Raw genomic sequence first — 144179 nt, forward strand, 5'->3', positions numbered from 1 at the left:
TGGACATGATCTCGTTTAACACAGGAAACAGTGAGCTGTACTGTGCACGCTGTAATTTAAGTAGTTACATCTTTATTGTCACAAAACTTAACTTAACATAAGCAGAGAATCTTGTTTTTGTCTGACCTCAAGTTGTTGTAGGTCTCCTCACCTTGTGTGAATGTGCAACAAGTGTACAGTGTTAACTACACACTGACACCACTCTTACAGGTGCAAGGTTTGGTTACAAGTGCAACTGAATAGAGCATATTTTAGAGCACACAAAAGCAACAAAATAATTATTTTCAGCTTTGCTTTGAAGGCCTTTTTTGATCAAATACGCAAGGAACTAAGGAGCCTGTAGAAACTAGGATGTAAAAACTCAGGGACTAAAGTAGGAACAAAAAGGTCTTGATTCCCGTTTGCATTTCCATCAACCAGTGCATGCTTAATGTGTGGATGAATGAAGCAGTACACAATTCATTTATCAATCAATCTATCAATGAATCAATTTTTATTTATATAGCACATTTCATACGACTCAATGTGCTCCAAATCAAAAGAAAAACAGGCAAAGATCATATATGACAAAAATATATAAAATAAGAAAATGTAAGATAAGAAGGTATTATAATAAAGGGGAATAAGATAAGATGGTATTATTATTATCCTTATTAAAAATAGATGAATAACAATAATAATACTGATTCTAAAATAAAAGTGACACCCGTTAACCACACACTAAACACAACTAAAATCTTGCGAAAGAAGGCACTGTTGTAGAAGACCTTAGTTCAAGTGGCAGAGATATCCAGAGAGTAGGACCGTGATGACTGAAGGCACCGTGAGCTGATTTTAAATGTATTCAAGGAGAGAGGGGGACCTTTACTTGATGATCTAAGGGATCTGTCCGGTGTGTATTCAGTGAGCATGTCAACAACGTAGGACGGTTGGCCAGTTGGAAACGTTGGGGGCTAGACAAAAGGTCAAGAGGTCATTTTTTGAAATCCTTGTTGTTTTCATCACTAATTTAGCCAGGTTGGACTGGACCGAGGTAGACCGCCATGTTGCTGTGGTCATTATGGAGTGTATTGCTACTGACCCCTCTGGAGGCTGCAGAGGAGGACGATGTCCGAGCAGGTAGGGATGACTCCGTTATAGATAGAGCCCAACAGAGTAGCAACACTAACATACCAGTCTCAGTTGATTTGGGATGATAGATTTACACCATTTGAATTATATCAGTGTTAAATACTGACCTCATGAGTCTGAAATGTAGATTTGTGTTTCATTTGTAAGATATTTGTCTTTGATTACTGTGTGTGTGTGTGTGTGTATCTATGTGTGTAGGCTGCAGCACAGCTGTAAATGACCTGGTCTATATTGTTGATGGCTCATGGAGTGTTGGCTTCTCTGACTTTGAAACGGCCAAGCAGTGGCTTATCAACATCACCAGCCAATTTGACATCAGTTCCCACTACACACAGGTAATATAAACCACATTATAGGATTGTGCTGAGCATGAAATGACTTTCTGAGAGTGTGATTTCTATTCGCATTTAGAAGCAATTTTTCCATTAAACTAGTTAGAGTTTGTTCATGGCCAGTCTCATTACTATCATGCCTTCTGTATAAGTTACCTGCTTTGAAAAACATATTCTATCATTTTTGGCCCATTCCAAAGTGCCACGGAGTTTCAGTGAATGTGCATTTTTTTTATGTTTGTACCTGCTGTAGGTGGCTGTGATCCAGTACAGCGACACTCCTCGTCTGGAGATCTCTCTGGGGAAACACCAGGGTGGAACGGAGCTCATCCAGGCCATACAGAACATCGAATACCTGGGAGGAAACACACAGGCAGGTTTTCTCTTTACAACTCTGTCAGTCCTAATTTGCGTGCAGGTATTATGATAATACCGAACTGTTGGAGTGCCTGCTTTCATTGTTGCGCCACCATGAAAATAGGGCCCCTTGCTCTTTACTAAGTTAAGACAGATGTGAGACACAATGTATCAATCAAAATAATAAAAAAATCACATTAAAAAACACACTGTGGAAATTAAAAAATAAGGAGAAAACACAATTTGGCAGTGTTCATGGGTTGGAAGCCAATGAAGGTTCATGACCATGGAATCTAAAGGGTTCAATATTAAATACATAAATAATCATAAAATAAATAATCACATGAATAAATTGTGTCAAATATATAAATGAAACAATAATCTGTGAAACTATTTTAGAAATGATCTTCAAATGATTTTCAAAAATCTGTTTTTATTTCATGATGGCATTTTCCCCAAGAAAAATGCTAGTAAGAAATAAAAACAGCCTTAAAATAAAAATAATATAAACATGATATTCCAATAAAATTGTATTAACATTAAATAACATTTCATAATAATGACTTGAGTTTTAATAATTTCTTCAATTACGCATTTTATTTCTATTAATATTTTACACAATCTTTTTTATATGATTATTTATATACAATTTTTGTATTTATTCAACACTTTGGTGTTCCATATGTGACCTGGTTGCGGCACTAGTGACTCCTACTGGTTGATCAGGGTACCTGCATGCAGAAGAATGAAACGGACCTAAATATCAAATCTTCACAACCTCTAGTACTCAATCCAAAAAAAAGAAACTAATAAAGTGGAGCAGGCCGGTTATGGAGAGGCAGACTACACATATGCCGGCCCAAGGATGCCAACAGTTAGTCACCACAGGTGCATCTGCAGCAACATGACCACACAGCAACACCACAAGCACAGACTTACACCATTTACTTTGCCCATGGTGATTTTAAAAAGCTTTTTTATGTGTTTAAATAGAATTTAATTTGTGCTGCAGCTGTCAGTGGCTGCAATCTGGTGTATATGCCAGTTCACACACACCATCTCTCACAGCATTGTGACGTGTTTTTGGTCAACTCCACCAGGTCATCACTGTTTTCTGACTGTCTTGCAGACTGGCAGGGCCATCAAGTTTGCTGTGGACCACGTTTTCGCCGCCTCCCAAAGAGCCAGCCATGTCAAGAACCGCATCGCTGTGGTGGTTACTGATGGCAAATCTCAGGATGACGTGGTAAATATCTCTATGTCGGGTGATCCTTAATCAGAGTCAGGGGGGCTTCAGTTGTATCACAGAATGAGTCAAGAATGATAGGAGCTCCCCCATCCATCCTCAACAAGGAAACACTATCCTGAATGGGGTATCCACACTATGTTAAAGCTGTTGGCTGTAATACTCTTTATTGTATTTTTTTAACACTGTTCTTCCATCATAAACTCTGTCAAGGGTCTAAATGGAAAGCCTCATTTTCACCACAGCCTATGTTTGTTTAGGTGGATGCCAGTATGGAGGCACGAGCTCAGGGCATTACAGTATTTGCTGTTGGAGTCGGCAGTGAGATCACCACCTCGGAGCTGGTGTCCATCGCCAATAGACCATCGTCCGACTATGTCCTGTACGCCGAAGATTACACCACCATCGACCGGATCCGAGACTCCATGGAGCAAAAGCTCTGCGAAGGTGGGGATGACTAGTTTATCGATGTTCTTGGCATGTTTATCAGTTATTTTTCCTAAATTCTCCTGGCTGTGGAATAGTGTTGCAAAGTGGTTCCAGACAATGAAACACAAAGTTCCATTAGCGTTCCATTAGCTAATAACTAAAGTGGTTTCGTTGCCTGATCCTAAAGTGACGCCAAGGGGCGTGACAAAGCGGCTGATGAGTTGGGATATATTGTATTGTCGTATGCAGATCCAATGAATTCTGCTTACTTTTTTGCATATCTATTTAGAGGTTTAGCTTAGCTGTCTGAATAAATGACCCTTTTCTTTCTAGAGTCTGTGTGTCCGACGCGAATCCCGGTGGCATCTCGTGATGAGAAAGGCTTTGAGCTGATGGTGGGCATGAACATCCAGAAGAAGGCCAAGAAGATCCCCGGCTCTCTGACGTCTGAGGCTGCCTATACTCTGACTGCCTCCACAGACATTACTGAGAATACCAGGTAAGAGTGTTGTCTAAAGAATGTTTTAAAAATAGATCACTTTTCACTTTTTTTTTCCATTTCATTTGATCAACTTTTGTTTAAATTGAGTTATTTGACTTCGTCATTGCACTAGGGATATTTTCCCAGAGGGCCTCCCTCCATCGTATGTGTTCGTAGCCACCCTGCGCCTAAAGGGCCCCTCTAGCAAGCTGACCTTTGACCTTTGGAGGGTGCTGTCTAAGGATAAGGAGATCCAGGCTGCAGTGACACTTAGTGGGAAGGACAAAACTGTCGTCTTCACCACCACCAGTAGGACAGAAAAGGAGCAGAGACTCACCTTTAAAGCCGGCTTTCAGGTTGGTAGCCTATTAGGATTGAGTGTTCATGTCCATTCCAGATCAATATGGCTTTTGGCTGCATGGGCTTTGATTTCCAAGTAATGACTAATGCTCTTTTCCCTGTGAACACGCCCGATATCTCAGTTGGTCAGTCCAGTTTAGTTCAAGGAAAATGAGTCTACCTTTGCCTGTGGACACAGCTGCAAAGGCTTTATCTTATAAAAGCTATTACATCACTTTAGGTTCAGCTCTGTTGGTCAGCCTCGGTTCGCTGCCCAGATTCTCGAGTGACTCACAGTTCATTACAAATGATCGGTAAATCGGTTTATTTCAAACATGTGGCAGAGGTTAAGAAAAAGGGTTAAATCAAACCATTACCAGTATAAATAAAATAGAAGTAAACTGATTGATATGGAATAAAGGAGAGGTACGGCTAGTCTTACACAGCTGGATGTTTTCTACGGAGACCCAAAGTGATCAAAACTGAATAAATAAATAACACATAATGAAAATTAGTAACAAGAATAAATAGACAATAGGCCCGATACGGTGTCAGTTTTCTATTAAATGCTAAGATGATCAAAAATTTGAATGTGTTGAAGTTTTGTCTCAAACTCCTGCAAAAGAAGGCAAGTTGGACTAATTGAATTCATATTTATAATGTTTTCTCTGGTATTATACAGTCCATGTTTTGTTCAGTGATTTCTAAATTTTGTTGTAGAAAAGACGAAAATCAGATTTTCAAAATTACTCAAATTAGTTGTGTTTACTTTTGGGCATGTTCTAGTCTTGTTTGAAAAAGATTCATTCTGGATCTAGCATATATGAATTTGTAGCGTCTTGTAAAGCTAGGTATCCTAACCAGGGCTGTCAAAGTTAACGCGATAATAACGTGTTAATGGAAATTCGTTTTAACGCCATTCATTTTTTAACGCATACAGTGAAGATGCTGTTTTCATATGTAACTAGAAAAACCTAAGGAATCCATCGGTACCAACCATGTCATACTAGCTCGTCCTGAAGGAGGCTAAATAACGCTCCAAACTCGCGCTAAATTTTGGTGAGGAAAAACTGGCATGGCCATTTTCAAAGGGGTCCCTTGACCTCTGACCTCAAGATATGTGAATGAAAATGGGTTCTATGGGTACCCACAAGTCTCCCCTTTACAGACATGTCCACTTTATGATAATCACATGCAGTTTGGAGCAAGTCATAGTCAAGTCAGCACACTGACACACTGACAGCTGTTGTTGCCTGTTGGGCTGCAGTTTGCCATGTTATGATTTGAACATATTTTTTATGCTAAATGCAGTACCTGTGAGGGTTTCTGGACAATATTTGTCATTGTTCTGTGTTGGTAATGGATTTTCCAATTATAAATATATACATACATTTGCATAAAGCAGCATATTTGTTCACTCCCATGTTGTTGGATTAAATACTAGACAAATCTCCCTCTAAGGTACATTTTGAACAAATATAAATTGCTATTAATCACGATTAACTAAGCGATTTATCGCGATTAAATATTGTAATCGATTGACAGCCCTAATTCTAATATGTTAATAACATATTATGTATCAGCTTATTGCAGCAATAATTTAACTTAGTTAATGGAGCAGTTTAAACTTGCAACGTTAATAATTTCTTCCCAATGGTAAGAAAGTAGATTCATAAAGTACATGAATATAAAAGTTTATATTGGTTGATATAAAGAGTGCACTGTGCTGCGTTATTTTCCTGCCCCTGAAAGAACATCTTGTGTTATTAAGAGTGTACTCTGTCACTTCCAATCTCCATGTTGGGTTTCTGTGAATGAAACCTGACTGGGATGACTTGCAGAGAGCCAAACTAGCAGTTATTTAAACATCATCCCCTGTTCACTTCAATTCACAGCTGAACCAATGAGGATGTAATGTGATGGAAGCCAGGAGGCTCAAAGAAAACGTTTCCTACTCTAAACCACTGGATTTCCCCAGTGGAAACTAGCTGGTGGATGTGTAGTTCTTGGACACTCCGGGCTGTTTTTTTCCCAAAAGGCACACACCGCCCTACCTTATAACACACCTAGCGCAGAGCGTTGAACAGGGTTGTAATTATGTCTGCACATGTTTGATTTGATGTGGTTCGTTGTGGCACAAGGTAGCAGCCTGTGATTTGTCATTTGGAAATGACGGCTGTGGCTCGCTCCCAATGAAACAATAGCTGCTCTGTTTCTCTTGCTGCCTCTGGATGGTGAAGAAAAAAAGATTGTGATGGAAAAAGGAAGGAGTCTTAATACTTTGCTGGATATAACTATTTCTGGAGCCTTCAGGGAACACACATTTTTGGCCTTACTGACAAAATTAGATTAGATGAAACACATGCACACATAAGACTGCCAACAGAAATGGAAGGCTGAGTGAAAGAAGGTCTGACAAGTTAATAATTGTTTTCACATTCAACTTTGTTTGATATGTTTCAGTCTCATGAATGAACAGACTCTCAGTAAATGCATCTTTTATGTTTGACCTTGAACAACTAATCAAATTTGTGCCTTCTCTCAGACTCTGTATGATGGAAAGTGGCACCAGCTCAAAGTCCTGGTGAGACCACGCCAGGTCACCAGTTTCCTTGACGATGAACCGATCCAGGAAATAATGCTGGAACCGGGAGAGCCCATTTACATCAATGGGGAGACACAGGTGGCTAAGAGGCGAGGAACAGACATCACTGTGCCTGTGAGTAAAAACACTGCAACTGAGAGGAGAAGAGAAAATAAACTCTTTTAATGTATTTTGACGATGCATTCTCATTCCATACTTGTCAAATACCGCCGCTTGGCCAGTGGTCCTACGCTTCAAACTATGAAGCTCTAGTGTCCAATTTGGACATGTCAGGGACAGCATGTTTCTGCTCATTACATGCATAGTGTCTTTTCAAAATAATCTTCCGTTTACACGGGAAACGTACAGTTTCCGCTCATTACATGCATAGTGTCTTTTCAAAATAAACTTCAATGTTCACTGGAAACATACAGTTTCTGCTCGTTACATTCATAGTGTCTTTTCAAAATAAACTTTTGTGCTCACAGGAAACGTACTGTTTCTGCTTGTTACATGCAGTGTCTTTTCAAAATAAACTTCCGTGTACACAACGTTTAGTTTCCGCTTGTTACATGCATACAGTCTTTTCAAAATAAACTTCTGTTTTCACAAGAAACGTACAGTTTCCGCTAGTTACATGCATACAGTCTTTTCAAAATAAACTTCTGTGTTCATAGGAAATGTATAGTTCCCGCTCGTTACATGCAGAGTCTTTTCAAAACACATTTATGTGTTCACAGGAAACATACAGTCTCTGCTCTTTACATGCTGTGTCTTTTCAAAATAAACTTCCGTGTATACAGGAAATGTACAGTAGCTCTGACCGTCTAATAATGATGCGAATGGGTTTACATTGGAGTTAGTTGAAAGCCATACAAACGCTAAAGGGTGCCTCGGAATAAATAAAATAAAAGTATAAAGCTTTTCTTATATTAATAAACAGTTTCAAAAATAATAGTAATGATATATTCCAGCATCTGTCCAAAACCTCATAATCGATCCTTCAGTAGCTTATCATTTTATTTTTTCAACTTTTTAATTTTCCTATTTTTTGGGGTCTTGGCACAATCTATTAGCCTACCTTTTACCCAAACAACATTTCCCATTTTCCTCACCACATTTCCATTTTTCATTGTCTTTTTATTCAGACGGAGATTCAGAAGCTGCGTTTGTACTGTGATCCTCATCAGAGTGAGAGAGAAACAGCTTGTGAGATTTACTCTGTGGTAAGATTACTGTCTGTCGCCTGTATCTACTGTAATCTCTACTGCATAGGTCACATTTTTTTTTACTTCTGTATATGGCTGCATGTATGAGGCCACAGTAATGATAACCATTATTTTTTCTCTTGTCCTCTCTCTCTTATGCTACACAGGATGATGAAAGGGTAAGTGCCGTTTCTATTCTGTTATTTACACACTTAAAAAGTACTGCTTAAAAGTATTTACTGATGTAGTGCCAAAGGTACGATTGTATATTAAAGCCATTGTAGGTACAAAAAAAACAAAAAACATGCCAGGTAGGGGGGTAATATTCCAAGAAAAATCTCTTAAATTTACCAGAAAAACTCAGATATTCTCTGAGATTAAAATGATAAATTGACAAGAAATAACTCTTCTAATTTATAAAAAGAAATCTGAAATTTCCTGAGATTAAAGTCACAAATAAAAAAAAACTTGACTTTATAAGATATATACATCACTGTTTTCTTTCATGTTCTTGTGTTATTTTATGAACATAATGCTGACATTGGTATGCATTGTACTTTATCCTCATGTTAGACCGGTTGTACGTTTTATTTTGCCAGGGGGTTATCAGATAAATCCTAAATATTGTTGTTTCCGATGTTCTCTCTGACAGACGACCTCTGAGTGAGGCGAAGGTCCTGAAAGATACAGACACTGTACACATTTTCTTCCATGTTCTTTATGTGTTTTTTTATGAACACATAAATACTCATATAATATATTTTGCACAAGGCGGTTCATATTACAGAAGTGTTCGACAGTGGCGTCAAAGAAAAGTGAAGCAATGTGGTTCCTTGAGAAACTGTTTTTTGAGTTTTTTCTTTGTAAATTTGTGACTTTAATCTCCATCAAGCACAAATATCTGACTATTCAATATTCAAGTTTTTTTCTCGTAAATTTACCATTTTAATCTCAGAGAATATCCAAGTTTTTTCTCTAAATATTATTCCCCTCCCCTAGCTCCGTAATCATTTATTTTTAACCTGTGGCCCTAATATGCCGTGGTAGCAAAGGTAATGATACCACACCTAATTAGATTTTGCATAGTGGAAATCATTGGAAACGTTCAAAATAGTAGGGAATAAAATTTGACCTTTCGGAAAAAAACTTTTTATTATACAGCAACAAAACCTTAATGTAAAAATGAAGTTTTTAAATTCCTAAACCTGACACTTGTTGGTATCCCCTATGTTAATGTGTTTTATCTACCTAATTAGGAATCCGCTTTGAGTGTGTTTTGTATTTCACACATTTCGTGTGTTTGTGTTTCCTCAGTGTCCTCTGAATCGAACAGCCACATCGGAGGAAGAAGACTGCAACTGTGTAGTCGGACCACAGGGGCAGCGTGGCCTGCCGGGACCCATGGTAACACACGCACACGTGCACACATTGCTTCCTCCTATAAGACTCAAAGGACATTTGATATATGACTTGTCTCTTGCCTCTCTAGTGGCTTTAGCACCAGGGCCGTTAAGCACCAATCCACTGAACAGTTGGTGTACAGCACCCCGTTGCCCAACTATGATATAACGGACTGTACGGATGTGTCTGTGTGAGATCAATCGTAATACAACCCCAGCTATTATTACTTTGTAATTATACCCCCGCGACAATGTTGTCAGGGGTATATAACGTTCCGTGTGTCCGTCCTTCCGTCCGTCCGAAACTTCAAATTTGGTATGATGGTTGACAGTGTGGTGTAGTTGTGCCTGTTGGGGTGTTAAAAGTCCAGGGTACCCAAATTATTTGAAATTTCGGCCAAAAACTCTGATTTCTTTTACTTCAATTTCGTTTCCGGAGCAGAACTCGGGAACTATTTGACTTAGGAACTTCAAATTTGGTATAATGGTTGACAGTGTGGTCTAGTTGTGCCTTTTGGGGTTAGAAGTCTAGGGGGCCCAAAATTGAAAACATTTTGGCCACCCTGGACTTGAGGAAGGTTAGCTAATAACAAGCTAGATTGTGCTCAATAGACTAATTCCATTAGTTCCAAAAGGGCAAAACCTTTGGCCCTACTTTAATACGGGTCAAGCGGTGAGCGGGGGTATGTGAGCCATGCTCACTTTTGCCTTGTTATTTAAGAAGTTCAAAAACAAACTTGGTATATGCTAGTGTATATGGAAAGGGTGGAGAGACCACACAACAGGCAAATTGGAAACTAGAAAACTAATTTGTGTGTATTTGATGTGGAATTGGCACATTATACCAAAAATATACATTTCCAGACCTCAACTTCTGTCCTCTAATGACCTCTAATGACTTCTAGTTGCAGTGACTCACTTCTAATGAGTCACAGTAGTATTTGTTTACCCAGAGAGGTTTTGGGAATCTCCAAGTTTTCTTTTTGGACAGCTGATTAAATATGCCGTACTTAAAGGGGACATATCATGCTCATTTTCAGGTTCATACTTATATTTTGGGTTTACATGGTTTAATGTTGAAAAAGCATAATTTTTCTCACACAGTCTGTCTGAATATACCTGTGTACTGCTTGCAAGGCAAATACAGAAATAAAATAGTTCTCAAACCGTGGGAGGTATGTTGTAATGAGCCTGAATGTAACATAGGATATGGAGGACCACAAGAGTTACGTAAAAAGTAATAAAGCATTTAATTGATTAATAACCAATTGTACAATAAAAATAGGCATTAATAAATGTGTTTACAAATTAATTTATTAATCTATGAATAAAGGGGAGCCAAATCTGAATGGCTTGTTGAATCACGTTTTCTGATCCAGGCAGCCCACAAAAAACTGACTGGGTCGTCTTATTTTACAGTTTGTGGGTTGGTAGGAACTCCAGGAACCGAAATGTGTGTGAACAGGCACTGACAAATTTAGTCATGATATGTCCCCTTTAAGGGGGTAGACTTCTAATACTCAGTGGTATCTTCTACAAATTTGTTTGGCTTTGAATGAATAAGCCAACATCCATCTGAATGTTTTATCAAAGCTATGTTGAGTGATAATCTAAAGAGTCTAGGCACAGCACTGCTTTGAGCTAAATGATAACATTAGCATGGTAACATGCTCACAATGACAATACTGATTTTTAATAGGTTTACATGTTTACTGTGTTCACCATCTTAGTTTCGCATGCTAGCATGCTAGCATTTGCCAATTAGCAGTAAACAGAAAGTACAACAGAGGCCGATGGATATGGCGTTACCTTTTTAGATATTTGCTCATAAACCAAAGTATTGGACAAATTTTATGGCGTTAGAGGAAAAATCAGGCAATCGCCAAAATCCAGCAGCGCAGCACTATGTCAAAAGAATATGTCTTTATGAGTCATGATGGGGTGTTTTAATGCTACAGGGTTTCCGAGGGGAGAAAGGGAGGGAAGGACCACCGGGACCTGATGGTAAGCCTGTAAGTGCTAATCATTTTCTTTCATCACTTTCTTTCTGTTCACCACTACATATTGTTGTCACCAGTCTTTATGTTGTCTGCGCACGATATACTCATCTTATGCTGTCTCTGTCACCAGGGTAAAGAAGGGAAACCTGGGGAAACTGGCGGTCTTGGATTACCAGGGATGAAGGTAAAAAAAATCTGTTACATTATAACACCTTGGAATCGCCACAAGGCAAGGCACAATTTTTATTTTTTACTGCCCTCCATTACTGTGCTCCTCTGACCCTGTGGAGTTCCTTGGAACTGTCTTATTCTTATTTCTTTAAGGCATATTATCCCTCAGTTTGGCTGTGTCTCTCACTATGCTGACGATACCAGCTTTATGCTTTGGTGGAACCCGGGGGAACTTTTAAATCTGGCTTCTTTAACAAAATTGGAGAGAAGAGATGGATGTCTCATAGTTTCTTGCAGTGGATACACGACATAACTGAAGTTGTCGGTTTCCAGAAACCTTGGAGTTATTAGATTCCTGGTTAAGCTTTAAAAATGTATATCTATATCTATATCTATACATAGATATAGATATAGATATATATATATATCAGTTGCTTGCTAATCTCATATATATATTAACTAGACCTCTCAGCTCATCAGAACAAGATCTCCAAGTTGTATCCTTTTCAAAGTTCATGACTTGTACGTGGTCACCAAACTTTTGCCTACCTTTGGCTAGAGAGAGGTCTCCCTCTTGGAGTTTGGTCAACAAATAAAAATGCTCTATTTATGTTATAATCAACTTTTAAAATGCTTGATACTGTTCATTCATTTTATTGAATGAGTTTCAGACTTTTTATTGCATGCTCTTACCTACCGTCATCCCTTGGCTGGGCAGGGTGAAGATGGTCCAGCAGGACTTAGAGGGGAGCCCGGTCTACAAGGCAACAAGGTACGTCTTTAAAGAAGCAGTTGTATCAGTGTTGTGGCTTTTCTAATCTGCTGCCAGTACTGATAGTACATTCTGCTGATACTGCCCAGGGAGACAGAGGGGAGCCAGGCTTACCAGGAGAACTAGGAACCCCAGGACCCAAGGTGAGACTCTCTGAATACAGCCATGGTTAAAACAGAAATTGAGAGAATTTTGAACACTAAACTCTTCGTAAAACACAGCCAGTGCTATCCAGACTAACACACTGACACTGTTCTCTGTAGCGTATTATTTTTTGGCAAGACACAGCTTTGGTTTGAGGGAGCAGCCCCGGTTGGCCCTGCTACCAAGCAGAATCATTAAAACGTGTGCCAGCATAGTCATAGTCCTTGATCGGTCTTAATCCAACATGCCCGACCCAGTGGCTGCGAGTTGTCTCTTTGTTAGATCTGATGATGGTCTTGTCTTACTCATGAATTAGGAGGATGAGACTTTTTTGGACATTAGCGTGAGGACATGTCCTTCAAAAAGCATTTTCTATATGTTGCGCCAACAGAATACCATAATGAGGAATAGACCAGTATATGAGGCCAGAATTTCTTTTTTATTCAAAATTTAGTATAATGCAGTCATTATTTTCCATCTCATATGATCTAATTTGACTAAGTAGATTTTGATTTAAAGTTAAGCAATGCCACAGTGGATATATTTTATGTCACAACAACATATCAGCAGATTTCTTTGTATACAGGGCCTTCCTGGTGATAGAGGTGAGCTGGGAACGCCAGGTGAAGCTGGACTAATGGTAAGATCCAGTTCTAATTAACAGTAACATGCATTAAACCAGTGTGCATGTAACTGACATAAGCATGAAATCTAAGCTGTCAGTTCATGAAAATAAAATATTATGCCAGATGTAACAACATAACTACGTCAAGCCAGATGCAGTAAATAATCCTACTATAAATATAAGTAAAGAGAACTTATTCTGGAAGCTTCTCTGTGCATGTGCTTGGAATTTCCTCCTGTCACAGCAGTCTTACATGCCGTGTTTGAAGTGGGACAGATAATTACTATAATAGTGTTGAATTTGGCTGATCCAGTTTGCCTCTCAGAGTGTGCTTATTGTCCATCCAGGGGGAGCCAGGACTACCGGGGCCCAGTGGACTGGTTGGGATAACAGGACCAAAGGTCAGTGCAGACTGGAGCTACTGTAGCACCGCATGGCCCAAAAATATGTGGACATCCAGACATTACACTCCTTGGTTTTTGAACATTTCATTCCAAATCCGTAGAGATTAATACTGTATGCTGCTATAACAGCCGCCACTATTCTGGGAAAAACCTTCAACCAGATGTTGGAACCTGTCTGCAGGGATTCAGCCACAAGAGCATTAGTGAGGTCCCGCACTGATGTTGGGTGATAAGGCCTGGCTGACAAAGTTGTAAACATATTCATGTCTAAAGGTGTGTTCAGACAGACAGTGAAGTTAATTTCCGCCTCTCGGTACTTGCACAAATTTGACTATTGGACTGTTTATGAAGTTTATTCACCACTGACTGTGTGACCCGAGATAAGTGTGCATTTTTCACTCAACTTGAAACGTGTGGACACATGCCTTGTGCCTTGAGCAAATTTGCGTCTTATTACTTGCATCTTTCCATTGACTCTGTATGCAGTCACGCCACGTAAAGAATTTGCTTCATCTTCTGTCTGAGCACACCTTTAAACAGCATTGTATGTTTCGCCTTAATTTGAACCATGTACATGTCCACATACCTTTGGCCATATAATGTACTTTATTTTCCCCTCATCCCAGGATACCATTGATTTCTATTCATTTTGCCACAGTAAAAGACACAGTAGTAGAAAATATACTGTCTACCTCACTAAAATAACATCATTTAGATCAAATTTAAAGCAAATAAACATTCAAAGCAGACATGACTGTTACTTATTACTACTTTATAAAATAAAGTTTTGTTTTAGCAGCTAGAAATGAATTAATCTGTACAAAAATAGATACCAATGGCAGTTTGGAATGCACGTAAATCACAATTCTAAAATCTTACAAAGTAACTGGATTGTGGTCCACTATTTGATGATATCCGGCTTTTTCACGGCAGACGTTTTGACTTGTCACAGCAGGAAAAGAGAAAACAAATTGTGTTAAAAATGGCTCAGTTCTATCAAATGTCCCTGTAAGCCATGGCAATGAGCCAGCATGCACAATACCAGGACCCAGGACCTCGCTAATGGAATGCTGTCGTTTTAGATGTTTTCAATTACACCGGTGCGTCTCCTGCTATGACGAGCCAGCTGTGAAAACTATCTATTGGCCTTTATAAATTAAGCTTTTTGTCATGTGCAAGAGTCTAAATTTGTGCACTCGAGACAATGAAACACCACTAATAAATCAAAATGAGAGAACAAGTTGTGGCCTTGATGCACAACAACCTCTCACTGCCTGACTGTACCGTATGCTGTGGCTTTCAAACCTTTTCTGTAGCCACACTGAGGATTCGTAAAGCCATGATGATGCCAAGTACAAACTGTAGCACACTGAGATATCCAACTTGTTTTCTTTTTTTTTAACACTGGTACCACAAAGGGAAAGTGCTTCCTTTGTGAAAGTGAAACAAACAATCTCTCTGTCACATTTTTCCCCATGTTGGGCTTAACAACAGAGAGATGATCTCACAGACTTACATGCATCAATGAAAAGTCATAGTAAGTCTGAAATAACTCTCTGTCAGTAAAATATATTAACACCACTGCAGTAGCTCATTGGTATCATACATGGGATGTTCCCTCGTGGAAAAGAACAAGTGGCTAAATGACAGAGCACATGCACACATCTGCGAGCATGTGAGCACGCCCACCAGCTACGAGTGTGTGATGCTATTTCGAGTCTTCTCTGAACTCCTTTGAGTGTTCTACCAGTTTGACTCGCAGCCACCCTGCTCAGTAATTTAGGACTCTTCCTGTTATCATAATAAACTACTTTCCCCCAAAGAATCTGGAAGTGCTCTGCACCAACCGGAGGGTGGTGGTACACAGGGAGCTGGAACAGCACACATCTGGGGGTGGGGTTGGGGGTGTGTGGTAAATGTGTTTAGGGAAGACAGTCAGCGGCTAACTGCTGAGTTACTTTTGAAGTACACAAACTCCATCCAGCTGTTAGCCAGTCTGCTCTCTGTTTACCCATCCAACCAATCCTCCTTTGATAAATACATTTTAAGAAATGGCGCCCACATTATTTTACATTTATTTTTTAAATCAAGATATCTACAAAACATTATATTTTGAACATATCTGCGGAACGTTCACTCTGTATGTTAGACTTTTTTTTGTCATTACAACAGTACTCATTACCTTCTGGTGGGGAACTGAAGTTGTTACGTATATCGCTGTCTTCCAAGCCACCAGACTTCATTGACAAAAACAGTAATTTTACCTCTCACAACACGGGAGTCGGTGGTCTACCGCTGCCTCGATCGGTTAGTTTGTGTTATTGTGTGACTTTCTGATTGTGGTGTCCACAGCAGTACATTGCTTAGCTTCCGTAATCTAAGTTACTGTAAGTACTATACACTGAATATATGGCTGTATATACACTATACACGTAGCGGTGTCATCATGCAGAAACCTACATCAGGTCCCGTGGGAAAATGTGCAGCATTTTGACCTTAAAACATCAAAATGTGAATGTTCAGATTTGATTATTTAGGAACACCACAGAATGATATAAAAACCTAAAAAAAATAAAAATAATGGACCCGCCCTTTAAAGGGTGGAGCTGTCCCTCCCAGCATATTGGAAAAAAATGCTGTTTGCATTGCTGTGGGAGGTGTGTGTGCATGTTGTGTGACATGTGGAGGAGACTGACTGACCACATGGACTGTGACGTATAGAGCTGGTAGTCAGAGCTAACCAGCCATGAGCAGCTACTGCCAGACTCTCTGCTGGAAAGACAGGGAGGCTGGTGCAGCTTTCGCAGCCACCAGAAGCACATTTATGCCGCCTCGAGAGAGTCGCTGTGTGGGCACATGTGTTGTAGCTCAGCTAGCGGCTCTACTATGGGTCTGTTGTTCATCTCCTGAGAAAAATATGTCTCTTTAGCTGCTAAATGCTCCACTATGTTCACCAGCTAGTCTCTAACTTTATCTTTTAGCTGCTGGGCAGGTATATCACTGAAAACAGCTGCCTGCTGCTGGGAACAGTAGGCTAATGATGAGAGAGATAGTGAACCAAAACAGTGAAGTTGTGGGCGGTAAAAACCAAAACAACAAGCTGAAAGATGCTTCAACAATCTGTAGAGCTGTACTGTAGAGTTGGTGATAATTCTCTGTTGGTTTGTTTCTATGTGACACACGGAATTTGACCCATTGTTGGTATAGAAATGTTGATTAGGCCAGCTTTAAACATTTACGTCATTTGTGACAAAGAAGAAGCCACCATGACACTGTCAAAGGAAATGTTTTTCTATTGGACCTTAAGGTATAGCGATCGTATTTACACCGTATATACTGTAGTATGGGCCCTCAGACTAGAAAAAGTCAACTAGAACAAATGTGTACAAGTACAAAAGGTTTGGTTCAGTGTTGATATCTTGTTCAGTATCGAGGCCGTTTGTTTACAGATCATAATAAACAGCTGCTATTGCATCTTCTTTAATGAATGCATTATGTTAACATTCATTACATTAGACTACATAAGCCTGCATGGCTAAACTGCCAGATGGTTATCTTATCTCAAATTCCTGGAACAAATCTGGTGTTGACCTGACCTCGGTTGCATCCCAGATGCCGCAAGACCAACAAACAGACAACAAATTTCTTCCTGCAACGTCAGGGAACACTGAACGTCCTAATGATTAACAGGAAAAACAGCCCGCCTTTGACAGAACACGGCGGCGTGTGCTGTAAGGAAGACTAATTGCTCGTTGAGTGTAATGTTGCGGTGAAAAGGTCACAGTTTAAATGCAGATTTTTGCCTGCATTGTCTTCAGACTGAAGGCTTTAAAGGGAGAGTTTGAATGTTTTGAAGTGAGGTTGTATGAGGTACTGTTAACTCCCTCCACCACTGACCCAAATAAACCACAGAAGACGCCTTTAAAAACCCTCAAAATCTATGGGATTTATTAACAAAGACACGCGAAAAAGAAAACACAGAATCTTAGGCTGAGAGGCAGCTGGACCAGCAGTCTCCACACCAGAGGCCTCTCCCTTCTGCTGCTCGCACAGGAGCTTTTAAGCACTTCCTTCCCAGGCCAGGCTCACCCCGTTGAGCAGTGCAGCACACCTGGGGGGCTACTGGAGCCTTCAAAGGAATTTCGTTAGCTCGTGTTTACAACATGGGAAGTCGTGTACACGATATGCTTGGCGTTCAAGTGCTTAAGTCGTGAGAACACCGCTGCTAAGCAACGACAATATTAACGTTACCGTCGGCGTCTAGAAGCCACAGAGGCTGACAGTTTAGCAAGCTAGCAAGTGGGTAACATAATGTAGGAAATGCAAAGGCATAATGACAGAGGAAAAACATGAGGCCATTGGGAATATCGACATTTTCCTCAGACATATTATACAATTACGAAAAAAAAACAATATACGACTAAAATTACAATATATTAACTTATTATGCACCAAAAAATTAACTTCCAAGGCCTCCACCATTTCTGACAACGTCAACAAACACGTCACAACTCGTAAACTCTGAGCTTTCAGATATTTCCACTGTGAATACCACAAGAGGGGGCGTTCATATGGACTCAACTCGAGAACACAATAGACACAACCCCATTTGAATGGGCAGAATGGAGAAATCCAGGATAACAGAAAAAGCGAGGCTTGACCTAGTCTAGTGTGTGCATCCTGGTTTAATACGTTTCACGTACAAGGCAAAGCCAGGCTGAGGAGGTGCGACTAGGTTGAGCCAAGTTTAAGTAATTCGGATAGATGTGTGTTCACGGCTTTTGTTGTTGACATAAATTTAGTTTTAGATTCACAGGAGACACTTCATATTCTGCTGGATGAGACATTTTAATTAATAAGATATTTATTCTCATACGAATCTCCCTCATGCATTTCCTGTTATGACACAATGCAAATCATATTCCACTGTTTTGGCCAAACTGGCCAGTTGTGAATCACTGAAGCGAACATATAAAGTATTTTGGCTGATCTCATTTGAAGTATTTCCAGTGATGGATGTTAGCTCTTCTCTAATATTTGTTGAGGACTGGCAAAGACATTTATTTTGGAGCATATAAATACACCACAGGTGGGCTGAGAGCGTCACAGGTTTAACAAGGTTTCAATTCAGCTCCAGCACAAGAAATCAGTTCAGCTGAGCGGTTACATCTCTCTGATGTGACAGTGAGGTACATTTTGGTGTATTTTAGGCTGATTTCACAGAGGCAGAGATGCATCATCACACGTCCCGATTAAAAGAGGAACATGTCAAACAATTAGCTGCGGTAAAAGACTTCCATTTCAGGACATAACAGTAGTAGCAGTACAGTAATTAGGTCATTGGTTTCCTGTTTTTCGTAAGTTTAGAAGAAGCTTTTTCTTATGAATATGAATCCAAAACATCTAGATACTACCAGGCCCATTCTTTCATATTTATCAAACTGTTCAATTACATTTTCTGTAAACTGTAAACACTATTTCTAAAGTGTGACAAATGGTCACACGCGCGAGCGTGCATGGATCACCGACCCGGGTGATTTATACGTGTAAAAAGTTACAAACAGTCCCTTTAAGCCATTTGTAATTGTATACCGGGAACACTGCTAACATGACCTCAGTGTCTTCAGCCTACATTCTCTTCACCATGAAGCCTGTGATGACAACGTATGTAACCTGTGAGTATGACCACAGTTACATTACCATCGAGGCCTCTGAGGTCATGTCCTCAGTATTGTTTCTGGGAATTCAGGGATTTTAATGACCTGAGGAGGAGTTTACTTTCTACAGTTACCACATGGTGGACTTTTTTCTTTAAGGCTGAGACTTTGAAACAGCATGTAGACCACCATGCAGGGAGGAAGATATATGGAGAATATAACTGGAACATTTTATGAATTAATTAGTCAGAGAAAAGTCAAACATTTCGGGAGGCTTTGGACTCCCTACAGCCTAGCTATTAGTGTGTTATTTTTAAAATCACAGATGTTTTGTAACAGTGTTGTGAATATTCAGAATAAAAATCTGAATATGGCCGATGAATACTGCTGTGTAAGCCCAGCATTGTGCCAGTCACCATACAGCTGCCAGGGAGAGAACACCCAATCATAGTAAAAAAAAATTAAAAAAATCCAGATGTTATCCGTGGAGAACCAAATTAGCTAACAGTGTGGTCACCGCCTGGGGAAACATCTTCCATCGACTGTAAATAATTCCTGTCCACCCATCCATGACAGCTCCATTGAATGTTAATGAGGCCTAAACTTAGATATACAGTGTAAGGCTTAAGGCTGTCAGCATGGCCTGTAATCACACTCTCCCACACACATAAAACTGCTCTCTTCCAGCAACATACTGTACATCAACGTTCAATTTGAATTTAGGATTTGATGTTTCACACTGAAGTCAAACAAATTCAAAATGATCAGCCCTGTGGTGGGTGTAGGTCTCTTATTATCAGGCACTAGAGTTTTCTACACCCAACATTATGGATTTTCAGATCAGAGCTGTGTGAGGTTTCCACGTCACAGAGAGATAAGGATACTGTATATCACACATCCCTATAATTACTAGAAGTGTAACTGTTACCTGTAAGAGGACATTATGTTTTAGTGTGTAAAATGGGAATTTTATACAAATCAGAGGGAAGCCACTGGGTTTATTTTTAACCCCTGTGCTTGTAATTTAGTAGTAAGTTCAGAGACCTCCTAACTATATATGGAAGTTCCAGCCTCTCCAGCAAATCATCAGTTGTTCACCACAAGTATATGTACAGAGCCCCCCGGGGTCACACACAGGGGCGAAGAAAATATGCTGATGATTAATAAACTGAACGCTCACTTTGGCAACAGATAAGAAAATTGTGAGGGTAAAACATATTTATTTGGAAGCAAGGAGCTCTTAGTCAATATGTGTTTTTTTTTTTTTTAAACTATAAGACTGTCTGTTTGACCACCAGAATTATTTAAAGGTGCAGAATCAAAACATCCTTTTACATACTCTCTTTACTCTCCTTTAATAGGCTACTCTATCTAAAAGTAAGCACAACTACAAGCCAGGTATACCTTTCTGTAGGCAAGAACACTTAAATATACTTTTCTTAAGTATATCTCGATCAAAAGATTAAGTACAAGTAGCGTAGACCTAATTTTTCTGTATACTTCACAGTATAAGCCAAGTATACGTACACTTTCCCGTTAACTTGTCAGTATGAGCCCAGTATACTTAAGTATACTTTTGTTAAGTATATCTCTGATAAGTACATAAAAAGTAAACTGAAAGTATACTGTCTTATTTTAAGTTTAAAAGAAGTATACTAGTAGCACACTCGTATAAACTTCTTTTTGGTAAGTGTGTGTAGGACGACATCTAGCGGTTAGGCTGCAGATTGCAACCACCTGAAACTTCTGGTAGTGGCCTTTCTCGCTTTTTATTCTACGTCATTAACTCTGACCATCGCATATTTATGCAGTCAGTACAGGTACGGACTACATGGCGTACAAATGACACCTTCATACCCCTTTTCCAGCGAGCGGGCTGTAGAAAGACACTATTTTGATACAGCCAATCAGATCTTGCATAAAGCAGTAACGTCAGTGTTCTATCATAGGCAGACAAATGATCACACTAAGCCAGACAGCAGCCTGCTACACAGGAGCCACAGACTTTGAACAACAACCAACATTAACTTTCTTGCTAAGCCTTCTTGTTATCTAACTTGCAAACATGAACATACATTTTGTCCTGCACCATAGCTTGTTGAACGAGCGACCACAAACATTCAACATGGGAAAGTGCACCGCTAACGGCTAACATTAGCCAATTAGCTGCTCAGCTGCAGCACATTAAACAGCATGTAAACATACCTGCACATGCCACTTGGGCCCGGTTAGATGCTGGTGTGGTCCTTACTCTACAATACCACTAACAACACGTTGTCTGATCCATGACATGTAGGCTACATCGCAAGTTTGTTTAATTCATTCCCCTGCTGGAGCTCAGCCTGCCAGCTGCTGTCAATCAAACATAGACCGGAACATGCCTTGTATTTATGATATCTCCCCAAAAGACCTTTTTTCTTTCTTTAAATAATAAAAGACTAATAACAATACATTAAAAAAAAATGTAGACATTATTTTTGACTACAAAACTAAATGTGATTTCAGTTGGACTTGCTCCAACTGTCAAGTCTAAGGTTGTCTACGCAGAAAATAAACAGGCCTTTTACTTTAAGAACCCCGGATGGCCAACACTAAATTTATTTCCAGAACAATAGATTATACTGAAGACATGTAATAGCTGGACCATCACTCATTAAGCTATTTAATGAGGTGATTCATTATGGATATTACGGAAGTGCTGTTTTACTCATGTAAATGCTCAGAGTGAGGCAAATGAGGCACATCCCTCAACAGATACTGGCCCCCCCTAAACACATGCAGGATATGCTATTTATAATGGCAGAGTGCACAGACCTGCTTTCTGGGGTAGTGACATAATTTGAGGTTAGAATTAATCAGCCTTGCTGTCAGTGTGCTTTTTTTCTTCTATTTTCCCTCCTTATGTATAGACGGGTTTCTTGTATACAAACATGGCTGGGTGCGTGCGATTCAGGGGGGCAAAACCGCTGTGGCAGCCAGTCACAAGATTATAGTCAACCGTTGTAATCAACGTAGATTTCGCATTGTTTGTACATTCTTGTTGACTATACTAGACCCCTGCAGAGTCCGACCACCAGATACGATTATCACATGATGTGATAGTATGAGATTTGTTTATTATATCATTATGAAATGGGTAATGTTAGATCAGACATAAGTGTGATTTGACTTGGGGCATCTGTGTGTCTTTGTTTGACTGGTAGACTACCAGACGTCTTCCCTTCAAAATGTAACGTTACGGCATACCAGAGTGAGCGTTCCCCCGCCGTGGTCGCGTAACGTTACAACAAATTAGAGCCGTAACAAAGTGTTGCATCACTTTTTAAGTTTTAAGGCATAGTCGCTAAATATATATGAATATTTCCTTAGAGTGTGGGTCGATCACCCTGTGATTGATCAGTTCATTTTTATCGATCTGTGGAGCATGACAGCTCGTCATGACCACCCGCTGCTTTGCTATCGCTGTGTGACTAGAATACTTTTGCCCATCAGGCTTGGATCCATAATCTCCTTCTGTTTTTAGCAAAAGGCATGTGATGCCCTCAGAATATTACACATTTTCAATCCATCTTTTCTGCGGTTGGTGCAGTTTACTGCACAACAACTCCTCGTCGTCTCTGCTTCAGAGCTTGGCTCTGCTAGACATGCCGGGCTTTCTGCCCCCTAGTTTGGCGCGCAACTCTGTGATGACTTTGCACAGAAACCCGTCTATGAAGAAGGGCCCATTTCTCAGAAACATGAAATCTTCCACCTCCTCCAGAGGAGATGTTTCCAGGTCAGATGGGATAAGTATGCTGAGCATGTTCTGGGTCTGCCCTGGGGTCTCCTTCTAGTTGGATGTGCATGGAAAACCTCCAAAGGGAGGTGTCTTGGAGGAATTCTTGTCAGATGCCCAAACTACCTAAATTGGATCCTTTGTCTCTCTATCTCTTCTTGTTTCCTTTCTGTCTCTACTATTTCTGCTATCGCTGCACCAATTTGCCTATCGATCTCGAACAAGCCCCTGGCATCCTTCACTTGGGGCAGCAGCTGAGCAGTAGACACTGTTTAGTTTGATCCTCTGTTATAAAAGGATCTGGTCAGACTCCGACTCTATTTCGTTATTGCATTGTTCTGCTATAGCTGTCTTTATCTTTTATTGATGTTTCTTTTAGATCCCCTACCAGAATTCATTTAAGTGTAGATAGGCTCAGAGACGCCAGCAGTCACACGCTCTTCGGTCTTTAACAACGTGTGGCAGAATGAAGTCTGTTCACAGGTTGGACCGGCCTCTGTGCACTTGTCTATTTTCTCTTGTTCCAGGCATCCAGAAATTTATGTCATCTTGTCATTTATTGCGCCGTGGTGGGCGTCTCGGCCGTGTAATTATGAGCTCTGCTGCTCTTATGGGTTTATGTGCGTAGTGCGGCGAGACACTTCAAAAGAAAACAGACGCAGCGGAGAGCTAATTCAGCTGTTTCCTCACTGCCCAGCTCTGCAATTCAAATACGTGTCGGTGGGATCTGGTGTCTGCAGAGAGCTCTGACAGAAAGAAAGTGCCATAAACCTCGTGGTGTCATACTTGAAGCCCTGCAGAGCACTGAACCATGGACTATAGTTAGACCATAGATTAATCCAGGTTAAGAGGAAGACAGGGGTTCAAAAAGGGTGAACGCCAAATCAAGAGCTTGTCAACTTCAATTACCTCACTGGATTTTGCTTTAGATTAACCAATTAAAAGACATTTTAGGACCATACACACAGACACAGATGGGCCTTATAGTTAAGTTGCATACTAAAAATGCTGGGACATGATTATGTTTTATCCACAGTGAGAATTCACAGAGTCGCTTTTATTTAATCATGTAAAGTTATTTCAAGTGGGCCATGTGGAGAAAGCATGTCTGTCATAATGGTTAAGCAAATTAACATCTGGGGCTCAATTTTCTGAACCCAGCATAGAACCCAGCGGTCAAGTGCACCCTGCTTAATTTGTTTTGGTCATTTCGTGACCAGGCACACTTTGATACGGGGTGGGAACAGAGAGAATACATTATACATGGCCGTGCTAGAGGCTGTGACAATCATGTCCAATCACATTCACTACTTTCATCCCCTTTAAACAAAAAAGGGCTCTCTCTCCGTCATGACGCTCAGACAGTTTAGGAATCCTGTGAAGAGTTTTCCTCAGAGGAAACTTATTGTTGTCTAGGACCTGCAGAATTTCACATATGAACGCATGCTGTATGAATATACATGACTCTTTTTAAGTTGAATTCAAGTTGCTGGGCATGTTGAAGATCTGGAAGTCACCATGTTTTCTGTGTGTAATAATATTTCACTTCATCACAATCCACACAATGGGGTACAGGTACAGAGGTACAACCACATTACACTAATCCTGACTGACCTTCACAGTTTGCCTCTGAGTTTTAGATTTGATTTTAAGATTTAAAGGTCCAGTGTGTAGGATCTGGCGGTATGTAGCCGTGAGGTGAGGAGATTACAACCAACTGAAGCCTTTCCCGTGTGCCGGGTGTGTAGGAGAGCTACGGTGGCTGCTGCGAAAACGCGAATGGCCCTCTCTTGAGCCATTTTTTGTAAGAGTAGTGTAGGTCATTTGGAGCAGAGGCAGTGCTTAGAGAGTGTGTGAGTAAGTGGGAAGTGAGTGGTGAAGCAAGAGAGAGAGAGAGAGCGGCGGCGACAGGAGCGAGTAACGTTATCGACTCCGGCACAAGCAGGAAAAGTTAACAGAGTTTGGTTTGTCCGTTCTGGGCTACTGTACATGGCGGTGCAACATGGTGGACTCCATGAAGAGGACCCGCTCCCTGTGTAGATATAAACGGCTCATTTTAAGATAAGAAAAACTTGCACTGGGAGATACTGTACGTTCCTTCATTACCATAAACACACACACACTGTAGTTTATCTTGACTCAATCCCACATACACCGTCCTGCTGCAAGAAAAACTTACTTGAGCACAAAATGTGTATTAATCCGCCACTGAAAATAGTCTTCAACAAATGCACTACTTTTTGCCTGTTTGAGTAACGTTAGCGAAAAACTACAGTGTCTAACTGTTTTCTTTGGAAATTATTGAGATGTGTAAGTATATATTTGCGACCCATTTATGAAAAAATGTATGCCTTCAGTAGGAACCAGTGGGGTTTGGGGGGTTGAGAGCCACAGACAAAGTAGGGTAGTCGAAAATAATTGAGAGATTGGTAAACACATTGTCAGTTTTGTTTTTTTCATGGATTTACTGAAAAAATATAGTGTCCTTTAACCACTAGGCCACTGGACACCCCAAGATTTAACTTTTTAATGTTTGATTTATTTATGGATCTACAAAACATACTGAATCCAAAAGATGACATGTTAGAGTGAGAACACTTATTAAACATGAACCCAAGATGTTAAAAAGCACAAAACATGGGACATAATTGACGCAGTACAAAGATGAATATGTACAACAAAACAATTCAAAACTGCAACAAAAAAGCTAGGGTTTAAAGCTAGGGTAGGTAACGCATTTTAGAAACATATTTTGTTATATTTGTAGAAATTCTCATTGCATCCCGACAGTAATCGATAAATCAAATGCTCTGACAAAAAAAAAACAGCTGTCGCAGCACTGTAACACAAACACCGGTCTCTTAGGTGAAAGTCCTGTATTTTTTGACCCACCCGTCCATCCCGACATCCTCCCTATGTGGCGCTCGCCGCTCTTTGATTTTGTGCTGACAATCACAAAAAAAAGTGAAATTTTTGTCTATGTACGCAAATCAAAACATACAATTTTGTGACTATTTCAAGAGCCGCTGTGTGACTGGGCTGGACTGTCAATGTTGCCGACTTGGCGACTTTCTCGCTAGATGTAGCGACTTTTGGAGCTACTTTCATTGGAAAAGAGGTGGCAACACTGTGCTGGGTTTTTGGTTGTATAATTTGTAAATCCAGTTTACTCTTGCTGGTTTCTCCAATATTACCAACCCCAGCTTTAATTGATGACTCAGATATATCATTAAGTAAAGTTGGTGTTTATGGTCATTTCGATGTCACAACATCCAGAGAAAATGTGAAGTGGTGTGTATGTTGGGACACTACAACATCAACTTTGATATATGCATGTATCTTAACAAATGAAGGGCTTGCAGTACCAGAATATATTTTACAGCTTGTTTCACATGTTCATTGCCAGTGGCAGTGTGTTACCGCGGTACACACTGGAACACGTTCACATACCGCTTACGTCGTAATACATCCAACACACGCAGTTAAACGGTATAGAGAGGTCTGAGAGGGAAACCAAACAGTGGATTTTGATGTCTTGCGGGCGGTTAAAACTTTATTTGCATGTAGTGTTGTGGCTTGTGTAGTGTGTTTGTTTGCTGCTGTTCGTTTTTGTTTTAACAAGCTCCCGCCTCAATGTAAATTCTCTGACCACAGGACTCGTCTGGTGTTCGTGCGTCAGTATCACTACCTCAGATAAACTCACACGAGGCCATATCCAAACTATTCCCTTAGATGCAAGTAGCACAGATTAATGACTACGTCTTGTGTACGTACACATTACACAAGAATACACTTTTACAGGGAAACGAGCAGAAGCAGCACACTAATGTGCATGAATCTAAACCACCGCAATCCACTACAGAGGTATATTTTATTGCAAATTGTACTCTTTTGTTAAAACCACTGCCTTTAACAATAGTAAGGAAAATGTTGCATTTTGCTTTAAATTCAAATGAGTCTATTTCTGTTGAACAATGCACACAATTAAAGACTGCAGACTCCACTTACTAGCTTAAAAAAAAAAGCTATTAAGTGTACCTTGAGTTCAGATGTTTTGTCATGCAGCCTATCCCAGGTTAAAAATGCCCCCCACATGATCTTTACTGACCCGGTGCCTGTAGACAATTGTTGTACATATTTCAATGTTGTTAATGCTAAATAATCAGATTAACAATTATGTTCTCTCATTGCACCTGGCTGACTTTTCTTTAGATTAGATATACTAGATATAAAGATAGATCTAAATAACTTACATTAAATGTAGCAAAAATAATATAAAAAATAAATGTTGCCATTAATGAATTGATAAAATGTGACATTCTATTAATTCCCTTATTTATACACGCTTTTTCTTTATTTTCCTTTTTCTTTATTTATGTATTTATTTTCATTAATTTTTTTTTTTTTTTTCAAATTCTGCATTTATTTTTTATTAATTAATTTTTTTGCATTTATTATTTATTCATTTATTTTTAAATGTATGTATTTACTTATGTATTTATGAACAATTCTTTTTACAATTTTGTATGCATTTCTGCCTCATTATGCATTTTATATACTGTATATATAAAATGCATAATATATATATTTGAATTAATACATATGAGAGTGCAAGTATACACAATAATACACTGTATGAGTGCAAATAAGTAAATGTATGTGCAGTAAAAATTTATTCTTTCACACGCCAGAATGGCTCAGAACATGCTGAATTATATAAGTACATGTACTGAAGGTTCACCATATTTTACATGTGTATTCTTCGTATCTTATCCTGTATTCAGTTCGGTCGTCTTACACAGGAATATGTGAATAAATGATCAGTCACTGTAAGACTAATGCTATCTTGTGAAAGGTACTGACATGTCTGTTGTGTCCTCAGGGAGTGAGGGGAGTCAGTGGTGCTGCTGGAGATCAAGGCGCCCCGGTGAGTTAACACTGATTATATATATTTATATATATTGCAGAATGCTGCATGAAGTAATTTTACAATGTTAATATGTGATATCTGTCAATTGTTGAAGTGTTCAGTAATTTGATATTGAAGCTAAAACACGACTCTGTAATGAATTAGAGCATCATTCACAGAGTGCTCAGTGTAATAGCTGCTGATGAATGCAGAGACTGCTCACAACACATCATTCCCGTTAACTCAGCATTCTGTAGATGTAACAAGCAATACGCTTTTAAATGGTCCCATAAAGATTTGAAGGAAAGTGTAATCAGGACATAAATACAAGAGAGCCCGGATTCATTGCAGCTTTTACGCAGTGCTCTGCGCTAGTAAACTCACTGCCCACACACTACACTAGGACGCGTAGGATGGGCAAAGCTGCCCTTAGCCTTTGTGTCTGCACATGGGCAATGAGCAGTCAGGCTTGATTAAATCTGGAGTAGGTAGTTTATTTTTGGCGTGCCTTTTTGGTGAAAGCCTGATTCAACTGTGGAATATCCTGCAGGAAAAGTTGCTATTCCAGCATTGGCAATGAGCGCCTACACTGCAAAGACGTATCTGAATATCCTGTGATGTTTGTTTTAAAAAACACATTTATCATAACTGTTGAAGACCACTGGAAACGCCATCATATTAAAGGGGCTGTACGACCATTTTAAACGTCAAAGTCAATTTAAAATGTCAACAACATAACTGTTGGATGTTATGCCATGTTTATGTGCTCTTAATGTTCACACTTTTACGTCCTGCATCTGTGAGAGTCAGCCTGGTTAACTCATCACTGTCGCACCCCCTAACCACACACTCGCACTTTATAGGAGGCAGTGTGGAAAGCAAAGCACACACACAGATCTGCACAAACTTATATATACACACACAAACCAGGGGGCCTGTTTTTCTTGTCCTTTCTAATTACACAGCTGATATCCAGACACCCACTATGTCTGGACGTAGGTTGCACACGTTGTACAAAATACAGTGGACACCCATGTTTACATGTTGCGCAGACCCTCATGGGTCCACAGTAGTAGGCGGGCGGCATTGCGTGCAGAGCAGCTCCCCACTGCGTCCCAAAACCAAACCCACCCTTCCTAATCAGGCTGATGTTTACATGGACCGCTGGGAAACAAAAGTGTTAATGCAGCATTTATGACTGTAAATAATTTTACTTTACTGCGTTGTCCCATTTGTTATGGCCTTGTAACAGAGGCTGTATTAAACTGTCTCCATGTTCATTTCACTTCAGTTCATTTCAGTTCATTTGATTATCACACACACAGGCAAACAATGCTGCTTACATGTATGTAGTAGGGCTGTCAATCAATTAATGTCTTTAATCGTAATTAATCGCATGATTTGCCATAGTTAACCGTGATTAATTGCAAAATGAATCGCACATTTTTTCTCTGTTCAAAATGTACTTAAAGGGAGATGGGAGTGGGCAAATATGCTAAATGCAAATGTATGTATGTATATATTATTAGAAATCAATTAACACCACAAAACAATGACAAATATTGTCCAGAAACTCTTAAAAGGTACTGCATTTAGCATAAAAAAACATATGCTCAAATCATAACATGTCAGTGTGCTGACTTGACTATGACTTGCCCCAAACTGCATGTGATTATCATAAAGTAGGGCCTGTATGCCTGTAAAGGGGAGACTCGTGGGTTCACCAATCTTGAAGTCAGAGGTCAAGGGACACCTTTGAAAATGGCCATGCCAGTTTTTCCCCACCAAAATTTTGCGCAGGTTTGGAGCGTTATTTTACCTCCTTCTCGACAAGCTACTATGACACGGTTGATACCGATGGATTCCTCAGGTTTTAATAGCATCTTCACTCTAGCTTTAAAACTGAGCCCGCTACAACCTCCGAAAGATCGAATTAATTGTGTGTTAAAGAAATTAGTGGCGTTAAAACAAAGGCCTGTAGAGGCCCGCTGTGGACGACATGCTCGACTCAGTCTGCAGAGACCTGAAGCAAATAGGTTTTTAGCACAGTGAAATGTTTTTGAAAGGCTAAACACCAACACATACTGTATAGATTAGATTATAGATTATAGATTGTATAGTTACAACACTCTGGCGTTACTGGAATGTTTGGATAACACGAGTCACAAATAAACCTACGCAGCCACCACTGGAATTCTACAAATTATTATAATACTAATAATATTAGTGTAGCCTGATCTTTATCTGTGCAAAATACCAGGACTTTTCCCGTGCCACTTTATATAGTAAGCTTGTTTCCAGTTCAATAAATAACATGGTAGCAATCTTAGCCACATCTAACAATGGTGTGCTGAATTGATCTTTACTAGAAACTGGAACTGAAGACACTCATAAGCAGCAAAGAATGAGAAGTATGTACAGCTTGTTAGACTGACGTTACAACATATTGGACTAAATGCTAAATTGGGCTTGGTTGAGTTCTGTTGTGTGAATTCTTTTAGACTTCTACAGTGCCTCGATATCCGGGATCTGCTACAGACAGATCATATATCCTCATCAATCCACACACTTGCGGGTATGCTGATGACAGATGGATTAGAGTAAGACGGATGTTGCGATGCAGGGCCCGCTTCACTCTAATGTGTTTGTGAATTATTTGTTATCACCCTGATCGGTGCTCACGTCTCCGTCAGAAATAAAAAAACAAAACGATGCATCTCATATTTCAAGTGTCACCTGGAGACACAGAATCAGTGTTGATAGTTTACTTTTAATCCCAGTGAATCCACACTGAAATCTGATATTAATTCCACATCACCTTCCTCCTCGATCTGACGGACCGTTTGGATTAAATTAGAGTTGGCTGTTCTGACATTGAAATGTGACATCTTTTACAAAACACACAGAGTACACAGGAAGTCTTCTTGATGTAAGAGAAAAAAGCCCTGATGTTGTTACTGAAGTAAAGCCACCATGTCAGACACCCACTGATATCCGGATCTATCAGACTCATTTAAACCCAGAGGATTACACTTAGTTTACTTTATCACACACACACACTACACGCTTATCTGTAGTGGAATCATCAGTGCAGGTTCACATAGTCTGAATCCAAAACACTTTGATCCTCCAGTATATGATCCGTTTGTATTTGCATGACAGGCAGGGAGTCTTCAACAGAGCCACTTTTCCAAAGCCTTTAACCATTCCTAGATCATAGTCTGACATCTGTTACAGGATGCATTAAATGACAGGACATCGCTTAATGTGACCCCTATTCATATTTACTTAATGGACTTATATCAGTACCATCTCTTGTGTTTACAAGACAGTTTCCAAGTTGTGGGGATCTACTTGCCAAGACACAAAAATATTACTTCTCTTATATTGCTGCATATAATTGGATATTTCCATCAATCTGTTTGAGGAGCATTTTGAATTTGAAAAGAAGGAAATTAATAGAAACACTAGAGATTTGGGGGAAAAAAATGTTTATAGATATTGCAAAAAAAGGAGGATTTATCAATAAAAATCACATGCAATACAGACACTTTTTGGTTAAAATTTCAAATAAATGATTATATTGTGGAACTTGCTTTGCATCAATTGTACCCTGCAGCAGAAAGCACAAAAAACAGCACTGCCACACAACGCCACACTGTTTGATTGCATGCAGACAGTGCCTTGTCTGTCTACCAGCCTTGTTTTACAGCCCACTCAGTTACCTTCAGAAGTGTGTAACCTCTAAAAGCATGTCTTGAAATGAGGCATGTGCATATCAATCCTTTGGTTAAACAATGGTAACTGGAGGACAATAGACCTTAAACTGACATTAATTGATCCTCTGGCCACGTGGGGGCAGTGCAACAAGTTCTAAACTATAGACTGTAAGAAGTGGACGTAGTCACCCTGACGTCACCCATTGGTTTGTGGACTACTGTTTTGGAGCCTTGTGTTAGGCATTTTGTCTGTCGCCGTCTTGGTTTTTTGCAACCAGAAGTGACACAAGAGGGCGGAGTACAACCGAACGCTGAATAAGACAACCGAAGTACAACCGAACGCTGAATAAGACATTTTTAGGCGACCAAAATGTTACAATTAACTTTGATGAACTGAAAGCACACTCTGAAAGGGTTAAAGTTCTAATCCAAAAACACGGACAACTCCTAACGCCGAGGTAGCGACCTGTTAATCACAAGGTAGCCACGTCCTAAAGCATCCCCTGCTTTATGGTCTATTTGTCTCTAAATGGGACCAGAATTTACTAAATGAACATCATGCTGTATTGAAGAAGACTTGAAACTAGCGATTGAGACCATAAACTCATGTTTACAATGTTTACTGAGGTAATAAATCAAGTGAGAAGTAGGCTCATTTTCTCATAGACTTCTATACAATCACACTTCTTTTTGCAACCAGAGGAGTCGCCCCCTGCTGGCTGTTAGAAAGAATGCAGGTTTAAGGCATTTTTGCATTGGCTTCCTTTTTTGCCACCTGTTCTAAACGTTACATTAACGTTGATGTGCTGAATGTGTTAGCAAACAGTTGCTTATTCACACATCCAGCAGATACAGAGCATCATTAGCACTCATATGGAGCCATGTTTCTGGCCACGTGGCGTATATAATGGCCAACAAGTCCAATATTCACCCTCCTGTTTCTTGGTTTTGGGGTCCACCAGCTCCTGAAGGAAATATCTGTCTCTTTAGTGGCTAAATGCTCCATTATGTTCACCAGCTAGTCTCTAACTGTGTCTGTCTGCTGTTTGCTGCTGGACAGGTAGTGTACGGCGGCTTTATCAGGGATTTTTCACTGAAAACAGCTGCAGTTGGAAAAGACTATTCAGAGGATGACAGCTTATTCTTTACCTCAGTAACAGCAGTTTACAAAGCAATCTCTATTCAAGGTCCATACTCGTTTGTTCTGGAGCTTTCAACCATATCGCACCATGTTGTAGCAGGTTAAGTGAACCTTGAGGTGAGATTGTTTTGTCAACTGCTGTTTCCGAGATAAAGAATTAGCTGCCAAGCTCAACTTTAAGGCCAAACTTTAAGACCAGAAAGAGCTCAGAATAATGGAAAGTCTGAACATCTACAGTACACTTCCATGGCAACCGAGCAAACATGATCATGAAGGCTGTGTGCAGAACAATTGAGTAGGTGGACCTTGGGTGAGATGGAAATCATAGCTATATGAATGGACTTGAACACACATGGTCACAGAGACAACTGGATGTTTACATATTGTATATGTATATCATGTTTGCATTTGAATGACAAATGTTGCATGTTGAAGCATTTTACAACATATTACAGTGCATTTAAAAGTTCAGATTAAAGATAAAATACATCAACTTGGAAGAAAACTTGACTTGACATCATGTAATCTTGTCAAGCCGTCACCGTGTCGTCCACAGGGTGATCCGGGGACTCCTGGCGAAGCGGGCCTAAAGGGACCTCAGGTAAAGTATGACCTAACTTGTCAGAATCGTAGATTAATTAAAATCATTCCCATCAGCTGTTTATTTTCTGTGTTCTGTGTTTTAGGGAGAAGGAGGCTCGCCTGGGCCACGAGGACCACCTGGACTCAACGGAACACTGGTTGGTATAACTTCATGCCTCTTTCAGTTGTCTTCAACACGCTGAAATGATTAAGGAATGATTACCGGTGTTGGTACCTCAGTTGTTTTAGGCAAACACAACTGCTGCAGGAGTCACATCCCAAGTTGCTACAGTTTGTCGGGCAACACAATTCTCACCCCTCCGACAAATACTGACACTTGGTCAGTGGCCCTATGCTTCAAACTATGACGCTCTAGGTACCCCGATAGTGTCAGTTTTGGATGTGTCAGGGACAGCTTGTCAGTTTGCACTCGTAACATGCGTACAGTCTCTTTTCAAAATAATCTTCCAACATAGGTTTACTTAGTTTTGAGATTTACTTATGCAACAAAAGTATTTGGTTAGGCTTAGGAAAAGATCGTGGTTTGGTTTAAAATAAGTTTGAAAGTCCTGTGTTTGCTGGACCCGTACATGTCAACCCGCCTTACGCAAACTTGCTCTTTATAATACGTCTGTTGCTCTGACCGTCCGAAACGGAATCTGATTCAGACAATCATGCCTACTTAACGCAGCAATTGGCCAGGTATGCAAAGGTGTGCAAATCAGGCACGAGTTGAACTTCTCTTTCAACCCTCTCTATTTAAATTATTTCACACAACTACTTCCATCACATTTTGTGTGTACAACTGAATGAACACCTTCTGTCAGAAAGTGTTTGCCATTACCTCCATTTTCACAATTCTTTCGTTAAGACTAAAAAGACATGTGACCATTCATAACAGCTATAAACTAGGGCTGTCAATTCATTAAAATAAGTAAATGCAATTAATCGTTTTTTATCTGTTCAAAATGTATCTTAAAGGGAGATTTGTCAGGTATTTAATACTCTTATCAACATGGGAGTGGACAAATATGCTGCTTTATGCAAATATATGCATATATTTAGTATTGGAAATCATCTAACAACACAAAACAATGACAAATATTGTCCGGAAACCCTCACAGGTACTGCATTTAGCATACAAAATATGCTCAAATCATAACATGGCAAACTGCAGCCCAACAGACAACAACAGCTGTTAGTGTGTCAGTGTGCTGACTTGACTATGACTTGCCCCAAACTGCATATGACTATCATAAAGTGGGCATGTCTGTAAAGAGGAGACTCGTGGGTACCCACAGAACCCATTTTTATAAACATATCTTGAGGTCAGAGGTCAAGGGACCCCTTTGAAAATGGCCATGCCACTTTTTCCTCGCCAAAATTTGTGGAGCGTTATTTAGCCTCTTTTGCGACAAGCTAGTATGACATGGTAGGTACCGATGGATTCCTTAGGTTTTTCTAGTTTCCATTGATACCAGTATATTCATTCTAGCTTTCAAACTGAGCCCGCTATAACCTAAAAATGTTAAAATGCGTTAATGGCGTTAAAAAGAATTTGCGTTAACGTGTTATTTTCACATTAACTTTGACAGCCGTACTATAAACACCTTTGCCATTAGACATGGGCAGACATCCTACCAACCAGTTTGTTGGAAGCAGACTGAGGCCTATACTTTCTACACGGTGAAGCTCTTTGCTGGAAGGTCGTTTCTCAGCACCCTCCCCAGCCAACAGTAGAGTTAGCAATGACATGGACTGCAGTACATGGGGAATTTGGCATTTGGCAAATTGGGAGTAGTCAGGAAAAAAGTCCCCTGCCCGAAAAAATATTGAACAATTAAAGGCTATTGACTATTGTCCCAATTGGCTGTGGAGGAAGGACATTTTGGCCCTACAGACAGCCCACATGGCTTTGCCATGAGGGATTATGACACTGATCCTTCTTCCAGTCCATACTTGGCCACATTTAATCTTTATGGGATCCACACATTTTAAAGCATATTCCCCAATTGTAACCTACAAGTGAGGAGTAACAGGGTCCACCTGTTTCCCCATTTGTCTTTGAGCAATGCGCTCTTGTCTCCTAGACTACAATTCACATTACCGTCTCAGCAGTGGGCTCATAATGAGATCATTAATTCAGCCCATGCACCGTATGAGTCCATTTGATTTACTTAGCAATGCCATTAAGGCGCTGAGTGGCTGTTAATTTAGAGCCAAAGTCGGACGAGTGTGTGCGGGTTTACGGTCGTACACACAAGTCAGGGCACCCCCCTCTGGTAAACAAGATTACACACGGACAGATGCAATTACAGCAGAGCATTGTGAATACGCAGACCTCCATGGCAAGCATTGGGAAGCATGTCAGTAGCTCTGCCTCTCTCTTGTGGCCAAAGTGAGACTGTGCAGATAGATGAATGAAGAGTTAGTACACTGAATGGAAAGGCATTAAATACACTTCAAGGGACATATTTGCATTGTGGAAACCTGTTTAGATGAATTGGTGGATGGTCATGGATTAACATATAAAACAGAAAATGATTCAGTATATTGTCTGTATCTGGATCCAACATCAATATGGAACTTAAATGGATTAAATAGAGATTCAATCAATTGAAATGTGTTTTTTCTTAGACTGCAATTGGCTCTCTATGGCACATAAAGCCTTGGTTAAAAAAAGGTCCACAACCACAAGCTGCATCCCCCTCTTTCTATTCCTGTCAGTGGAACTGCTATGACGTTATGCCTGCAGTGGGTCTCTGACTTATCTGACACACACACACACACACACACACACACACACACACACACACACACACACACACACACACACACACACACACACACACACACACACATATATAGAGTCAGAAGGAGGAAGAAGAAGAAGAATGAGCCACCCCTTGTATCTAGGCAACCACATAAAATAACTAAACATAGATGTCAAACTAATTGTCAGTTGACCCAGGCAACATCAATCAAATTTGGCATTTGGAATGAGCACAGTCCTGGTTTGGCTCCTTATTAATCAATACACATTAAATTGTTCTGTTTTTTTTAATGGCTTGAAGTGGTGTATTTCATTTTCCTTTATTGTACACAATCAGTGTGTTTCCGCAGCAAACCATCAAATCTACTATTGGATTGTGTTAACATCTGATACTTTGGCAAACTGAAAGGGCTTCAAATGTTCAGACGCAAATGTCAACACGAATCATTCAAACCCTTAAGCTTTGAAACCTTTCGTTTCTTTGTGAAACAGTGTCATAATCCGAACAATGTCAAGAAAATAGGCTCCCACACACTGAAGAAATGATTCCAAAATATGTAATCCTCAACATGAGACCAAGAAGGTCTATATACTGATACCTGATTCACACCAAGCTTTCAACTAACTCCAATGTAAACCCATCCATGTCATTATTAGACAGTCAGAGCAACTGATGTAGTATAAAGAGCGGGGAAATCCACTTAGGGAGGAGGTCGTGGTGGATGGTTGGGTCAAACAAATATGGTTATGTGAAACCAAGTCAATGTTGAATTTTTTGACCATAGTTTTGTTAACTTATGTAAAATAGGTTTACTCGGTTAGGCTTTGGAAAATATTGTGGTTTGGGTTCAAATAAATACGTTTGTTACTAGGGCTGTCAATCGATTAAAATATTTAATCGCAAATTAATCACAATTTTTTTTTGCTCTGTACCAAATGTACCTTAAAGGGAGATTTGTCAAGTATTTAATACTCTTATCAACATGGCGCAAATATGCTTGCTTTATGCAAATGTATGTATATATGTATTATTGGAAATCAATTACCAACACAAAACAATAACAAATATTGTCCAGAAACCCTCACAGGTACTGCATTTACGTTTGTAGTGTTATTTAGCCTCTTTAGCGTCATACTAGTTTGACATGGTTGGTAACAATGGATTCCTCAGGTTTTCTTGTTTCATATGATGCCAGTATCTTCACTCTAGCTTTAAAACTGAACCCAAACTAAGAAATGAGTTAAAACTAATTTGTGTTAACATGCTATTATTGCGTTAACTTTGACAGCCCTATTCGTTACCTATGTGGCGTTAGTCAAGTACGTAAGTTATGTAACAAAAGTACAGTAAAATAAGTCAACGTTGACTTTCCTAAACCTAACCGAGTAAACCTATATTGGAAGTTTATTTTGAAAAGACACTATGTTTAGCAACTCTGCATGTAACAAGCTGAAACCGTACGTTTCCTGTGAACACGGACGTTTATTTTGAAAAGACACTGTATGCATGTAACAAGCGGAATCTGTACATTTCCCGTGAACATGGAAGTTGTTTTTGAAAAGACACTATACATGTAACGAGCGGAGACTGACACATCCAAAACTGACGCTAGAGGAGTACCTAGAGTGTCATAAATTAAAGCATATACTGACCAAGCATCGGTATTTGATGAGTTGGGAGTAAAAATGTTGATATTGGGATGTGCATACGCTACTCCATGGCATTATAGTAACCAATATTTTTGGATATTAAATTTAGATTGATTGGTATTCATATTAGGAGCATTCTAGGACCCAAATCAAGAAATATACCTATTGTGCAATAACATTACATTTATGATGAGTATCCATATTTTTTATGACTGGGCTCTTTATTGAAAAGAGGCTCATATTACCTGTTTGTCCCCTACAGTCAATCCGATTACTGGACAGTAGATTCATTTGTGTGTGTGTCTCTCTGATGACGGCATGTGGGGAGATCGAGCCGGGCTCTTGATACAGCAGAATGCTTTGTTGAATATGCAAACCGGCGTGTGTTTGCGCGCGCAAGGCGTGAAAGTGTGGACGTGCATGAGTTTGTAGTGAACGTGTGTGTGTGTGTGTGTGTGTGTGTGTGTGTGTGTGTGTGGACCTGAGCCATCTCATTTCTCCCTCAGTACCTCCTGACTAAGCCGTCACGCACTCTGTCATATTCAGCCCAAAGCACTGCGCCTGTCTCTTTCATCTCATTCTCTCTCTCTCTCCCTCTCATTCCCTTCCTCTCTTGGCCCTTCCCTCCCCTCCCCTCCCCCCCCTCTCCTCTTCCTTCTCTCTCCCCCAATATCTCTCTCTCTCTCTCTCTCCGTCCAGGGAACCCAGGGAATCCAGGGGCCCCCGGGGCCGCCCGGAGAGATCGGCCGAGATGGTCCCAAGGTCTGTGCGTTGAACGTTATAATTAGTTATTATGCTAATGGCCTGCTGCTCCCCAGCCGCTGGGCTATTCTCAGCCTCTTCTAATGCTGTACCCTCCCTCCCTGTTCTTCTTGATGTGCCCGGAGAGAAAAATGCATTTTGCTGAGAGGGAGGCAACTTGTTTTGGAATCAAATTGTAGGTGTTTCTGAATATGTGATAAACGCTGTTCTGCCAAGGACGGTTCATATTTGGACTGTCGGTGTGTGCTCACTTGCATTTCTCTCCTTCAGAGAAAAAGTTTTACTCCCCTTAGACATTTATGCAAAGTGAGCTTTTAACATATTTTTCTCAATTAGGGGGCTCGTTACAGATTGAAGGGGGTACCAAAGAGTGTAGAAGCAAAGAGGTGAAACTCTTTTGCAGCTAGATGGCGCTGTGGTAGCGCTGCCGCCATTTTGGACTGAAAACACCAATGATTCCATTCTCATGGATGTATAAAGAGACATCTATAAATCAGAGGATCATTTTTTTTTTAGGTAAATCAACTTCCCAGTACGAACACTTAAATAGCCCTCATTTAAATTGTGTTATAAAATGAACTACTAGCTGAATCCAGAGTTATTTTCCTCGTCATAATGAACGTGCATCAGACCCACGGGACTGCACCGCCCTGCACGCTCATATGACATATCCGGTTCTGCCAGCTTCCTGCTAGCTGTATGCGACTGTAATAATGGATATATTGGCTGTAATGCATTACTTTAATGATCTTATAATACACCCAGGGGCTGTAAACTGTAAGCCTGTATCGTGGTGGATGTATTAACGTCTCTGCTCCCAAACAACCGGCTATCGGCCAGTAACTAGTAGTGCTAGAAGCACAACATAAACAGAATTTAATGGAGTTGTAGGCTATTTACTAACACACAGGGCAAAAGCACAGGACACAACCTCTTATACATCTATGGTCTGTGGTCTATTGGATTCCATTTTGGATCCTTGACATGAAAAAGTTTGAGACAAGGTATGACAACAGAATAGAAATCATTTTGTTTCACTTTTGTATGGCACTTTGTAGGTGGACGTTTTACTGGCATCCAGTAGTCGCTTTCAGTCCAAAATGGCAGAAGCGCCGCTCTGCTGCTGGGCGCTGATATTGCAATGGAACGATCAATTCGCTTTCACTTTTTTAGCAATATACGTTCTTTGGGGGAACTCCACTGATTTTTTTATTGCACTTTGGTAAAGTTGGGGGATTTGCGAGAGGCAACTGAGACTGTGATATCCTGACCTGCAGCCACAAAAAGCTGCAGAAATGACAAGTTAACTAACCTTTATCTGTAAAATCAGAAAGACTAGCACATGGGGGCATTTTCATATTTCTCTGACCTTGAAATGCACATTTGCCATCCCTTTGGAATTTGTATACTCGGCACAGCGTGCAAGACACAAAGATGGAAGGAGAGTGAGTGAATGATGCGTTTCCATGCATGTGAAGGTGAACATGTGCTGAGAAAGAGGACCAGCCAAATGGCACCTGATCATTTGGTGATTTAATCAGTCAGTCACATAAATAGATAAACACAACACATAAATAAACACTGCTAATTATACACACCCCTTACACCTGTATGGGAACTTCCCTGTCAGCTGATTAAATCCCCACAGAAGGCTGCGTTCCATCTGTAGCAGATAATTGCAGATGGAACACACACAACATATGAAGAGAACAGCACTATTACACACCGCGGTTACCTTGATTAAATCATGCATAACCAACATCAGGCTGCGGCAAAATAACTACACAAACCACTGTAGTTGTGCACACAGCTGATTGGTATGGTCCTGGTTTACCTGAGTCTTTCTTAGACAGTGGACACATTAGTCACACAGTTCTGTTTAACTCCTACACACAAACACCACAGTACAGGGACATCTGCACTCCTCATGGCTTTCTTTCCAGCAAGTGTGGCAAGAGTTTAAATCTGTGATAAAAACCACGGAAATATTTATCTGTGACATGAAATAACGTAACACAAGTAGAGCCACAACACAAGCCTGTAACATTGATGTAACTTAAGTCTATCAGTACAAAAACGTTGGTAGAAAGTACTCAAGTGCTGTTGTTAAGTACAATCTCCAGGTACTTGTACTACCTTTTTATGCTACTTTATACTTCTACTGCAATGTACGGAAGCCATGAGAGGCAAAGTAAGAACAAAAAATTATGATGATCCATTTTCTAAGTCTGTTCTAAATTGTTTTCTCTCCTCATGACTTAAGAACAAGAGAAAAATAGAAAGATGATCCTGGGAAAACCTAAGTTTATTTTTCTTTTTTTTCTTCCGTGTAAACAGGTGGAAAAAAAATTGGCAGGGGAAAATGTGTGTGTGGGTTTCGCTCACCACAGGCTGAAGTGCACCACTACCCTATGTTCTAAGTAATTGATAATGTACCTCAAGTTACCGCGGGTTTATTTCACAACAATGACCCACTAGCTGTACATTATCCCGCTTATTACACAGCTACTTACTTAAGAAATCAATAATTTGACACAAAAATGGTCCTCCAGAGTCCGAGATCAGAACTGCGCAGGTAGCAACGGTCTGTTATACATAGAAACGGTCTGTTATAAAGAAATAACAAACCATAGAATGCTGTAATTGACCAATCAGAATTGAGTATTCAACAAAGCCGTTTAATAAATAGGACTAAAAGCATTCATGTTTTCTTCCAGGTGAGTTTGAATTTCTGCACTCTATATTGTGTGTTGGCAAGTTACGTAACATTACTGTTATGTCTTTTTTTTTTTTTTACTAGAAATGTATTTTAATCTGCAGTAATCTGCCGTTAGGGTAAAACATGAATGGTTTTAGTCATATTTAGAACACGGGGTAGGGTAGGTACTTCAGCTTCTTGTGGCCGTAATGACAACAACAAACACTTTTTTCCCCAACTGTTTCAGAGATGGAAAAAAAATTCAGGAACTTAGAAAGATTATCCTGGCAAAACCTTTTGCTCACCTGTTTCTTGAGTCATAAACACAGGAGAGAAAACAATTTAGATCCGATTTAGAAAATGGATCACCACAATCTTTGTTTCTTACTTGCCTCTCAGGGCTTCCGTAGAGTGCTTACAAGTGTCAATGATAATATCCAACAATATGAATATAATAATATATTGCTCCGATTTTTCTCAGTTATTGTAATGGTTTCATTGTAACCTACTACAGACTCACTAACTGGACATCACAACGATTGTGTGCATAATTTAGTTAAAATGTACTCAGAAAACACGACACAACCAGACTCCACCAACGTAAATCCGGCTTTTGGCAGCACAGTATTTGTTCAGCTAGGAATTTGCATGTGACCCCTTCAGATCCTCCCCGTCTGAATCGACACAGCGGTGTAATTTTTGTACTTAGAAAAGCCGTCTCTCTTCTAAATCCATTGAGCCGTTTCCATGACGCACTGCTGTCATACCTCGCGTGATTGGCACAGCTGTTTAACAGGGAAGAGAGAAGTAGTGTGACTGGCTGAGAGTAGAGTGATTAATCACCACACACTGTGATTTATATGCCACGCAGACAACCCGTTTGTGAATGCTGTGCTGCTGGTAGTCGTGATGGTTAAAATACAACCCTACGCTTTGTTAAGGATGAGATTTAGTCATGAGTGTAATCAACAGAAGGCCCCCAGTATTGTCAGATAAATATGGTTTGTGTGTTTTTTTTAGGGGAAGTGTGGAGATCCGGGGTTCACTGGTCCTCTTGGTCCACCAGGCCAGAAGGTGAGTGGAGCCGCGGATTATCTACCAGATTACATTGTTTCCTTTAACCTCTGTCTTCACTGCTTTCCAACACTGCATCCTCCTCTATTTTTTTTTTTTTTTTTTTGTCAATCTGTCTGCCTCCGTATCTTTTTTCTGCAATGCCAATTTGATTTATTCTTACAATTAGATAATTACAGGCATTTACGTCCTGCCAATTGCTAGATGATTGCTTTTAGACCAATGTGTCTGCTGCCATTTTGGACTGAAAACGCCAATGAGTCCATTGGCATGAGAGTTTTTTTTTTTTTTTTTGATAAATCAACTTCCCAGTAGGAACACTTAAATAGCCCTCATTCAAATAATTTTGTCCTAAATGTTTTAAAATTCACTAATAGCTGAATCCAGAGTTATATTCTTCGGCATAATGAATGTGCATCATCAGACCCACGGGACTGCACCGCACATGACATATCCGGTTCTGCCAGCTTCCTGCTAGCTGTATGCGGCTGTAATAATGGATATATTTGCTGTAATTCATCACTTTTATTATCTTATAATACACCCATGGGCTGTATGCTGTAAGCCTGTACCGTGGTGGATGTATTAACGTCTCTGTTCACAAACAACCGGCTATCGGCCAGTAGCTAGTAGTGCTAGTAGCATGACGTAAACAGAATTTAATGTAGCTGTAGGCTATTTACTAACACGCAGGGCAAAAGCACAGGACTCAACCTCTTATACACCCATGGTCTGTGGTCGGTTGGACTCCATTTTGTCTCCTTGACATGAAGAAGTTTGAGATTGCTCTCAAAATCTGCGTGCTGGATTTTTCCATCTTCCATTTATGTCCATCAATAACTTAATGCTCCTCTGGGAAGCGGCCGCGCAAAAAAGTTTAATTAATAAACAAGTAAGTAAGTAAATAGTTATAATAGTGTGCATATTTATAATATTTTTATAGTTCAATACAGGCCATTTCGGTAGAGACATTAAATATATGACAATAGAATAGAAATGATGTTGCTCTCGGCTCTTGACGTTTAACTGGCGTCCGATAGACGCTTTCAGTCCAAAATGGTGGAAGCGAAGCTTTGTTGCTGGGGGCTGGTGTTGCAATGGAACGAACAATTCAATTTCACTTCATATCAATATACGTTCTTTGATAACGTCATCCCAACCGACGGAGTCGTTGCGCCATGTTGAGAGCCACGTAGAGGCAGTTCCTCAATCACATGCTCTGCATTTACAATTGAGCACCTTTAATGTGAAGGAAGCAGTTTAGGTTGTCTTTTCCTCTCTCTCTAAAGTAGCTGTCTCCCACACTGCTGTACAGATTGACTCTCCATACATGTTCTCTGCTACGATTGTCTATCCCTTATCCTTCCCTTGACAAAAGCATGTACACTATTTGCACATTCACGCCCCAGTCCCAGTTAGTCTATACTGACGGCCGCATAGAAGTGAGCGTTTGGAAATTCAACATGGCGGTCGGATTAGTGAGGGCACTACTAAATCCTGAGGGATCAGGGTGCGATCAGGGCAACAGCTTTTGCCTTTTCTCTTTTCTAAAACCAACCTCATTCTCCATCCGCCTCCTCTCATCCTCTCAGCCAGTTTCTTATTTCTCTTTTGGAGTGACAGCTACACTTTTTATGTTTGTTCAGTGACATGTTTTTGAGCAATTACGCCCATAAATGTCAACCATTGTGGTTTTAAATAAAGAATCTGAGTCAGCCTCTGTTGTTCTACTTAATTACAGGTAACCATGGTTATTCTGAAGGTGCCATCCTTCGACGCATATGTTATTTAAGCTTTTTGGAAGCGAGTAATGAGTCATGAGTAAAAGAGAGCTTGAAAAGTTTTCACTCAAACATCTTTACACCCCGTATTTAACCAGCCTTGATTACTGGCTAGGAACATTTTCTTTCACTGCAGCCGGATGGGAAGTTGTCACGAGGGATCGAATAGACAGTCACACAAACACAAACACACACACACCTGCTGCTCAAGTTTTATATTTCCTTTTATCTGCTCCCTTGTTGGATTTCAAACAAAGACATAATGGTTACAACTGTTTTCCATCTAGTGTGAGATAAATGGCCAGTTTGAGGAAAATAGCTCAGAATTATGATCCTTGTCTTCTCTTGAATGCCAATCATTGATTTCCAAACATCAATAATCTCTCACCTCTACAGGGCACCACAGGGGAATCTGGTTTTCCGGGGCTGCCGGGTGCCATGGGGATGCCGGGGTTCAAAGGTCACATGGTGAGTGTCAATTCATATAACAAACATATATGAACCAATTAAAATAAACGACCTGAATGTGTTTTGTTCTGACTTAATGAAGTCTACCAAAATGCAACAGAGGCGACACTTTATGAATGATTTATAGTTCTGGCTGTCAGGAGTACATTTACATGTTGTACTGCAGATGTTGACAGCTTAACATGATACATGCTTGTTTATGTATTATTCATTTTGAGCTTAGATGACATGATTAATTTTAATGGTGCTAAAGGTTGTCCTTCACACTTCAAAAGCAGAACGCCCAGGCTCATAAATATAACCGTCCTAATCCGGATCAGTCGGTCTAACATGCTGCGCTTTGTTTTCTGTTCACTACGTATGTTGTCAACAGGACAGTGATGCTATTTTTCTTCAATAACTCCTCAAGCAGCGTGCTGTTATTGGGATGTCAGTGTCAAAACAAAAAAGCTGAAATGACTGTAGGTTGGATATGTTCTAATGATGCGTGTATTTTTAGGGGGAGAGAGGAGAGACCGGCTCTAAAGGATGCCAGGTACTGTACTTTTTCTTTACTTTCACTTCTACTAGAAAGTTATATGCACAGTTAATAGTTCAGCCACACAATTCCTGTATTAAAACATTTATTTAAATTACTAAACTGCAATTATTTGTGGTGTTAACCCAATGTGGGTGAAGCCTTGGGAAAGCAGACTGACCAGCTGATGAGACCACAAGGAGTGATCTCAGAGAACAGAGTCAACAGGTGGAATCGGTCACTGGAATTAAAACCTTTTTTAGTGCTTAATGGTTGATTTTATAAGTTATAAATTAAATTAATCAAATTAATTAACCTCTGTTATTTTTATAAATTAACCTCTGTTTTTATTCTAAATAAAATTGATCAATTATAAATTAATCTCTATTATTATTATTATTCTAAATTAAATTGATCACTAATTATTCAACTTCTATTATTTTATAAATTAACCTCTATTATTATTCTAAATTAAATTGATCACTAATTAATGAACCTCTATTATTTTTATAAATTAACCTCTATTATTATTATAAATTAAATTGATCACTAATTAATAACCTCTGTTATTTTTATAAATTAACCTCTTTTATTATTATAAATTAAATTGATCACTAATTAATTAACCTCTATTATTTTTATAAATTAACCTCTGTTATTATTATTAATTAAATTGATCACTAACTAATTAACCTCTATTATTTTTATAAATAAACCTCTATTATTATTATAAATTAAATTGATCACTAATTAATAACCTCTGGTATTTTTGTTTTTTATAAATTAACCTATGTTAAATTGATAACTAATAAATTAACCTATATTATGTTTTATAACTTAACCTCTATTATTACTATGAATTAAAATGATCACTATTTAATTAACCTCTATTATCCTCTAATATCTATGTACACACTGAGTGTATAATTTATACCAAGTAATGTCTAATTTTATCAGGAGATTTCAAAGTAGGTACATTTTGACACTTTGCTTATTTAAACAATTATTTTTGTGGTCCTGTTCCAGCTATATTGACTTGTGTGTTACATTACATTGCTCTCTGGTTGGACAGAGCTTCCGATGCAATCCAATTTCACCTCCAACTCTTCAAATACCGCTGTTTGGTCAGCCGATCGGGGCCTTTTTTGGGGGGTAAAAAGGCCCCAGAAAATGTCCCCGGAACTTCATTTAGACCCTGGTCCCTGCAGTCGAAACGCAATGAGTTCCTCAAAAAGTTCCTAGTTCGGGGGCAAAGTTCCTGTGGTGGAAACGGGACTATTGATAGGTACAGCCCAGCTCCAGATTACTAGTAGCTACATTCCTAGAGGGTGCACAGTACAAACCAATGCAGCTGGTTAGCCAGTGTTACTCTCTTCTAATGAGTTGGAAATAAACTGTCTCTAACTTTACAGCAACTTAAGATGTATGCAGCAAGTGCTGAAGTGATTCAGCAATAATGTTTTTTCATTTGCTAGCATATTTTAAGGGGCGATGTTGCACTGATTTACATCAGCCTCTAGGATACATGGGAATTAGGATTAGGATACAGTACATGGTGCAGTATGTTTAAGTAGACTCAAAGATCTTCTACTAGTGTGAGTGTAACAAGCCAATCCAAACTAATGTAATCATTGTTTTTTTGTTTGTTGTTGGTTGGGGCCAGGGCCTGCTTAAGGCAACGGCCATTTAAGCGGTCTCCTAGAGTGCCACCTTCTGGGGGGCGCTGGTCGATGGGTACATTGAGTTAACGAATTAACAAATAAAGAAAGAATGAAATACACTTTTCACCCCTGCAACGGCCACACTTGAGCGTCACACTGTGGCTGTGCACTGGGGGGCCCAGGGTGGGCGGCCCGAGTAAGATTGCTAGACAGACAGATGTCAAGAAATTCAGACATCTGGTATTTTCACATTCTTCATAATGAAAAGGTCCAAGCCTTCAGTTGCGCATGGAAGAAAAAAAACAGAGAAAAGAGTAGGAGGAAAAGAAAGCCAAATATAGAGGAATGATATTGGCCTCCGGCTGCAACCGGCTCCAAATCCGGATTTCGCCTAGGGCACCGAAAGCGGGCTAGAGCCGGTCCTGGCTGGGGCCTTTCCCAGCATGGACACCTGTAACATTGTAGATGCCGCCCTGTTGTACTTCTACCGTTGTGAAAGGAACATCAGCCCCAAATTGAACAATCAAAGCATGTGATGAACGCTCTGATTCAGTTGCTTCCCTTTACGTGCTCTAATGGAAAACCGAGTGAGAGCCCAGAGGAGCAGAGGAGGGAGAGCAGTGTGTTAACAGTGCTGCGGGATGCACTTGGAAAGCCACACACGAGATAAAAAGTCCGGTTTGTTAAAGGTCACCGCTAGCCAATTCCTATCCCATCTCTCCCTGGGTTTCTCTTATTGGCTGCTAGTGGTAATCATGACCTTTTCTCCACTCACACATGGAATGAAGACACGGACCAGCACACTGTAATACACACACACACACACCTAAATCGACACACCCGTTGTTGCACACATTCAATCTCTCCCTCGCACACACACACACACACACACACACACACACCACATGAAGCCTTACCTGCACATATGTAAACACACTCACACAAACATCCAGTTAATCATGATGTATCTCTTTGCAGGGCGAGCGAGGCAGAGATGGAGAGCTTGGGACTCCTGGTGTACCTGTGAGTGTAGCATCCTACTGCTTCCACTGGGTGGCAGTGGAGCTTATGTTTCTATAGGTTTAGCAGGGATTGAAATGTGTGTGTTTGTGTGTATGTGACGTGTGTGTGTGCAGTAAATTACGAGGACCAAATGTCCCCACAAGGGCACGAGGATGAGGGAGAACATCTTGGCCAGTCCTCACTTACAAGGAGCTAATTTGTGATTAGAATATTTTTTTTTTGTAAAGTCTGTCCGTAGTTAATATCATAAATCCTCTGATACCATAAAGACTTTATCACAAAATAAATATGATAATAATAAACCCCACTAATATAACACCTCTCGGAAAGTGGCTTTACAAGGTGCTTTACAAGATTAAAATCAGACAGCAAATAAAAACACATAAAAATGCAATAAAAGACCAAAACAGTGCATGCAAACAGCAGTACAGAGCAGGATACAAGACTAAATGGGAAGAGACAAAATACAAATGAGAGAATAAAACAGCACGGAAGCTCCAGACAGTAATATAAAATCATAAAATCAAATCAAATGTATTCTGAAAAAGTTAACTTTCAGCAGGGACACAGAGGGAGGTAAGTGACTAAGCCGAGCTAATCTGTTTAGGAGAGTTGTTCCAGTCTCAGGGCCCTCGTAGCAAAGCCACGGCCCTGCTTTGGTGTTTAGACTCAACCTCGGAACAAGCGTGAGGATCATGGTGTCACGGTTCAGATTCTTGGCAACGGGGAAAAGGACCGAGTGCAGACACTAAGGCAGGGCAGGCTGAATTACAGGCGTTATACTTAAAAATCAATAGTCAGTTTACAGACGTAAAGTTGGCAACTTCAAGGTATTCTGAACGGGCAAAAAATGTGACAAGGTGAAGGCAGAAGGGCAGGTCAGAGACAAGCAGCAAGTCTCATGGTACGTGTCCACAGGTTCTGTCCATGCTTCCCATTCATTCAAGCAGCCGTGCGATTGAATAAAGTTGAGGTCTAGGCTACTTTATGCAAATCAGGGGCGTCCAACGCGACTTGCCGCCTCTGGAAACTCCCTAAAAATGTTTTAAACTATTCGTTGTCGATCTAAAATGAAGACAGATTCAGCAACTGCATGGCTAATTTCTCGCCTCAAATGTTTTCAGAAAAATGTAGGCAAACTATAATATACTAAGAAAGTTTAAAAATAAGTCGCTATGTTTGTTGGTCATGAGTGAAAGCGTTCGTCCAATCAGGTGCAGTCAGGAAGTGTTTGCGCGATTGTAAGAGGGTGTAGCCTGTATGTTTTCTTTGTTGGTTAGTAGTCATGGCGGCATCAGCGAAGCTGGTACCTCTGTAAGAACATCAGTGCAATGATGAAGATCCGCTTACTTCTTCTGTCCATGGCAGATGACATTGGGTCGTGTCAACAAGGCCAGATGAGATCTGCAAAAACTTGCCAAAACTCTCGCTGTCCGACGCCCTATCCTAACCTTAACTATTCAAGGTCAATGCCTAACCGTAACCATTTGAAATCAATGCCAAACCTTAACCATTCGAGATCAATGCCTAACCTTAACTACTCAAGGTCAATGCCGAACCCTAACCATTCAAGGTCAATGCGTCACCTTAACTATTAGAGATCAATGCCAAATCCCAACCATTCAAGGTCAATGCCTAACCTTAACTATTCGAGATCAATGCCTAATCTTAACTATTCGAGGTCAATGCTTAACCTTAACCAATCTCGCAAGAGTTTCACCGACTTGCGGGTTCCCTTGTAGACACTACCAGGACATCGGGCTATGCAAACGATCCTGTATTTATACACCACCCCTATCCCTCCAATGCTTGAAATAAAGCCGATTATTGATAACATGTTTTAGGGAAGTCGATCATCCATCATGACACCACTCAATGGAACGCCCATCAAGCATCCAATGTTGGCGGCGCGACCCCTCGTGTCCAAAAATGCTCCTAAGGACACGCACCATAACAGCTATTTGCCCAAAGAAAAGGCCAAGTTTCCTTTGTTAGTTTTCCTTGTTAATGATGGCTCTGTTCTATTTAAGTGTCCCATAAATAGAAGTTATGGAATGACAAACAGATATACAGGAGCTGGATCAGGTGAGTTGAAGGAGCGGTGACTTGTGGAAAGATGAGAAAGAAAACTTCCTCATAAATAATGTCACAAGGTGAAATAAGGCTTTATAAAGTGAGAGAAGCAGAATTGCACAATTGATTTAACATGTTTATCCACGCTGAGATTATCACCCTCATCAATAATTGGTAATGAGCAAACATAATGAGATAAATTGCTGTGTGATCTGCAATGTCCAGCCTTCAAGCCAAGCTGTGTAATTTATACGTTTTAATAGGAACGACACCAAATGAGTAGCATTTAGGAATTGATTGGTAAGTATCGATTACTGAGGCATCGATCTCCTCGTCCCCAGATGGGGTTTAGACAATGAATCCAGTGTGTGTGTGTGTGTGGGTGTGTGTGTGTGTGTGTGTGTGTGCGCACTATATTGCATCATGTGGAGACAGAGTTGTGTAGCGTTGTCTGTGATAGATAAAACGAGTGCATTTCTCAGTATGCAGCTTAATGTTCACAAATCCAGTGTTGAGAGCAGCCCAGCCTCCATGTGACACACTCTCAAGGCTAAATGCATCAGCAGTGAATCACAAGAGTGTCACTGCTGAAATGAATATGACATATTTTTTTGTCTTCAGACAGACTTCCTAATACTTACAGAGTAAAATAAATAGCTGTGCTCTGCACCGCAGTTCAGGAGAGGGTGTGTTCTGTGTTCCTGGTTTTCCCTCCTCATTATGTACCACCTGTCTTCTACTGGGAAGTAATGCGGCGTTCAGATTGCAGCGCCGAACTCCGCAGACTACAATGTGAGCGTTGCTAGGAGATCAATACAGATTGAAACAGCATCTTTGTCACCAACCTGGCATCTGAGGGCTCATATCTCGAAGAGCAAATGTTTTGTTAGTTGGCAATACAATCTCATCAACAGGTTGAGTTTACTCAGTTGCAATGGAACCAAAGGTATTAATATTACAACTTTTTCTTATTTTGAGCATCTCTAGGATTTATCATCCATGTTGTCTTAAATGTGACAGAGAAGAAAATTCAGAATCACACCTTATCACGCTTTGATTTCGCACCTGATTCGACTTATCAGGCCATTAAATAGGCGTTATCAATCGATTTAAGCACCATAGATGTAGGTCAATATGGGCCTACTACGCCTACTACGTTGTGATACTTAAAAGTAACACATTATATCATGCAAAACTGAATGAAACGTTACGTTTTTAACGCAAACAAAAAGGCTTCTTTAGGTTTAGGCAACAAAACTACAACTTCTTTAGGTTTAGGCGAAAAAAAACACTTGGTTAAGTTTAGGGAAAAACACTGTGCTTTTGGTTAAAATAACTACAACACGAAGACAACTACAGATTGTGTCCTCTACCCCATATGGAGTTTTATGCTGTCTATACATGTCCATATATTTGTCTTCTGCTCCTGTCATAATTACTACAGTCACTAGAGGTCACTGTCATCTTCTTTTATACCTTCCTTCGCTGATCTACCATTTGAATGGATGATAAAACCTACTAATAGGTGTAGTAGGCCCCTATTGAACCACATCTATGGTGCTTATAGCGACTGAAAACGTCTATTTAATAGCCTGAAAACAGCTAGATTTCAGCTGATCACATACATACGGACGATAGACTGTATATATAGATGGGCAACGCGTCTCCACTTCCTCCCACCGTACAGAAGTGAAGCCAAAATATCCCGGATACAGGAGCTGCCATCTTTAGATTTTTACGTCATTTGGAAACAGAGTGCGCAGTAATGATCGGGCAGTGTAGCCGTGGTATGGGGATCCTGCCCCACACCCGCCTGATCAATCGAGCCAAGCATGGTCGCAGCTTGTTAGCAAGAGGGAATCACAGCTGTCAATCATGACGTCTCACCCCTTTTTTTTATAGCATCAAATAACTAATTAAAACCAAACTTATCAGCAAAATTAACACTTGAACATACATCAATGTGATAAGAATAACCTAAAATAACAGAAACCATCTTTGGGAAAATCTTTGATGTTTTAGTTTGTCCCATGTCCCATCCGCTAACACAGAGAGGGCGATCTTTATGGTTTTGGCTTCACCTTTTGGGAGCTGTCATGTCGTCCATCTTTATATACAGTCTATGATACTGACCTGCATCCCGTGTAGACACAGAAAAGGGTTCCTGAGGGTAAAAGTGTTCTTGTAAATAATAAGGCAGAGCAACTAAAGGCAAGTGGGAATTGGGCCCACAAAGAGATATAAGGCCTCTGGGCACCCATGGGCCCCTAAACTGGCTACCACTGCTGCTGTTGGTGATCAGTGTGGATATTGAACTTCACAGTGTGTTTACATGTGACCCAAAGAGGCAGGCGGCCTCATCTCTCATGAGCTTTTAGCTCGCGGCTATGTTTAAGTTGAGCATGTTATTTAAATACTGAGTTCCAAAGGGCAAGTTTTTGTGTGAAGTTGCCACTATGGTGGTGCTTCCATGCATCGGTTTTGCCATTCAAGTCCTGGTATCTCATTAAAATTCTATCATAGAGAACTGGGTAGCTGCTGCCTCCAGGAAAATCAGCTTTTTCTTTTGGTTTGAAGTAGGGCTGTCAAAGTTAACTTATTAATTAAAGTTAAAGGTAATTTGTTTTTAAAGCCACTAATTTCTTTCATGCATTGACGCAACTTGTGATTTTAAGGTTGTAGCGGGCTCAGTTTTAAGAACCTAAGGAATCCATTGGTACCAACGAAAAACTGACATTTGCCATTATCAAAGGGGTCCCTTGAGCCCTTTGAAAATGGCAATGAAATGGCAATGGCAATGTAAATTTGTCATTGTTTTGTGTTGTAAATTGATTTCCAATAATAATCATAAGCATACATTTGCATAAAGCCGCATATTTGTCCCATGTGGATAAGACTATTAAATACTTGACAAATCTCCCTTTAAGGTACATTTTGAACAGATAAAAAATGTGCGATTAATTTGCGATTAATCTCAATTAACTATGGACAATCATGCGATTAATCAAGATTAAATACTTTAATCAATTAACAGCCCCAGTTGGAAGTTATTTGAAGTAGTTGAATGAAGCAGAAAAAAAATGTGCTTCAGTTTCACGAGGGAATGAAAATGCCCGCGGTCAGTTCAGTTGTCTCCAGGTTGTTGCTCCTGTGCATCAGAGGACATTTGCATAAAGTTGAGCCATTCTCAACTTCTCTATGTTACTTCTTTTGAGTTTCTCTGAGTAGTGGTGGGTGGTGGCATCGTGTTTTCAATTCACAATGAATGGCATCCTGTTGCATCTCTAGTGTTTTGAGTCTATTTGTGTGAATGGGGCCTTCAAGCATGCTAGCTGGGCAGAGCAGCATTTCTGAATGCTTTAAAAAAAGCACTCCTGATGATACTCATGTGTCTCCCTGGACAAAACTTCCTCGAAGCAGACTGAGGGAACGCTGGTTTATTTGTTTCCTGCAGCACTAGGATGGCTGAAATCACTTCCCAAGAAAGGAGAACGGCTGAATTGAAAAAAGAGGAAGCATTTTAAGGGAAGCAGAACATACCCAGAGCCGTTTTTAGCAATAATAAAAAAAAAGCTTGAGAGAATGCATTACAATAACCAATCTAAAATGTTTTGTCAGCCAGCGGTTTTGACAGAAAAGAGAGCGGTTCTGCATTAGCAATGCAGAACAGCGAGCATAGCTCCTCTGACATACTAACTCAGCCTTTGATATGTAAGATGAAGTTTCTAACTGTCTCTCTCTATTTCCCCCTCTTCTCTTTCCCTCCCTACCCTTCCCGCTCTCTTTTCTTTCTTCCGTCAGGGCGAAGTGGGACCCATGGGAAGGAAAGGAGAGGTTTGTCGAATTAGACTTTGCGGTATTAGATATAATCCATTCTGTCTTATTCTGCGCCGCAGTGAGAAGCCCTGTCAAGCCTGCACGGCTGCTATAGAAGACTTACAGAGCCAATACCTCCAGGCCTGGGGAAATCTGGCCCCCCGGGCAAAAATATACATCACAAAAGCCCTCTTTTCTAAAGGCGCACACATCTGAAATATCAAACACTTTACTGTCTGCAGAATCACAATTTATGGAGATATAGTCTCCTTCAGTTGTGCAAGTGCTGTACTATTTGTAGGATATCATTTGATACAAGTCCATACTGTATTAGCATGCTTTTGATCACTAACAAAAAAAACTGTGAAAGAGTACAAAACTTTGGAATGATGTGCAGATTTAATTGGTATAATTGATTACCTGCTAATCCCAACCCCCTTAGTTACTGTTTTGTTACGTCTGTCAAGCTTTCCATTCTCGCACGTCATTTTTTTAAACAATGGGTGCTTGTTTTCAGATAGAGGTATAGAAAGGCAACTTCTCAGTTGTAGCTGGAGACCGTAGATTTTTGCCAGCTGTCGCTGGCAGATTTTATCAGCTGTATCAAGCTAATTAAGATAGCTTAGCTCCATGCTGTTGTCTTTTGTCATGTCTAGAAGGTAACCCACAATTTAAGGGAACTCTTGCAAGATGGGTAGCCTATGGTTAGGCATTGACCTCGAATGTGTAAGTTTAGGCATTGACCTCGAATGGTTGAGGTTAGGCATTGACCTCGAATGATTATGGTGAGACATTGACCCTGAATGATTAAGGTTAGGCACTGACCTTGAATGGTTAAGGTTATGCATTGACCTCTAACGGTTATGGTTAGGCTTTGACCTAGAATGATTAAGGTTAGGCATTGACCTCGAATGGTTACGGTTAGGATAGGTCATCGGGCAGCAAGTCTGCAAGAGTTTTTGCACAATTTCACAATTTGTGGGTTACCTTCACAACCATTGTCTTTTAGAGTTTCCAGCTGACTCGTTTTAAAACGAGACCCCTGTAGAATGAGTCTTAAATATGCATTTAGCTACATACAGGTACTGTGCTAACAGACTGAGGCTAAGCCAATCTCACGTATTAGCTCAGTATCGTCACAAGGTGATGATTCATGTAAAAGTCCTATCATTTAAGTTTGATTAGGACAATGACGATTATTTTTTTTCTGGAGAGGACAGAGTCTCAAATATTATCTAACTCTGACAGGTTCCATACAGTGAGGAAATACTACGCAGTAGATGTGCTTGTCTTGAACAATGATTTTTTTTAATGTAACCTAATGTAATTTAATGTAAATAGGCCTCACCTTTTTTCTTTTGTAACCTACGTTTTCTGTCCTCACTCCTGCTTCTTCAGACAGGGGTGTCAGGTGACGTAGGCCACAGGGGGCCTGATGGAAAGAAAGGGGACATGGGCCACATGGGCCACATGGGTGCTGTCGGTCCCAGGGGATTTACCGGTCAGGACGGGTTACCGGGCCAACCAGGACAACCAGGATATCCTGGGAAACCTGTGAGTGAACCTCCTCTTCATCTCCTCTTCATCTCCTCTTCATCTCCTCTTCATCTCCTCTGAGTGGATAGAGAAAAAAAAAAGAAAAGACTAATAGGCTGAAAGACACAGTCAGTGATTTCCTGCCTGGATTGGGGGAGTTATGTTTGAGAGTAATGGGAGCGTTGCTGTCAGTGTGTGTGGGCTAAGTGAAGACAGAGAATGGAGCGTTGGAGAAGATCCTGTAAATCTGCAAGCACACTCAATCACAGGTTGAGCCTGTTTTCCCAGTCCCACAGTGGATTCGGCTGAATCAAAGTGTAATTGTGTGTTGCAGGGCAAGCCTCCCTCAGATGAGCATCTTCTAAAGCTCTGCACTGATGTTCTGCGTAGTAAGTATCTGTTTGCTTTTATGTCACTTTGCCGAGAACCAGAAAGCCCGGGTCTGTAACTCCCTCCCAGCACACACCAAATGCTCCTAACAGCTGTCTCAGATGTAGAGTCGCACATTTCACAGAATTCCTTTGATCAATTTACACTAATTATAACAAACTAGGGTTAAATCTGGGTATCTAGTGCTGGTATCTAACTATTTAAGTGATTTTTCTCTCTGTAAAGAGTGGCATAATGTTAAATAACCCAACATATAATGGCTATTTTCAGGTATTTACCTTTATTGACAAGAAGGTGAATGTAAATGATCAGTCATTAAGTGGGTACATTCCACAGTATTTGCAGTTTTTAGCCTCATCCCAAAGCAAATCAAGCAAAACTATGGGTGCTTTCAATTTTTACATGCTTTCTCACATCCCTCACCTCTCCCTCTCCTCCCCACAATGATGCAAGAGGATGGAGGAATCACATCTAACTAGAAAGCAAAGAATCTCTGTATGTGTGTGTGTGTGTGTGTGTGTGGTGTGTGTGTGTGTGTGTGTGTGTGTGTGTCTTCAGCATATCTTGAGAACCGTTCATCCGATCTACTTCACACTTGGCGGGTGTATTGCTAGGGACCCAAGGACGTGCAGTGTTGAAGTTGGTGCAATTTGGACTCGCGACACATTCAATATTAATAAACTTTGAGAAGCGATAGCGCTCTGTGCACTAACTGGGGCAGGGCTTCAGGGTTCTGCGGACTGAGTCCAGCATGTCGTCTACAGCGGTCCTTTACACTGCTGTATGCTTAATATACTTTACAGGCAGCTAGGGTCGTGGCCTAAGTGTGTGTGATGACACAGAGAGGCGACTATTTGTTCTGAACAACAATGGCGGCTCGTGAAGAGGTTAGCGTAGATGCCATAATGGCATCAGTTCTATCAGAACTGGAGAGTATTTCTTCATTGAAAGAAGAACAAAGAACGGCACTGAAGGCTTTTCTCGATGGAAAAGGTGTTCTCACTCCTCTCCTGAATGGCTTCGGCAAGAGTTTGATTGACAGATGGCTCATCTAATCACCTGCCAAGTATTTTTTTGAATGTGCTTGCCCTTTTCCAAGCAGTTTCCAATGACGGCTTCTCAGATGGTTCTGTCTAAATATACCATCTGGCGCATCAGGTGAAGATATACTAATGTTACAACCAAAATCTTCTTTACTTCCCTGGAGTCAACGTGCGATTTCGACAATGCCACAAACAGCAATACTGGGACCCGAAAGGGCACGCGCTCCGAACTGCCACGCCAAGAACGCGCACTGCACTAGTCTACTAAATGGGTCATTCTTGCTCACTCTATTGTTTTTTTTTAAAGATAGCTTTCAGTCTTAAAGTTACCAAATATAAATAGATCAAAATAACTAGTATGTTTTAAACCTGCATTCACAGATTTTTTTGTTTTGTTTTGGCCACTTAGATAGCAGTGGATAAAGCTTTAACACTGACATCAACTTATAAACTTGATATAGATATACAGTATTTGCCTATGTATTCAGCTTCCACAGAGGAACATTAGCATTCATTTGGAGTCATGTTTTTGGCCATCTAGTTCTGGTTTGGTCTCCACCAACTCCTGAGGGAGATTTCTGGCCCTTTAGCTGCTAAATGCTCCACCATGCTCACTAGTTGTTTGCTAACTTTGTTGAACTGTCACTACAAGCAACCTCTTTCATATTACACAGAGTCATTTATTTCCATTAGTATTATAAATACAATATTTTGATAAATGCAAATTTAAAGAACCTACTTACATAGATTATGTCTGTTGCTCCAGAACTGATTAGATCTGTTGCCTGACTGTGACTGAATAACACTAATAGGCAATCACAATCTATAATTGCTTTGTGGATGTGGATGTATATTATAAGACTGATAATAGCTGAGACTATATGCTGCCGTGGATAGCAAATATTTGAACTCCCTCACTTTCATTAAACGAGCAGAGATGAACTCGATAAAGTAAAATAAAGTCCTTTGTCTGAAGAAGAAAAAAGCATGCAAAGTTGCAAAAATTAATTTTCGTTCTGATTATACACATTATACACATTTTACACGGATATGAGGCCCAATTTGCAGTGGTGCTACGACTAGCGGTTCATATATATTGGCCAATTTATGGTCGTAGCTCTAATTGGAACATCCTCCGTGATGGTTGACCTTGTTCGATTTCAGGGTCATGGGCCTGAGGAGCGAGGATGGGAGGGAGCATAATTAGCTGACTGGAAAGCACCCAATATCTCTGCAGCAAACAGGCTCCTGATTGGCTACCGATTCCAATGTCATGGCACCCAACGGTCCTGAGAATCTTTACCCAACTGAGAATGTCAAGGATGACACATTTCTAGGATAACCTAGAACATATATGGTTTTCTATGTGGTTAGGCGTACAGTATAATGTGGTCAGACTATTAGGAAAGCAGTTTTGACATAATATTTAATATACTGATGGATAACTCAGCACCTTCTGGCTATGCCCTGCAGATCAACTCCCAGCGCTGCTCCAGTCCCTGGCCCACCCAGCTAGGTGTGAACCCTGCGAGAGTGTGAAGGGATCCCGGGGCGAGCCAGGAGGCCCAGGACCCAAAGGCTCCATGGGAACTCCAGGCTACCCTGGCAGAAGTGGCGCTCCCGGTTACCCAGGACCTTCTGGGAGGCCGGGTCCTGCAGGCCTCAAAGGTGATATACTTTTTTAAAAGGGAATACTCAACAGGGTTATGTTATCTGTGTTCAACGCTCCAGTGGCGTCTGATCCGCTGTCTGTCTCTTTAAACAAGACGATAAACAACACAACTTCATGAACAAGAGCTGGGACAGAATTTACTGTTGCTTTCATCAACGATTAAAATCAAAACAGTGTCAACGACTAACAAATTGGATGTACTGATGTTCACTGTACCCCATAAAACAAGATCATTAAACAAGGGAACATCAGTGAAAGTCAGCAGAGCAAAAGACAACAAATACTGAATGCGAACCCATCTCAATGAGCTGTCTCTGATTTATCACCGCTTTAAGACGGGGGAGTGGCTAATCAGCTGTGAAAGATGCCAAACTGTACCACTCCACTGCTGCGGAGCATTTCCACTGGTTAGGTCAGCAGCTTTAGAGGTATCAGACTGAAAACACTGAGGGAAAAAAGACTGAAAGCTGGACATGGAGAAGTGAGTTTTATCAGAAAGCCTGCGTCTCAAATTGGAGGCATGGAGTATAAAAGAGGTAGACAATTTAGCTCCTCCTGACCTCCTCCATCCAGGTGGGGATTAATGAAAGGCACTATCTAGTTGGATTGTGGGAAGTGGAGGATCCAGCATTTTTCCAGCTTCTATAGAGTGCTGCAGGATTGAGTCCTAAAACCCAGAAATGAGTTCCCTTCTGGTTCCCTCGTCTGGAAGTCAATGTTTTTTTTTGCCTGAAATGAGGCCTGTGGTTAACACAAGCTGAAGAGATTTTAACGTTTTGTTCTACGACATAAAATACCTCATAGTAACAGTGTTACGTTGTTACGTCGTTAACGAAGCCTATGACGAAATATGAATGTCAACAACCTTTTTTGCCATGACTAAGACGAGACGATGACAAGACGGCACCGTCATTAAACACTAACTGTGACGATATCAAACATGCACTATCACTGACGAAAAAAAGACGAGACTAAAATGAAGTTAAAAGAAAAAATACTTTGCCAAAAGTAAAGTAGCTCAGTCTGTCTCTGTCGTACTTGTCTCAGTCCTCAGTCCTGATAATTGTGCTACTATAATGCATAAAGTTTGCGGTTTGCAGGTCGGGTTCGGGAGGTCGATTAACGCATATTTTTACATGTTGGGCGGCGGATTGGCTCTCATAACGGACCGGTGGGTGCGACTGAACCGCGCATCATCAAAGAGCGCAGTCAGGAGGACTCGAACTAACTGCAAAGCTGCATTCAAAGGGCGACAATTCATGTGTTAACACTACCGTTCACACTGTTACCACGTATAACGTTGGGGTTAGGGTTGAGTAAATAGCCCACTCGGGAATTTTGAAGTTTTTACGTCTTTGAAAAGGCGGTTGCTAACAAGTGCTTTGAATGAGACTATAGAGGTTGTTGGTGGCATTAAATGTCATCACGCCGACTATTTTTTACTTCTGGCGATTGCATTCACACTTCAGAAATCATAAAAGTGGTGTTCATTTGTGGAGATTATCTTGCTGAACAAAACATGTAAGTATTATAAAAAGTTTGTATGCCACAGAGCTTATTTTCTGTAAAAATCCAAAACTCAATGGAACAATCCAATTTGCTTTTTTGTCGAGGGAACCCGTGCTATGCTAACTTCCAGATTAGCCTACAAAAATACGCTGTGATGATCTATGATGCTAAATTAAGATGGTGAACATGGTAAACATTATACCTGCTAAACATCAACATAATAGCTTTGTCATATCTAGCTCAAAGCACCGCTGTGCCCAGGTACAGCCTCTCAGGCCTGCTAATGTAGGCTAATGTAGCTTGGCTGTAGACTCTTGTGCCATCTGTGGTTTCACACTTGTTAAATCTTCAGCAAAGACTCCCGAAACCGAAGTTTCATGTAAATGATTTTGGATGACGACGTTAAACTAAACCTGTTAAAATCCTGTCTAATGGTTCGTGTTGTGCCATATGGACTCTGCACTGAAGCTGCTGTGTGTCCGTAATGGACGTAAATGTACCCAAAACTTCAAATAAGTGCTTTAGATAATTTGGTTCAATAAATCCAGGTTGTAAAAAAAAGAAAGTCCAGAATTAGTGAGATAAATGGCTGTAGTGTTACCTTGTAATGAAAGCCTGTAGCCTCCACAGCACAGGACTGGACACAGCTGCTTTCGAGGGAACATAGCCATTAAGTTCCTGCAGCTCTCAATCTGACAGCTCATTTATAGAAGCACTAATGCTATTTTTTAAAGCAGACATATTATGTCCCCAGGTGACGTGGGACTAAGAGGGCTCAAAGGCAGCAAAGGAGAAGGTTACCGTGGACCTCCAGGACCACCTGGACAGTCAGGTATGTAACAAGCCCATCTACTGTACCCTATTTTCTGAAATGTCTTCACCCATTAAACTATTTCTGACATCTGGCCTTTCAGAAGGCTTTTTGTAGTGTTACATTTTTAATAAATATGTGGGTGGACTATGTTTGTGCTTAATTTTCAATGAGTACTTTTAGTGACAGCTCGGTAGGTGGGGTGAGGCAGACGCGAGGGCGAGTTACAGACAGTGAGCGGCGTATTTCTCTGGAAGCTATAATAGCTTATTAATTCATGAGTAGCTGTAATTTATGATCCAGCGTGTGCTATTTTTAGTTCAGCTAGAAGATGAGCAAATCTAATGGAACTTTCTTGCCATAAATGAGGCAGAAATACCAGGAACAGCTGTGTTTGACCTTATTTTCTGATTAGGGCCCAGAGCACGAAAGTGGCAGGGGGCTAACGGTGCCTGGCACTGAAAGTGCAAAGAACCTCCCATTTTTGACGGGTTGGGATGCTCGAAAACTCACAAAAATTGGCATACGCTTCAGAACTGGTGAAAATTGCAAAATTCTGCAATGATTAGGCTTGGGTGTGGCCAGCAAGCTCCATAGCACCCCCAAACGCACACCAGGTTGGGATAAAGTTCCTTCGATGTTCATAAAATTTGGTGGGATCATTGCTGTCATGTTCAAGAACATGTAAAATTTTTTTCAAATTCTTTCACCCGATAGGAAGTCAGCCATGTTGGATTTCATGCGTTCATTTTCATTTTACGAACTCATGTTTGAGGACTTTAGAATGCACAAAAACTCATGAAACTCTGCACCCATGTTCAGACTGGTGATTTTTTTTATTTGATGTCGCAATAGGACTTAGGTGTGGCACGTCGGCTCTATAGCGTCCCCTAATTACTTTTAGCCTTTGGAACGCATTTTTAACGCCCTTGGTATACTCGGAACACTCACAAAACTTGGCGCATACATCAAAACCTGTGAACATTGTGAGAATATACAGCCATTGAGGTCATGCATGTTTAGTGGGTTCCATAACGCCCCCTAATAAGTGGAAGGCCTTAGTTGGGAAATAGAAGTTGCTCCGATATTCACGAAATTTGGTACCCACATTGCGCTCATCATTTCGGACATATTTCCCATTGGCTTTCATTAGTTCCACCGAAGCAGAAGTCGGCCATTTTGAGTATCGTGTGTTTTTCATGTATTTTATGCAAACTTTTTCAAACTCCTCCTAGAGGTTTTATCGGATTTGTTTCAGAAGTGGTTGGTATAACCCTCCGGCTAATTAAATTGAAAAGGAATAGCCGATTCCTTGAATAATGATGTCATAGGTCATGTGACAATACGCCATTTTAGGCACTCTACAGGTATTGAACTTTTCGAAACTCCTGCTAGAGGATTTAACAGATCAATCTCAAATTTTGTCAGCAGAATCTCAAGACCTTCACATTGGTAAATTGCGAAGCTTTTGGGTTTACGTGGAAAGGCGTTGCCGTGGCCGTGCAGGCAATTTGCAGGTAGCTGGACTTTACATTGTCCAATCTGCCCCAAATTTCCAATTCTGGATAAGAGTCCAGGCCTGAAGACATTTACACGTCCATATTAAGTTATAGTCATAGTGCCACCTACTGACAACAGATAATCAGCCAGTGCCACGCACTCCACCTAGGAAATAACATCTAACTTATGTACGCAGTGCCCGACGGTCAAGAACATAAACAGTCAACCAGTGTCCCGCCAATACCCCCAACATGCACAAGGGCCGAGGTCCTGTCATCATTGCTTGCAATTTTTATGTTGTTTATCTTTATCACTGCAGGGATTCAGGGACCTCGTGGCTTCGATGGAATCGGCCATCCAGGAAACGAGGGAATTCCTGGAAAACCAGGACCACCAGGAGATCCTGGTAAACGGGGCAACCCAGGGCTTCCAGGGGTTTGCGATGCGTCCATGTGTTATCAGACCTACAACCTCAGGGAACATTACAGCAAAGGACCCAACGTCTGACGACATAGCAGCGTGGGAAAGGCTGCTATTGCAACACACCCACGTGTTTCGAGGAATTTACTGTATCACTGATTTACAGAAATGTGTGTGTGTGTGTGTGTGGCTGTTGGCTCCTTTATGACAAAGTGTGTGTGGAGAACAGCTGAACTGGAGGCAGAAATAACCTTGTTAGTTGAGTTAGAGTAAAACAGACAGGGCATTGATTAATGATCATGGAATTCATGATCAAAGATGGGCAGCAGGATAGCAATCTAGCTTATTGAGATACCAGACAAACATGGCTACTTTACACATTAAAGGGGACATATCAGAAAAAAAAAATTTTAGTGCCTGTGTACATCCATTTGGGTATCTGGAGTACCTACCAACCCACAAACTGTGAAATAGGACAACCCAGTCAGGTATTTGTGGGCTGCCTAGATCAGAAAACATGTGATTCAACAAGCTGTTCAGATTTGACTACCCTTTCTATTTCAAATGCAGGCTAGAATATCCCGCCCATAGATGTATAAAGAGTACTGGATACAGCGTTGGCAGCGGGCTTCCGTTTATTCCTAGTAATCGGATCTTCCAGCGATCTTCTGCATCCATTGGGCCCATAGAGCAGGCGCAGTAGAATTTCCTTTAACCCCGCCTCTCAGCCCTTGAACTGGGGTTCATTCACATGAATGGTGGAGGGGAAATAACTCGGCTATTAGTGCATTTTACAAGTTTTAGGACCTAATGATTTTAATAAGGGCTATTCAAGTGTTTTTACTGGTAAGTATTGGGTTGAGGCAGATGGAGGAGCCTGGTTCTTCCCAAGTTTCTATCCGTTATAGGGTTACCACTGTCGCACCAAGTGCTCATGGGGGATCTTATGTGGGTCTCTAATTTATACAGTATGGTCTGGATCTGCTCTATATGAATTAATATATTTAATGAAGCGTTAAATAAGAGATAATTGTTAATTGCTAATTTTATTTTAATTTGAATTGAAGTTTATTTACTTAAGAAAAAAATATCCACTGATTTACAGACGTCTCTTTCCCAATGTAAGTCTATGTGGAAAAGTCTTTTTGGGCCCAATGGCATCACATGACGGATCCTGAAATTGTAATTCCACCTTTTTGGCCACTACGAAAATTTGCGTCAAAGCCCGGCGATCTTCCTGGGAGCTTGAGAACTACCTTTGCGAAGGTGCACCTTTTTCTTTTCCACAAACCAATCGGAGCAGACTGGGCTTTTTCAGGAGGGGGTCTTAAAGAGACAGGAGCTAAAACAGAGCGTTTGAGACACAGAGTGAAAATAGGTATATTCAGATAGACGGTATGAGAAAAATAATGTGTTTTTGGAACATAAAAGCATGTAAACATGTTCTAGTAGAAACCCCAAATACAGATATGAACCTGACAATGAGCATGATATGTCCCCTTTAAACTTGTAAAGTTTCAGTAGCAGGTTTAGATAGTGAGGTTGAGCACCAATGGTTGTAACTGTAAATAGCGAGAAAACTAGGATTTGAAATAGCATTAATAATAGCTACCTCCTCTTTTACCCGAGTTACTCTTTGTGTTTAAGTCAATGTTACTGAAGGCTTTGCTAACAAGACAGGATGCTTACAGGCTAACATCACCCACAGTCCCATCACATTTAAACGCAACACGCATACACAGAAAAACAGACAAATCTCCTCAACAAAATGTATCAAATATAAATGAACAAAATCAAAAGAAGAGGTCTTTATGCATTTTAAAAAACCCAATACGGCCTTCGGCTTTCCTGTGTGAGCTAATGTGGCAAAAAAAGATATGAGATCTCTAACTGAGAGCAAAACTCAAGCAGACTAAGTCTCCTTTAATTAATAATTAATTTATTCCAGACTACGAGTCCATCTTAAAAACTGCATATTATTAACAGAAGTGGATAAGAATTTGCACTCATGCTGCGTTTGAAAGCTACGGCTCCCTCGGCTTCACCAAAATGAGCTTCATATCAACCAGTGAGATTATTCCTGCCTTCAGTGCAGATCTGCCTGAGAGAAATGATTACGTCTACAAATGATGTGAAAAGCACAGTCCGCTCCTTGACAATGAACGGGGATATGCCACAATGAAAGAACAGGACACACCATTTTCCACACATGATTGTCTATTGAAATGTAACTAAATGGTTAGGTTAGGCAGTTTGGTCAAAGATAAGAACCAAAAAAAAAAAAAAAAGTGAGAAAAACTTGAGTTGAAATCACTCCAAACCACAACAATGTTAGTCTGCAGTGCATTATTTCACTGTCAGCCTGCTTCTAGTGCATCCCACATGTAATCCCTTCTGGTGGAAAAACATATTCTATTGTGTACGGCGCACCAGGAGGTTGTGCTAATCCATCACTGTGGCACACCAGGTTGTAAGAATCCTGTCACTGTCTGTCTATTTTTAACCGATCATATTTTGTTTTCTTGTTCGCAAATATTATATAGACTTATTTTGCATTGCTGTTTTGTGTGTGTGGATTACGGTGAATTCTCAAAAGAGTGGTCTTTATTCACCTCAGCTGCAGACGTATGCAGACATTATTGACAGGGCTTTATTTAGAATTTCCTCCTACGTTTATCTTACATTGACGTAGGTAAAGTCAATTATTAATACGCTTCCATTTCAACAGTCACGGGTGTTCCTGCTTTGGCCTCCAGTGACTGTAACTGACTGTTTCAAATTTAAAGTAGTAATTAGTACGAGCAGTGCAAACAAAATGTAAAAACGCAAGTAGATGGCATCTGTGATATTGCATTACACAAAGCATTGGGCATGCGCAAAATGAGGGAGTGGACGTCATTGTTTCCCGAAAGAACAAGCTTTCATTTTACACGTCCACACTGATACAAAGTAATCAGAGTTTTTAAAAGTCTGCACCTTAGAAGGCAGTTTTCAAAAATATCTATTTTTGTGACCCAAAACTCAGTTTTTCTGCCAAAACGTAGAGATAAATATCCGTTAATGTGTAGACGGGGCCTTAGTGAACAAGGGAGTGATTTGGGACACAGCCCTTACAGTACGTCACCCGATAACAACCCCTATTGAAGACTTGTCTTAGGCCTGTGCTCTGTTGCTGTAGATCTGTGCAGTGTGCCAGCATATGATTGGCTGCCTGGATGGTTGTACAGTTCCACGTTCCAAAAAGTTTCTTAGCTCAGCTGCTTTCCCTCATTGTTTCAGTGTGCTTTTTTTTTTTGTCGGACCAACTGTTTGTCTGACCATGTTTATTGCTGGGAAGTTATACAGAAGTAGGCCCACAAGGTGACTAGATGGTTTCATTTTTGCAATTATCCGTCAATGCTTTTAAATGACTCAACTCCTGCAGAGCATGCGTCAGCATTATTATGTTAACATTTCCAAGCTGGTGGGATAATTGCAACTATGGTCCACTTAAAATCAAATTACTCTGCAAAAGGAATTCAGATAAGCGGTGTGTTCAGCCACATCAGAGAGAACAGGTCTATGGAGCCAAACATCTAGATTTAACAACAATTCAGCATTCAGCTACAGGAATAAGCAGGGAAACTATGTGTTTGCAAGGAGCAAAACAAGATATGAATAGATACTTTTTTTTATCTACAGTACATTCAGCAGACTGTTTTTCATCACCATTTACAAAAAGCAGCAAATTGGTTGTTTTATGGGAAATTGCTCTTGTCCCAATTTCCCAAGAAGAGAGTCTTAACATCCCATGTATGGTTAGGACCGATAAGACAGACATGGCAAATACTTGGAACCCTTCCAAATGCCTTGTAGAGTAACAAGCAGGTTAGCACCCTCTCTCTGGGGTTCGTCTCCACAATGTTTCTCCAGGCTGTTTGTTGCTCTCAAACTGTAAATTTGGACTTGTCAAATTAAGCTTGGCAAGGTTTTCAAAGTATCACTGCTGTTAAGAGTAGCGAGCCGTGGTGTATGAAGTTATTGGAGTCCTAAAAAACTAGAAAGAATTCAGGTGTGCACCAATCCAACAGTCCTGCTGGAAGAGTTATGATTTTAGTGTGTGCTGTTTATTACTATTGCTTATTTTTGCAGTGCTTTTTTTTGTTTTGATGAAAATATGATTTTACTGTATGAAGATATCACAAAACTTTGATGTTGTCAAATTATGCCTTTCGCTTGCAGCCATTATGTTATTTGAATTTGTGAAAAAGTGTTTTCACGAAAAAATAAAAGTCTACAGTTATAGAGTGCAACAGGAATGAAACCTAAAACTAGTTAGCATTTTCAGTTCCCTCGTCTGGAAGTCAGTGGATTTTTTAAAATGGTTTTTAAAGTATTCAGGAGGCAAAAAGGATCGGATGAAAGACGCTGTTTTAGATGTACTATTAGATGCATTATGGGAAATGTAGGATCCAGCATTTTTGGAGATTGACCCATACTAGAAGACTAAAAGTAAGGATATCTCGGCCTCTGCTGTTTAAATTTTGACCATTCTACTTTAAATCTGCCTGTTGGGAGTTCTCCAACTTTATGGAATTACAATACAAAATCACTTGAGAGCCCCTTTAACCAAGTGATTTACTAGCCTAAAGCCACACGCTGACTGGTAAGGTTGGGTAAACCCTGACTGTTGGTAGGAGATGGGACTAAAGCATCAAAGTCACACGTTTTGCACCCAACCACCCACGCCCTCCCTCCTACCTAAGACTATTTGCAGCACTATGTCAATGTCACGCTACTTCCGCTTCTGCTGCTGAGAAATTTCCAGTTTTTCTGCTGAGTACAGTCTCACATTGAATGTTGTGACTGAGGCTGAAAGGTACAGCACCGTATCACCGGTATCTCATCATATCTATGATCTGTCATTTCTGAGTACTGACACCTACCAGGAAAGGTGTCATCAGTAATCATCTTCATTGCAGAAGCGGCCCACGCTGTGGGAATGGCTGATTTTGCAGATGGTGACATGATTGGTCGCCTTTAGCATTTCGACTTGAGTAATGTTATTCATTTTATTATTTAAGATTATGGAGGTTAGGAACACTTCATGAAAACACTCTTGTTTGCATTATAGTGTCTATCTTTATTTGTAATATATTCCAACATCAATTCATAATCTTTTTAAAGTTAACATTATTTCTAATATCCGTAACTGCTGGAAAAATGCAAAGTTTACAATGGTATTTTTTATATATAGTTTGTACAATTTGCAAATACATTGCATTTTAAGTTTGGTTGTAAAATTATTTTGTATTAAAATAAACCTTTATTATGTAACACCGACTCTCCACTGACTTCTTGATTGCAGTTTTCATGAATAATATTTCTGTCAGTACAGGTTTGGGATACAGATTTATTCAAAAAGAGCTGTCATACAGATCTACTCTCTGTTTAATTATTGAGCTGAAATAAGTAGTTAGACAAACACACTGACTTTGCTAAGTCTTTTTTTGATCCTGTCAGCATATTAGACACCATAAAGGCTTTGAGCTCTCAAACATAAAAGGTGAGATCTGTGCTGATTGAATTGGCTTTCACGCCTTAATACTAACTCTGCTGCGTTTGCCCATTTGGGCTGGTGTGAAAGTTGTCAATCAAATACCCTTGTGGACCAAACAACCGGGCCGAGACCTTCCCAGCAGACACTGGGGCGGTTTATTTGTGTTCTCAAAGAAAAAACGGACCAACCAACGAACCAACCACTGGATTTCATTATAGTGAATAAAGTGATTTTATCATGAATTCAAAAAACTAACCTACTATTAAATCCATCTGATGGTTGTGAACTGTTCAGGAGGCGATCTCATAATCGATAAACATAAACGATGTGGATATTTACGCATATCATTGGGTAACCATGGTAACACATATGCTTGCCAGCATTTTGAGTGCTGAGATTTTGGCTAATCAGAAAAAAAGCAGATAAACCGGTGGTCTGTTGTGCTTGAATCCCAGGCTGTGCATGTCATCGTGTATCCTGGGATCTAACGGGATGTCATTATTTCTGTGACTTCCTATGAATTTGTAGGCTGCTGGAAACTGTCTGGCTGCGGTCCAAAAGTAAAAAATATGACGGGAAAATGTCATGAGGTCAAGGAAAAATGTGAAGGAGAAATTCAGAAGAACTTAGGAAAAGCCAATAAGCTCACTATAAGCTCCGTAATTATGATGCGACGGCGGCGGATGTTATTGACGTTACTCTGCCGTGGTAAAACTACAATGTTCCGAAGATGGACTACAAAAGGCTCTACTTCCTCTCATGCGTTTTTAAATATATCTTTCAGTGACAGACTGCTTCACCTGTGGTGTGTGAAAGAGAGATACCGCAGGTCCTTCTGTTGCTACATTTTACATATAATAAAGGATTATCTGACCTAACGTGGACAACCGGTGAAAAATATCACTTCATGATCAAGGTTGGAATTTATATGAAAAAGGAATAACCTACAGGCTACCACAAAGTTTATATGATTAATAGAGTTATTTTTTTAATTTATAGTGAAGCAGTAGAACCATTAAATGTATATTTCTTCCTACTCCTTTTCAGATGTAATATTTATTCATGTTGATTGTTTGTTAATTGACAGTTTGGTATAGGTTTACTGTTAATTTTTATTTGTTATCATTTTGTTTTTCACTTAATAAAATAAATAAATAGAAATAAAGTGAAACGAAATGATTGTCACTGTCCACTCATATTTATCAACATGAATCCCAATTAGTATATGACTGTATGGAAATATTATGCAAGATAAGCATATTGTGTGTTTTCATGAACGGCAGAAGGGTGCGTCACTTTAAAAGTTGCGGCCGCAAAGAATTGTGGGATGTTGTTATCTCCTTTCCTTTGGTAAAGGATGGTCCAGTGTGTCCTATGCTAAAGGAGATAATAGAGGAAACATTGAAGCTCCTTTCCTTAGCATTTAGAGAATTCAACCAGCTCTTTTTATGGCTGCCACTTAGATACTTCCGGGTCATTCCACTCCGTTAGAAACCTTCCTAAGAGAAAAAAGACTTTTCGTCCGCAGCCTCCCGCTTCACGACAGCTTTTTGTCACAACATCCTGCCGCCGCCTGATCTCGTCCACATTCCAGGCGAGGGGCACTTCATCTTGAACAAGTCTACTGCATTTTGCAGGATGAGGTCATCAAAACTGTCCAATCAATGTGTTACTTGTCAGTCCATATGACTTCATGTTTACTCCTCTTGGTTTGAAAAAGTCAGTAGCTGCTTCTCATTTCAGCATTTTTCGCCTCCTCGACTCCTCGATCCTCGATCCTCCGGCTGTGACCCGGAAATCGATCTCAGTCCTCCATCTTGAAGGACGTCCCAATTCATAAAATGCGCATCGAGGAGCGAGGATCGAGGATCGAGGAGCGAGGAGCGAGGAGCGAGGAGCGAGGATCGAGGATCGAGGATCGAGGATCGAGGAGCTATGAGCGAGGATACACCAGTGTATCCTCCAGTGTTTCCTGCACGGAAGTTTATCACCGACCGACACGCCCCCTTACTGGATATCAGTTATTGATTGGACGCTGCGCCGATCAGACTGATCTGATACATCAACATCACTAGAGTTTCATACCAAAGTGAAGACGGATCACAGATTAAACGTTTTATAGTTTAGTTGTCTTCTGATTCACCATCTAGTTATAACCTGTGTTAACTGTAGGTGTGAACAGCAAACGGATCATGTTGATTGTGAAGTGATCCAGCAGCAGAAGGACCTGCAGTCTCTCTGCTTCACACACCGTCACTGAAGGAGTCTGACACTGAGAGGGGTTTATAATAGCTGACAACGAACAGATTTAAAATAACTTTCTTCATTTATTAGAAAGAGTTTTCTTTTGATGATCTGTTATTTCACTCATTCACTTTTATTAAGTATCCAGTTAAAGTCACAGAGAGAAAGAGGGGTTGTCTTTTATACCTTTTACATCATTTATCCTCATTTCCATTCAGTCACATGTGAAGCTGATAATTCCTGAGCGTCGGGTTTGATATGAGTTATATCATTTCACTTTTCCCTGAAACATTCAGACTAATACATAACTTCTAGTGTCAGAATATCAATAACTACAGACGCTAATAATGAATACATAATATAAGATATTGTTCCAGTAGAGATGGTTCCTGGTCCTCTAAGCAGGACTCAGTCCACAGTATAAATACAGACTGCAGCTGTTATTCATGTGCAGGTGTTTGTTAAACAGAGAGAAAACACTGCTGCTCTGATAACTCTGTTTCTTTATTAGTATTAGATCAGTTCAGACATAAACAGCTGTTAGAGCTGACTGACAGCTGATCCAGCTGTGATCAGCTGCTGCTGTTATCAGAAACGGACGTCGCTTCACGTGACGCTTCAGAGGAAACGACGTCTCATGTCTCTAAAAACATATTTCCTCGTTTCCTCTCTCCTCCAGTCTTTTCCTCGCCTCCTCCGTTCGCATCTCCCGTGGGCGGGACTAAGACGCGAGCGGAGGAGTCGAGGAGTCGAGGAGTCGAGGAGTCAAGCACTAATGGGAAAGACCCAGTGCGTCACGAAAACATCACAAACTGGACCGGAATTAAAATACAACAATGAATCTTTGACTAAGACGCGAGTCGAGGAGTCGAGGAGTCGAGGAGTCAAGCCGTATAAAAGCACTAATGGGAAAGACCCATAGTTCCCATGTGCTTTGCATCTTTGTAAACATGGCCACCCAGTGAGAGTGTTTACACGATCTGATAGAGCACTGGAATTCAGGACATAAACTGCACGCAGACACACATCAATCCACTTTGGAAAAAGGCAGTAGCCACTTTACAAATACTGCACCATTGCATTGTGGGAAAGTAATGTTGATGAACACTCTACTCAGGCAATTGCCCTATGTTAGTGTGCATGCTGGCATCTTTCTTTTGCAAATTCCCACACTGAGGGACTAATAAAGGATTATATCATCTTATTTTAAATTATAAGTTTATTTTGCCATTTTTTTTTCAGGGGTACATTATCTTTAGGCAGGTACAGATTTCAGGTGTGACGACCCCTCCACTCCACTTGGTGTCCCATGTCTTTTTGCTGGTTCACTTTTGTTTTGCAGGAGAGAGGGTCGTCAGGCTGATGAGCCACACCTGGGCTTGGTGTGGTTGGGATAAAAGCTCTCTACCTTTCAACAGATGTGGCTCTCTTCCTTGGCTGGCACACCTGTTTTGGTTTTGTTTGCAGCAGACATTTTCACACACCCACACATGCCTACATCACTGATTACTGACTTTCCACGTTTATTTAGTTATTGATTGTTAGTTTGTTAAATAAATGCCTGTTACTATTTTTAAACTCGTCTGGTCTCCCATTTTTGTTGCAACCTTTGAGCCGGGTTGTAACACAGGGTAAAGGTTTACAGGATCAGATGTCTTAAAAAGCACCAGTATGACGCAACGAAGCAAGACAAACTAGCGACTGACTGGGGAAAAGGGGCTGGTTTATGTACTGAAGAGCTGATGAGGGAAAAAAACAGGTGAGCAGGTGGGCGGGGAAGGTCTGGTGATGGAGGTGAGCAGGTGACTCATGTGAGCCTCCACTCAATGGGTTCATCTCATTTTAATTAAAGGAGCTGATGTTTTCCACCAATCAGGGTCTGCTATAGTACACACACTAATGTGGACAAGGCCCTGTGCATTCACACCAGTGTTCCCACTTATTCTGGCTGATTACACCTCTGCTCAGGTTAAAATTGGGTTGAAATATGCTGGAATTACATGAGGTCACCAAATGTCACTTCTTAGAGATATGTCAATCCTGCACAGTCTTTACATGCCCATATGCTCCAGAGACAGGGAGTCTAATTAGTTAAAATCAGTGTAGGGACGTTTTGACCTTCCATTCACAATAATGCTTACTTACCACACACTAGAAGACTTTGAAAATACTTTTAAAAGACTGAAGTCTGACACCCTCTCACATCTAAAGACAATGCATCTTAAAGGTCCACTATTGTAAAAAGTGAGATTGTCATGTCTTTTGTATTATAAAGCAGGTTTAGGTGATGTGTAAATACTGGGAAAGTATCAAAACACTCAATCCATGGAGAAATACACACAGCCAGTATTCCGAAACTGTGCGTTTGAAACAAGCCGTTAGGATTTCTGTCCATTTGTGATGTCACAAATCTACAATTTAGACCATTTCAGTTTTAAACGTAAACATACTAGATGTGTCCCAGTTTATGTCCTGTTGCAGTGTATGTGAATGACATCAGCCAACAGGATGTAAACACGGACCCAAGCTGTTTCCTAGCAACGCAATTCCATTACCATTCTGTTGAAATGCACTGAAACGGAGCGTTTCAGACAGAGCGTGAATACAGGTATATTCAGACTGACAGCATGAGAAAAATAATGTGTTTTTTGAACATTAAAGCATGTAAATATGTTCTAGTAGAAACCCCATATACAAACGTGAACCTGAAAATGAGCATGATATGTCCCCTTTAAGTCAGCGTTTTTAGCCACAGACTAAAACGTTTCTTGCAGGGTCACTATTTATAAGACTAGCCTACTTCTAGATTCATTTTGAGATCATACCCATCCTGTTCCTGATGAAAATTTACAAGAAGAAAAACTCTTGAGAAGAAAGTGGACAGAAATTGCTGCAGTCCTCGAAATCAAGCCCCCAGGTCGAGGGCCGGGCTTTGAAGCAAATTTAACAAAACGACATTACAACTTCCGTGTCCGTCACGTGATGCCACTGGGCCCAAAAAGTATTTTTCCCATAGAAACATTGGGAAAGAAACATCTGTAAATCAGCAGATTTTTTTTTTTTTTAGGTAAATCAACTTTCCAGTATGAACACTTGAATAGCCCTTATTTAAAGGGTATAGTTATAGTTGTAATATGCACTTATAATGAAATCCAGAATCATTTTCCTTCCTCCGTTCATGTGAATGAGACCCAGATCGCAGCTGGATAATAGACTGTATATAAGAAGTGGATGTAGTCAACGTGACGTCACCTGTTGGTTTGTGGACTGCCGTTTTGAAGCCTTGAGTTCGTCATTTTGGCCGTCGCCATCTTGTTTTTTTTGCAACCAGACGTGACACGAGAGGGTGGAGCTAAACACAACCGAATACTGAATAAGACATTTTTAGGAGACCAAAATGTTACAATTAACTTTGATGAACTGAAAACACGGACAGCTCCCAGACAACGCCATGGTAGCGACCTGTCAATCACAAGGTAGCCACGCCCTAAAGCATCCCCTGCTTTATGGTCTATTTGACTCTAAATTGGACCATAATTTACTAAATGGACATCATGCTGATTGAAGAAGACTTGAAACTAGCGATTGAGACCATAAACTCATGTTTCCAATGTTTACTGAGGTAATAAATCAAGTGAGAAGTAGGATCATTTTCTCACAGACTTCTATGCAATATTCTTTTTTTAACCAGAGGAGTCGCCCCCTGCTGGCTGTTAGAAAGAATGCAAGACACTTCTGCATTGGTTTCACTTCTCAGACCCGGAGGTTGCCCCCTGGTTGCAATAGTCAGGCCTAGACATTATAAAAGCATTCATTAGTTTTTCTGCGTCAGCCTGAGAGAGAAATGGTCTAACCTTAGCGATGTTTCTAAGATGATAAAATGACACTTTCTAATGTAGGCTTCAAAGCTGAGGTCAGACTAACACATTGATTTTGGTCTTTTTATGGGATTTGTTGACAATATGAACTATATAGACTAACACCAGGCTTCTCCTGTAAGTTTCTCATCCTCTGCTGCTCTCAGCCTCTGTCATTTGCAGTAGTCAGTAGCAGCAAAGTTTGAACACGCACTTCTTTGAGTAATTCCATCATGTGCGAGCTAATGTTCATCCTGAGCTGGGGTGTTGAATGGAGGAGAGGGGGTTGTTTGTCCAAATCCCCTGACAGAGATCTGAGTGGGGTTTAGTGAGTGAGCATTGATCTCCTTTCTCCCTCGTTTAAGACGTTAACGTCCCTTTAGAACGACATTTAATGTGCAAATCCCCCATCAGCTCAGTTCATGCATCTGAACTTACTGAACCTGCTGCACACGCTCAAACACACCAGGGTGACCACTGGCTACTGATATCAGTGTGTTCTAACGGAACCTGGAATGTGAATAATACTCACTGGGGAGGCGTTTGGATTTAATCTTCTTTACTTCTAAACATGATTGTTCCCTCTGTGGGGACAAATCATCATCATGCTGCTGTTTTGACAAAAAAAATCATTGGCTCTGTACGCATAATAAACACTCACTACATTTTCCTCACATCATTTTGCTGAGGTAAAAGCAGAAGCTATATGACATAGTTCACCTGAAAGTAAGATATCTACTTTTGCAGAAATTGCATTAACTATTGTTTCCCCAAGGTGACCCCATTAGCTGCAGGTTGATGCCTGAGGACGGTTCTTCTTATCTCTTGAGAGACGGAGGGTCAAAATGCATTTATGATTTCTTTATGAAAAAAAACTGTTGCCAAAAATCCCCTGAGGTGCTCTTGACAAAGCAACAGGACACAAAATTGTATTTTGACAAATCTTTATATACTATATGAGATATATTATGCAATAACTGTTAAAAAAAATACAGCTTATTCAGACTTTTCTCCAAGAAGACGATGGTAGCTGCATGTCTGTTATATGCAAAATTGGTGAGGCCATGGACACAACCATGACCGACAGTGGTGAGAGGAAGAGATAAATCCTACAGACTTGAGGCCTTTACACACCGGGTATGTGACGAATAAACGACACAAAAATGCAAAATACTCACCTGCGAATATTATATGTCTAGGGCTTTTATTGTGAAAGGTAAGAATGGAAGGAGTGGATCTGGTCTGCGCTGCCTTTGCCAAGGTTGAAAGGAGTAATACAATTTGCCGTCTCAGTTTAGTCTACAGCCTTGTTGTTTTTTCATAAATATAGGCGCAACTCAACCCGTTCCGCACAACGTGATTGGTTGATGCCTTTATTCGCGGTACAAAAGCTCAGAAAATCAACCTTGTTCCGAAATAAAAGTACATCACTTTTTCGACACATAATATTTGCGTTCTGTATGAAAATTTGACGTGCAAATTAATCCCATGAAAAAAAAACGCTGCCGGTGTGTAAATTCCTTTAAACTACATGTCTGAGCGAGGTACAAACCACGCCGACTATACAGGAGAGCGGCCTTGTCATGTTCAACGCAACAAAAAACTACAGAAGATAACGTTTTTGTGCTGTATGCCAAAGGACTAACTAAGAGATGAACCTGACTTCCCCCCCCTGAATAGAGACAGATAACACTTGCTATCTAACACCACCTCCTTTCTATAATGCAGGATGCACACTGTGTGTAGGAGGTGCTGATGACAGCACGTGTTGAAATAACATGAGCAAGAAGATAGAATCAGTGTTAACTGGGGGGTGTAATGGTACACAGAAGTCCCAGTTCGAGCTAGTTGAGCTAGTGTCAAAGACAGGCACATTCCTCCTGATGGGGACTGAGTAGCCCACTGGTAACTTTGGTAAACTATTATCATTATAAAAATACGGAACATTTCAAACATTTCTGTATTACACTATGACTGGACAAACACTTTCCCAAAAGGCAACAGGTCATAATATGTTATACAACTGAAAAAAAAACATCTGTTATGCAGTGAAATTGACACAATACGGGTTGCTTTTTCCTCATCCTGGTGACCCCAAGCCCCAATGAGGAGCGCCAGGCTTTGAAGCAAATTTTCGTAGTGGCCAAACTGTGGTACTACAACTTCCGTGTCCATCACCTGATGTCATTGGGCCCAAAATTTTTTTTCCATTAAATCAACTTCCCAGTACGAACACTTGAATAGCCCTTATTTAAATCAGGAGGTCTTAAAGGTTGACTAATGCACTAATAGCTGAATCCAGAGTTATTTCCCTGTGAATGAGACCCAGACCGAGGCTGGAGCGAGGGCTGGGAGGCGGGGTTAAAGGAAACGCTATACTGCGTCTGCGCTATGGACCCAATGGATGCGGGAGATTGCCGGATGAACCGGGTACTTTATCACTCAGCTGTCGAGCCATTTTGGCTTCATGCACCACTGAGCAACTCTCATAAGAATGAACAGGCGCCCGCCTACAACGCTGAATCCGGTTCTCTTTATACATCCATGGGTGACCCGCATCTGGGTGATGCCGTTAAATGTGTCTTAATATGTTCAATGCATTTCCATTTGCATCCCCTACAACAGTGGAGCAACACACTGACACACCGTCCTCATCTCATACAAAACTCTCTCTCCGTTGCTGTTAGAACTGATGAGGCCTTTTTCACAAAAGACATTTTGACATGTCACAGTAGAAAAAGCACAGGTGTAAATAATGAAATGAATGATGACTGAATTCCATTTAGCTGCTTTGATTTCAAGTTCAAGGAATCATGCATGCTGGCTCTCACTGGAACATTTGAATACCACAGAGCCATTAGAGCCGTTAGAGTTATCAGTAACACCTGTGTTTTCTTACTATGGCAAGTCAAAATGTCTGCTGTGAGAAAGGCCTCTCGCACACCAATCACCTTGTTGTGCTAACCTCAGCAAATGTTGCCAACGGCGTACGGCTAACAGTATACAGACGGAACTTGCACTTGTGAAATTTGGTTCCACATTCCGTGCATCTACCTACATACCGTGTATTTTGCGTGCATCGGACCACTACCCCCCTACAGTGACGGTTCGGTACAAATACACAAACCATTACAGCCCAAGTGCTAACATTAGAAGGCTAGTGGAAGCTAGTGAGTAGAAGCCTTGCTTACTAGCTTCCACTTTCCCAGTGAAATACAAACTTAAAGTGGCAGTAGGCAGTATATTGTTGGCATCATTGGGCAAAAAAAATCCATAATAACCTTTCAGCATATAGTAATTCAAGTGTTCTGAGAGAAAACTAGACTTCTGCACCTCTTCATGGCTCTGTTTTCAGGCTCTAAAAAATCTAGCCCGTGACGGGAAACTTTGACCAATCACAGGTCATTTCAGAGAGAGAGCGTTCCTATTGGCTTTGCTCTGGTCATGTGACCGGAACTTGGCGTTCCTTCACCAGATTTCACATTGGTGGCACAAACTTCCTCATTTTACAGCTAAACCGTGCACTACAAGATGATTCTGAAAACATTTGAGGCAAGAAATAGGCATTAATGTAACATGATATTGATTCATATTTGATCAGCGCTGCCTAGTTTGACCGTTTAGTCGGAGTTCGCGAGTGATTGACAGCCGGCTCTCATTGACGGCAGCTGGACAGCAGACCTCAGATCAGTTCTTCCTGCTTGTTTTCCTCCGGTCTGTGAAATCTTGCAGATGCCGTTAGGAGCACTGGAGGACACAAAGGAACATGATTTTTTTCAGGTTACCTGTTTCATGTACTACTGTCACGATATTGCGACTGTTTTATAAAAATAACTTTTTTTAATCATATTTGCTCCAATCTCTTCTACTTCAGCTTTAACAGCATGTTGGGTCATCCCACATGTTAAATGTTGTAAACGGACATATGTCTTAAATTTTATGCTAGCTACACAAGCAACACTAATTCTAACGCCTGTTCTCAAGCGTCAGTCAGCCGTTGCCATGGGAAACACCTACCTAGAGGCCTGAAGCATGGACACTATTTTCACAAATATATCAAAAGATGTTTTTGTTTTTTCCCTTATAGAAAAATGATACTCAATAGCTGTGGTTTCATTAGTTTTCCTTACACAGAAGTGAATTAAAATTTCAGTTTGACTTTAAATACAGTACAGTGGAATGAATGAGTGATAGTGTGATCAGTGATCAACCGCTCATATGTATCAAAAAGCTTGGAACAGAACCATTCCTATACAAATGCTGCCACTTACAGTGTTCATTTGGGGTATTTTCATAAGCTACATGACAGTATATGGGTAAAAAATAATAATTAAAACAACGGTAATTCTATTTTTTTTTTTTATTTCTTTACTCCCATGATACTTTGCCTCGTGGTAATGCGTCTGCCTCGCTACCTGAGGCCGGTTGAAATTATGACAGGAAAAAGAAAGTAATTTTCTCTCAATGAAAATCATGGTCTGCTAGAAGCTTAAGACAAACTAGTCTACTAGTAGTGTACTCAAACAACGATAAACAGTCATGGCTGCTAGTGATGGAGAAAGAAAACAAATGTGGGAAAGCACCTGTAGTTGAAACTGCCCTTGAAACAGATGAAGCCATGATTAAAACAGCTGTTCTGTATTTTGAAACAGTCAATAAAAGTCAAGTTAATAGTGAAGCTGTGAGTTTCATTACTTTAAATGCATGTAATAAAATACAAATGACAATTATAGAAGGTAATCTGCATGAGAAATATAGGAAAAGAAAAACAAAATGTTGATAATCATCCACCTATGTGATCAATTTGACCTGGACAGACATGATCACCTTAAGAAGTTTTCATTGTATATCAAATATAATTCTAATGTCTTGGATTGTCCATTTTACTTAATGTTTTATTGTGTTTTGCTGTCACTATGTCTTCCACCAAATTTCACTGAGTGAGTCAGTATCCTTTGAATCCAGGAAACGCACATTGATTCCGATTAATTTCACATATCAGTGTTTGTCTATTTTTAGAAAGTTCTAACTTCTGTAGAAACAGAGTGACCTCCTTTAGAGAGTTGCAGGGAAATTGCTTAATTTCCAACTGTAACTGCTAGAGCAACTGCAATGTGAGAAATAAAAAAGGGCAAACCCTCGATGTGAAGCTAAAATATATCATTTACCATCATACATAAGCTGTCTACTGTAAAATACAACACAGGTGTGGACATGATATAACGTGTTTACGCACATTTGTTTTAACGCCACTAATTTCTTTAACGCATTAACGCAACTTGCGATTTTTAGGTTGTAGAGGGCTCAGTTTTAAAGCTAGAGTGAAAATACTGGTATCATATGAAACTAGAAAACCTAAGGAATCCATGATGCTCCAAAGAAAAAACTAAAACTTCATGGTGAATTTCAAAGGGGTTCCTTGACCTCTGACCTCAAGATAAAAGGGGGGATAAAATTGTATATTTGAATATTTCTGCATATTGGGGTCCCTAAACAGGCTTCTTTTTTTTTTTTTTTAAAGATTATTTTTTGGGCTTTTATAGCTTTATTGATAGAGACCTAGATAGTTATGAAAGGGCCACAAATCAGATTTGAATGTGGGCCGCTGCAGTCACGACTCAGCCTCGGTACATGGGGCGTCCGCTCTACTCGCTGAGCTACCGCGGTGCTCCAAACAATCTTGATTTACATAAACTGGGTATGACTGTAAAGCTGAGACTCTTGTGGATCCAATTAGCCCAACTGCGTGATGATGTTAGTCCTCATAGTAGCCATTTCATTGTGGTGAGACAATTTTTTTAAACTTGACCTCACTGTACAAAATGACCTGTGTTGACCTCTAGGATAATCACACCCTCGTGAAACTTTAAAACCACAAACTAGAGACCTAGAGCATTCAGAGGATGGATGGCTTTCCTAGCTAGATTGACAATAGTGGTCACAGTACAATGGTTTCTGAACAGTTTCCACAACAGAATTGCTCGCCATCTAATCGCTGAAAAATGCAATTCTTGCAGGAATCTCAAGATGTCAAAAGTTTTTGATACCAAATCACAGCATGGCTTTTTCTATGGTGTTCCTCAAGGTCTTGGTGTCTTAATGTGGTATTTTGGAGGGATTACTGATCATTTTTATCAATTCTTCAGTGGTAAAAAATGGAATGAAAAAATGTATGAGACATAATAGAGCATGGGAATAACCTTCACAAACTCAAATCATCATGTTCTAAGCCCCGATACACTTTCACAATTTATTTTAATTAATTAATTTACTTAATTATTAATTTTTATTTCTTATTAATGACAAGAACAACTTGACACACAGTGCTGAGCTGCACTTCAAATTAGTCTTCAGGTTCCCAGCTTTCAGATGATGTACACCACTTCTATGTGACATCTACTGTTGACTATTTATCTACCTCTGAACATCCCCTGTAGAGTCTCAACAGAACAGTCCAGGACGGGACTGTCGAAGGGTGTGTTGATACAGTATGCTGTGCTTTCAGCCAATCCCTCCCCCTTATACACACTCGCACACACACACTTCTGTGGAACTTCCTTCCCCAAGCTGAATGACTTATCATGGAGTGACTTGAACTCACTGTGAGTCAGATAGCTGGCCTTCAGAGTCAGACAACAAGCCGATCTCTGCTGGCCAGGCGGTAAGTCAGCTCAGCTTATCATGATCCGCATTTCCTGTGCTTCTTGCCGTTACGGTATCGTTTCCTAGCTCTGCTTATTTCCATGCCTAACAGGAGCTCTCATGCAGCATTTAATAGCTCTGCATTTTGTGTTTCTGACAGATTTTCCCGCTATTTGAGAAGAAGATGGCAACTACAACATATGAATATGACTACAGTGCTGACCCGTTCACATCGGCTGAACCATGTGAGGTGGAGCGCGTCAACTATCTGGGAGCTCAGCTATCCACCCTCTACTACTTTATGTTTCTCTTCAGTCTCTTTAGCAACGGGCTGGTCCTGATCATCATCCATCGGTGAGTGGACCAACAATAACTTTAAGCCTAAATGAAAACACTGAGAACACACTGTAGAAGTCATTTAAAAAGAGTATGTCACAAACAAATGGTGTTTTGGTTTTGCAGTTTAAAGCAGTCAGAGGTAGCAAGTGTATGCATGGGCCTCAACACTTCTTACAATGGGTCAATTTTAAACTGTTTAGTGATTTACCTTCTAGAATACACACATTTACTATAACCTGGGAATTACATTATTTATATATATATATATATATATATATATATATATATATGTATATACTGTGTATATATATATATTTACTACGTACTTATTAAAGTTGTAATCCTTTCACAAACATTTCAGTCCTGGTCATAAACTGTATATATAGATGGACGACATGACGGCTCTCCAAAAGTGAAGCCAAAACATCTTGATCGCCCCCTGGTGGCTGGCTGCAGTATATGTCATTTTAGGTAGTTCTTATCACGCTGATGTATGTTCAAGTGTTGATTTTTTTCTGAGAAGTTTGGTTTTAATTAGGTATTTGATGCTATAAAAAGGGGGTGAGACCTCCCGATTGGCAGCTGTGATTGACAGCTGTGACTGACAGCTGCCAATGAGCTTTTTTTCAGAGAAAAATTACTTTCTTTTTCCCGTCATGATTTCAATGTGCACGCAGCCTCAGGTGTCCAGCCGGAAAGCAGACTGTCTGTGAGGCAAAGTATCAAGGGAGTAAAGTAAAAAATAAAAACACAAATACAACTAACGTTAGTCTAATGTAGTTTTAAAATGTTTTTCCAAATGTTGTTACTATAAGCAAATTGCTTAATCAGAGTATAGGAATGATTCTGTCCCAAGCTTCTTGATCCATATAAGCAGTTGCTGTTATTTTTCTCATTTTGACAATCTAACCGTTGACAACACATTAGTTAAGGTTGTAAGGACTATGGCTGGTTGTCTGTTTTATTTAAATACGCCGAATTGTTATTTTGTGGGTTATTGTTGTTCAGATGATTAAGCTAAGACAGCTAATATGTGCCAGCGTCAGTTGTCACTTGTTGCCACAGTAAATATTCACTTATTCTGCAACCTGATGGAGACACCTGTGTCAAACTCTGACATTTATCATTTTTTTCCCACGCTAACTGGCATCTTGATCGCTGACAACACAGAGATACCACGTGATACCAACGTCAGCGTTATATGATCGGCTCACAAGCCTTGTTAGGATATATATCTTCCACAGATACAAACAAAACATTCAATTATGACCCGTCAACATTTTTAAAATGATTAATTTACAGTCATATTTTTTTTGTGAGGAAAAGCCAGGATTTTCTTCGGCACCTTTCTAAAAGCTCCATGGGTATATATATTTTTTTAAATGATTCGTCTACATAAAAATGTTATCAATATGACCTTTAAAGACATTATTCCGCTTGCCTTATTGGAGTCTGAAATTTGGGAGCCAGAATGGACAGAGTAGGTTTAGGACAGGCTTTAGTTATAGACCATTCTGTGCATCGGTGGATACGACTGGACATGTCATCAGGTTGTCAGAAAACAAACACACTGGGAGAGTATAATAAGATGAAGTCATACTCTAGCTTCTTATTCATGTATCCACAGAGAGAGGAATACAGTAGCTATCCAGCAGGTAAAGTTCCTCTCTCTAAGCCCCCTGAGTTACCTCCACTCTGTCACTGTCTGCCAACTCTCCTTTCTCCACCACTGCCCTCTACCTTTGTGAGAAAACAAATATTTCTGGTGGTCATGGAAACACAAATGACAATGTCAGAGATGAGCTCAGCAAAGTCTCCCTGGGCCTCGGACTGAAAGAGTGTTTATAATGCAGTATACTATAGAGGGTTGAGGAGATGCTATGTCAGCTGTATGCTGACGGGGAGATTTTTATGGAACCATTCATAGCTCAGAAAATACAACCGAAAACTGGCCTCCTTTTCTTTTTTTTCACATATAAAAGGCCAGTTAAAAAGGAAACAAAATTGCAAGGCAAGACTGAAATTATATCCAATCAATATCAGTATTGTTCCTTGATGCATTAACCTCTGAGAATAAGGGTTATGATTCACTAAAGCTGGGAATGTTTGGCTTCTGTTTGTTGGCTTTCATTTCAGATCTTAAATTTGCAGTATGAATTATGTATGACTATGTTCCTTAAGACTAAACACTATGGAGTCAAACATTCCACAATAACAAAAAATTCAATGATGATCCACACTTTGAGTGTGTAGGATTTAAACCTTTGGGGACTCCTAGTGGAAGTATAAAAAAGACATTGTTCCAGCGAGCACAATACACCACTACCCCTCAATCAACCCCCCAATAGATCTGACCCAGGGGAAAGCTGAATTAGTTAAAAGCAAGATGTAGACTAAGAAAGTTTTATCAGGATTATTGCCATTATCACTATCTTTTTCTCTACAAACAAAGATAATAATGCTTCATTCAATACATATCTCGATACATGGTCTGCGATAGGATACAAGAACGATACAGTTAACCATGTAACGATTCGATACCGTTTGATATAGCACTACTTCGATATGATCTGATTCAGCTTCAATTCAATTCAGTTTTACTAAATTTATAATATTCTCATGACGTGTCAGATATTTCCTTTCCCAATATGGCTCGATGCAGGTTATTTGCCATGGTTGCAATTTAATGATATAACCTTTAATTTCAACTGTCGTTTTTTTTGTATCCTAAATATACTTGAAATACTTGATGCACAGACAAGTGCTATTTCACTGCACTGACATTGGCCAAAAGCCAAACAATGTAGACACCATAGACTGTGTTGACGCCATCTGTACCCAGCTAGATGCTATATTAGTGTAGCAGTGGGACACTAGGACCCAGAGGAGATTTTAGCAGTGGAACACTAGGCAGTCTAAGCAAGCAATGTAAGTTTATGGTCGATATGGTCAATTTCAAAAAATTCAAAAAACTCTTGCGAGACTCGCTGCCCGATGACCTATCCTAATCTTAACCATTCAAGGTCAATACCTAACTTTAACTATTCAAAGTCAATACCTAACTTTAACTATTCAAGGTCAATGCCTAACATTAACCATTCGAGGTCAATGCCTAACATTAACCATTCAAGGTCAATGCCTGACCTTAACCATTCAAGGTCAATGCCTGACCTTAACCATTGGAGGTCAATGCCTAACCTTAGCCATTCAAGGTCAATGCCTAACTTTAACTATTCAAGGTCGATGCCTGGCCTCAACCATTGGAGGTCAATGCCTTACATTAACCATTCGAGGTCAATGCCTAACCTTCACTATTCGAGGTCGATGCCTGACATTAACCATTCCAGGTCAATGCCTAACCTTAACTATTTGAGGTCAATGCCTGACATCAATCATTCAAGGTCAGTGCCTAACCTTAACCATTCGAGGTCAATGCCTAACTTCAATCATTCAAGGTCAATGCCTAACCTTAACTATTCGAGGTCAATGCCTGACCTTAACCATTCGAGGTCAATGCCTAACATTAACCATTCAAGGTCAATGCCTAGCCTTAACCATTTGAGGTCAATGCCTAACCTTAACTATTCAAGATCGATGCCTAACCATAACCATTCAAGGTCAATGCCTGACTTCAATCATTCAAGGTCTACAGACACCTCACTCATACACCTCTTTCTACATTTAAGTCATACACACAGATAACATGTAAAAAGTGGCTCAAGAGGGGCTATTTTGGACTATATCGTTTTTTGACTGATGTATTGATTTTTGACCGATTCCCCTCAAAATTGGAATCAGATCCAGAGTTTTGTATCAATGTAACAGCATCTAAGACTCTTGTATTGATTTTCCGACACATATCGGTTAATCTCACACCTAGAAACCATCTCAATCAGTGCGAAACATTGGGTGTCAAAAATGCTTGTGTGACCCATAAGCATTTAGTCGTTCTCTCAAACTAACTGTTGAAATGTCCCCCTCCTAGGTTTGAGAAGCTGAACACTGTGACCAACATCTTGCTGCTGAACCTGGTGTTGTCCTCCCTGATCTTCATGAGCAGCCTTCCCTTCATAGGAGTCTACACCCAGGTCTCCAATTGGGTGTTCGGCAAGGTCATGTGCAAGATTGTTGGCACCGTCTACTATCTGGGCTTCTACAGCTCTGTCCTCTTTCTAACTCTTTTGACCTTCGACCGACACCTTGCAGTTGTTTACTCCTTGGGCGCGTCGCGATTAAGGAGTCGAAGGTATGCGGTAGCCTCCTGCGCTGTGGTGTGGCTGGTCAGCGGCCTGGCGTGCATCAGGCCGATGATTCTCCACACCAGTTTTAAATATTTAGATAACACAACGTACTGCCAGGAGTATCCTGGTGACATACCTTCTATTAATGTGGAACAGCTGAGAACAGCTGGATTTTACCTTCAGCTCATCCTTTTCTTAATCTTTCCGCTGGTTGTTATTATCTACTGCTATGCAAGGATTGCTATCACTGTCATGTCATCCAAGATTGTTACCAAGTTCAAGACAGTCAGGTTAATATTTGTCATTGTCCTGATGTTTTTTATATGCTGGACCCCATTCAACATTGTAATGCTGATGGAAGACAAAGCCACTACCTGTGAGGGAAAGGAGAGAATGGCTTATGTTCTTGAAGTCACTCGTGTCATGGCCTACACTTACTTTTGCATCAGCCCCCTCTTCTACACATTTGTTGGGAAAAAGTTCCAGAACTATTTCAGACAAATGCTGGTGAAACGTTTCCCGTCGTTAGAGAAGCATGTTTCTGTCAGTCAACACAGCAAAACCAATTTGTCCACAAAAAGTACAAGAAATTAGGTTTAGGAATGGGAAGCCCTTTGTTTCCCAGGACTGCCTTGTGTTCAACAAACCACTGGCTAAAAACATACTGGTACCGATCAATATCTACTCTTTGGTTAGCTATGTTACGGATTTCACCCTTCTCATGCCGATGACCTTTTATGAATGTCGATTGTCCAAGTCCAGTCCAAATTGAAGCTCCTGTCACCTCTTTATTTGCCATCATGGCACAAATAATTATTGTTAAATGTAGACTAGAGAGGTAGGCTAAGTTTAGCTGAGCTACCAGAAAAGATGATTCCCCACAGAAAAAAACATGTCTCATCTCTACTCGTCACATACCGCCCCATGGCGTCAGCTCCATGGCCCCCTTTTTTTCCGCTCTTTAAAGTACGTCACCACACTCCGGGCACACTTTATCAGAGCGTTTACTGTTGCCATGGATGGGTTTACATTGTAGTTAATTAAACGCCCAGTGCGTTTCATACCAGCGCTTAGGGGTGCCTTGTGTGGCAGTACCGAACAACAATGGCCATGACGAAGCCTGACGCTCTGGGAATGAACTCCAGCTCTGTATATACAAATCTTTGTGCCTTTTGAAGACTTAGGGAAATGTTTCCCTTCCTAAACTGTTCAAGCATCATTGCTCCAGTGATTTGCAAGGCTTGATCTTGTTTGGCTTTTCCATTGCAGTAGTTCATTTACAAACTGGTTTTAGTGTTTTTCGTCCCTCTAGTAGCCAGAAGTTGATTAATGGAGCTCAAAATTCAACGAGCGTTTTCCTACGAATGTCCAGCAACACAAGCGATCCATGCGCCATAGCAAGCCCATGCGCCATTTAGGCAACAAAACTACTTGGTTAGGTTTAGGAACAGATTGTGGTTTGGGTTAAAATAACTACGGAAGTTACGTGATAAATAAGTCAAGGTTGACTTCTGGGTTTCACTTGGGACATGAACAGTGGTCTCCACCTGAACCTCCTCCCTACGCCGACTCGGTATGCTACGTCACCTGTCTTGGCTCACAATTACTTGCATTACATATGAACGTGGGTTATATACAAAATGTAGTGCATTACTTTTCGTAGGCATAGCTACAAACAGTGTATGAGAACAGCCTGCTAAATTGAATGCATGTGTGGAGCTGTAAGAACATTGATAGGGGGGATCTGTAAACCCGTGGGTTACGCTCAGTGGCAACATTTCTACAACATCTGCGCATGGCAGCTATGATGTGGATAAGGTCAAGAAAATATTGTGGTTATGGCAAATAACCTAAAAGTAAGGTATGGTTGAGTTTAGGCTTAAACACTTTGTTGATTGCTGGAATATTTCGGGACATGCACTCCTGATGCTATTCACGCCGATTCACCACCACAAAAGGGCGCACTCACTTCTTCTTGCGTTGGCCCTGAATGTTTGCACTTGCAGACGATTCGCTGCAGATTTGTTCAGCATGAATGTAATTATTAAGGGTTATTGGCCCTAAAACTGTATCAAAAGTTAAGTTGGATTTACAGATCTGCCATAGCTACGAGTCTCCATAGAGTGCTGCAGGAATGAGTCCTAAAACCCAGAAATGAGTTAGATACCTGAAAGGTTTATGGTTAACACAAGGTGAAGAGAATTAAACGTTTTGTTCTACGACATAAAATACACCAATAAATACCTAACTCGTGAATTTTGAAGACTTTGTGTTGTAAAAAACGCTAACAAGTGACTAAATGAAATTACTAAATGTCATCACACCAACTCGTCCACCGCTACAGCCTCATTGTGTATACTCATGCGACCGTAGTGTAGTTTGTTTATAGCCGAAGATCATAAAAGGGGTGTTCATTTGTGGAGATTATCTTGCTGAACAAAACGTGTAAGCATCATAAACGTGTGTTTGCCACAAAGCTTACTTTCTGCAATAATCCAAAACCTAATGGAAAAATCCCTTTGGCTTTTTGTCGAGGGAACGCGCGATGCTAACTTCCTGGTTGGCTTACAAAAATACGTCATCCCTGGAGCACTCTATTGCCAGTAGAGATTATTAATAGTAAAGACAACATTGAGGAAGATGAACAAAGAATGAGTAATGTAACTAACTATATATAGCATGCTTCTCCAGAACCATGAATTAAGTGACAAACTCATTGTCCAGTCATTTTCCACCTGACTGCTTGTGTTTTGATTTTGTCCATATTTTATTTTATGATGTTCCTTATGTCACTTTTTAGAGTTTTTTTATTAGATATGTTTATAGTGAATCATGTGCTTTGTAAATCTGCTTTCAAATGATGAAAAAAGACATTGATTATGATGTAATGTGATTTGTTTATTGTCCATTCAAGTTTTATATGAAGCACATTTCACATGGAAAAGAAAACGGTGAGGAAGCTGCATACACTTCACGGTTGGTTGGTTTCTGTTTGAGTTGCATTTGCCTGTGTAAATCTAAGCTGTTTAATTAAATCAAATCTTTGAATCAGCAGACCACATGTTTCTGTTTTTCACATCCCTTTAACTTGTTTTCTGAGAACCCTCATTTTAGACTGACCTCATTGGGTGAAGGCTGGATTGGAAGGCCAAATACATGCTTAGAAGATGACCTCCTGGTTGCATTGCTGATCTGAACAGTTTACTCCCACATAACCAAGAATTGAGGTAAAGAGCAAAAAATTATATCATGAAGAAAATCAGCCTGATCTTACAAAATATGAAATGACAACACGTTTTCATCACTACTCAATACATACTGATGCTTTGCCAGAATCATCTGCGTCACTTTTTCTTCGCAGTAAACACATGCTCAATGTTATGAATTAAACAAAAATACTTGTTTAGGATTAGGCAACAAAACCACTATAGTTAGGTTTAGATGTGACTTAACGCTGTGAACGCCGGACATGAACGAATAGCTGACTGTAAAGTGAAAGTTAAACGTAACGTCCAGGATGCGAACAGCGGTCTCCTGGATGAAAGCCCTGTGTTACGCTAAAACGTGCCTTGTGCAGCAATATTGAACACCGGAGGCCGTGACAAAGCGTCGGTATTTGACGCCCTGGGAATCAGAATGGGCTGGAAATGACCACGACCTCTTAACAGCGCATAACATGATGGTGGCTCGGAATGTGTTAAAATGAACAATGCTGGAGGAAATTCACGTGGGTTCCTTTGTCATGGCAGAAATACGTTTTAATCAAAGTCCACATAGGGAGGAGGTCAGGGTGACAGGACTTTCACCCTGGAACACAGTCAACACAGTCTCATGGCAGTTTGTGAAATAGTCACAGATTTAATCTATTTTATTTATGTACATAAAAACGGATTTCCCTTATTTTTTCCGTAATGCTCTTCACAACTTTCAACAATAAAAACAAATATCTAGCAACACGTGACGCAAGTGTCAATTTCTGCTCCAGTCTATTCAAAATAAAACTACTTATGAAAAGATCAACTTGGTTAGGCTTAGACAACAAACTACTTAGTTACCTTTCGGAAAAGATTCAGATTCAGTTTGGGTTAAAACAACACTGGAAGTTGCGTAACTTAGGTACGGAAGTTAGGTGACAAAAACTACTTAGTTATCTTTAGGAAAAGATCACAGTTTGGGTTAAAATAACTCTGGAAGTGCTGTATTTTGAGTACGGAAGTTACATGACAAATAAATCAACTCTGACTTGTGATTTCACATGGGACATGAACACCGGCCTCCTGGGCGCAAGTCTTTTGTTTTTTGGCTACGTAATTTATTTTAACTCAAACCATGATCTATTATTTCCTAAACCTAAACAAGGAACTTTTTTTACATTACATGCCACCACCACATACTATGCTGTTAAGAGGTCATTGTCATTTCACATATTTCTATGAGATCATGTTGAAGAAAATTGGCCTAAGGCTTTAGTCAAAAATAGCTTAATTTATTTTCCCACAAAAAACCTGCCTCCCAAATTTCCCCCTGGGGATCAATAACTTGCTCCCGTTTCTGAACAATGTTTTCCAGTTTAAGTTTAAAGTCTTGCACATTTCAAAACAGATATGGAGCAGTATTTTGCAGATAGTTTTGGTTGTATTAGCCCAAAATTTGGGATATCTGTCACTGATATTTTTTGCCTCCACCTCAAGAAAACAGTTTACGTATCAGTTTTTAGAATTCAATTTGATAGTAGTACTACTGACATTCCCATCAGCCTCAGCTGTACTTTGTGTTTAGTGCTAATCAGCAAATTCTTCCTATTTCATGGTGGCCTTTGTCACCTTTAACGTATTGGGGTGGTGGCAGAAATCTTTGAGACTTAACAACATCTGGACAAAGTAACTGAAAAATTAGATACCGCTCCAAGAAAGTAAGAAAGTACCTGTTTTGTCTAAATTGCCCAACATTTTCTGTCTATTGGATCTGCTCTTTATTTCAAGATTAGATAGGTGAAAATAGAAATTCTAATAGAAAATATATTCTTTAAGTTTGATCCCAGCATGGTTCCTGCTTTAAAGCTCTGGCACATCACCTGTCAGACTGCCTCAGCGCCTAATTGTTCCTCCTCTGGCACGGCTGAATTTCACCCTGTACGCTGCTCTCTGATAAATTGTAAGCCAGGCTTAAATTTTTGCCATTCTTTCCACTGGAGGAGAGAGGGAGGAAAACAAAATCAAGCTGTCAAGGATGAATAGAGGCTTCAGCAGAAACTAATGCTTTCAGATAAGAGGATCTTTCAATCCATTTTTCTCTGGTATGTCGTGAGTAAAGTCAAGGCCAGAGGAAAGTTAAAAGACATTATCGCACTGAAGATTATCAGATCAAACATGTTTTGCAACAAAAGGGAAGAGGAAGTGAAGTCTTGTGCAACAGAAACTCATCAGAAGCCGGAGGAGGTGAGTAATATTTTTTAAGTGATGACGAGGACAGTTGTGACACAAGCACACCCATTCGCACTAGTATGAGTTATCGTAAATAACAGGTCAGCTACTGAGTGTGACCTGCATGTTAACAACAAGCTACCGGCTCACTGTTACAGCAGCTTCTCACCAGCTGCTAGGGAGGTGACGGATATGATTAATGATATAAAACCCACACACACACACACACACACTCATCCAGGAGGGTCAGTGTGTTAGCTGCAAGCTGCAGTGTTCATACATTATACAAAAAGAGGGACATGTTGTAAGTAAAAGTGCAAAAGTATTATCAGGAAAATGTACCTAAAGTATCTCAATGCAGAGGAAGTGTTATACTGTTATATATTATTCGATTAGATTATTATTACGGTTGTATTGATAGTTCAGACACATTTAACTCTCCTTATTGGTTAAGGTGGAGCAAGGTTCTAACTATTTTATACAGAGTTGCAACTACTGATTATTTTCATTATGGTTTAAAGCCGTTTCACACCAAGCACAGACTTTTCTGAAAAAAAAAAAATCGCACCGAAATTAATAAAAACTGATATTGTAGGTTTTTATGAATGCAAACACACCCCTGCGGAACGTTCGTGCGGGTGAAAAAATATCCGAACGGACCTAAATTTAAGCGGATTTAAGCCTGCTGAGATATACAGTATGTTTGACCAATGAAATCCTCTGATTACCATCATTCTGCATAATAAGTAGCCATGTGTTGGGTTTGAAGACTACAAGCTTGAAAATGAAAAAAATCTGGAGGTGTGGAGTTAGAAAGTAGTGGGTTTGCCATGCTCCTCATCTCAGGATAGATGTTCCAGGCTACATTAGTTGCTACTGGCATAACACACCCGAATTTCCAACTGAATTGTTGGTAGACAAGTTGCATTGTGGGTAATGAATGCAACTTGTCTTGGCATTTCTTTTTTAAAGACTGTCCAATGTTACAGGAGAGCAATGCCAAATCGGTGCAGTTCTCTTTTAATTTTAGGTTTTGTTTGTTTATTCATTGTTTTTCATTAATTACCTCTGCCAAGGCCAAAGGCCAAAGGCCTAGGAAGGAGGTTATGTTTTCACCGGCGTTGGGTTGTTTGTCCGTTTGGACGATTACTCCAGAAGTTCGTGATGGATTTGAATTACATTTTTTGGAGGGCTGGGGTGTGGCAAATTTATGTGGCGATCATGACGTGCATGAAACCTGCCTTGGCAGAGGTCTTCGCTCTCCGAGTGAACTTCTAGTTGCTATTGTAACTGATATTTTATGAAATATACTGCAATGTTGCAAAAGTGTGGCCTTGGGCAATATGCACAATTACACCCATTCTTACTTCCACTTTTACTTTGATCAGAGGAAGATTGCACAAAGAGACCCACACAAAATAAATATGGCCACTGTGTCTGCAAGGCAGTGACTGTCACAAGCATTCTTGACCCTCTAATAGAGTACAAGGCAACACCATCTAACATGAGGCGTTACAGCTGACCAGCACAATAGGCAGCCACACCGTTGCCTTCGCTGCCACTCAGTCAGCCGGCAGCCAACTCCCCCCCAGCACTCAGTCAGTTATCCAGTCAGCTCCACCAGTGGCCCGCTGGAAGCTTATCAGACAGCAGTCAGCCAGTTCCTCCAGCAGAATGTCAGCTCTCCAAGCAGCAAACCAGCCAGTCAGACGCTGGAGGTACACCAGTCTTCCTCCTCCACTCAGGAAATCCCTCATAATGAGGATAACCTCGTTGCCTCCCAAGAATTGCAGGTTCAAATCAAAATATGTAAGCTCTATGATCAGGCTGAGGAGGGAGCTAAAGAGTAGTTTTTGTTCGTAATTGTTGTTCTTTTTTTTCATTATTTTTTATAGACACTATATCTGCACAGATACATGGTTCATAACATAAGATTAAAAAAAAAAAAAAATGTATCCCATGGGGAAATTGTTGTGTAAGTTTGAGTGTGTTATTTACACGTCCTGACCAGGCCATAGATATAAAACAGTAAATGTGACATGTTCTAATGACTTACCTTTCTAAGATAGAACCTATATTGCAGCCATCTTACCTGGGTACAGTTTTAAACTTGCTGTAATTGGAACCAATGGTGAAAGAGGCCATGTTGCTCTTATAATCCTTGTATTTTTCTACCAATACACCAATACTCTTTTTTATTGTAAGTAATAGTGATTAAGACAACTGTGTCTGTCTAAAATTAACCAAAAAAAACAAAGATTTTGGTAGAAATATGATTATTATAGCTCCAAGAAAACAAATCATGCTTTCAATCATGAAGATAAACTCATAATTGTGCATTTATATTGCAGACATGATTTTATTTTTTAATATTTAAGAACTGTCTTTGGTATTCTGAATGGCTAATATACTACATATATCTTTTATGTAGAAATCCTAAATAGATTCAGTATTGTGGTTATTACAGGCAGGCAATTACAATCAGTCACTTCCTGTTTTGCCACTAACTTCAGTTCACTAACTTTTTGTAGTTTCAGTTGACCAATAAGTAAAAAATAATCCCTCATCTACTCTATACTGACTTGTGGAAGGTGATGCCAGCCTCCCTGGTCTCTTTGGTCCTTTTGGTAAAGCAGTGAGGTGCTGAACAGCTGACAACCAGTTGCTGCCCATAAGTGGTGATTGTAAACAATACCCAGGTAAGATGGCGGACGATTATCCCATTAGTTATGATGTAATGTCACATCTACTGTTTTATATATATGGACCAGGCAACATCCTCCGGGTCTGAGAAGTGAAGCCAATGCTGAAGTGCCTTAAACTTGCATTCTTTCTAATAGCCAGCAGGGGGCGACTCCTCTGGTTGCTAAAACAAAGTCTGATTGTATAGAAGTCTATGAGAGAATGAGCCTACTTCTCACTTGATTTATTACCTCAGTAAACATTGTAAACATGAGTTTATGGTCTCAATCGCTAGTTTCAAGTCTTCTTCAATACAGCATGATGTTCACTTAGTAAATTATGGTCCCATTTAAGCCTCATTTCTGTTAGTTAGTTAATAAACACATATACAAATTAATCTCTTTACAGATATTTAACAATGTTTTATATCTATGCAGTAACTTCTCTCCCATATCTGCGGTGGTGTTTCTATCGATGAATTACTGTCTGTTTTTTGCCGTCTAGTCTAACGTTTACATTTATAATGTTACATTTTTTCACTACATTTTCACTACGTCCACTTCTTATATACAGCCTATGGTCCTGACCAAAACTTGAACTTGAAGTGAGGTTTATTTATTTATCTGATTTCCGGATTCAATCTGAGAACTGCCGTTTGAGGAAGCTTGAAACATGTTGACTTGGTGCATATTTCAACCACTCATTTTGCCATGTGCTCTGTACGTGTTTCCTGAACATCAGTGTCCGTGCAGTAATTGTTCCATTAACCAACGACAAGCACAAATAAAAAAAACAGGATTGCACTTTCTTTGCGTTATTCTCCTGGTACCGTATTGAATGTTTTATGACCAACAGCTCACCCTCTAACTCTCTTCCCACCCGAGAAGAGGAAGAAAGAAAAGAAGAAAGAAAATTTTAACTATTTGCCAAAAAATGTTGTAGAACTTAGTTCTCCGAGGAGATGGGCAGAAGAAAGAGATCTCTCTTGCTTCACCTTCATGCTGTGTTTCATTTTTACTTTTTAATAGAAGTGTCAAGAAGCTCTCAGGGGTCCTCCACTTGTGGGGAATGAGAATTAATTGGAGGATTAGAGCTACATGCACCCTCTACCCTGTCTTGACTTATAACATGGCTTTAGGGTCTGCAGTACTGCTTCTCCTGACTGCTGACTGTGTGTGTGTGAGAGAGAGAGAGAGAGAGAGAGAGAGAGAGAGAGAGAGAGAGAGAGAGAGAGAGAGAGAGAGAGAGAAAAAAAGCAAGCATTCATTAGTCCCTGCATATTTGTCAGATTGATTATGTATCACATTACTGTAATATTTCTGTTGCAGTTGCGTATCGTATGTCTTTGTGTGTATATTCCAGTGGTGGCTGTGTCTCATTTAAACTGCTGCTTTTAAGATATTTTGATAGGCACTGGCCAGGGGGGGAAAGAAACAAATGACATTTACTCTCATTACTGTCACAAAGTCATTTTTTGGGTACTAAATTTTACTTCCCCTCCACTCAAACATGTGTTTTTCTTTTGTTTATGTCCCCTAAAATGTCTGATCTTGACTATACTGGCTTGTATCTGTGCAAAGTTTTGTCACTAGAGAAGTGATTCCACATTCCTCATAAAAAAATTAAAATCCTTTTATTAAAAAGCCTGTTAAATATGACTATCAAGACTGGTGACGCCATCTCACTCACGATTGCTGGTTGTCATAGTAATGCAATCCTCATTCAGGCATGTGAGTTCTCCAGGTTCACAGCAGTCAGTAGCCTAATGACTGTGAGTGCACATATAAAAAGATGTGCCACTATGAATGGAGCTTTGCAGAAAAAGGCTGATACAGTTCAGCCAAAGACGAGTGAAATGTGACGGGAAGGAAAAAAAAACAACCTGTTCTCACTCCCGTCTCGTCAAATACCGCCGTTTGGTAAGTGCCCCTCGGCATCGGAATGTATACTATGAATTTAAACCCACTTGCGGTGTTATTCGACGGTCGGAGCAAGTGACGTAGTATTAATAGCACGAGAGTCAGGGCGGGCAGGTCAAACAAACACAGGACTTTCAACCAGCAGTCCGGTATTCGTGTCCCGTGTGAAACTAATAGTAACGTTGACTTATATTGTTACATCATTACGTCTTTAGTCACACGAGTCGTTAGTCAGTCAAGTTAACGTCAACCATGACCGTTTCCTAACGCCAAGTGGTTGTGTTGCCTAAAGCTAACTTCCTGTGAAAACAGAAGTTTATTTCGAAAGGACACTATGTATATAACGAGTGTATATGGACACACGCGTCGGCCTCTGATGCCGAGGGGCACTGACTAAACGGTGGTATTTGACGAGTTGGGAGTGAGAATGTGTTGACAAAACTGACACACATGCTCGCTGGTGACTTGATACACAATCCTGCCATTGGTTTCACACTATACCACTGATCAACAAGTAAACGTGGATGTAAACAATGCTGGTTACAAGAAAAATTGGCTTTGCAAATGTTGTATGAGGAAGGAATGTGTTCAACACATTGCACTCGAGCGTTTCTCAAGCTGTTGCCCGACAAACGCTGCTTTGTTTCATGTACGTATCATAATAATGGCTTGTATGTCTGCAGTCCTCGGTGTTCCGGTTTCCCTTTTTGAATGACAAATACAGACTACCGCCGCCTGCTGGTGTGGCGAGTTATTTCCTCTCACGCAGGGCAGAACGTACGTGCTAACTGGCCGTCGGCTGTAGTCTTTGCGGCGTGTTCAAATGCAGCTTGTCGGCCAAGACAAAGGCGAAGTGAGGCGACGCAACAGTCGGCCTTCATCGCCGCTAGTTCTTTGATGTCGGGTTGGTGTGTCTGGGCCTTAAGAAAACCCTGACCAAGGATCAGCCCTGAGCTCTCTAATTTAGTTTCATGTAGAAACCAGTTAATTGATAACTTATTTTGATTTGTACACGTTTTTGAGTCTATCATTATGCTTGATATGTTTCAGTTCCATGTCGCTGATTAAAGTTAATGCAATTCCAATTGATTTTATATTCATCTCTGTGGACATTTCAGCTGTGAAGACTTCATTTCAGTTCTCCGCAGTGACGTTCACCACCATTTTGCCATTGATAAGCACTTAGCCTCAGATAGCAATCTGTGCACATCAGTGAGATATTCATGGCATGTGATTTGATGGTATCTGCTTTGGAATGCCTGCAATAAATAGCCAAGATTTGTTTATGTGTGCTGCATCTCATCTCTTTGTGAACATGTTGAAAGATAAACGATCACTCCCACTGCTGTGCTGTGTCCCATTTTGTGGGCCACCTCCCTTGAAGTCTGCGTTTTCAAGACCTTATAAATCAGAACGAGTCGACAAGGCTGTTTCATTCCAAAGGCTGCGTCGCATTCACCAAGAAATGCAGAATTGTTTTGCCTAAACTAGAAGGACGCATATGGCATATGTTTTTTCTGGCATTTCTTCTCAGGCTGTTTTTCAGCTCAAATTGTAAAATGTGCACCAAAACAGGTGGATGGAAACGGACTTGGTGACACTGACTCTTTGAACTGGTTGAATTTCCAAACTGATTTGTAATTTCCACCTCTAAAGACAACAGCACTAATATCTGTTTCATGGTCACAAACGTCCAAAAGAGGGATAAGGGAAGAAAAAAGGAAAATTAAGTATATGCTAGGGTCATGTGAGGGGCTCCATCCTCTCCCAGCATGCATTGCATGGTGACCTCAGGCTTCGATTAGAATCTTATTGATTTGTCAGCTGACCAAGTTAACTTTCACATGGGACATGACCAGCGGCCTCCTTTGTCGCTCTTTATACTACATCACCTGACTTCATGCTCCTGTCATAATTACTAGGGCCACTAGAGGTCGGCGTCCTGTGTCCGTATCGGTGAACCACCATATGAATGGATGAAAACAGCCTTCTAAACCTCCTAGTAGATGTAGCAGGCCCATTCTAACCCATATAGATGAAACTGATAACCACTTAGAACTCCCACCGATAACATTTGAAGCAGAGGAATAACAGCACCAAAGGCAGCTCTATGCTTATTCATAAAATGAAAAATATTACGTGTGTCTGAATCATGAATGAACAAAACAGTTTCACGGCAGTTCGTGAAATAGTCACATTTCCCTTTTTTTGTGGTTCTCAGCACAACTTTCAACAACCTATTTTTCATGCTTTTTCATGTCCAGCAACACATGACGCACATGTCAATTTCCACACCAGTCTTCAAAATAGAACTTCTTCGTTAGGTTTAGGAATAGATCGACTTGGTTAGACTTAAGCAACAATTCTACTTAGGTTTTGGAAAAGGTCGTGTTTTGGGTTAAAATAACTCTGGAAGTGCTGTAACTTAAGAACAGAAATTACAAACAAATCAACTTTTACTCCTGGTTTCATGCGGGACATGAAGTCCTGTGTTTTTTTGACCCACCCATTGACCGCGACCTCCACCATACGCTGCGTTCACCGCTCTTAATACCTCCTGGTTCATGAATCAATACATTACATTTTGTGACTATGGGCTGGGGTTGGAATGAATCATGGAAACAATCTTGTAACTTTATTTATTTTCTCTTCATAAAAAAAGGCTTTTCTTTTCTTCCTCTTTTCAAATTTTTCTTTAAAAGTTAATTCGAGAAAATAAACAGCTACAATCCTATAAAGCCACACTGTTGACGTTATTATTATTATTACTCCTATAATGTCAGCTTAAGCCTGAAAAGGATGTCGGACTAACTGTGTCTTCCATTTTGTATTATGCATTCTATTCTAACTTATATTCTATTCTATGTATTATATTCTAATTCTATTCTTCTTTTTCTATTTTTATTTTCCATCTTAATATTTTTAATAACTTTTTTAGATTTTCAGGGCCATGATCTACGACGGAATCAGGGAGTAGGGGGGTAAGATTCCGAGAAAAAACTATCTTAGATTAAAGTAATTAATTTACGAGAATAAAACTTGGATATTATCTTATATTAAAGAGGCAAATTAACAACTTTATAAACTTTGTGATTTTTTTTCACATAAATGTGCCACTTTAATCGAAGAGAACATCCGAGTTTTTTTTCTCATAAATTTACGACGTTAATCTTGGAAATTCTGAGTTTTTTCTCTTAATATTACCCCCCTCACGCTGCTCCTGGAACTATTCTTTTTTTCTTCTTACAATGGACCGACGTAAAGATCTCTGCTTTGGTCACAATGATTGAGGTCTTCAGTCCCAGCTCAATGGGGCTCATAGAGCATTTTATGCCCTTGTAGCTGCACACCCTGTGATAAAGAGGCGCAGCGAGTCTAGAGTGTGGACATTTAGACTTCTCATCTGGCCTACGGGTTTCTTTAGTAAGCTATTGACGCCAGTCCATCACAGGGGGAACTTAGAAAAACACACATTGTTGGTTTAGAGCCTGCTGTAAACTATTCTTATCTACTTTGTATCTACTGAAGATCCAAAAAAAATACTTCCATGATACATAGAGTGAGTAAATAATGACCCTGTCACCTTCTGTCCAGACGTGGTTGTATAACGTCGGTCTGTCTGTGTTTGCATGCCTGTTTCTTTGTCTCTGGTGTATCACCCCTGCAGAAGGAAAGATTTGTCTTCTTCTGAAATGAGTTTCTGTTGACTTACTCCTCTACTTCTCCTCTATTACTCTCGCTGCATCAACTGCAGGCATTCTGCCGTTTGTGTTCCCTGAAAATGAAATGGAAAACACTTTATGTTCATTCTGAATTTATTTCAGGCCTTGCCAGTTCTTTCTGTTGACTGGTCGAAGTAAATAGTCGCATTTTCTCACTTCTCTATTTTATAGAAGTTACCTTGAAATCCTGTTCTTTCTAATGAGTGATTTCATAGAATATGGAGGGTGTATGTTAAACACTTGACTGGAACCTGCATAGAACTGTAAAGCACTTGCCTTTATACAGCATCATAAAAGTCAAGACACCAAAACAATTCATTCTGTGTTTGCCACAGCTACTGTTTGCTCCAGGAGGAAATACTGAGTCTTTTCATGTGTATCTACATATTCAATAGGAAGAATCTTTTTAAGTTTTGTTTAATTATCAGTCACACTAAAGTAAGCCTATTTGACTGATGAAGATATTAAATCGGGATTAATCGCAAATTATTTTGCCTTAAAGGGAGATTTGTCAAGTATTTATATAAAATATTATGTAAATATGATGCTTTATGCAAATGTATGTATATATTTACTATTGGAAATCATTTAACGACACAAAACAATGTGTCTTTCCAACACATTCTCACTCCCAACTCGTCAAATACCGCCTATGAGTATGACGCTCTAGGGTCAGTTTTGCACGCGTCAATTTCCGCCAGTTACATGCATACACTGTGTTTTCAAAATAAACTTCCGTGGACACAACTTAATTAGGTTTAGGAAAAGATTTCGGTTTGGGTTAAAATAAGTATGTTTGTTACTTAGTCAAGTAGGTAGGCTACATTTCGTATGTGATTTGGTAACGTTACATATGCAACGTAGTGATGTTACGTAAGTGACAAAGTAATGTTATGTAACTTAAAATTAGTCAATGTTGACTTATTTCGCACTGCGGTCTCTTGTGTCAAAGTCCTGTACTTTTGGACCCATCCGGCGGACTTTATTGCTCTTTATACTACATAACCTCACTTCCTCCTTTACACACTCACTCCCGATTTGTCAAATACCGCCACTTGGTTAGTGCCCCTCGGCATTGGAGACTGACGCGCGGAGTACCCCCTCTTGCGTTACTTTCGGAGGATGGCATGTCAATATACGCTCATTACATGCATAGTGTCCTTTCAAAATAAACTTCCATTTTCACAGGAAGTTAGGTTTAGGCAACACAACCACTTAGGTAGGGTTAGGAAACAGTCGTGGTCGACGTTAACTTCACTGACTACTCACGTGACTAGCGAGTCACGGGACTGACGATACCGACGAGTCACGTGACTAAAGACAGACGTGACAAAATAAGTCAACGTTACTTTTAGTTTCACGCGGGACACAAACAGCGGTCTCCTGGTAGAAAGTATTGTGTTTGTTTGACCCATCCACCACCCATTTCCGCCCACCCTTAGCTTACTCTCACGCTATTAATATGACGTCACATGCTCCGACAATCGAAAAGCGCCACGGGTGGGTTTACATTGGAATTAGTTGTTCGTCACATACCGTTGATAAAGGGTGCCTCCATGCGTTGGTTTCCGGGAGTGAGAACAGGTTTTCCCGTCATAACTACGTCCACGAAGATTGTCATAGTTTGATGCGTAGGGCCACTGACCAAGCTGCCGTATTTTACGAGTTGGGGGTGAGAATGGGCTGAACTTTCTCCAGGTTTTCAAACTTTATTAAAAAAAACTTCCCAGACTGGAAAGTGACACTATATGAATTCTTGAGGTGTGTCACCTCTGTGTTGAATATTTCATGAGGCTTTCACAACAGTGATGGTCTTGAGAGGACCACATGAGGTCACACTGAAAACCAATATCTGAAGCATAAACCTCATTGGACACGTTAACATTGGCTTTTTGGAAACCAAAACCAACAATACAACCCAAATATCCATTTTTTTTTTTTTGCAACTTCAAGTAAGCTATACCTCAACACCATGATGTGTATGGCAAGCTTATTTTTCTATCAAGAGGTCAGAACAGCTCATTGAAATGCATTATGCCTATGCTTTAATTGAGCCATTGTCCATTTGGATTACTGACTCATTGGAAATAAGCCAATAATAAATATTATACAGCTGTACCAGGTTATTGGATTGTCGATTTACAACATAACAAGCAAAATAGCCTGGCTATGTATAATCACATTATAGCTCAACATGCCACGTTAGAACAAAACAGGAGTGTCAGACTGAAAGGGATTATCATTATTGTTAGGACTGATGGATCTTTATAGTTTGTATTTTTTCCAATGCAAATACATGTCCACTAATTCATATGTTAATTATCTTCTCAAATACAGCGAATAATTCAACATGGATTATCAAATTTACATTCACTCTCAATTCCATAATTAATTGTCATAGTGTGTACACATGGCCATTTAGTTATGGAGCTGTAGGGATGTTAATTTCAGCAAGATGTCCATTGAATACTAGAACCCATCCACTAGTAGTAATACACCTGCTTGTCTTGTTTTCCTGATTCCATTTCATATGCTTTAATTTGAATGGCCAAGATCATTTATATTTAATAGTTATTGAAGCTGCAGTGGGTAGAATTGGAGCAAATATGATTAAAACAAGTTATTTTTGTAATTGGTCACTATGTCCTGACAGTAGTGCATGAGAAAGGTAAACTGAACAAAATAATGTGCCTGGGTGTCCTCCGGTGCTCCTAATGGCATCTGCAAGATTTCACAGACCGGAGGAAAACAACCAATCAGAGCCGAGCTGGAGCCTTGCCGTCTCTGAGCAGCTGTCAATCACTCGCAAACTCCGATCAAACGGTCAAACAAGGCAGAGCTGATCAAATATGAATCAATATTCTGGTACTGAAATGCATATTTCTCCCCTCAAATGTTCTCAGAATCATCTTGTAGTGTACAGTTTAGCTGTAAAATGAGAAAGTTTGTGACCCGGCAGTCATGTTGAGATCAGTTGAGGAAATACCATGCACCGCCCACCAGCTGGAGCACAGCCAATAGGAACGCTCTCGCTCTGAAATGACCTGTGATTGGTGAAAGTAGATTTTCTAAAGCCTGAAAACAGAGCCATGAGGAGGTGCAGAAGTCTAGTTTTCTCTCAGAACACTTGAATTACAATATGCAGAAAAGTTATCATGGAATATTTGCCCAATAATGCCAACAACTTTCTGACTACTGAAGCTTTAACAACATTTGACACTAATGGTCAGGTTTCCCCCTGGGTTTATAGAGGGCTTATGGGTGCTGTGCAGCAGTTGGGGTAAGCAAATTTGAAGGTTTTTGCCTCAAAACTATGCAATTTGACATCATTTTGGACCATTAGTATTACTAATGATAACGCCCAAAAAGCTTAAAGACAAAACTATCTATAGTTGAATAATTATTCTACTATTTACACATATCACAGTTCTAGGTTATGATATATTATTTCAAGGGCTGTAAATATTAACAGGTTAAATAATCCCTAACAGCTGGCCCTCACTGTAACAACGTAGGCCATTTCACTTTGAGAATGAAACCACATTTAGGTCAGTGTCTTTTCTCTTAACAACAGAAGCAGCTTGTCTCTGTGGGCTTTCCTGTTGCGGCAACAATACCAGTGAAGAAACACCCTTTAATATAATGTGGATTAATTGCGGAACAAATTCCATGAAGCTCTTTTGAAATCAGATGTTGCGTTGCTCAGGAAAGGAGACAACTTCAATAAAACACGACAGGATGGATGAGATCAGATAAAGGGCTGTGCTTTGGCAGAGATCGCAGTCCTTAAAGTAAGTGGTTGAGGTTTAGGGCCACTTTGTGAACCATTATGTTACTGACCTGTGAAACTTTTATAGCCATACTGTGTTATCATTCATTGGATCTTGATTTATGAGTCACTTTGTTTAAACTTTATTCATTACACCGTTATATCTAGTCACATTTTCTGTGTCAAAATCAAATATAAAATACACATTTTTTACATTCAGAACGGAGAGAACCATCAATTTTATTCAGGAAACATTATATGTTAACAAGGAAATTCACTCTTTACTTTGGAATATGACAGGAGATGATCCTCGACTGCAACGCAACATATACCAGTGATTAGAGCTTTCTATACTGCATGTTTATGTCAGCTGAAAATCTCAAATATGAGTAGTGCACAACCATTGAACAACAATCATTATATATTATATTATGATTTTATATAATACAATCATAAATCACACAGAATATTTTCCCCCTCAGGTAAACACTGTTAGCTTTGTCAGTATTGTTAGCTGGAGCCGCTAGCTCAGCCGACGCCATGTTGAGAGCCGTGCGGAGGCAGTGGAAATGCTCCCAATCTTGTGTTTTAGACATTTTCAGGCAACCAAAAAGGTTAGAATTAACTTTGATGAAATGAAAACACACTGTGAAAGGGATAGAGTTATAAGACGAAAACACGGACAACTCCCAGACCGGACAACGCCGTGGTTGCAACCTGTCAGTCACAAGGTAGGCACGCCCTTAAGCATCTCCTGCAAATCGGTAATTGGCCGTCGCCATCTTGGTATTTGGCCATCGCCATCTCGTTAATTGACTCTCGCCAAATCGGTAATTGAAGGTCGCCATCTCGGTAATTGGCCGTCGCCATCTCGGTATTTGGCCGTCGCCATCATGGTTTTTGCAAACACAGAGAACTTCCAGACCAGATAATGACGCGTTAGCAACCTTTCAAATGTAAGGTAGCCACGCCCTAAAGTATCCCCTGCTTTATGGTCTATTTGACTCTAAATGGGACCATCATTTACTAAATGAACATCATGCTGTATTGAAGACTTGAAACTAGCGATTGAGACCATAAACTCATGTTTACTGAGGTAATAAATCAAGTGAGAAGTAGTGTCATTTTCTAAAAGACTTCTATACAATCAGACTTCTTTTTGCCCACTAATATAGCTATTAGATAGAATGCAAGTTTAAGGCACTTCCGCTATTCAAGGGAAGCACATTCCAATTACAGGCCTACATTAGCATGCAGGAAACTACTGGCAGACATATGGGGGAGGCAATTCCATCGAATTTCCATTTTACTATGAACTTTTACTTTTACCCCGTCACAACACTACCATGAAATGTAAACGCATGTTGTTGTTGTTTTAATGAAATGCAATAGCTTAGATTGGGCCACATTCTGTTTGAGCCAGTAGAGAGCATTCTTCAGATTTGACATTGAATATTCTGTTTAGTGTGTCAATCTCAGTGGATGGCACAGAGTTCACAATGGAAGTAAGTGGATTTATGACAGCAACAGTGTAAGGAGAGGATCCATTGACTCAAGCTCAGCAGGAGGTCATGTCTCAGGGTTAAAGAGGCTTCCCTTGCTAAGACTAGAAAACTAAACTGAACACAGTTTGTTGGGAAGGATGTGTGGAAGCTGTCAGAGCATTACTGTACAGCAACAGCTCTGGCTCTGATGCTGGATGGACCGTATGAAGCGCTCTCAGGCTTTGGGTCTCTTTTCTTTTCTTTTTCATTGAGTCAGTCTCTGAGCCAGTTGAGAACCTCAGCTCTATCTTGCAAAGCCCCGAGCTGTCACGTAGTCAGGTGAAGGCAGCACATCCAGGACAATGTGGATATTTAATATGCTGCGCACAGACTGAAGTTCTGCTGCCCTTTGGCAAGAACTCTGACAGACGCAGGAGCACTTTTAAGTACAATTAAGAAAGATACAGCTGCAACACAGCACATGGCTTTGAGACGGCTAGATATTTTTTTCCAGACAAATCTATTTTGAGATAAATGTTGTTGCACACATTGATATAAGATTTAATAAAAATACATTTGAGCTGTATGAGTTCACAAAGAACCTACTTTTGTCTGCTGCAAAGCCAGGAAACTGCTTTCAGGATTATTAAGAGTTCCACAGCTCACTTTGACACTGTAAACCTCTGTATCATAGACTGTATATAAGAACCGTGACATCACCAATTGGTTTTTGGATTACGGTTTTGAAGCCTCGAGTTTGGCATGTTGGTCATCGCTATCTTGGTATGTGACCATCGCCATCTTTGTTTTTGGCCTTCCCCATCGTGGTTTTTGGCCGTCGCCATCTTTGTTTTTGGCCTTCCCCATCTTGGTATTTGTCAGTCGCCATCTTGGTAATTGGCCGTCCCCATCTTTGTTTTTGGCCGTTGCCATCTTGGTAATTGGCCGTCAGCATCTTGGTATTTGTCAGTCGACATCTTGGTATTTGGCCATTGCCATTTTGTTTTTTGTCCGTTTTTTTGCAACCAGTAGTGACATAAAAGGGTAGAGCTAAGACGTTGAATAAGACATTTTGAGGCGACCGAAATGTTACAATTAACTTTCATGAACTGAAAACACACTGTGAAAGGATTAAAGTTCTAAGACGAAAACACAGACAACTCCCCGACTGGACAACGCCGCGGTAGCAACCTGTCAAACGTAAGTTAGCCTTGCCTTAAAGCATCCCCTGCTTTATTGTCTATGTGACTCTAAATGGGACCATAATTTACTAAATGAACATCATGTTGTATTGAAGAAGACTTGAAACCAGCGATTGAGACCATAAACTCATGTTTACAATGTTTTCTGAGGTAATAAATCAAGTGAGAAGTAGGCTCATTCTCTCATAGACTTCTATACAATCAGACTTCTTTTTGCAACCAAAGGAGTCGCCCCCTGCTGGCTATTAGAAAGAGAGCAAGTTTAAGGCACTTCAGCATTGGCTTCACTTTTCAGAACTCGAGGTTGCCGCCTGCTCTCTCATATACAGCTATTTAAATCTGGATTTAAGTAGTGGACCAACTAACCGACAGATGGCCAGACAGAACATCTGTCGCCACTAAAAACCACGTCACCCTGTGCTTGGGGTGACATGGGGTGAAAGAAGTGCTTTTCCTCACACACATGTGAAATAAATGTCTGCCAGCAGAATCCTTCCAAGCTGATTTAAAACCATATATTACATTTTCTAAGCTCTAGGAGAAGCTTGTTTGTGCTCTACACATACATTACATGCATTTGACATCACATGCATCAGTGTAATTTAGTTCTTTTCATGTACGAAAACTTTTTTTTTGTGTCATCTTCTACTGCAGACATATTTATCCCTCAGAGAGGGGATTAGGGTTTGAGGGGACTAAGCTCTTCACATATTATCCAGCCATGATCCAGCGCTGTGCTCCTGAGGTGTCGCTACTGGTTTCACATTTCAACCTTTGCAGTCATGTCTTTACAAACTATAAGCTTTGATTTCCAACCATGTTTCTTTTCCATCATTAGGACTGCAACAGAATTGTGTACCAATGAACACTGGCTCACAGTTACTGAATGTCGCTGTCCATTCCCTTTCCATGCATACAGCATCTTCTGAGGTTGCAACTTCATCAGGGACTACAGTGGCACAATATTTAAATCTACTTTTTAAGTCTTTATGCAGTCAGTATTCAAGCTATAAGTAACCCAATATCCTATGTAGTTATGTTAATGATGGATTTATTTGTATAGTGGTTTTGTTGTAGTGCCAGGTTATACAGCTCAGCTCACTGAGTCTCTTCTGCAGAGTAAGGAGTTGATATGTGTATGATGCCTATGGCATATTCTACAGCTTGTGTATAAATAGAGCAGAGCTTCCCAAACTTTGGAGGCTTTAGGCCCCTTAAAAAGGCAGTAAAACCTCTGAGGCCCACCACACATCTCATTTTGTCATGGATGTATACATACATACATAATAAACACTGGCAAGTAGATGGCTCATTGCACAAAACGGTAGCAGCAAAGGTTCCAATGAAACTATGGACACTACAATGAATATTTACTAATTAGATTATAAGCTATTTTCGGTTTACAAATAAATTGTCCCCAAATAATATTACATGCTTGAAAATATGTGACATCTAAATCCACTGTACACAAAAATATTGCATCAAAATGCAGAACTCTGTGTTGAACCCAACCCAGTCAGAAGGAAAAAATGTTGCCATTGTACGTTTCCACAGATACATTGTATGTGGTAGTTTTTGCATTCGGACAGAGGAAGTGACATAGTATATGCAGTGACTGGAAAAAGTTACGTGTCGTCATAACAAGTAAATAGAAGAAGAAGAAAATTCACCAATGGCGGATGAGAGGGGTGGTGGTTGGGTCAAACAAACACAGGATTTTCACCCAGGAGACGGCTGTTCATGTCCCGTGTGAAACCTTCTCAGAAGTAGTCCTACATCTATAACTTTAACGCTATACGATAATGTGCAAGGCATTTAGCGTGCAATAAGAATGCCTTTCTAGATTTCCATGTCATTTGTATCCTGTATTGACTGCTATGTAAACGCATCTGCATATAAATGCTACGGTAAGTTAGTGATGTGGTATAAAAAGCGCGAAAGGATGGCAGCGGGGAGATGGATGGGTCCAACAAACACCAGACTTTTAACCAGGAGACCCGTGTTCGAGACAGTTGTTGACCGGTGTTTTGTTTTGTAAGTTACGTCTACGATTGTCACGTGTTTTTTATTGACGTTTGAGATGGGGTTTTACGTCAACCTGGTCTCACAGGAAGGCAAATGAATACCACGTCATTACACATACATTCCATGTGTCATGAGTACGCATTTTAGGCTTTTCGAGTGTCATTTGTATGCCAGGTAAACGTCTGCAGTTAGGTTTAGGCAAGACAAGTTCTTAGTTACATTGTTTACGTACTTATTTTCAGCCCAACCATAATGCATAATGTTTTTCCTAAACCTAACTAAGTGGTTTTGTAGCCTGAACCTAACTGTGGACATTTGCGTGGCGTAAAATGACACGTGAAAAAAACACTAAAATGCATACTGATGACACGCGGAATGTCCGTGTAATGTCAATCTATTCATACGCCTTCCCGTGAGACCGGGTTACGGAGCAATTGCTGCAGTGTCAGAAAGTGACTCTTTAACTAGCTAATTAGTTTTGATTTATGTAAAATGATGTTATTTTTTTTTTTTTACGTTACGTGGAAGAATGTTTTATAGCCCAGGCTGCGACCCACCTGGCACTGAAATAGAGAATGTAGCGCTGTCAAAGCCTTATATTGTATGGTCAATTAGTACTGTAAAATAAACTCACTATGAATATATCTAGTTGCCTTCTGTCTGCTCTCCAGGTTTGCTAGCTTTCCTGACTGGAGTTATGCGGCCTGACGGGTCCCGACAAAGGTTTTGGTGTGGATTGGGGAGTCTTGATGCGTAAAGCATCTGGCTCAGGTCGTGTTCGGGGTTTAGATATTTGTCAATGTAGTGGGGTAAAAGGAAAGAGACGAAGTAGCTAATTTGGCCTTCTGAGTTAATTATTAGTAATAGATGAGGTTTTGGGGTCTTCGGTCAAGTTCGGCAGTGCCAGTGTGGTTCATCTGTGTCTGGTCTTAAAGTTCAGGGGCCTCATTTATCAAAGCATGAATGGACTAAGTTCTAAATGTGTGTGTCAGAACTATCCATACCAGCAAGAAAATGTAGTCCCTTTATACAACATTTTGCACATATGCAGTAGTACTCCCCGGTGCCTGTTAATAGACGCTGATGTGTAAAATTGGAGTTCCCCTTCAATGTTTTTAACTTTAGTAATGTTTAGTGGTTCTCTACAAGAATTCACAATGGAAATGGATGACAGGAATTCTATCATATACCACCATTTACATCAAGTCCACACCCCAAGGAATTACAGACAATTTTCACCCACCACCCAAGAGTAATAAAAGCTCCATAAAACCCTCCCAAACTCTAAGTAGTTCTTACTGACAAAATGTGTCCAAACACTAGAAATGTGCTGTGTCTTTCCCCCTCTCACCTGTACTCTACCCTTCATGCCTCCATTTTCCCTTGTTTTCCTCAGTATTTTCATCACTAACTTTCTCCCTCTATCAGTCCCTCACATCTCCCTGTACCACAGGCCTGTAGGCAGTCAGAACTGTGGTGGAGCGCCACTGGGGGCTGCAGACACATCACCTCCTCAGGCAAAGTAATTATTTGGCTCTTTTATTGTTGAATGCGCTGCTGACGGTCGGCCTGAGGGAAGTCAAATATCTTTTTTGCCGTGAAGTTTCTTGGAGGAGACTCAACAGCTGCTAGCTGCTCAGAACACCGGTTTCCAAATTACCCGAGGTGCCGGAGAGAAGGACAGAGGCATTCAGAGAATGTCAAACTCAAAGTTAGCTGCAAGTTTAAATAGGTTTTGATGCGTTTTTTTGCAATATGCACCAAAGAAAGAGAGAGAGCTTGAAATCACCACAGAACAGTTGGTTGTTGTGTGCAGGAGAAGAGAGAAGACATCAGGAGACATTTCGTTTAAAATTGACAAAACTCATCATAACTTTGCCCTCACACCAGCTACAACTTTGTTGCTGTAATATGACCAGAATCTTCAGCATGTCACCCCAGTAATGCCCAGTGCTTGAAGTGGAAAAGAAGAATTGGCAGTACTCCCCTTGCTCACATGTTGCCGTGTGTATCGGCTGGTATCAGCAATCATCAGTGAAAAAAAAATACTAGGAGATATTTGGTTTGGGGGTCCTCCCAAAAGAAAATGTGAAGGTTTTTGACCAAAAGTTATGCCATTTAAAATTGTTTTTCACCATTATTGTTATTGATACTGTAGCCTAGATAACACCCAAGTTTGAATGGAGTGATTTACGATGTTCTGCCGCTGGAACAGCTGATCTCAACACAAACAAATACACGTGGACAATGACACAAGTATAGTCTACAACTTTACGAATGTGAAAGCTGAGCGTAGAAAAGGGGGTAATCGTACTCGGGCACCGTACGGCTCAATCTTACCTTATATGAAAACGCCCTGAGGCACTTTTTATCTGATTGTGGTTGTGATTCTCCTCCCTTTTTTCTGATTATCCACATATCTAAGAAATCTACAATATTACCATAAAATTCAACACTAAGAGGAGTTTTTGATCTTTTGAAGGGTCTGAGTTCAATCTCAGAAGTCATTGAGTGTACAAGAAAAGTTCAATCATTGAAGCAAAACAGCAGACGATCTGATCTAAGAAAGAGTTCTCAGATGGATAGATTAACATCCTTTTAATCAAAATAGAAAATAACAGCCAGCACGTCTCCAAATCTTGAGCAGTATCGGGTGCCAGGTAGTGGTAAGAGCAGAAGAAACAAATCAAGCCGTCATCAGCTTATAGCTGAAACGTGTTTGTTTACGTTTGATTGCCCAGAATAAACCAAATAAGACTCTTTATCTGTGAGTGCCCATGATGTTTCTTCTATCCTTTTAAACAAACCCACATGCAAACTGATATAGTTGGATGGAAATAATGTAGAGCTCACAAGCCCTTTTATAGATATCTCATTGAAATACAAGATCCTCGAGAACAAACCCAGCAAACTTGTACTCATTTTTAAAGGTCTTGTTCCTCAGACCATCAGATAAAAGTCATATCTGATACCTTACCATATATATATTTGAAGCATGTAGGTCCATGGGAACATAAAAGCACTATATGGTGAAATGACCTCGACTTCAGTATCCTGTTGCAGTACGCTAGTTCAATACCAGACATGACATTTTGCTCACTTGTTTGAGTATCAACCCCCGAGTGTATCTAGATACACGGTCCAACGATTTGATACAAAAGCCATCCAGATTAGGGCTGTCAATCAATTAAAATATTCCATAGTTAATCATGATTAATCGCATGTTTTTTATCTGTTCAAAATATACCTTAAAAGTAAATATTTAATACTCTTCTCAACATGGGAGTGGGTAAATATGCTGCTTTATGCAAATGTATGTATATATTTAATAATGGAAATCAATTACCAACACAAAACAATGACAAATATTGTCCATAAACCCTCACAGGTACTGCATTTAGCATACAAAATATGCTCAAATCATAACATGGCAAACTGCAGCCCAACAGGCAACAACAGCTGTCAGTGTGTCAGTGTGCTGACTTGACTATGATTTGCCCCATACTGCATGTGATTATCATAAACTGTGCATGTCTGTGAAGGGGAGACTCGTGGGTACCCATAGAACCCATTTTCATTCACATATCTTGAGGTCAGAGGTCAAAGGGACCCCTTAGAAAATGGCAATGCCAGTATTTCCTCGCCAACATTTAGCGGACAAGGTTGACATGGTTGGTACCAATGGATTCTTTAGGTTTTCTAGTTTAATAATAATACTGGTATCTTTGGCTTCTAGCTTTAAAACTGATTGCTGGTCCAACACCACTGGATAAATCACTCTTTTCTGAACGTGCTGAAGTTGACAACCTCCAACCCACATACACTCACAAACATCTCAACCCAAAGCCAAACTTTCTATTGTTGAAGTACCTATCAAAATTTAATTGAGAAATGTGCAACGAGACACAATTCCCCCGAACCTATAAAGACAAATGGTGAACAACAGGAAAATACAGCATGACAAACGGATTGTATTTTCTCCCACATACTGCTGAATCAATATGTCATCAAGCATCCCTTGAAGGGGAATAGAGAACACATGTTTTCTGTTTTTTCTTCAGCTCGGCAGCTTGTACTGTATGGATTTTTTTCTCAACATGTTTATACAAGTATTCCAAACAAAAACTAAATAAGTTAAGGTCTGGAACTTTGGGATAAGGATCGGCTCTAAGGGCTAACGCGGCTATAACTTGAGGTGCGACTGGAATAGCAGTCACCGAGTCCCTCTTCTCTCTCCTGCTGGGTGTACGGCACGGAGAACACAACAGGGCATCAGGGGCACAAAGTCAAAGCTGGACTACCAGGGGTACAAAGTGTGAGACCAGGGGTACAAGGTCCTTAGGTTTTTGGGTTGAATCAAAACCCTAGGAAGTGTGCTGGGTCTTGAAGCAAATTTTCGTAGTGAACATAAGACGTTGGTAACATAGGACCCTGGTAGCATATGACCATGGGAACATAGGACCCTGGGAATATAGGGCCCTGGGAACATAGGATGTTGGGAACATAGGACCTTGGTAACATAGGACGTTGGTAACATTGGACTGTGGAAACATAGGATGTTGGTAACATAGGACCCTGGGAACAAGACCCTGGGAACATAGGACCCTGGGAACATCGGACCCTGGGAACACAGGATGTTGGGAACACAGGACGTTAGGAACATCGTACCCTGGGAACATAGGACCTTGGGAACATAGGACCTTGGGAACATAGGACCTTGGGAACATAGGACATATGTAACATAGGACCTTGGGAACATAGGACGTTGGTAACATTGGGCCATGGGAACATAGGATGTTGGTAACATAGGACCCTGGGAACAAGACCCTGGGAACATAGGACCTTGGGAACATAGGACCCTGGGAACATAGGACCCTGGGAACATAGGACCCTGGGAACATAGGACGTATGTAACATTGGACCCTGGTAACATAGGACCTTGGGAACATAGGACCTTGGGAACATAGGACATTGGGAACAAAGGACATTGGGAACATAGGACCCTTGGAACATAAGACCCTGAGAACATAGGACCCCGGGAACATAGGACCCTTGGACAGCACATATGTGGATCTGGGGAACATAGACGCCTTTGTCATGTTCATATTATGTGCCATATAAATCTGGGGAACATAGAAATGACCCTGCAGCTCTCGACTTCAGACTGGTGGAAGTGAAGGAAACACACTATATGTTGCCCACCTCATTATATCACTGTTCTTTACAGGAAACATTCTGATCTGGCTACAGGCCTCACACCCCGGGCCTTTTACATATATTTTTTAAGTTTCTTGACAACAGACGAGTAATTTTTAATCCTTTCTGAGTGCCTATATATGAATTTCCATTTATTATGCAAACCAAGGCGGCTTCTAAAATAAATAATGCATTTTTTTCCCTTTGTGTTAGGAATTTACAATCGACTCCAGTCGGATGAACATCCACAACACGTCTCTCCAAGCAGCTCAGCGGAATCTAATGCATACCTTCTCTAAATGAGAGAATGAAGAAGGAAAGGAGATTCCTTTTCAGCCGAATTAGTTTATTGCAATCGAGTTTTACAACTGACTGCATTTCACCGGCCTGATCAGGCCACTGAAAACCAACAGCAATCAACAGAATAAATCACACAAGGAGAGGTTTTAAGGAGGCTGCCGTTGGTTCATAACACATTTAAAATGAAATGCACAAACACACAGATGCATGAATGTGGTGGAGGAACAAATGAGTTTGCACACACAATGCAAAAATGCACACATACACACTCTCTCTCTCTCACTTCTTATGAGTCCAGGCAGTGGAGCCGAAGCATCTTGGCATGGTGATTTATTCATTTGCTTCTAGCAATAACTGAGGATATTGTTAGCGCCCCACCCATAAATCTGTGTTATTTTCCCCAACATAGAGATTTGGAGAGCAGAGGCAGCCAGGGGAAATTGAGATGATGAAGCACGATCTTGACTTTTCTATGAGGAACCTGCACAACAGTGAGCAAGAGAGGGTGTTAATGTGCGAGTGTGTGATTTTATCCCATTTGTGTGATGGCCAGACTAGAGAGTCCATTTCCTCATATGGAGCCAATTGGAAATCTAAGTCACACAGCACCACACACACACACACAAAGTGCAGTCAGTGTAATACAGTATATGAGACAATGAGGGATGTACTGTAAATGTCACTTCTCCACAAGCTCAGCGTAAAGGTTACAACCGAAGCTCCATTCATTTAAGTGAAACTCATGCTGCCTTCAATATGGAACTCCTGACTCGGGTCCTGAAAATACTCCTGTGTTTACATCACAGAATTTCTGGTATAATATTGTTACTTAGTATCTGATCACAATAATGTATAAAGCCTCTTCATAATCAGGTGAATGATTGTATTTTAATGCCATACGGAGGAACAACTCTAGTTGCACTCTCTAGTGACGTTGCCAGTTATTTAGATGTCTAGATTATATATAAACTGGAAAAACAAAGTTCGGAAACTTGTGTTTGATGGATTATTTCTCTGTTGTTACAATGCTAATTGGCATTGTATTTTACATCGTTGGAAAGCCTGTTTATTTACCTTCGCAATGATGTCCAACTTGTAAGGATCAAGCATTTGTGGGATGAGCAGCACAGCTGATTATATGGGTAGCGCCCAAGAAAAATTTGCCAAAATGCTCCCTCAATGGTAAACAGTGTATTCTCCTGTTGGTATTGACTCTTGTTTTGAGTTGTTTGGTGGATTGGATGATTGAACTCTCTATCAGTAACAAGGAACAAACAAGACATATTGGCAATTTTACACTTTATTCATTTAATACAATATGTCAGGAGCCTCAGTAGCGGTGGAAGATCCATACGCAGCCACAACAGCCTGGTCACACGTTGCTGTGGGATGGTGTTCCATTCCTCAACCAGGATTGGTTGCAGGTCAGCCAGCGTGGTTGTGTTGGTCACTCTAACACGTACAGCACGCCCAAGCTGATCCCACAAGTGTTCTATTGGGTTGAGGTCTGGACTCTTGGCAGGCCGTTCCATTCTCTCTACTCCCACATTGTGGAGGTAGTCTGTGATAACCCTGGCTCTGTGGGGGTGAGCGTTGTCATCTTGGAGGATAAAGTTAGGTGCCAGATTGTGGAGATATGGGATCGCCACTGGCTGCAGAATCTCATCCCGATATCTCACTGCATTGAGATGGCCTTCAATGATGACAAGCCTTGTTTTGCCAGTGAGGGAGAAGCCGACCACCAAAAGCTGTTACTCGATCGGTGCAACAATCAGCATAGCGTTCTCCGCGTCGTCTCCATACTTTGACCCTGCCATCCAACTTTCGCAGACAGAACCTGGACTCATCACTGAACATGACATTCCCCCACATGTTCAGGTTCCATTGTCTGTGTTGCGCAAACGGGCCTGACGGTGAAGGGCAGTCATTGCAGGCTTCCTGGTAGCCTTATGAGAATACACAGTTTACCATTGGCAGAGCATTTTGGCACATTTTTCTTGGGAGCTACCCACATAATCAGCTGTGCTGCTCATCCCACAAATGAATGATCCTTACAAGTTGGACATCATTGCGAAGGTAAATAAACAGGCTTTCCAACGATGTAAAATACAATGACCATTAGCATTGTAACAACAGAGAAATAATCCACCAAACACAAGTTTCCGAACTTTGTTTTTCCAGTATATATATATATATATATATATATATATAATGAGAGCAAAATAACCAGAGTCAAATTCCTGGTGGCCTATGTGTGCAGGTCTACTACTCATATCTGGACAATCAAGACAAACAGAAACAGCATAGCATAGCATAGCCTGGCACGGCGGCCACATATTCACACACACACACACACACACACACACACACACACACACGCACACACACAGTTTAATCAAGCATATGGATAGATCACCTGCATTAACGTTAAAAAATACAATTCAACATAGCCTGGCACGGTGGCCACATATTCATACACACAGCTGGCAGCAACATCAGCATAAAATCCAATTTGTACACCGAACATAAACCAAACCCAATAAACAATAATAATGAAATAGGCCATTAGTCCATAATTGTAAATGATCTTACTTTTGATGATTCCAGCAGGAGGCGATGGGGCTTCTCGGTGCTGAACACTGAAATTACTTCATAGACTCTTTCAAAGGTGAGCAGGGACAAACAGTTCAATCTGATGTGATGCCCTGATGCCAGCTGAAAAGAGTCTTTCACCAGTAGGCCTTGTTATGGGTAGGGTGACGAAGGGCATGTTATGCCCCCGTCTAGGGAGGTAGGAGCGAAAAATAAAAGTGTAAAGGACGTTCCCTCCCCGGGTCCCCAAACTATAGTTTCAGGACTACATTTCAAGTCTGGTAAAAAAGATTTTATTACTAAAAATCAAGTTAACAAACAATAAAATGAAACAATATAACTCAGGGTGAACAAAGGCCAAAACAACAGACAATAATTTATCTGACTAAGCCTAAACTAAATGACAGTTCTTAAATCTGGCTCCCTAGGATACAGCAGAAACAGGAGAAAAGATCAGTTCAGCCGGACCACTGAAGTGCTATCTTTAGCAACAAAGAAAACCTACAGCAAGTTACACAATTACGAAGCCAACTAGGGTACTAAGGCTACTAATTCAACTGTAGATCACAGCTTTAGGGTTTTGGAGGCCGAGGAGAGATCAAGGCTGCTGTCGGACTGCTGGGCACCTGAGCATTTCAAACTGCAGAGATGATGGATGGACCAATCAGCTGACACACCCCAGACCACACCCACACCTCCACCCAATCAGAGAGAGAGCACCTAGATGGGGAAACAAAGATCCTCAACAGACAAAGACACTCACTCTCACACAAAAACACAGCCACACACAGATCCTCACAAGACTGAGAGACACTCACTCTCACACAAACACATTTCAATATACGGTTGAGAATGATGGCTGAACTTCTTCCCCCTGCTCCTCAGGCTTCTGTTCCTCGGTGTACAGGTGTTTCTGTTTAACAAGTGACAGTGTTATCCGGTGACATTCAGCCAAATGTATCCGCATACCTGTAGTAACTTTTATGTAACTGGTTGACGTAGATAATAAACACCGAGGAGTATTTATTTAAAATGGATAAAGTAAAACTCTAGGCTTTCTGTTTGTGTTTTCGACAGCTGCCGTCACCACAAGCAATCACGAGGCCGAGAGACACCGGCTGTACACTGAGTGAAAGAGGAGGGGCTGCTCGCAGATAATCAGATAATTGAAACAGCTCTGACTGCTATTCACTGGTTGAGCCAGCAAAAAAAGGAAACCTTCTGATTGGGTGGGCCTGAGTGCTAAGTGGGTGGACTCAGGCCCGTCTAGGCCCACGCACAGCTACGCAGCTGACATATTCATAACATTACACTCCTGGTTACTATATTCATAATATAACACACAACATCACAAATTTACGAGAAAAAAAAGTCATATATTCTCTGAGATTAAAGTAGTAAATTTACAAGAAAAAAAAATTTAATATTATCTGAGATTAAAGTAGTAAATTTAGGAGAAAGACCCTCACAAATTTGCGAGAAAAAACTCAAATATTCTCTGAGATTGAAGTGGTAAATTTAGTTTGTTTGTTTTTTGTCAAGGAACCACACCACTTCACTTTGTAAGGTTGGATCAACCTCATCATACCATTAAACACAGGTTGGCTCATAGTTTGGCCACTTTATTTGGTGAAGGCGCACCCATATAAACCTCTCTGAAATCACATAAACTCCTTTATTCATGTTTTGTTCATCTTTCCACTTTTATTCTACATTCAGTCAGTCATTATTCTCATCAGCTCTGACAGTCAGTAGGTATCTATTCCATCTCTAACTGTAGTGATGATGCACAGATACAATTAGGCACTTCATAAAAGTAACTACAAAACCTAGGTTTGCCAGTCAAGCTTGTACCTGGTTAACCCATCCTGCTCCGTTTGTCTCAGTTTTCTCGACCCACCCTCACTTTCCCTCCCACTCGTCCACTTTCGCCCAACCCCCTGCTCATCCCTATTCGTGTCCATCCATCCTTGCTATCCTCCTTTCATCCCCTCTCATTAAATCCCACCCCTCCTTCTCCAGGTCCTGTCTGGGGCCTAGCTGGCTCTGGTGTCTCCACTCCAGAGGTTGATGCCCTACACTGAGTCTCCTCCTCCCCGGTCCTCCTCATACATCCGTCCCAGACCGGCACTAAACGGAAGATTTCCTCCCCCCAAAGTTCATCCCCCTTCCTCTCTTCCCTTCATCCATCCTCAACATCCTATACTCCATATTTCATTAAACCTTTATAAATCACACTGTCTGTGGCGTGGTCCTTGCTGGTGAAAGATCTGCTGGTTACATTTTGCATCAAACTTGTCATTGTGATGAATTGTTCTACAGGTTCTACTGCAGATCAACAGGCGTGTTGGAGACAGATGCATTCACAGTCTCATTAAAATATCATAGATCAATTAAAAACTTCTCTCGGAGCTAATAACTCCCTCAGGGCTGTCCGTTCCTGCCAATCCTCCCTCTCTGTCTCCATCAAAAAACGTCTGGTAACCGGGGCAACGACCGTGCACGCCATCTTCTTTTTAACAAATCTGGCTAAAGTGTGGCCTGGAGCTCTGCATTTTTAATTACTTTAATTAACTTTATTAATTGTGGCTGTGATGAACAACATGATGTGATGGAGATTGTTTGGGGTTCAATTTTTTAGCGGTGTTCTCAGAAACCCCCCAAAAAATCCCCCAAATCCTTTGCGATATGAAGATTAAGCAGGCAACTGTTTCTTTCTCACATCGGAAGCAGTTATTTTTGCATATTAAAATGTAACTGAATGAAACCTTGCAGATGGTTAATGTATGGATCATTGTGATAACCAATAAAATTGTGCACTATTACACACAGGAAACATGGTGTCCGTCGGATCTTCAACATGTCCAGAAAAGTGAGTTCAAATTAAAAAGAGTCATCATGGGTGCCCCAGCAGCTCACCTGGTAGAGCAGGTACCCCATGTTCCAAAAGTCTTTACCGCAGCGGCCGGGCTTAGAGTCCGACCGACAGCCCTTTACTGCATATCATCCCCTCTCTCTCCCCCTTTCCTAACTAACACCATCTAATAAAGGCCAAAAAGCCCAAAGAAATAATCTTAAAAAAAAAATTCCTCTGCTGTTTGACAGTATATTTGAGTTACTGTACTTGTGTGTGAAACTCTGCAGGTCCCAGACATCGATAAGTTTCCTGCTGATGAAAGTAGTGAATGTGCAGGAGTGGGCAATTATTTTTCCTGGGGTGCCACCTGAGAAACCCAGATTGTTGCCGGGGGCGTAACCTCTATTTTATCATGATATTAAATTATAGAAAACATACTGTGCACTTATTTTTCATCATTTCTTATACTGAAAACAGCATACCATTAAGAAAAGTATATTGTATGCAAGGGTCTTTGAACTTCCATTTACAAAACTTTACATTTAACTTAACATTACATTTCCTTCTTTCTTTGCATGCAGCTTTGTAAAAAAATGCTTGCTTCTTTTGTAGCTTAGCTAGCAATCTCTCGGCTGTCCTCACCTTCTCATTTACAGATACATTTCTGTATTTTTCCGCATGTTTTGTCTCGAAGTGACGGCTCAAGTTGTAGTCCTTGAATACAGCCGCAAACTAAGCACACAGCTTTACCATGACTTATTATAGATGTGCCGCCTCAGCAGGTGATGCTACTTCAAACATCAATTTACGTCAATTTCAAGTGTGACAGTAAGAAGCACACTAACGATACACGAGCGTTTCAAAATAAAAGCTATTTTCTTTACTATTTTTTAGCTTCATTAGTTAAATTGTGTGGTTTGTCTGAGACCTCCCTAGGCCCGGCATGCCCAGGTCTGCTCTAATGTCTTGTTCACACTACACCACTTTGGCCCTGATTTTGCGCTCCCCGACAGTTTTTGGAGCTCCCAGACAAAAGCCCCAGATCAGAGAAAAATTGGCGTTGGCCAAAATACAAATGGGTGTAGGAGAGAAACTGATCCCTTTTTTTGTATCGATCCTATTGACGCCAGAATCGATCTTCTAAACGACATGTAGGTATTTGTAGTATCGATATTTTCAGAACGATCCGCCCACCCCTAGTTGGCACGACGCTCGCACGTCGGCGTTTGAGCGTCATGTGTGAACTGCTCAAAGGCGCGAGCCGATGCCTTGCAGACACATTGTTGTTGTTGCACCGAGAGGACTAAATAGTAAAAAAGAATTTGGAAACCGGTGGAAGCAGGCTATTTTGTAAACGCAGCAACATCAGCGAAATGTCTCGCCTATGGTATCACGTCATTTACTGTGTGCTTTCGTGACATAACGTAGTTTAGAGACCTCATCGGGGATTCCTCCTGGTGAAAGATCTTGTAGTGTTTGACCTCCTGACATCGGTCATGTTGTGTGAAAACCACGACTTCAACACTCCCGATTACAAGACGGCAAGTTGTGTAGTGAGAACAGTACAGGGATCTGATGAATTTGAAAGTCATGTAGTGTGAATTTGGCTTAACACGGCCACCTATACACTGCCTATATGCCACACATTGTGCTTGGAACCGGTACAAAAATGCTTGCAGCTCTAAAAGGAGCAATGTGTGAGATGTGGCCAAATTTTATTTTAAAACTTTCAAAAAAATATCATTATCACCAGAATGTGAAGAGGTTACAGTGTTGATGCTATGTCAAAGACGTCTATGTATAATATTGCAGAGATATCTACTGAAATGAGGATGTTAACCAGTTAGCCCCGGCCAGTGAGTCACTGTAACGTCCAGTCTGCCCTCAGTCCAACATGAGAGGATGAAGAGGTAGCGCTGCCCCGAGGGCTCGTCAATAATACATCCATGGTCCGTGTACGGCAGTGGCAGAAGTGAGGATGGAGTTGCACTGCTTCCTTATTTCATTTGGGCTCGACGTGGCATTGTACAGTTCCAAGACTCAACCCTGAAGAGCATCCCCAAAGGTGCTCTACTGAGAACTGTGCCGGCCTCTGAAGTCCTGTAAACTAAAGTGCTTTATGAAGCATTCAGAAATTCAATTCCTTTTCAGAACCAACAGGTGGTTTGGTAAGCAGCAAAACGCTGCCTGTGTGTAACCAGCAACTGAAAACAGTGGATACATATACCAGTTTCAGCCTTTCACTGTGCGTCTCTTCATACTGAGAATAACGAATGAAGTGCACTTTGTGATTGATAATTCATTCATCATCAATACTTTCAGAAAAGTTTTGAATGTCTGTGGTGGTCTCGTCCATCGGTCAAAAAACTCAATAGAGGTGAATTTTAATCTTTTTTCTGAATTAAAAACTCACGTTGTAGGAGAGATGCTGGCATTTTAAAAATAAAAAACTTCTCCTAGTCAGGATGTTTTTTGATACATTATCTTCGTTAATGGGAATGTGAGAGTGAGGCTGTGACAGCTCCAATATATCAACACAGTCGAGTGGTAGTTTGTGAAATAGTCACGAAATGTAATCTATTTGATTTGCGTACATAGACACAAATTTCCCCTTTTTTTCGTGACGCTCAGCACGACTTTCAACAATGTATTTTTCGTGCGTTTTCCAACGAATGTCCAACAGCACGTGACAAACGTGTACATTTCTGTTCAGGTCTGCTCAAAAGAAAACTACTTCGTTAGTTTTAGGAAAATATCAACTTGGCTAGGATTAGGCAATGAACTACTTAGTTTGGTTTAAGAAAAGATCAACTTGGTTAGGCTTAGGCAACAAAACTACTCAGATAGGTTTAGGAAAAGGTCGACTTGGTTAAGATTAGGCAACAAACTACTTAGTTAGGTTTAGGAAAAGATGGTGGTTTGGGTTTAAATAACAACAGAAGTGGTGTAACTTAAGTACGGAAGTTACGTGACGAAAAAAAATTAGTTAGGTTGAGGAAAAGATTGCGGTTTGGGTTCAAATACATACGGAAGTGCCCTGACTTAAATACGGAAGTTCCGTGACAAAGAAATCAACGTTGACTTCTGGTTTCACACGGGACACAAACAGTGGTCTCCTGGGCAAAAGTCCTGTTTTTTGACCCACCCATCCACCACCCCAACCTCCTTTCTACACGATGTTCGCCGCTCTCTCTGTGGATTACATACTAATTTTTTTTTGCTGTCCATCACGAAAAAAACAACCCGTGAAATTCGGGTCTATGTGACTATTTCACAAACTGCTGCACGACTGGGCATATCACAGACTGTCACCCTCAAAAATGCTTGAGGTCAGCATCACACGTTTCTGCGTCTGCCTCTGGAGAAAAGAATTCTTCTCTGTGTGTCTGTGAACAACTTAAAAAACACAAGCATGAGTGCACAGGGGCTTTTCACAGGAAATGCAAATCACTTTATCGGTCAATGGAGCATGAATTCACAACAGTGGTTCACACAAAGGCTCGGCCACCCGGAACACTTCATCATGATTTAGCTATTGCCATTATTCATTGTTATTATAACAGCAAGGTTACTATTCATTTGAATGTTGTTCACAGTGGAACCTTCTTTTAATTGATTGGCAGTAATTTTTAGTTGATGCACTATTTAAGTGCTAATTTATAGGTTTATTTCAGGTGAAAAATAGTTGAATTTATCAGTAAAGCCTTGTTTCTATGTTGCTATGTCTTTCAAAGCAGTTCTCCCAAGACTGAGACTTTGAAGTATAAAACATTGCTTACAGCCATGTTGGTGGCTCATTAACCACTAAACGTGCTGATGTTTATCAGGTAATGTTTACTGTTCACTAAACACAAAGTACAGCTGAGGCTGATGGGAATTGTTCTGTAGGTATTTGGTCATAAGTATCGCACACATTAAAAGTACAGTGTGTAGGATTTGGCACCATCTAGTGGGTAGTGGGTTGAGTACCCCTCCACTCACTGCTCCCTTCCCAAGACTGTGGTAATGTGAGCCGCCAAGTGCCAAACGCCGTTCGCCTCGCTCACAGGCCATCCATACCATAATACATAATATATAATAACACTACTTTAGGAGCAATGGAAGTCAGACGGCGGCTGGCGGTACCACAGTTTAGCACTCTGCGGCTCACGTTACTGCAGTTTCACAAGCGTGTCGGAGAACTACGGTGGCCTTCAGGTAACGTAAAAACGCGAAAGTCTCTCTCTGGAGCCAGTGTTTGGTTTGTCCGTTCTGGGCTACTGTAGAAACATGGTGGAGCAACATGGCAGACTCCGTGAGGAGAACCCGCTCCCTATGCAGATATGAAGGACTCATTCTAAGCTAACGAAAACACAACAATTCTTATTTTCAGGTGATTATACACTAATGAAAACATAGTTATGAATATTATATTCCATTTCTGCTAATAGATCCCCTGAAATGTTACAGACTGTTCCAATTATGACCTGATGATGGTGCTGGACAAAACTGCATGGTAATCTGTCCAATAATTGTCATGAAACACACAGTTATAGGTTGAAACCTACACAAATTTGGTTATTTTGAAACATAGTTATAGGTTTTAACCTACAACTGTATGTTTCTGTAGATTTCTGTAGGAATAGGTTTTAAAATATTGTATGTTAAAACCTATTCCTACTGCAATCTGTTGTATGTGTGCCACCTCTAACTAACTAATAGGCTGTGTTATTCTTTAAAAGTAAAACTAGATGCTCCAAAAGGCCTGTCTTAGTTTTTTTTTTTTTTTTAACTTTAATGACACTTTAATTGTATGTATAGTTCTTTCTGTCCTTTAGCTGGTACCCATGTTTTAACTTCATTGCCACTGATATTTTAGTAATTGTCCTCCCTGCTTTCTGACTCTTCAATGGAGCATGGTAGTGAATACGGGAGTATTGAGAAATACTGAGTATTGGAATTTGTGGCTGATCAAAGCTACAAACAGGCTTTATGGTAGCTGGGGAGATAATTTGTGGAAACACTAGCGTTAACAACGTCATATACTGGGAGACAGAGACTACCAATCTTATCCACTGTGGTGCCAATTGTGCAGTGAATGTTCCAAGATAGCACTATAATTTGACAGTGATATAGGGATGTTTAAAAATGATACACACTGCACCTTTAAAACACTATAGCCTTCATTGTACACACACACACACACACACACACACACATTTCAGGTATGTGCTAGCGCCATGGCTCTACAGATGGCCATGTCAGTCGGTCCACCTCTTTGATGGTTCCCAGTGGATGAAGCTTAACAACTTTGATTATCCCTGACTTTTCTTCCAGCGCCTCTAGCATGTTGACATTTTTTGTTTTTTAATGAAATATCTCAACACCTATGGACTAGATTGCCATGAAATGTGGTCCTCCTCAGCATGAATTTGAATGACTTTGGTTATACATAGTTAGCATTTTAGCACTTCCGGTTCCCTCGTCTGGAAGTCAATGGGTTTTTTGGATGGGTTTTTAGTTAGATGCCTGAAATAAGGTCTGTGGACAACACAAGCTGAAAAGATTTTTGTTCTAAGACATAAAATAAATCAATAAATGCCCCACTGGTGAATTTTGAAGCTTTTTTGCGGTTGCTAACAAGTGGCTAAAAGAGACGACTAAACGTCATCACGCCGACTCGTCTGCCGTTACAGCCTTGTTGTGTATACTCATGCTCATACTCATGTGACTGTGGTGTTGTTTGCTTGTAGCCTAACGTTAGCTTTTTAGTTCTGGCGATTGTATTTACACTTCAAAAATCATAAATTGGTGTTCATTTGTTTGTCTGCTTCGACTTGTACAGTTGGTTTACCTAATAGTTTTTTTTTGCATTACAAGTTTTAAACAATTTTAATTACGGCTATTGTAGCAGGCTCAGATTTAGCTAGAGCTTTAGTAGTTTTTTTTCCTTTTGCTAGAGTGAAGACACTGTTACGATATGAAACTATAAAGCCGAAGGAATCCTCTGGTACCAACCATGTCATACTAGCTTGTTGCGAAGGAAGCTAAATTACGATCCAAACTTTTGCTAGATTTTGGCAAATGGGACATTTTTTGGGGGGAAAAACTCATGGCCATTTTCAAAGGGGTCCCTTGACCTCTGACCTCAAGATATGTGAATGAAAATGGGTTCTATGGGTACCCACGAGTCTCCCCTTTACAGACATGCCCACTTTATGATAATCACATGCAGTTTGGGGCAAGTCATAGTCAAGTCAGCACACTGACACACTGACAGCTGTTGTTGCCTGTTGGGCTGTTGGGTATTTATGCTAAATGCAGTACCTGTGAGGGTGTCTGGACAATATGTGCCGTTGTTTTGTGTTGTTAATTGATTTCCAATAATAAACATACATTTGCATAAAGCAGCATATTTGCCCACTCCCATGTTGATAAGGGTATTAAATACTTGACAAATCTCCCTTTAAGGTACATTTTGAACAGATTAATATGTGATTAATCCCGATTAACTATAGACAATCATGCAATTAATCGCGATTAAATATTTTAATCGATTTTAGTGCAACAATGGACCAACAGGACTCTACTATGCCCGTAGGTGTGAATGTGAGTGTGAATGGTTGTCTGTCTCTATGTGTCAGCCCTGTGATAGTCTGTCGACCTGTCCAGGGTGTATCCCGCCTTTGCTCAATGTCAGCTGGGATCGACTCCCTCCCCCCCCCCCCGCGACCCTGAATAGGATAAGTGGTCACAGATAATGGATGGATGGATGGACCAACAGTCCAAAACCCAAAGATATCCCATTTACAAAGATATAAAAGCAGCAAATCCTCACATGTGAGAAACTGGAAGCTGCTAGACTGAAATTATTTGGAATTGTGTTATGATTCCAAACCACATTAAGCTCCCATATTGAATCGCCTCTTTTCTCTCTGTCTGTCCTGGCATTCATGTACACAGAGGAGTCTCTGGAGCTTCTACCTGGATCCCATCCAACAACTCAGAGCAACATCCTTTTTAAGTGCCCAATCAATGATTTGGATAAAACTGACTGTTAGTGTTCAAGGTGCAGGGAAAATTAATCCCCACAAATAACTGTAATTTCGACGAGTGAGGAAGCTCAAGAGAGATGAAGAGAGAAATTGAACTGTAATAGTGATTGAAGCAACATGCTTTTATGTAAGGACCAGATGCACTCTGGATCCTCTCTCGGACAGCTGGTGGTTTTATGTTGTTTTATTTCGTTTTTTTCCAAACGTCTGATAACCGTGCAATGATGAGCTTCAGAGCACAATTTACAGGCACAAAGCACAATCCATCTATAAACTCGAGCCTATAAAAATGGATTTTTCTTCTGCCACTCAGTATGTCTTGAAAGCTTTCTCTTTCTCCCGATTTTTATCATTTTTTCCCACTAGCCAGAAATCTGCAATTACCAGCTGAAATGAGCTGTTTTGAAGAGGTTTCTTTCTCTTATTTATGCTCCTGGGACAGCAGCTAGACTCGGTCGCCGCTGCCTCTGCTCGTTCAAAATAGTGAGTCAAAGCTCACTTTGGTAGAATATCGCACAACTTTTAATACACATAATGTCTCCTCAAGAGGGCTCTTGTTCAGGCTATAACACGTTTACTGAGCTTTGGTGTCCAGTGGTAATATAATTTCACCGCCTTTTGCTTCATGCTTTTAGCCCGTAAAGACATGAAAGTGGGGTGAAGATGTTAATGTGATCTGTCACTTTTATAGAAGACTGTTTTCAATCAAGAGCTTTTGGCATGAAACCCACATTCCATGTTGATCAACGATCTGAAGACCAATAAAGTGAAGTCGTGGAGACACAGCAGTAAAACATAGATCAGTCCTTATACGTGCTTTCCTGGAAGCGTTTTTATGAGATTGCCATCACTATATAACATGTTCACAATGAACAGGATGCACATGCAGCTTGGATTTTGTGTTTGGGAGTGTATTCACTGCGGCAACACAGCTTCAACATTAAATTTGATGTTATAGTGTTAGCCACTCATCAAAGAATCTGAGAGAAGTTAAATGTTTTTTGAATATGTCCTAATTGAAACGAGTCAGCAGTCGAATGTTCATCCAGCCGAAGCCAATACGCATCGATTTCATAATTTGCAGAAGAACTGAGCTAAACTTGGCTTAAGAACGTTTTTTAAATGTCTAGGTCACATGTTGTTTCAACAGCAATTTCCATGATTATATCTTAGGGTTGTCAAAGTTAACGCAAACCAACTTGCGATTTTTTGGGTTGTAGCGGGCTCAGTTTTAAAGCTAGAGTGAAGATACTGGTATCATATGAAAGCTAAAAACGAGCTTGTCACGAAGGAGGTTAAATAACGCTCCAAACTTGCGCTAAATTTTGGCGAGGAAAAACTGGCATGGCCATTTTCAAAGGGGTCCCTTGACCTCTGACCTCAAGATATGTGAATGAAAATGGGTTCTATGGGTACCCATGAGTTTTACAGACATGCCCACTTTATGACAATCACATGCAGTTTGGGGCAAGTCATAGTCAAGTAAGCACACTGACACACTGACAGCTGTTGTTAAATAAAGCAAGCATATTTGTCCGCTCCCATGTTTATAAGAAAATACTTGACAAATCTTAGTGATTATTATGAACAATCATGTGATTAATTGCAATTTAATATTTTAATCGATTGGCAGCCCTGCTATATTTCAAAGTGTAGTGTATACCTTGGTGCAGTTTACATGTGTAGTATACCATAGTATAGTACAACAATAGAACATAATATATGTTTTAAGTATAGTACCTTTATTGATCCCCATGTGATAAATCCATATGGCACAGCAGCACAGAATGGAAATGGTTAACATCACAAAAAGAGATTCTTATTGCATCTATATAACAATAATATAAAAATAATTGAATAATTGAAGTAGTTTTATTTCAACTGTGTTCCCTGCATTGTGTTTATCATTGCATTGTAAGTGATTCAGTATCTTCCTTCATTCAAATGCACCGCAGGAGGTCGAGGAAAATATGTTCCAGGCAAGGCAGAAGCTTTGCGTCAAGAAGCTGGAGGGAGCTGAGGGCCACAAACCCCAGCGTTCATACGCTGTCACAGCTGGATCTGAAGGGTCAGTGGTGATTCATAATGGTGTTTTTCCTATACTGTAGGTTCTGCGTTAGTCACTGATTAGGGCCCCAGCATGGGGACTGCCTATTGATCCGAAAGCAAATAGGAAAACAGGATAACAAATATTGCACCGGAAGGTTACGTCATTTTGCACACTAATTAGCTGTGTGCTTCTGTTCCAATGGATTGCTCCATTCCAGTGGACAGCACTTGCATAACTATTGGAAAACGAAAGAAGTCCGAAAGGTCTGACACAGTTTCACTGTCCTTGAAGTGTTTATTGTTACCATAAAATTGATTCAGAAAGGGACGGCATGTTTATTTATATTGTAAATGTTGTTGAAAATCTATACTCCATTGAAATCACCACTGACAGGCAGTTGCTGTTTACCGTGATGATGATGCCACTTTGTGGTTTCCCGGCGAGCCCTCACAATATGCGCGAATATGAGCAAGTTGCGGTATTTTTTCCATCTTGTTATATAGCCTCCAGAATAGCAATGTTTAAAAAAAAAGTGTCCCATGCAATACAAATATTTGCTTCTTGACAAAATGTAAGGTAAAGTGATTTCAGTGCCATTTTGAGAGTTTAGAGCATATTTTGATCATCATCGTGATAATATTGTTAATCGCTATTATTTTGGCCATGTTAATTGTGACGTGAAATTTTCAGATCGGCCTAGTTGATATGGAGGATGGAATCTGCCAAAATAACAAAAAATAAATGAATACATAAATGATTCGATAAATGAATAAATATGTCATTAAATGTAGCAAAAATGATAACAAAAATAAAAGTAGCCATTAATGAATTGATAAAATGTGTATAGTCATGCAGCCTGACCCCATGATGACACACATTGAGTGACAGCCCTCTCATTTGCATAATTTGGAATAAATACATAAAGAAATGTAAAAATAAATGTTTAAAGAAATGTATAAAGAAAATAATACAGAAAAAAATACATTTGGGGAAATAAATAAGGGGTGACATGCAAAGGGAAATTGTGCAGAAATAAATAAGTAAATATATACATTTAATAATAACTAAAAAATAACTGCAAAAATAAATAAATACATTTAAAAAGGAATAATAATAAATACATGAATACATTAAAGGGAAAATTAAACAGAAGAGTAAATAAGGGTATTAATACAAAGATAAATAAATAAAGAAGAAAATTAAAACAGAAATACCAATTTAAGTCACATTTGATCAATTAATTAATGGCTACTTTTATTTTTAATATTATTTTTTCTACATTTAATGACGCATTTATTGAGTTTGGCAGGTTCCGTCCTCCATAAGTTGACGTGGTAGGCGCTGTTTGGTATGAAATGATCTCGAGGGCCGGATCTGGCACCTGAGGTCCTCTGATGGTACTTTGATTATCTGCCACATTCATGCTAACTTTACACAACTCTTTAAACTACATATTAAACCACAAGGAATAGATTGTTAATATAAAGCAAACTCCCAACAGTAATAATTCCCTTTCTCTCTTTCCTGTGCACTGATGCACTTTGCCAGTACCCGGTCTTGTATTCCGCGATGAAACAGTGCCGGCTTCTCTCCGGAGTGACTGCTGAGGCCGTGTAATTATAGCTCCATCAGCAGCAGATAATGCTCTCAATTTGAAAAGCCTCAGCTAAAGTAAATAGCAGCGAGGAGAGCCTCCGACAGGCCTGATATGGCGAAAAAAGAGAGTATTCTCTTCCCTCGGGTCTGTAGACTCTCACTGCCGGGAGGAGGGCTTGTTCATGGGCTGTGTGTGTGTGCACGAGAGGGTGCCTGCACGCTCACCAGGAGGGATGGACTCACTCAGCCTCATTAGCATGGATACAAATAGCTTCTTTACTCCCGGTGTCTCTTTGTAGAGACATTTGGGAGAGAAGAGTCTCTGATGAAGCCCTGTATGTCACAGTCTGGCCAATGAGGCGAGGCTTATGGAGAGAAGTGACGGTGGAGATAGGAGGTGCAAGAAAATGTCAGGGATGAAACAGGAGTAAACATTTAATCTCATGAATGACACAGTGCCCCCTCTAGACCAACATGGCACAAGCCGGTTCTCATGGGAAATTTGTCCTCATCCAAAAGCAACTCTATTGGACACGGATTATATGGGATGGTTAAGGGTGATGGGAAAAAAAACGTGTTTATAGTTAATAAAAGGGTAAAAGTTAATTTCAGGCTTGTAACAGTACAATAACTGTGCTCTCCTGCATGAAAGTTAAGGCTGGCCCATATTAAAATACTTTTCAAAACTTAACAGATGTGGAAAATGTGAGAGAGCCCACACATAACGACAAGTTATGTTCAATTTAACAGTTTTGTTCCTATAGTGGCCAAAACAGCACACCACACACTAACAGATTCATTCATGAAAAACGAGATTCCCGACTAAAAAAAAAACAGAAATCTCGCAAAATTTCTCGCGATCAAACGTGACTTTAGTGTAAACAAAAATGGCGGACGACGGACAGGAAGTATTAGCAATGTTGCCACAAATCAACAAGTTGGTCCTCCATTTGTGAGCTCCATCTTACTACTACTTTATGCTTGGCGCTTTGCATTAGCTCATGCATTAACCGCAGCTGCCATGACGGCGGTGGTTGTCCTTCCTTCTTCAGTCAGCTTGGTTCTCAATTGGCTATCGTTCTTTCCCACGTGACTGTGTCATCGGCTGTCCTCGGGGTTCCCCATACACAACAGGATATCCCATCGTAAATATTGAACATGTTTAATATTTACAATTTGAGATCGGTGCGGCCAGGATGGACTTCCGAGCTGCTCAGGGGATGTAAAAACACTCTTAACATACCTCACACCACAGGAATATATGGAAAGATAATGATTAGAACCTTCAAAAGATCAGGAATCAGGCCCCAAATGCCAAACTTGAGGCTTCAAAAGAGTAGTCCACAAACCAATGGGCGACGTCACAGTGACTACGTCCACTTCTTATATGCAGTCTATGGGACTTTGGTGCTACTTGTGCGGCTCCCAGCATCACTAGTAAGGCTTCTGTTGGAACTCGGACAAAACTGCCACTAGTTGCCGAAAAAGAGCGACTAGCCCAAGTTTTTATTCAACTAATAGAGACAAAATGCTGGAACTTGTGCACACAAATGTCCAACTCGTGCTGACAAAGACCAAACTAGTGGAGGAAGGAGACATCTGTTATTAAGGTTGTGGAATAAATGCTCAAACAGCTTTCCATATTAGGGCTGCTTTCTAACTGCTGTCAAGAGACTCGGCTACTGTTAGCTGTCACTTCAGAAGACAGTGCAGGAGTGTCATTCATTAGCTGTGGATCATTGAAAAGGATTAAAACACCGCACTGTGACATCAGAGGACACATGTTGGCTTTGATTAATCATCACTTTCTGTAACTTCCCCTCACTGCCACAAAAACAAAGACTGTTTTCTCCCAAACTAAAAGAACAGAGAGACTGAAGAGACACTCAATTAGAATCCATCTCCAACTGTGAGGTGCAACTGTGTTTTTGACGGATAAGGGATTTTTTTAAAGTTAAAAGCGATGCTGATATTTCTGGACTGAAGATGCTGAAAGACAATATTTTGTGCTGATATTCATCTTTATATTTTACTGTTTCCACACCAGAAATTCCCCAAAGTTTTGGGGTGGCATATTCTCTCAAACAGCATTCAGACCACGGGACACTGAAACTCCTTCATAATATCTTAATGAGTTGAGCTTAAGGTCAAAACCACAGATAACCTTTGAAGTATTCATTCATTTTAGCATGAGTAAAATCGTTCAAGGCAGAGACAGACAACACTTGCTGGTTGATTTTCAATTTTAAACTACAGCCTGACATCAGCCTCAGTAAATTGGAAAAACCAGTGTCAGTCACAACACATGTCACCAGCAAAGTGCATGTATGACTAGATACTGTCAATCGCTTAAAATATTGAATAGTGATTAACTGCAAATTAATCACAATTTTTTTATCTGTTCAAAATGTACCTTAAAGGGAGATTTGTCAAGTATTTAATACTCTTATCAACATGATAGTGGGCAGACATGCTGCTTTATGCAAATGTATATACAGTATATATACACTCACTGGCCACTTTATTAGGCACACCTGTTCAATTGATTGTTAACACAAATAGCTAATCAGCCAATCACATGGGAGTAACTCAATGCATTTAGGCATCTAGAGGTGGTGAAGACGACTTGCTGAAGTTCAAACTGAGCATCAGAATGGGGAAGAAAGGGGATTTAAGTGACTTTGAGCGTAGCATGGTTGTTGGTGCCAGACGGGCTGGTCTGAGTATTTAAAAAACTGCTGATCTACTGGGATTTTCACGCACAGCCATCTCTAGGGTTTACAGAGAATGGTCCGAACAAGAGAAAAAATATCCAGTGAGCGGCAGTTGTGTGGACGGAAATGCCTTGTTGATGTCAGAGGTCAGAGGAGAATGGACAGAGTGGTTCGAGATGATAGAAAGGCAACAGTAACTCAAATAAGCACTCGTTAACACCAAGGTATGCAGAATAGCATCTCTGAACGCACAACACGTCCAACCTTGAAGCAGATGGGCTACAGCAGCAGAAGACCACCCGGTACTAGCACCGGCCACTTTATTAGGTACACCTTGTACCTAATAAAGTGGCTGGTGAGTGTATATTTATTATTGGAAATCAATTAACAACACAAAACAATGACAGATATTTCTCCAGAAACCCTCACAGGTACTTCATTTAGCATAAAAAATATGCTCAAATCATAATATGACAAACTGCAGCCCAACAGTCAACAACAGCTGTCAGTGTGTCAGTGTGCTGACTTGACTATGACTTGCCTCAAACTGCATGTGATTATCATAAAGTGGGCATGTCTGTAAAGGGGAGAATCCTGGGTACCCATAGAACCCATTTTCATTCACATATCTTGAGGTCAGAGGTCAAGTGACCCCTTTGAAAATGGCCATGACAGTTTTTCCTCGCCAAACTTTAGCGCAAGTTTGGAGCGTTATTTAGCCTCCTTCTCGACAAGCTAGTATTACCAATGAATTCCTTATTTTTCCCTAGTTTCAAATAATACCAGTAACTTCACTCTAGCTTTAAAACTGAGTCCCCTACAACCTAAACATCGCAAATTCCGTTGATGTGTTAAAGAAATGATTGGCGTTAAAACATTTTTTTCTTTTACGCGTTATCATGTTAACTTTGACCGCCCTAATACATAGTATATAGTCAGACACAAAGATAGGCTAACGTTATGGGTTTCATTTTGTAAGATACCGGTGGATTTATGATCACGTATTATACCAACTTTTTGTTCCGTTAGCATAACAATAGCTAGCTTATCTTTGTCCAGATGATTTTGTAGTGGTTATTTGGCTTGTAGATCTTAATGTCATATACCTATCCGTTTGTAAACTGGACATCGGCACCAAAGTTTTACATATTTTGAACTGCTGACAGGTGTTCGCTAACGCCAACACACATCAGTGACCGTAATGTGTCCTAATTCGTATAGATCGATATCATTAACTAACTTCAAATTCGTAATATATTGCCCCTTTGGTTCTGTCAGCTTCTCCTTATAGCCTTTGGGCATTCGGCATTTCTGAAGATGAACGATTGACAGATGACAGAAGAAAAGGCCGATGATAAGGACAGTCCGTAGCTCCGTACGCTACCCTCCAAAAATGGCGTCGCGCCCCAGAATGCTCTGCGATCTCCGTTCCTCTATAAAAATGCACAGAGCGTCTCCAGCAGCAGCAGCATGGGGAGGTCCTCTGAACAGCAGATAACACTGAGTAATAAAGCCTTCTGCAGGAGGTCATGAACGCTGCTGCTCCATGATTGTTTCCTGAGCTGCAGGGCAACAATCAATCCACTCTCTCCTCCTCTCACACTTTCCTCTCACCTTATTTATATCCCCTCTCTCCTCCCCACCTCTACCTGCTGCTACCGCCGCCTTTTTATTTATCTCCCTTGCCTTGCTCCGTCTCACCTCTTTGTTGTTCTGCTCTTTAGACATTCCTCTCACTGTAATAGATTGCCTCTCGCATTTGTAGTTTTAGTGTATATGTAGTTTCTGAAAGGAGAGCAGCACTTCTGTGGTAAAGTGAGTCTCCTGATGGCTGTGTTAATTACAGAGGAAGCGTGAGCCTTACTTGTGTCAAATCAACTGTGAAATCTCGTAACAGTTATCTGCCGCTGTGATAATTTGAGAGGAACCCTCCTGGTGTTCACGAATCTGGATGTGAGATAAAGGTTGCTGCTAAGGTTGTCGTACTGTTGCAGTGAAACTGTACACCTCTCCTCTCTCCCTCAGTCCATTGAACAATCAACAGATTTTCTCCTCTCTGTTTCTGCACCTTCTCCCCTCAGTATTTTTGCTATTTTCTTCCTTGACCTTGTGTTTCACATGCTTTCTCTTTGGATTTCCCTTCCTCTGTTTTTCCTACAGTGTCTTCTCTTAATTTAAATCAGGAGAAACGCATGTTTAGAAACTGAATTAGAGCATCACATATGTCATATGCAGTCAAAAGCTCCCGCTCTGTAAACGTTTCTGTCATATGGTTTTAAATCTGGCTGGACTGAGGCTCAGTTGGCGGTAACAGTATTGAATCCTAAAGCCCAACACACTACAAGATCAAATGCTCTATTTTTCTGTCACAGCTAAGGGGCGTTGTTCGGCCCAACGAGAAGTGGACGGACTCGCCGTACGCAGACTTTCTCACTCTTGATACTCTGTCAGTTGCTCATAGAGACGTTAAAGGATGCCTCAATGCGTCGCTATCAACTGACCAAGCATTGATATTTAACGAGATGGGAGTGAGAACGGGTCGCTTTAGCTGCTGAATGCTCCACTATGTTCACTAACAAGCTAATTTTGTCGGCCAGCTGTTTGGTGCCCGCTCTGAAACCATGGTTGATGAGTTTGCAGGCCGAAAAACAAAAAGAAAACTATGAAGTTAAATCAAAGAAATGCTGAAAAGGTGGAAGGAACAGCAGAGGTGGCTGATCATTTCCTGAGTTTGTCACCCCTTTCTCATTATAAATAATCAGGATCAATTGTTGACAAAAAAAAATATAGATCAGTGCAGATTTAAAGGTGCTCTATAAGATATTCAGAGCATTAATATAGCAATAAACAACTATTGTCTACCTGAGCAGAGAATGAAGTTTCTCCCTCTGTGTGTGTTGTAATCAGAGCTTCTCTGTGTTTTGTTGACATAGCCGGCCAGATGCGCGTACCTTTTAGTGCATGTTAGTCTGCACTGCTCTCATGGCGGTTACAGCTGATAAAGTAGTCGTGGAAGCATAGCGCCCATCCTCTGGTTCCCCCTCAGGTTAACACCGTTATCTCTGTCAGCACTGTTGCCGTTGCTAGCACCGTTAGCCATGTTGACAACCGTGTGGAGCAAGCAAGTAGGTGGGCAAAGGGGCTACTACCTTAGTTCCCTGTCCCACTTTATTTTTTACGTCATGAATCACTGTATCCCCGCAAATGCCCTTATATTGCAACATGGTAAAAAAAACAAAAAAAAACATCCTTCCCGTCCACACCGTGCATGAAATGTTTTTACTCTACAGTTGCGCCCTCATTTTAATCTATGCAGCAGTTGTCTGCACGGCTCCGACTCTCCGAGTCTCACATAACTGAAACCTGAACTGGAGCCTTTATTTACGCTTCGGGTCCATTTTTTTTTTAACAATATGTGTGTAAACGTGGATTTGATGCCCAATAAAAAAGCACTGAATAATATATTTATCCACATTTGGAGCAGAGTGTGCTGTGGATCTTTATCCAATCATAATGAACCACTGTGTAGCCTAATTCAAATGAAATCAAAGTGATCTGACATCCAGCCCGCCACAGTTTCATCATAAACCCAAAATATTTTACACTTCTCAACTAGTGGACTTGCCCTCGCTGGGCTCATCATCCGGTGCACCGTGACCGAGGTCTGATCGGAAAGGCCCGACCGTAAGTTTTGCAGCACCCCTCGCCCGGACCTCGCGGTTGCCCCGGCGCCGTGGAGTTCTCGCTGCGCGGTGCGCCCTCTCTCCCTGTGGGGAGGTACGGGATTCTCGGCACTACTGGGACGGACTGTCTTCAGTGCGAGGGGTCTGCGGCGATGTCGGCACCCCGTCTCGTTCACCATGCTTGTGCTGTGTGACCTTCTGCCGTCAGCATTCATAACAACCTTTATGATGAAATTGTTTACTAGACAACCAAGTCCTTCATAGATCAAGCCTTTTAATTTTTGCTCTCAAAGTGCTCCAGATTGATTCATTTGTTCAAAATGTTCTTCCTGGGGAGCACCACACCACAGGCTCTCAAAATCCTGTGTGCATCATCCAAAGCTGCCCCCCACCACACTTCAAAACTCATCTCCTCACAGGTTGCATTACAAGTGTTTGTCCCAAGATGCCAGCATTTTGTGTAACTTGGCTACTAAGTGAAGAACAGGACAGTAATAGAGACGTTCAAACAGTTAATGAAAACAATGTAGCTCATAATGCAACACATTTATTGTTGTCATATTGAATTTGTTAATTTGCTGTTGCAAAGTAAATAAAATGTTTCTGGCTCTGCTCACATTGGGACTTTCTTTGATTCAGTTTCAATATTTCTCTCTCCACAGTAGTCCAACTGACAAGTTTTTGTTAAAGGCACTCTTTGCTTTAAAGTGATTCTCTTCCAGTTTTCTCAAAGATCAATACCAACACATGTCTCAGGCACGGACACACGCATTGTGAATCTCCATCCCCCTGTATGTCATCCAGAGGTACACAGGCATTTCAGATGTATTCAAAGAGGGAGTGGGCTGTTTGATAATGCACCGGAGAGCAGCGTGAGGCAAATGAAATGAAAACAGTGGAAGGCATTGCGTTCATTTCCCTGTGTTGTTTGCAGTGGGCCGAGGTGTATGCAACATATTGAGACACCTGCCGAGTCGGTGCTGCAGGGTGGGGGGTCATACATTATGGAATGAGACCTTGAAACACAGTGTGATACATTTGAAAGCGCTACACCTGACGGCAGAGTGTGAGGCGGGGGGGGGGGCGTGCATACTGATGACACCAACGCTGCGTCGATGAACAAGCTGATGATGCCTTTGACTCGCTCCAACAACACATCCCAAACCTACTAAAATACATTTGGCAAAAGAATGTATTACATTCAGTTATTTCCCCTTACAGATTTAGTTATAGAAATGTCATGTGCCATTATGAGAATACAGTCGGTCCATTGGAAAACACCCCTGAGCTGCTAAACACTACTACTGTATGATGTTCATCAGAGGGCCTTCGTCCCTGAGACGTCCAAAACTGACGCGAGAGGGGTACCTAGAGCGTCATAGTTTGAAGCAAAGAGCCACTGACCAAGTTGGGAGTGACAGTGTGTTGGCATTTTTTTAAACTTGACCTCACTGTATGAAATGACCTGTGATGACCTCTGGGATAATCACAGCCTCATGAAACTTTACAGCCACAAACGAGAGACCTAGAGCATTCAGAGGATGGATGGTTTTCCTAGCTAGATTGACAATAAGGGGGTTTCTGAGCAGTTTCCACAACATTAGTGCTCGCCATCCAATCACCGAAAAAATTCAATTCTTGCAGAAATCTCCAAATGTCAAAAGTTTTTAAAACCAAGATCACAGCATGGCTTTTTCTATAGAGTTCCTCAAGGTCTTTGTGTCTTAATGTGGTATTTTTGAGGGATTATTGATCATTTTCATTAATTCTCAAGTGGCACAAAATGCTTGAATTTAGCACCAAATCTGTTTAACTAATAGTATCAACCCAAAAATTGCTGCAACAATTTGTGAAACATAGTAGAGCATGGGGATGACCATCATATATTTCTATCATAATGTACACTTTCACAGTTTATTTTAATTAATTAATTCATTCATGTTTATTTCTGATTCATGACTAGAACAACTTGACACACAGTGCCGAGCTACATCTCAAATGAATCTTCAGGTTCCCGGCTTTCAGATGATCTACACCACTTCCGCTAGACCCCCTGAACACCCCTAAATGAGACAAAAAACTGGTCTATGGTGGGTCTCAGAGGGTTAACCTGAAGATTAACACAAAAGACAACACTAGAGCATGGCGTTCTCCGAATAATTAAACATCACGACAGTGTTTCATAGAGACACTAGCGAGGCCAAAATATCACATTATGAGAATGTTGATATTATCTTTACATTCCTTTCATTCTGTGTAACATGACTTGAAAGTCTAGAGTGAGTGCACATAATCTACAAACATGACTTTGCTAATTGGATTACTACAGTATTACCATGGCTGAAACGGTTGAGATGATGAGTTTCATGTGTTTGATATACTTGTTAAATTCCCTGTAAGAAGTGAGCAAAGCCAGCGTGGGGAAGATAACTCCTTTATGTTAGATCAAATAGGCACTGATTTTAGAGGGTAAAAAGTTCTGCATCAATAAACCTCCATATTTGATGGGCTTAATTTATTTCAAAGACATTAAAATAGACCCGGAATATCTTACCTTTGTTCTGCCACACAAAAAAAATCAGTTCAAACCTACTTTTCAAGCAATTTGGGCATCCTGAAATTAGGCTGTTTTTATTCCTGGAGAAGTGCTTTAAATCACAAATGAGTTCTGATGAGTAGGTGATGCATTAAATTTTGATCTTTATAGCTGTATTATTTAATGCGAGGAGTGCGCTCACCTTCAGTGCATCACACTCCTTTGATGTCTTGCCTTTCAATATCCCAGAGGAAGAAAGCTGTTTATTTCAAGGTATTTTCATAAGAATGTGGTGCAGTAAAAATTAATTGCATCATAACACTGACAGCTTTGAACACCTTAGAATGAGGTGGTGACTGAAAATGTAACCACATGGCATTTGACTCAGATGGGACTAGTGTTCACTTCTTCAATGAAAGCTGTGACTAAATATGTTTGTCAATTTTTTTTGCCGTGACTGAGACGATGACGAGACGGCATCAAAGTCAATGCTGGACTACACCGGCAGCGTTTATTGATTTCCCATGTACTCAAATTCAGCCAGCACAAACCCCAGTACCAGGGGTCAAAGCGGTGTCACTCTAGTCCATTTTGCTGGGGCAGCCCGAAGCCTTAAATTCACTTCAAACTACCCTTAACAATAAAACAAGACTCGGCCAAATCGAGGATATGTCTGGACCGTGTACGGTCAGTCTGTGAATTTGTGGCTAAATAGTTATACAAATAGTCAGTGGTCATGTCTATAATGTTAAATCCAGCGGTACATGTCCACCAGGTCTGGCGAGGACACGGGCAAAGAATGTATATTGCCAAGAAGTGAAAGTAAATTGTTCGTTCCATTGCAGCACCCAGCAGCAAAGCTACGCTTCCGCCATTATGGACTGAAAACGACTACCGGACGCCAGTAAAACGTCTGCCTACAACGTGCCGTACAAAAGTAAAACAATTTTTTCTATTCTATTGTCATCTTCAACCAAAATAGCCTGTGTTAAACAATACAATATTATAAATATAATAAGCGTTTTCAGTCCAAAATGATGATTCGTCTCTTTGCTGCGCTGCTCCACTCAACTGGCTGTTCAAAAGGTGACGTACCCGATCATGGAATGCACCTGGTTGGTCCCCATAAAACATCTGAGGCGAGAAATAGGCTATGCCACTGCTGAATCTCCTTTCATTTTAGAACTAGATCGCCTAGTTTCAAGGCTTGGTCCAAGTTTCGTGAGCCGGACAACGTCGCGCTTGACGGGCTCATTTGCATAAAGGACTGTTCCCGCCTTTTCATTTTGAAAGAGGAGACATGAGGAAACTCCAACACTTGGCTGACCAATCGTGTAACTTCATCTCTCAATCACTCAGTGACAGACTTTTGCAGGAGTGCAACGCAGCACATCCAGCGGACATTAGGGGGGGAGATGCCGAACTAGAAGGATTGAAAAGAAACAAAAAACATTGCGACTGAACAACTTGAACAAAATCCAGGCAGTAATTATTTTTCCTTGAAACCATATTTTGGGAATCAAAATTTTTATTTTGTAGAAGGCTACCTCCGGGGTCTGAGAAGTGAAGCCAATGCGGAAGTGATTTAAACTTGCATTCTTTCTAACAGCCAGCAGAGGGCGACTCCTCTGGTTGCAAAAATAAGTCTGATTGTATAAAAGTCTATGAGAAAATGAGCCTACTTCTCACTTGATTTATTACCTCAGTAAACATCGTAAACATGAGTTTATGGTCTCAATCGCTAGTTTCAAGTCTTCTTCAATACAGCATGATGTTCATTTAGTAAATTATGGTTCCATTTAGAGTCAAATAGACCATAAAGCAGGGGATGCTTTAGGGCGTTTCTACTACGGCGTTGTCCGGTTTGGTCATGTAAAAATGTCTTATTCAGTCACTTTTAAAAAAAACAAGATGAAGACAGCCAAAATGCTAAACTCAAGGCTTCAAAACCGCAGTTCACAAACCATCCATTTCTTATATACAGTCTATGAGATGTAATATAGATATTTTTGTTGCTGTGTGCGTTTCCTTTTTAAGCTTTGCAATACAATAAAACTAAGGAATCTAAGTGGAAATGAACACTGGGGTACACACATAAGTTAAGAGCTCTTGCGTGAAGCTTACATTATAGGCCATGTTAATTTTTAGCATTAATTTTGTTTTGCTTTTCAAAATACCTACATGTATTGATTTTTACGAACTCCTCTCAAGATATGAACACACTGTTGTTCAATCGGAAGTGTGGAAAAGAGCAAAGTGCCTCAAGTCAAAGGTCAACTCAGAACACCCTTTAGCTTCTATTTGAAGGAATTCCATTTTTCATAGAATTTGCCGCTTCAGTGGCGGCATTTCATTTCCCAGAATCAGCATTGGGATGTTTGAGCATGCAGAGAGAAAGAATACATTTTAGCTGGAGTTTCCATTATGAACACAGACTGTGAGCTGGAAGTAGAACAGGACAAGAGGGAAAACTCGTGGACCAACACTGCCAGGTTCAAACCGGCTGATTTATCCCCTCTCCTGAAGGGAGAAATCAAATGGGATTGTGGTGTGTTTGTGGCACTAGCAGGGAGAGACACAGAGTGTGTATGGGGTGTGCGTGCCACCAAACACATAGCTGATGATGTTGCCTGTATCAGAAGCTCCCACAGTGGGGTCCAGGATTTCCAGGGGTCCTTGCAGATTTGAATTTTTTTAAGTTGTTTACAAGTGTGCTGAGAGAGTGGAGGGTACAGTCCGTACTTTTTTTTGAATATATTTCAAATCATATTCAACAGCCCATCCTGTCCTCAGGCCTCCAAACCATGTAGGTTTATTTTGCAAAGGTTAATTAGCAGGTTGTTGAAGAGGCAGACATTGTGATAGTTTGGATTTTGTTCACAATTACTTATGGGCTATAGAGTGCTTCAGGAATGAGTCCAAAAACCCTGAAATGAGTCCGAATTTTAGCACTTACGGTTCCCTTGTCTGGAAATCAATGGGTTTTTAGTTAGATGCTTGAAATAAGGTCTGTGGTTAACACAAGCTGAAGAGATTTTAACGTTTTGTTCTACGGCATTAAATACATCAATAAATACCCCACTCATGAATTTTGAAGTCTTTATGTGTCTTCAAAAAGACGGTTGCTAACAAGTGGCTAAAAAAGACTACTAAACGTCATTACGTCGACTCGTCCTCCTTTACAGCCTCGTTGTGTTTATACTCACGCTCATTCGACCGTGGTTTAGTTAGTTTGTAGCCTAACGTTAACCTTTTTACTTCTGCCGATTGCATTTACACTTTGCGGGGATTATCTTGGTGAACAAAAAGTGTAAGTATGGTTTAACCTGTGCAGGCCACAGATCTTATTTTCTGCAACTAGAATGGCACTCGGAGAGCGCAGACCTCCACCCGCCTCTCCGTTCAGCTTGCGCCATTATCCACGTGTATTTTTGTTTATGATGAGATCAGCTGTATGTAGCGGAGCATCGCAAAAAACTTAATTCAAACTGGACAGAAACAAAATAAAAGTCAACTAAACCGTAGTCGTTACTCTTTCAACAATCACCAAGTGTGCTTTGGTCGAACTCAACAGTAATTTCATCGAGTTTAATGTGAAAAAGCGCAGAATCTACAGTTGTTGAAATCAGAGTGGAAATGATTTCATTGGTTTGTTTTCTATTTAGTCTGGTTCAGCGTCACAGTGCACAAATTAAAGCGGGCCAAATAAAAAAAAGAAGTTGCTGAGGGGCGCGTAAGAAGGAGCAAATATATTCTTTTTCTTCTCGAGAGCTGCCACTTCTATGCAGGGAATCACAGACTGATATATGGCACTGATACATGAATCCTTTCTCCTCCAGTTCTTCTCCACTTTTATGACTTTATCTTTATATACGTCCCTATTTTTGTGGACTTTATTTAGCATATTTTGTGTGTTCTTTTCGGCCCAGATATCAAGTAATCATCGGACTTCTGTAGAAGTCCGGGTCGGTCCTCTCCCCACTCATGTTAACCTGTCGTTTACCTGTGTCCATCTCGGCCAATGCCCACACAGGCAGAAACGGTCCAGGACCATCCTTCGCAAGCATCGGTCTCGGACTAGTTGTTATGGTCCGCACCATAGTACGATTACTGCATTCACAGTTGCCCTAACGATCCCACCAGAGGTTGAATGTTGGCTTGTGAAAGTGCCCTGAGACACAATAACATGGGAAAATAGGGTCCAGGTTGAAAAATGCAGTAGTTATCCTTTAAGGACGTCTTTCAGCAGATTTGGAAGGCCCACATTTCATTAACTGAGGCGACACTCCTGTTAAAGATGTCATAACAGCTTCTTTCTTGTGACAAAATCAAAGAGAATGTTTTTGCCATTCCTTTCAATGTTTCAGTGGGATTCATACTCCTTTCATTTTGAATTAGAAACCTCAACAGCAGTCACTTCACACACAGGCTGTGATAGGGCCTGTGCCCTGTGGGCCCATTTAAAATCAGAAATGACATGGCGGGCGCCTGGGTTAGCTCAGTTGGTAGAGCGGGCGTCCATGTATTAAGGCTTGGTCCTGACCGCGGCGGCCCGGGTTCGAATCCGGCCTGTGGCCCTTTCCGCATCCACTCTCTCTCTCCCCCCTTTCAAGACTCTATCCACTGTCCTGTCATAAAAATGGAAAATGCCCCCAAAAAAATAACTTAAAAAAAAAGAAATGACATGGCTTTTACCATTGACATTTTTGCTAAGTCAGCGGTTCCAGTCCTCAGAGAGCATCAGAGGCAGGGTCTGAAATTAGCAGCCGCCACCCGCCAAATGCAGGTAAATTGTTGGCAGTGGCACAAAAAATCATCAGGCCAAACGGCACTTTGGCAGGCAGGGAAAACGCTAAGGACGTCCTGTTGTCCCGGGGCCGAAAAAAATATGATCGGGGAGGATGAAAATTAATGTTGGGACGAGAGTTGAAAGAAAAATACCTGTTACATTAGAATGAACGGTGATGAAAATGACTCCGTGAATACATAAACACACACGCATACATACTGTATGCACCCGATCCGGAATTATTCCCAAGTCAATGACGCAAACTTTCTAGTATTAACGTAACAAATAAGCTAACGTTAGACTGTTCGATGTTAACGGTAACATTACAGTTAACGCTCGCTAACGAGTCAGCAGCCGACGTTTGCAATTACAGTGAGTGATCTCATGATAATGTTACGTTAACTCCGCCACAGCTCAAATCATGTTACTAATGTAAACCACTTATGTACTTACTTACTCCTCTCTTCGTCCCCTTTGGGTAACAATACTACAATGAATGAATTTTGTCTGAACCAACATGCTCGTCTCTCCCCATGACAGGAGCATCTTGTCCAGCAGCTCCTCCGACTTAGCAGGGCCGGTCCTAACTTTTTGGGGGCCCTGTGCAAAATCTTGTTTTTCGACCAAATGCTTCTTTTTTTTTCACATAGAAAATATATGTGAATTATGACCTGATTATAAATATTATATTTAAATAATCATAATTTTTTGAATTGTGTTTTTATCCAAATAATCACTACAGATGGCAATAACAAAGTACAGTACAGTACTGTGCAGGCTACAGTACCCTCCCACCCCCAAAAAACATGGTTCCCCGAAAGCTATGGTGAAATTCGAACACTGTAATTTACCATGTATATAATGTTTTTCATGTAAAATATCGAACATTGAATTACATCAGCTCTAAAATGTTATTCCTTCATTTAGCGCATAGATTTCAAAAGTGGCAGATACAATTTCTGAGTGGCAAATACTTACCTACCACAGTGGCAGGCAGTGAAAAAAGTTAATTTCAGACCTAAGATCTAACTGATCAGTGTGTTAATGAGGCGTTCTTCAATAGCTGAATTGGCCTGATGACTGGGATTTATGACGTCTGCTCTGCACTAAATGCAGATTATTTTTGCTCTCAAAATGGACTGAAATACACAATTTTCTACA

The 144179-nt window shown here is 40.5% G+C and overlaps 2 protein-coding genes across 5 annotated transcripts; both read left to right on the forward strand.

Moving 5' to 3' along the window:
* The first annotated feature begins 1012 nt into the window (after positions 1–1012).
* On the forward strand, positions 1013–67893 carry LOC141759771 (uncharacterized). The gene is made up of 31 exons (XM_074622102.1): positions 1013–1119; positions 1330–1466; positions 1717–1836; positions 2950–3066; positions 3327–3513; positions 3829–3994; positions 4110–4332; positions 6861–7034; positions 8048–8125; positions 8275–8286; positions 9422–9511; positions 11466–11519; positions 11638–11691; positions 12397–12450; positions 12540–12593; positions 13181–13234; positions 13567–13620; positions 27938–27982; positions 33381–33425; positions 33511–33564; positions 38529–38591; positions 42310–42363; positions 44541–44612; positions 45112–45147; positions 47769–47813; positions 53688–53720; positions 55101–55256; positions 55573–55627; positions 58145–58339; positions 60607–60684; positions 62483–67893. The coding sequence occupies exons 1-31, from the start codon at positions 1044–1046 to the stop codon at positions 62668–62670; spliced, it is 2823 nt and encodes a 940-aa protein (XP_074478203.1). The 5' UTR covers positions 1013–1043; the 3' UTR covers positions 62671–67893.
* A 12854-nt stretch (positions 67894–80747) lies between these two features.
* Positions 80748–88499, forward strand: LOC141759538 (C-C chemokine receptor type 3-like). 4 transcript variants are annotated; one of them, XR_012592139.1, is made up of 4 exons: positions 80748–80884; positions 81026–81219; positions 85190–87826; positions 87923–88499. XR_012592139.1 is itself a non-coding variant. In XM_074621684.1 (3 exons), exons 2-3 carry the CDS (start codon positions 81050–81052, stop codon positions 86037–86039), a joined length of 1020 nt encoding a protein of 339 aa, XP_074477785.1. In that variant the 5' UTR covers positions 80748–80884; positions 81026–81049; the 3' UTR covers positions 86040–87833. The 4 variants fall into 4 exon arrangements, 2 of the variants coding, with proteins under 2 accessions (XP_074477785.1, XP_074477786.1); XR_012592140.1 differs by having other exon boundaries at positions 80797–80938; XM_074621684.1 differs by lacking the exon at positions 87923–88499 and having other exon boundaries at positions 85190–87833.
* The last annotated feature ends 55680 nt before the right edge of the window (positions 88500–144179 follow it).

This window comes from Sebastes fasciatus, chromosome 21, assembly GCF_043250625.1.
Source record: "Sebastes fasciatus isolate fSebFas1 chromosome 21, fSebFas1.pri, whole genome shotgun sequence".
Classification (NCBI taxonomy): domain Eukaryota; kingdom Metazoa; phylum Chordata; class Actinopteri; order Perciformes; family Sebastidae; genus Sebastes; species Sebastes fasciatus.

Excerpts from the sequence above, each read along its gene's own strand:
- LOC141759771 (XM_074622102.1), top strand. The coding sequence starts at position 1,044 with ATGTTGCTGTGGTCATTATGGAGTGTATTGCTACTGACCCCTCTGGAG. Across the intron at positions 3,995-4,109 it reads GACATTACTGAGAATACCAG|GGATATTTTCCCAGAGGGCC; the intron begins GTAAGAGTGTTG and ends TCATTGCACTAG. Across the intron at positions 58,340-60,606 it reads GGGTCCTGCAGGCCTCAAAG|GTGACGTGGGACTAAGAGGG; the intron begins GTGATATACTTT and ends TTATGTCCCCAG.
- LOC141759538 (XM_074621684.1), top strand. The coding sequence starts at position 81,050 with ATGGCAACTACAACATATGAATATGACTACAGTGCTGACCCGTTCACA. Across the intron at positions 81,220-85,189 it reads GTCCTGATCATCATCCATCG|GTTTGAGAAGCTGAACACTG; the intron begins GTGAGTGGACCA and ends TCCCCCTCCTAG.